Below are 144,179 nucleotides of genomic sequence, written 5' to 3' on the forward strand. Positions count from 1 at the left end.
ATTTCTTGCATTTCTACACCTTTTTCTCCCAAATTTCAATCTTGTCTCATTGCTGCATCTCCCCAATGGGCTCCGAGACATGATTTGCCAAACCGCGCTTCTTAACACCTGCCTGCTTAACCCGGAAGCCAGCCACACCAACATATCGGAGGAAACATTGTTCAACCACCACAAGTCGCTAGAGCGCAATGAGCCAAGTATCTCACCAGCGTTTTATACTTTCTTATGTGCGGTCTTAAAAATGTAATTTGTTACTGAATTTGTTATGAGCTTTCTCTATTTATGTGAAGCATGTCTCTCGCCTTACATTGCATCTGTCACAGGTGTTGATCATTAATCAGTTATTACTACAGTTTTTTTGACGGCTGACAAGTTGCAATTTCCCCACTGATTCTGAGTCTTTTGTCAGGTGGGAATTACAGCAAAGCTCATATGACAAAATACGTCACCCCCCTTTTCCCCTCTGGTTCGTGGCTTTGCCTGCTCTTTCCCCTCTCTCCCTCTCTCCCTCTCCAGTTTTTCTACAAACAATATCTGGGACTCTGAAGTAATAAGGCGGAATGTATAATTAATTACCCAGCTTGCTCTAATTAGGGATGAATAAGTTGTGTCCCTCTCATCATCACAAATGTGGTGATGGGTAATACCAGTTTATGCTATATTAACTGCAAATATGCAATCCTTCTGAGAGCACTTTCCTTGATGAATTTGATGAATGTGACAATAATTAGCAGAGACAGATGAGAGCTAAATTACTACTGACAATGTAATGCTATCCTGCTCGAGGGCTTGGGGACATGGCAGGCTAACATGGCAGGGACCAGGCCCCATTTCTAATTAATAGTATTTTTGCCAGTGAAAAAAAGGATGGTAATTGTTTTCGTCAAAGGCTGTGGGGAGCTATCAGGGTAATAAAGTTAATTAGCAGAACAAACAACCTTTCACTGCCTCTACCGAGACTGGGAAAGTGTCATTCAAGCTGTGGAAAGATATGACTAGATTTCACGATAGGAAAGGGCCATTTTACACTGGAGGAAAACAGAAAAAAATGTATTATTAAATTTTCATTCTCTCCATGGTATCCTGTATAGGAGGGAAAAAAACATTATATCCAATTGAATGGGAAATGAGGGAGGGGTGGAAACGTCTTTCCACCCCTCCCCTCTGCTATCTTTTCTGCTCATTTCGAAGCTCATTTATTTTGTGTCGTTCCTCAAGAGCAGCACAGCCGTTGTTGCTGATGGTGGTAGCTATCTCTCAGGGTTTTGGTTGGCTTCATCCACAAATTTGTCAAAAGCAATTTGACTTCCATCACTTCTGTAATGATAAAAAAATAGCGATGTTGTAATACAAAGGCAATCACGAAGCCACATTACACAATAATGTGAATTATTTTAGCCTGAAATGCAGAGGGAGATACTGAAACAATCTGACATTTGGCTTTGTGGTGATATGGTGATGCCCTGTAGCAGCTCAGGTAATGAAACTATGTACCGAACAAGCATTGAACAGGGAGCTGTGTCTGAGGGCTATGGACCGAAGGATATCTCAACCTGATATGGTATGTGTTTCTCTCTGGGTGAGTGAAGTAAACACAGCACACCTCCACAGCAGCATGGTTTTAGTGCCATGTTTAATTTCCCAGATACTATAATAATCCAGAGTGTGAAGTGTTTGTACACAAGGTGGTGGTAGCTACGCTATTCTTCTTCTCTGATTGGAAACTATGAATACTAAAGCAAATTAGTTGAGTTGCTTTGCATGATATTTTGTGTTTTATACTTGCAAAATGTTTGCAATTGTAACTTAGGGTAGTTCCAATTGTATTGGAAATGTGTAAAGAGAACTATGGAATACAATTATAATGACTCTTGGTGTTTCTAATACTCTGTGAAAGTTGTGACATTTATGTGGATGAATATATATATTTTGTCACCACAGATTTTGAATTAACTAGATAAACTCAACAAACGTCCCTTTTTCAGGACCCTGTCTTTCAAAGATAATTCGAAAAAATCCAAATAACTTCACAGATCTTCATTGTAAAGGGTTTAAACACTAATTCCCATGCTTGTTCAATGAACCATAAACAACTAATGAACATGCACCTGTGGAACGTTCGTTAAGACACTAACAGCTTACAGATGGTAAGCAATTAAGGTCACAGTTATGAAAATTTAGGACACTAAAGAGGCCTTTCTACCGACTCTGAAAAACACCAGATGAAAGATGCCCAGGATCCCTGCTCATCTGCGTGAACGTGCCTTAGGCATGCTGCAAGGAGGCATGAGGACTGCAGATGTGGCCAGGGCAATAAATTGCAAAGTCCGTATAGTGAGACGCCTAAGACAGCGCTACAGGGAGACAGGACAGACAGCCGATCGTCCTCGCAGTGGCAGACCACGTGTAACAACACCTGCACAGGATCGGTACATCCGAACATCACACCTGCGGGACAGGTACAGGATGGCAAAAAAACTGCCCGAGTTACACCAGGAACGCACATCCCTCCATCAGTGCTCAGACTGTCTGCAATAGGCTGAGAGAGGCTGGACTGAGGGCTTGTAGGCCTGTTGTAAGGCAGGTCCTCACTAGACGTCACCGGCAACAACGTCGCCTATGGACAATGTCGCTGGACCAGACAGGACTGGCAAAAAGTGCTCTTCACTGACGAGTCACGGTTTTGTTTCACCAGGGGTGATGGTCGGATTCGTGTTTATTGTCGAAGGAATGAGCGTTACACCGAGGCCTGTACTCTGCAGCGGGATCGATTTGGAGGTGGAGGGTTCGTCATGGTCTGGGGCTGTGTGTCACAGCATCATCGGACTGAGCTTGTTGTCATTGGAGGCAATCTCAACGCTGTGCGTTACAGGAAAGACATCCTCCTCCCTCTTGTGGTACCCTTCCTGCAGGCTCATCCTGACATGACCCTCCAGCATGACAATAACACCAGCCATACTGTTCATTCTGTGTGTGATATCCTGCAAGATAGGAATGTCAGTGTTCTTCCACGGCCAGCAAAGAGCCCGGATGTCAATCCCAATGAGCACGTCTGGGACCTGTTGGATCGGAGGGTGAAGGCTAGGGCCATTCCCCCCAGAAATGTCTGGGAACTTGCAGGTACCTTGGTGGAAGAGTGGGGTAATGTATCACAGCAAGAACTGGAAAATCTGGTGTAGTCTATGAGTGACCACACCAGATACTGACTGTTAATTTTGATTTTGACCCCCCCTTTGTTCAGGGACACATTATTCCAGTTCTGTTAGTCACATGTCTGTGGAACTTGGTCAGTTTATGTCTCAGTTGTTGAATCTTGTTAAGGTCATACAAATAATTACACATGCTAAGTTTGCTGAAAATAAACGCAGTTGACAGTGAGAGGACGTTTATTTTCTGGCTGAGTTTATATCAAGTATATATAAATACATTTAGTGTTTGTTTACTTTGCAGATAGATGTTCATTATGAACTTGCAAGGGCACTTTTATAACCACAAGCCTGTGTGCTGCTGAGTGTTGTGGACATGTGATGAAGCTGGGTGTGTTTGGTTGCCAGGCGTCGCTGGGTCGTTTTGTCCTGATGTGATGTGCTGTTAGCCAGCACTCACCTGGGACCAGTGATAGCTTATCAAAGCCTGAGCAGTACCTCTCCAACAGGCACAGATAATAGAGCCTTTCAGTTCAATGGAGTGGCAGAGGGGGGAACCATGGGAACCACTGGTCACCTGACAGTTGGATGGACAGCTTGACGGCTTCTGCTGGGGCATCATGGGAAATGGCTGTCAGCTGACGTCCCCGCTGCCTGCTGAGATAACCTTCAGTGAGACAGGAAAAACAAAGATAATGTTTTGGTGGAGTGGTTTTAGCGGTGAGTGTCCCCCACTCGGACCGGTCAGAGCTGTGATGCACGTGATTGATCCTCATTAGGATGATCAATAATCAGATTGCTTATTGAAGAGTACTATAAGAGGATCCCATGTTCTCATGACCATCTGTATTCCTCAGTCACTCTGACCTGGTCAAGAACGCCTTTTCTCTCCTCTCTCTACAGTTGGTATCTGTTTGGTTTTGCTTTGGTTAAAGTGTAGTGATCTTACTTCATGATTTTTAACATTTACATTTCAGACAGGTTAACCCCATAGGGTTGTCTGTAAACCCAGTCAAATGTAACTGACTGCAGTACATACACAGTGAATATCTGCACCCTGTTCTCGTATTTTGGGAATATGCTGACAGGTGTAGATTTCCTCTGGAATAGAATTAATTTCACCTCCCTTTGAAATCCTGTATTGTAACTGCTGGTTATTTGTTCAAGTCATTTAACATCCTCGGCAATATTGGGGATTCCACTTCATTTTGCAGTGGGAGTAATGATGTTCTTCCATGTGGGCCTTGCAGACACCTCCTTTCAGAGCGGGCTGTGGTGCTGCAGTAGAAGAGCCACAGACCACTGGCTTGTTTTCACTTGATTGCCTCTATGGTGAGAGCTGGGCTTTGATCAGGTGGCTGTGTGTGTGTGTGCTACAATCAGCCGTATTTGTACATGTGTAACCCTGGTGTAATCTGTCAGACGCTGGAATCCGGGAGCCGCGATCCGTGGAGCTTGGTCAGCTCAAAGTCACAATATCATGCCTCTGTGACATGATGACATGTGAGAGGGGCTTTGAAGTGAACCTACTACTGTCTGATTTGGATGTGAAATTACAGAACACCTTTTGGATTCCTCCTAACTATGATGGTCCCTTGTTTTACATATCACTAATTGATAGACTGAATGAGTCTGTGGACTGAGATCTGGGCAGGTACACTGGGGGCTGGCTGCTGTCCTCAGGGCTTTAGGCAATAGGCCTATAGGCTAGTTCACCACATACAGGTACTACTGTACAGATACTGTACAGCTGCTGTGGCATCTGTTATTTGATTCAATTTTTTTTTTAAATAAAGCCGGATGATGATGTTCAGTTTAATCAAGTACAAGCTTAACTAAATGAACAATAAAGAGAGAATGAAATATGACATTTTATTAAATAGTTTGGGGAATGGCCTTGTCTCCGAGGGAAGATCCTCAGAGCCAGATGATGTGATGGCAGATAGTCTGGCATCGAACCTCCTGTGAGAGAACGAGAGTAAGTTGACCCATAAATCCATCCAAAGATGGAGCCCATTGGTTGAGAGAGAGGAAGGTGATAATTGCATGAGTGACCCCAGGGTTAAACAGCAAGTGTGAGGAATGTGCACTATTGTGCTGCGCTTAGAGCCTATAAGGTAAATAGGTCAATTACATTTCACATATGGCTAATAGCATAGAGGTGAAGAAACAAAATCGCTATGCTGATGATGATACGTTTGTATTCATTCCCACTATGTCCATCGAATAGGAAACAAAGTGAATTGTGTTATGTTTACTGGATGAAGTTAAACGAGGATTCAGAACAGTTTTCCTGATTGAACTTTCATCAACTACATTTGTCATGCTAACTGCTGAGCGCAAAATTACTCAGACTGGAACTAGTATTTTGAGTCGAAATACCAATATTTTTGTTGAAATGGGTGATGTTGTTATTACTGTATACAGTGCCTTCAGAAAGTATTCATACCCATTGACTTATTCCACAGCCTGAATGCAAAATTGATTAAATCATTTTTTCTCACCCATCTACACACAATACCCCATAATGACAAAGTGAAAACATGTTTTTAGAAATATTTGTACATTTATTGAAAATGAAATACAGAAATATCTCATTTACATAAGTATTCACACCCCTAAGTCAACACATGTTATTGGCAGCAATTACAGCTGTGCATCTTTTTAGGTAAGTCCAAGAGCTGTACACACCTGGATTGCACAATATTTGCACATTATTCTTTTAAAGATTCTTCAAGCTCTGTCAAGTTGCTTGTTGATCATTGCTATTTTCAAGTCGTGTCATAGATTATAAACCTGATTTCATTCAAAGCTGTACCTAGACCACTCAGGAGCATTCAGTGTTGTCTTGGTAATCAATGCCAGGATATTTGGCCTTGTGTTTCAGGTTATTGTCCAGCTGAAAGTTGAATTTGTCTCCAAGTGTCTGTTGGAAAGCAGACTGAAGCAGGTTTTCTAGGATTTTGCCTGTGCTTAGCTCTATTACGTTTATTTTTATCCTAAAAAACTCTGCAGTCCTTGCCAATGACATGATGCAGCCTCCACCATGCTTGAATATAAGAAGAGAAGTAATGATTTACTGAGTTATGTATTGTGTTGCATATGCCCCAAACATAACACTTTGTAATCAGGACATTAATTTAATTTCTTTGCCACATTTATTTTTTGCAGTAATACTTTAGTGCCTTTTGTACAGGGTTCCTTCTTTTCACTCTGTCATTTAGGTTAGTATTGTGGAGTAACTACAATGTTGTTGATCCATCTTCAATTTTCTCATATCACATCCATTAAACTCTGTAACTGTTTTAAAGTCACCATTGGCCACATAGTGAAATCCCTGAGCGGTTTCCTTCCTCTCCGGCAACTGATGTGTGTGGTACAGAGATGAGATATTCATTAAAAAAAATCATGTTAAACGCCATTACTGCACACTTGAGTCCATGCAACTTATTCTGTGACTTCCTGAGCAAATTTTACTCCTGAACTTATTTAGGCTTGCCATAACAAAGGGGTTGAATACTTATTGATGCAAGGCATTTCAGCTTTTTATTTGTAATTCATTTGTAAACATTTCTAGAAACATAATTCCACTTTGACGTTATGTGGTATTGTGTTTATGTCAGTGACACAAAATCTCAATTTAATCCAAATTCAGGCTGTAATGTCAACATTTAGAAAAATTCAAGAGGTGTGAGGCACTGTATACCATGTTAGTTATTCTAAGCCCAGTGTGAAAGGTAGCACTGCTCTGCTCCCCACCTGTTTGACTGTTAATGAGTGTTGATGATAATGTTTTAGTGGGTGTTAAGGTGAGCTTTGTTAGACAACAATTCCTTTTAAATATGCTAGATTCTTTAGCCCATAAAAGGTAGCGTACACACCTCTTATTGTGATGCGGAATTACAGAGGCGACAGCAACAATATATTCAAAAGGTGCCAACTACTCGACAATGCCTTTCAGATACCCTCGCACAATGGCCCTTCTCCCCAGCGGCCAACAATGGCTGTTCCAGGGGGTTCTGGCTGTGTGTATGGGGCCAAACTGTCATGCAGATCTGTGGAAATGACTGTCTCCTCCCCTAAACACCGGCTCTTTGCTCTTTGTTTTAAACATGGGGGGGGTTGCTAATTGCTTGACGGGTTCTTACTCTGAAAGAGATTAGGAAGTATTAGGCAGGTTAAGCAGTGACTAAGCCGGCCCACAATTTGTACTCGTTTGTCGGATACAAATTCCCAACTCAATGCTTACTACTGTATGTATCAATGGTTGTGTTGGATTGGTCACTTATCAGTTGAATGTTAATTAATTTGGATTAATATCTAAATCTAGATGGCATCATGGTTTAAAGGCCCAGTGCAGTCAGAAATGTGATTTTTCCTGTTTTGTATATATTTTCCACACTATGAGGTTGGAATAATACTGTAAAATTGTGAAAGTTATAATAATGCCCTTTTAGTGGAAGAGCTGTTTTAAAAAAACGACAGAAATTTCAGCCTGTTTTTGTGGGATGGAATTTTGGCCTTTCTGGTGACATCCCCAGGCGGTAAATTAGTTAATAGAACAATAAGAAAAAGTTCCAAAACTCTCTGCCAATAGCAGCCATTTTTCAATTTTCCCATCCACACTCCCAGACAGTCCTAGCAAAACTCTTGCTTGATATATTGCTCTTTGCTAATAAACTATTTTTGTTTGTTTTCAAATAAAGTTGTAAAAAATAATCACAGTAAGGTACTTAGTCGCTACCCAGAAAATATTTGATTTTGAGATACAAATGGCTGCATTGGACCTTCAATTCAGAATTGTCATTGATCACATTGTGTATTATTTGTCACCTCTATGCCTTTTCACTCCATCAAATCTTCACTGAACGTTACATTGTATCCACTTTACCACACATGACTCCCACATTGAAACCGCTCTACCACCCTGTTTAATAACACATGAATGTGTTAATAACCGGAGATGATGCTGCTACAAGCCCCAGGACATTAGTGGCTCGTTATCACAAAGCTGTCTTCCAGGTGTGAGCACAGACACCGTTGGGAAATGCTCTCACCCCCTCATGCCAGGGGGCTAAGACTCCCCTGCTGAGAGAAGGGAGTCCCTGGTCTAGCTCACACCTCACACCTTTCCCTCAGGGTTTAGTGTTGCTGTTCACTCACCAGGGTGTGAAAAGGCTTACCTCAAGTCCACACTGGAGCTTTTGTTTATCAAATCAATGTTTATTGGTCGCGTACACAGATTTGTTGATGTTATCGCAAGTGCAGTTAAATGCTTGTGTTTCTAGTATTGTAGCTGGGGACGTGTTCTACAACCACATGCAACACCCACCCAGGATAATTGCATGTGGTTGTAGAACACGTCCCCAGCTACAATACTGTGGCCTCACTGTTGTTCTCTGTGTTTACCCTGCAGCAACGCCCCCCTGCCACACACACACACACACACACACACACACACACACACACACACACACACACACATACTCACTCACTCACTCACTCATTCACACAACTCATTTGGGGTGTTGTAACGGGTGTTGTTGTCGGATGAAGAGGAATCGGACCAAAGCGCAGCGTGGTTAGTGTTCATGACTTTTCATTTAAACTGAACACTAAACAAAAATAACAAAGTGAATAACCGAAACAGTCCTGTCAGGTGCAAAACACTAAACAGAAAACAACTACCCACAAAATCCATGTGGGAAAAAGCTACCTAAGTATGGTTCCCAATCAGAGACAACGATAGACAGCTGTCCCTGATTGAGAACCATTCCCGGCCAAAACAAAGAAATACAAAAACATAGAAAAAATAACATAGAACCCTGACCAAATCAAAATAGAGACATAAAATGCTCTCTAAGGTCAGGTGTACCTAGGCCTATTTACCTATGGCCCTGTCAAACATTCTAAAAGAGTTTGTAATATATTATTGTGTGACAGTGATAGGACAAGCCCAGATCTCAGGGGGCATGGAAAGGACTTTGCAATTTAACAATGTTATGATATTATGATGCAAATCGTTGACCTAAGCATTACTAGAAATGTATGTTTTATGCTGATGTCTAGATGTAGGCCTAACTATAAAGGGTAGTGTAGGTTCAGCCAGGTGGGGATAGGCGCTGACTGCAGTAATGTCTGCTTGGCAGTGCAAGAAGACCAGAGATCAGGTTACCTTACAGTCTCTCATGCTGCAGTGGAACAGTCCAGTTATACTGCAACCCTATGCTCCTATTGTCATTTTCCCAATTGAGTGTAGTGATGTGTATATAGTGTCTTCTGAGAAATAACATCAGCCAGGCAGTGTTGACAAAGATCACCTCCCGAATGCAGTGTTATCAAACCTAACAACCTGCTGCTACTGAGACTTTCTGTCTGTCAGCAACAATATTAATGCCAAAGTGAATGCCTCTACAGCAGTGGCGGTTGCTGCTTTTTAAAATTAGGGAGGACGATTTTTTTAATTATGAGCATGGCCTTATTTCTATTACAGTATATTGGATGACTGTCATTCATATTCCATTCACCCAGCTCAATGTAACATCAATAGGTTTAGGCTAATACATGATACTCAGATTTGCCCTATTCCCATTATGAGGTTGCTCCAACCTAGCCTACAAATTAAAGTTTATAAAGTAGGTGCAAAGGTCGAGAGACAAATTGGAGTAATCAAGGTGACAGACAGTGACACATTCAATACAGCCTTGCCTACTCTTGCATGCATATAGCTGATCCGGGGTGTAATCATTAGCCAAAACAGTTGCAAAAATGTATGTTTTGTAACTTAAATTAAAGTTTCTATTGGACCAATTTGGGTAGGTCCATCCCCGTTTTGTCCCATTTGCTTCCATTTAAGAAATGTTTTGCAACAAAATTGGCAGAATGAATACAATCCTGATCACCCGCACACACAGTTCACTTTCATAACATCCACTAACAGCATCATCACCTTGCTTGTTGCATAATTCATTCTCGCATCTACATGCTACCCTCCTCTCACCATTTTCCTTTGTTTGTGGACTTCAGCTCTCTGTGACCAGGCGCAACACAACAGCTCTCTGTGACCAGGCGCAAAAATCTCTCCAAGCCAAACGTCCATACCATAACCTCTAACCGCTACACAGCAGTGGTTGGGACCTAAATTATTTTCCAATTGTTTAGCTCTGAACAGCACCATTAGGGGGAGGGGAAGGTAGCCTACATGCACACACACTGTCAAAAATGTTCAGCTGGCAGGCAGAGGCTAGAAGAAGTTTCTGATTGACAGAGGTAGGGCTTTGCATAGGCACTTTGTTGATTTTTTGTGGGACTGGAAAAGCAAGCCCGGAACGTAACAGAACATTATTAACCGGGATTCATCCAATGGCATTGAGGAATACACCTACTCAGTCATCAACTTCGTCAATAAGTGCATTAATGACGTCGTCCACACAGTGACGGTACGTACATATCCCAACCAGAAGCCATGGATTACAGGCAACATCCTCATCGAGCTAAAGGCCAGAGCTGCTGCTTTCAAGGAGCAGGAGACTAATCCGGACTCTTATAAGAAATCCCGCTATGCCCTCAGACGAACCATCAAACAAGCAAAGCGTCAATACAGGATTAAGATTTAATCCTATTACACCGGCTCTGATGCTCGTCAGATGTGGCAGGGCTAGAAAACTATTACGGACTACAAAGGGAAACCCAGAAGTGAGCTTCCCAGTGACGCGAGCCTACCAGACGAGCTGAATGCCTTTAATGTTCGCTTCGAGGCAAGCAACACTGAAGCATGCATGAGAGCATCAGCTGTTCTGGATGACTGTGTGACAACGCTCTCGGTATCCGATGTGAACAAAACCTTTAAACAGGTCAACATTCACAAAGCCGCTGGGCCAGATGGATTACCAATACGTGTGCTCAAAGCATGTGTGGACCAACTGTCAAGTGTCTGACACTTCCCAACTCTCCCTGACAGAGTCTATAATACCTACATGTTTCAAGCAGACCACCATAGTCCCTGTGCCCAAGGAAGCCTAAATGATTACAGCCGATGGCACTCAAGTCGGTAGCCATGAAGTGCTTTGAAAGGCTGGCTCACATACAGAGCATCCTCCCGGACACCCTAAACCCACTCAAATTTGCATACCACCCCAGCAGATCCACAGATGATGCAATCTCAATCACACTCCACACTGCCCTTTATCACCTGGACAAAAGGAACAGCTATGTGAGAATGCTGTTCATTGACTACAGCTCAGCGTTCAACACCATAGTGCCCAGGAAGCTCATCAGTAAGCTAAGGACTCTGGGACTAAACATTTCCCTCTGCAACTGGTTCCTGAACTTCCTGACAGGCTGCCCCCAGGTGGTAAGAGTAGGCAACAACACATCTGCCACGCTGATCTTTAACACTGGGGCCCCTCAGGGGTGTGTACTTATTCCCCTCATGTATTCCCTGTTCACCCATGACTGCGTGGCCAAACACGACTCCAACACCATCATTAAGTTTGCTGACAACACAACAGTGGTAGGCCTGACCACCGACAACGATGAGACGGCCTATAGGGAGGACTTCAGAGAACTGGCAGTGTGGTGCCAGGACAACAACCTCTCCCTCAATGTGAGTGAGACTAAGGAGCTGATTGTGGACTACAGGAAAAGGCTGGCCGAACAGGCTCCTATTAACATCGACGGGGCTGTAGTGGAGTGGGCCAAGAGTTTCAAGTTCATTGTCAGAGACTCCAGTCACACAAGCGACAGACTGTTTTCTCTACTACCGCACGGCAATCAGTACCGGAGCGCCAAGTCTAGGACCAAAAGGCTCCTCAACAGCTTCTACCCCCAAGCCATTAGGCTGCTGAACAATTCATAAATTCAGCACCGGACAGTTTACATTGACCCTCCCCCACACAATAACAAGAACAGGGTAAACAGATCAGGGTGTGACAAGTCTACTTGGTAAATATTTTCTTCTTCTTGAACTGCACTTTTGGTTAAGGGCTTGTAAGTAAGCATTTCACAATAAAGTCTACACTTGTTGTATTTGGCGCATGTGACAAATAAAGTTTGATTTGATTTGATTTTAACCGGTTCCCATGCTTTTAATATAACGGTTCTGTTCCGGAACATTATAGATAACTTATGTTCCAGGTCTGATTCTTTTCCTTGAAACAGTTCCAACCCCTGCTACACAGCCTACTTTGTTGTCATCATATTAGTTAATGTTATAGTCAACATAGCTACAACATAGCTACATAGCAACTAACATGTTAGTAAACCCACAATCCAATCCATGTATACAATCACGGAAGCAGTTTAGCAATAAATTAATAAAACTGAAAGCTTACCTTGGAAGAGTTGCAATGTTGGATAGCCTTAGCCAGCTAGCTAACATAAATATTATTCCTTTCTGTTTGAGTCAGGTTGTTGAGTAGGTTAATGTGGCTGCATTAGCTAGCTAAGGAAGTGAAAGGTAAACTAAGAAGAAGAAAAAAAGGAAATATAGCTATCTCTCTTTCTCTCTCTTTGCTGCGTCTATTTATATTTTTAAGAAATGAATGTGTTCAAAACTGTTAAACCATTGTCTTTCTCTCTCTTTGAGTCAACTACTCAACATACTGTATGTAGTGCTAGCTAGCTGTAGCTTATGCTTTCAGCACTAGATTCATTCTCTGATCCTTTGATTGGATGGGTAGCATGTCAGTTCATGCTGCAATAGCTCTGATAGGTGGGAGGATGTCCTCTGGGATGTCATCATAATTATTGTGTAAGTCTATGGAAGGGGTGAGAACCACGAGCCTCCTAGGTTTTGTATTGAAGTCAATGTACCCAGAGGAGGATGGAAAATATGTAACGGTTTTCTTGACTTGAAGGAGTGGAGGACCAAAATGCAGCGTGGTTTCTATTCATGGTTCTTTAATGAAGAAAACTATACATGAACAGACTAACAAAAACAAGAAACGTGAAAACCTAAAACAGCCCTATCTGGTGCAAACACAGAGACCGGAACAATCACCCACAAACACACAGTGAAACCCAGGCTACCTAAGTATGATTCTCAATCAGAGACAACTAATGACACCTGCCTCTGATTGAGAACCATACTAGGCCGAAACATAGAAATACCCAAATCATAGAAAAACCAACATAGACTGCCCACCCCAACTCACGCCCTGACCATACTAAATAATGACAAAACAAAGGAAATAAAGGTCAGAATGTGACAAAATAGCTGTCCTATGGCTAGACCATGGTGCTACCCTAGGAGGGGCTGTTGAGGCTACTGTAGACCTTCATTGCAAAACAAGTGTGTTTTAATCGGTTAGTTGGTGACGTGAATATATTTAGTATAGTTTTATTTAAAAAGGCTAACTTTTTTCAATGTAAATAAATATATGAAATTCACTCAGTGGGATAGTACTCCCCTTCCTCCTCTGAGGAGCCTCCACTGCTCTATAGCCCACTGAGGAACCTGATGTTCTGTTCCACGCAAATCATATCATAGTCTTTTTTTCCTCTTTGTTATTTGCATTCAGTTTCTTGTCTAGAAATATTATGAGAGTTATATTCTTAAAAGGTGTCTGGATTTATCAAGCGTGGATACACTCAGCAGATGATCACACTTCATGGATAATGGTCTGGGAGCAGGTAATGATGGCTATTTCAGGGCTGTTACTGTCATCCTCATTGATTGACAGGATCACACTGAGAGAGACAATTAGGGGTGTCTTGCCTTACCCCCAGATCTGACTTGTTTGGACAAGAGGCTTTGCAAAGTGTGCCTCCTGGGTGCAAGCAGCTCTCTGCTCAGCACCTACCCTCACACACATGTAATCACATTTCCCCATGGAGGGAGAGCCAGAGAGGCAAGGGGACAGAGGCCTCAGGGGCTGGCACTGGCACAGGCAGGCTTTTCATTCAGCATTTCCTATAGGCTCCATCATGGATGTTTCACACACACAAATCACACCACAATGGTAAAGCACATACAGTGGGGCAAAAAAGTATTTAGTCAGCCACCAATTGTGCATGTTCTCCCACTTTAAAAGATGAGAGGCCTGTAATTTTCATCATAGGTACACTTCAACTATGACAGACAAAATGAGAAAAAAAATCCAGAAAATCACATTGTAGGATTTTTTATGAATTTATTTGCAAATTATGGTGGAAAATAAGTATTTGGTCACCTACAAACAAGCAAGATTTCTGGCTCTCACAGACCTGTAACTTCTTCTTTAAGAGACTCCTCTGTCCTCCACTCCTGTATTAATGGCACCTGTTTGAACTTGTTATCAGTGTAAAAGACACCTGTCCACAACCTCAAAGAGTCACACTCCAAACTCCACTATGGCCAAGACCAAAGAGCTGTCAAAGGACACCAGAAACAAAATTGTAGATCTGCACCAGGCTGGGAAGACTGAATCTGCAATAGGTAAGCAGCTTGGTTTGAAGAAATCAACTGTGGGAGCAATTATTAGGAAATGGAAGACATACAAGACCACTGATAATCTCCCTTGATTTGGGACTCCACGCAAGATCTCACCCCGTGGGGTCAAAATGATCACAAGAATGGTGAGCAAAAATCCCAGAACCACACGGGGGGACCTAGTGAAGGACCTGCAGAGAGCTGGGACCAAAGTAACAAAGCCTACCATCAGAAATAATGAATGGGGCCATGTATCGTGAGATTTTGAGTGAAAACCTCCTTCCATAAGCAAGGGCATTGAAGATGAAATGTGGTTGGGTCTTTCAGCATGACAATGATCCCAAACACACCGCCCGGGCAACGAAGGAGTGGCTTCGTAAGAAGCATTTCAAGGTCCTGGAGTGGCCTAGCCAGTGTCCAGATCTCAACCCCATAGAAAATCTTTGGAGGGATTTGAAAGTCCGTGTTGCCCAGCAACAGCCCCAAAACATCACTGCTCTCGAGGAGATCTGCATGGAGGAATGGGCCAAAATACCAGCAACAGTGTGTGAAAACCTTGTGAAGACTAACAGAAAACGTTTGACCTCTGTCATTGCCAACAAAGGGTATATAACAAAGTATTGAGATAAACTTTTGTTATTGACCAAATACTTATTTTCCACCATAATTTGCAAATAAATTCATTAAAAATCCTACAATGTGATTCTCTGGATTTTTTTCTTCTCATTTTGTCTGTCATAGTTGAAGTGTACCTATGATGAAAATTACATGCCTCTCTCATCTTTTTAAGTGGGAGAACTTGCACAATTGGTGGCTGACTAAATACTTTTTTGCCCCACTGTACAGATACACAAATATATTTATGGCAATGGCCTCTTTAATAAAAACAAATGTATATCTTATTTATTGTTTTGTTTTTACTTTCTCTGCAAAAGCTCATTTGATTAAAAACAATGTAGAGAGAAAATAAAATGATAATGCTGTATGGTTTGTACTCGACAAACAAGTCTGCTCTACTTTTTACAAGTGAATGCCTGCCATCATGGGCTTTCCATGTGCTCTGTGTTACTGTGGATGTTGTGGCAGGAGGCAATCGATGCTGAGAGACGTGGTGAGAGCACAGGTTGTGTTTACGCCAGGCCTGATGTGTGATAGAGTGTAAAGGCTGAGATATTCCTTGTGTCCCAACTGTTCGTCACTGATTTGTTCAGTCCTCTTCTCAATCAGTGGCTCTGACCTGAGGATCACAACACACTGGAAAAGACGGCCAAAATGGAATTAAGACTGTTAGAATTGAAAATTGTATCATTCGATTTGGTTTGATTCCACTAGCTGTCTTTGTTTTTGGCACACATCCCTGATTTAAATTATTTTTTTAGGTGATTTTATTGGGATAAAATGTCACCAATTATATCAAGACATTACTAAAGGAAACAAGACTGTATGTATGAGAGGGGATGAGAGGGTGAGAGGGAAAGAGAAAGGAGAGAGAATGGTAGTGTGTTTGGAGATGTGTTCATTGCGGACTACAGTATGCCTCAATATGTAAGACAGAAGTGTAATCATAGACATTGTGGAATATTTCCATGGTAACATGAAATGAGTAGCAATTTGGGTTCAGTTGCTAAGGATGTAGTTATTATCCTGACCTGATGCTGAGCCTCGTATTTAAGTATTCATACCATGAATGAACAATTAAACCCAACAGATTGGTACCCAAGTGGAGGGAAACAGCATGGAGCCAATATCTACGCCATTTGCATCCCTTCTCCTGTTATCAATTTGTTTATATAAATTTGAAGAGTTCCCTACAGTGGTTCATTAATAAAACATGGCCGACACATCATGTATCTAGGAATTCAAATCAAACAAATTAAAAGAATTAGGACGAAGTTTGCTCCTTTCTGTTTCGTAGGTACATTTTCAGAGATAACGTTGAGTTTTGGTGTCTCAGCAACATGCTTAAACACTGGGCTATTTGACAGAGAAGCTTCTCTCTCTAACTGGGATCCTTGAATAGAGGACTCTCCTCCTTCAAAGTTTATATCTTCTTGGTTGGGTCCCATCTGCTCTGATTGAGAGGCTGTGAAAAGGAAACGGGGTGTTTGAGGACTGTGCTTCCATACAAAGAGGAGAGGCCAGCCCTGGCCCCTGTTGGCAGCTGAGTGTTCTGGGCTGGGGCTGCCTCCATCACTGGCCGCCAGACATCCTCCTACTCCTCCTCCTCCATCCCCCCTTTCTTAGTCAAAGTCCATACAGGATGTGCAGAGATGGGGGGGGGGGGGTATGTGCTATGTAGACTGAGCTAAATTATTATTGTGGGGGGCAAAAATATTTGCTTAAGCATCATGTTTCAAATGTCACTGTCATTGCATTGGGTAGTCATAGTTAGTTGTAGTAGTTCTGTGTGAGTATGTACTGTAGATGGAGGGCTAATGATGTATTTCACTGACTGATCTTGATGTAACACAGTGAGCACTGCATGCATGAAAAAGTGACTCAAGCAAAGCAGAGGTTTGATAAGCAACTGTGCTGCTTCTATTTGGCCTGTTTGTTTGAATGCAGAGAATGCATTGTGCTTGTCTGAAAAGCTTAGCTACATAGAATCTCCCCCTCCCCAAGGTCACTTGCAGTGTCCCAGCTCTTATTCAGATATGGCTTATCTATTTTTTCAAAAGCCCTCTGTTTTCAATGCAAAGAATGGGCCATTCTGGAGAATGGCCGTCCGGCCTGGTACCATCCCTCATTCAAGGCCCTTTGTGCTGCCCCATTTAAAGAAGCTGTCATGTTCTCTGTGCAGTTGGCAGGGAAGGCCAAATCTACAGTGCCTCAGAAGTGACAAAAAGGAAACTTTTTTGTTTGCCTGCCATCGTGCGGACTGAGTCAAGGAGGAATTTTAGCAACATGTAATTTACTCTTGGGCCTTTTTTTACTGTACGTAGCTTTAGAGATGGTAATTTCTCCCTTTCTCGGTGTGAAAAGATAACCATCAATCAGTTGTCAATTGGTCAATTGCAGAGGTGATGAAAAGGAAGGGGTTGAACAATCCCCTCTCTCTGGCTACCTAGAGTATTCAGGAACTTTGGGAAAACGTGGCAGCTGGAGCAGAGCAGGGAGGGGATCAGTCACACAGGTACAGCAGCCATGGTAAGATCTCTTATCAGCCTTTTACTCTTCACCTGCTGCAGTGGTTTTAACTTGGAATAATTCAGACCTGTTTTACAATTGTAATGTTGATGTTAAATTTGCAAACATTTAAGGGCATTTGGTTTATTGCTTAAATGCATGTGCACATTTAGTTTATTATTTTTGCTCAAATTATATTACAATTTAAATGCATGTGCATGGCAGTGTTTCTGTATCTGTCTGAAATATATTTCACATAAAAACACATTGTTTGTGTTGTAAAAATGTTTTAGTGAAGGGCACAATTTTACACACTGATTTGTTATGTTGAACTGTAACAAGCACACATTTTTATAGCAGTACAGTATTTAATGATAGTCATCATTTTGAAAGAGAGCTGAGAATGGCTTATGTGGAAGTGTCTCTTCAGGGCTATCTCCAAGTGGAGCATATCTGTAATATAAAGCCTGTCTGGTCTGAAACCACCCCCCCCCAAAATTATTGTGAAGCGTGCGGCAATGTGAAAACATCCTGACACCCCCCTCACCCTCAGGCCAGTTCCACCAATATTGATTTTGGTTTACGTCTGCTCTGTCCGCTGCTCAATGAAAAGGATTACAGGCCTGCGAAAGGATGAGATATCATCAGCTTGTAATCCAGACCATGGTTTCCTAGCTACCGTATTGTCTATTCTGTTCCGCTATGTGAAAAATGTTGAATATCAACAATGAGTTTCAGTGCTGTATTGTTGAGTTTTGTATGAACTAATCTTGCCTCACTAAAAAAGACCTACAGCTTGGACAAAAGTCTATAGCCAGTGCATTCCTAGCTCCCCTTGCACTAAAGGCAGGCTGAGGCAGAGGGGAAGACATTTTAGTCTTGTGCTCTTCTAGTTGCTAAAGCGCTGGGCTGCCGGGCTGTGGGAGTCATGAGGCGGCCCTGCTTCACTCGATATGGGCTCATGGGGAGAGAACCATGGATGTGCAGGTCTAGGCCCTTAGAGCAGTGAGTGGGAAAGGTAAGCTGTCTGCTGACTGCTACTACACGGCTGTTTTTCCTCTTGTCAAGCTACAGTATGCTGTGTTTCCTTCTCTCCTTCCCCCTGTCTCTGCCTTTCCCTCCCTCTTTCTTTCTGCTTCTTTGGCCTTGTGAGGAAATTTGTTCTCAGGTGCAAAATGTAGTCATTGAGTGTGTGGAACGACTAAAGACGAGCATGCTGGCTGTTTTGATTTGGAATGCAGATTAACAATAACCATACCTCCTGAGGTGGTGCAGGTCTGGGCAGAGTGGGGCAAGAGCAGCTCGTGGCAGGCAAGGTGTCTTTGTTATGTGATCTCTCTCTTACTTCACTGCTGTTTGTAGACTAGAATAGCACCTGGAGGGGGTGAGGGCGACAGGGCTGGTCTATGATGGTACCTTTTTCCATTTGGCACCTGCATCAGCCCAAATGTAAAAGAGTTATGTCTCTCGCTGAAATGTGCACATTCATTTCAGTCAAAAGTTGATTTATTTCTCCTTTCTTCAGCCGCTAGTGTGCAGAGTGACAGGCCATAGCCAGCCTGTCTGAATGGGGGTGGGCCACTTCTCACTTAGATGACACGAGGGAATGTCTAATTTAACGAGCAGCTTAAAATCATTTGTTGAAGTAAAATAGAGACTTAGAATTGCAGTACCTCGGAATGCCTGTAGTATTATTTCTCAAATTAATATTCCATTTTTTTTCTATTATATTATGCAGTTATTACTGGTTTTGTGTATTGTTTTTGTGTAACTGATGTACATATTGTCAGTTATTAGTGTTTTTCTAATCCCAGCCAAGTTAATTATGTGAGAGGATTGGGAGTATTACTTTGTAAGCAGGTCTTTCTAAATGGTGGTGTGTGGGTGGGTGGAGGAGAGATGCAAGGAGGATGTGTGTTTGATGTAGGGTGGTGGGATAGAAGGATAGAAGGGAGGCTTGGCTCTCCTCTCGGCCGTGCTCACTGGAGAGTGCGCCTCAGTGACTTCGGGCTGCTTGAGGTTGGCTTCCACGGAAACAAGGAGTTGAAGGGGGGACTGAGACCGTTTTGGTTGGCTTAACCCCCACCCCCCTCTCAACACAAACACATACCACACGCACACACCGACACACACTTACTTGAGTCATTTTCTATCCATGGCCCCGCACAGCACTGGGGCCTGAAGTTTTCCCCATCCTTGCCCATCATTGTCAGACAATTATAGGGTGGAACTGAACTAGAAAATCTGGTACAATCCATCAATTAGTACAAAGGGTTTTCTGTGTAGTGTAAAGGCAGGGATGCAGGAGCCCTTGCGGCTAGAAAAAATGGTCCTGATTGGGCACGGACAGTGGATTTTAGTGCTGCTTGGATACACCGTAAAGATGCTGCCTCCTACCCCTACAGGTCTGAGCAGCAGAGTACCACATTACAGGGCTCCTTTCTTAGGACTCCTTTGTGTATGTGTGTATTTTTTTCCTCCCTCGGTCTCTTCATCATCCATTTCAGCCATTACGTGCACTCAGTAAGAGTACGCCTTAACAAAAGGCCAAGTTGTCGGCAGTGCAAGAAAGTGACATTGTTAAAAAGAAATAGATGTTAATGTGGTCCAGTGATGGAAAGCCTGGCGGACAGTGGATGGGCTCTCCTTTATGTTCCAAGTATGTTTTGGTCCAAAAAGCACATCTGTTTCCATGCCTGGTGTTTTAGCATGAACATTAAGTTGGTGTTGGGGGCTGGTGGGTGTAGTGAGTGAAGTGGAGGGAGATGAGTAGTTATGAGAAGATATAGCTGCTGGCAACAGCTCCATTCACTCAAACTTTTCCACTCTAAAAAGCATCTACCATTTTTAAGACTCTGTGTGCAGTTGGAAGGAAGTTGCTAACTGGCAGTAGCGCAAATGCTAACTAGTGTTAGCATAATGACTGGAAGTCTATGGGAACAGCTAGAATGCTAGCTTTTCCTTTAGACTTTGTCATTATGTTAATGCTAGTTAGCAATGGCTCGCGAAACTACCTCTAACTTCCTTCATAGTTGACACAGATTATTATTGTTTTTTTTGCCAAAATCCCAAACTATCCTTTAAAGGATTTCCAATCAAAGAAGAAAGACAATATAATATATAATTTTAAACAGATTCACTGAATTGATAAGCATAATACACTGTAGATGAACTCTGTGGCATATTATACAAATATACTTGCCTCAAATAATATTATTATGTATTCTGTATTTACTATTTTGCTTTTGTTGCAGTAATTGTTTTGTAAAAACTTTATTATAGATTTTTATACCCCTTTTTCATGGTATCCAATTGGTAGTTACAGTCTTGTCTCATCGCTGCAATTCCCGTACGGACTCGGGAGAGGCGTGCATCCTCCGAAACATAACCCAACCAAGCCACACTGCCCACTTAACCCGGAAGCCAGCCACACCAAAGTGTCAGAGGAAACACCGTACACCTGGTGACCGTGTCAGCATGCACTGCACCTGGCCTGCCACAGGAGACGTTAGTGTGCAATGGGACAAGGACATCCCTGCCAGCCAAACCCTCCACTAACCCGGACGATGCTGGGCCAATTGTGGGCCGTCCGGTCCTGGCTGGCTGCGACAGAGCATGGACTCAAACCCAGAATCTCTAGTGGCACAGCTAGCTACTGCAATGCAGTGCCTTAGACCACTGCGTGACTCAGGAGGCTTGTTGTGGTAATTTAAGAGTATTATTTTCTTAGGTTTTGGAGCTTAGGACTCTTTCTATTCTGCTGTTTTCTGATTCAAAATCTCAGTAGTGCTTTTGATCAGTTTTAACATGTTACAAATTCACTTTGATCACAGAATTGAGTTTATTTGCAATTAGATTTCAAAACAACTTGTGTACATGCCTAGCCTTCTAAGGTCTTGTGAAATGAAAAATACTTCATTTTATGCATTATTTGTAGTCATTTATGCCGAAGTAGCAAGCAACTCTTCCCCAGCTGGTATAGAAATTAGACAATTTATAGTTTTAATCACCATTGGGTTTTGTTAAGAAATCTGAAAATATTCTCAGGTATTTGTTTACCTGAGTTGCACGCAAACTCTAATATCGAACCAAAAAGTTAAGTGGTGTGAGTAACTTGATGATGATGTAGTGAGAGTGACACACTAATGACTGACTGTTTGTCCTCGTTAGTTGTGCTCTGCTCTACAGCTGACTAGCTACTCCAGTGCTAATGAAGGTAGCAGCCAGTCAGAAAACAATGAGTGCAGGCTGAGCAGGCTCACTAATGCTCTGTGTGCTGCCGGCATGCCCCTCATACAGGAAGCCCCCCAGCCCACCCTCTCCTCTCCTTCCCCTCCTCTTGCCGTGCCTGGGCGCAGCTCTCCTCATCCAGGCCTAACCTCGCAGGAGCTGCTTCCTTTTGTTTTCTGCAGCTTTGTGTTCATCCTCCTCACACTCTTCTCTCCTCTCAAGCCCCTCTGAACTGAGACTGCCAAATTAGCTATTCAATACGTGCAATTTGCGGTGGGGCTTTTTGTGATGTGAACATCTATCCTCAGGGTTGAGAGCGCAAATCCCCCTCATTGCGCCGCGCTCCTCTCCCTCTCTGGACAGGCGGAGAGAGAACCTAATCTCCTGCAGCGGCCCTGACCCTAGCTCACACCGGCCATCGGCAGCTTCCGCAGGCGCCACATCTCAACAAGGAATTTACTCTACATTAGCATAGGAGGAACTAAGCCTCTTTTCCTCCTCAGTCCACAAAGAGAACCACAGTAGCCTCTCCACATGAAGCGCCATGCTCGTGTGATGTCTGATCTACGCCTGTTTCAGAACAGCGAATCGCGTTCAGGATTTTCAGGATGGAAAGTAGCTAGCTGCGTAAACAGTCAAAATAATTTGTGCAATTGAAAGTTTTTTTCTATGTTTTTCTATGTTTCTAAGTTTTTTTCTATGTTTAGTTTGAAATCAAATACAGGTGACTGTAGTAAATCTAGTCAGAGTTCATTCAAATCAGATAAGCCCTATCTAACTTTTCCTCAGTTTGGACTGCTTTCCAGTTTCCAGTTCATGCTGGGGATGTCAGTGCTGAAATGAGAGGGGATTGTTTTTCCCGGTAGAGGAGAATAGAGTGTTTAGGCATGATCTGTATGTGGCAGACCTGCAGGCCCAGCCAGCCAGGCCCAGCCAGGCCCAGCAGCTCAGTGGGTGTCATAGGAATTCTGCTTGCATGTTGGTCAGTACTTGAAAATGTTCCCTGTTCAAAGAAGGGATATAAGGGAAATAGGATTAGAGGGAAATCAAATGGCCAGTTAGATGAACAATAATACTTTTTGAACAGAAGATTTGGTCTGCCGCTAACTCTACTGAGATAACACTGACGATTGAAATGTGGGGTTTTATTGTCAGTGTGAATCTTTCAATATGCAGAAAGTCAAACACACAGTGAGGTGTGTGTTTGTGTGCTTTGCCCGCGCACATGAATGTGTGTGTTTGTGTGTGAGAGAGAGTCTATGTCTGTCTTTGTGTGTCTATGGGTGTGCTAGGCTGTATGTTGGATGACAGAGATTCCTGGAGTGTCCAGAGGCAGCCTGGAAGTGCTGGCTTGTCCCCAGGGGATGGATGACAGGCAGGCAGACCCAGCTTGCAGGGTGTTCCCAGAGACTGGAGGTCAACAGCAGGCAGGACACTTCTCCTCTCCCGCATGGGAAAAGGATGACTGTGCTGCTCACATCACAAAGGGCTGGACTGTCTCAAAATAAAGATGTATGGGTTTTTAATGTTCAACTTCTGATGGAATTTGGGTACATTTCAGATGGGTCAGATCTTTACCATGGTGGGAGAGACATTAGTGAATAAGATATTCAGCATTTTTGCAGTTCACCACATGCAATGAAATATGTTATTATGTCATTCTGTAACACTACGTCATAACTGCTAATTTGGATGATATTAAGACTGAACCATGTTAGTGGAACCATGTTAGTGGAACTGCAGCTGGGTCTGTTTTGGATTGGAAAGGTGACGAAGACCTCTGCTGTGTCTGTCACTATCTCTGATAGAAACCTCGGGGGTGTTAGGTGTCATTGGCTGTATGCTGATATGTGAGGTGGAGAAGATGGGTTACAGAGTTGAGAAGAGCCTTATTAGCCCACAGAACACACTATCCCACCACCAGCCCTCTCTCTGGGGCCAGAGGAATCTCCACCACTCACAGACTGATGAAAAGTGAAGCCACCGCGGGGCGCTGAGAAAATGAGAGCCATTACCACCACAAAAACACGGTCATTTGGATATAGAATGGAAGTCGGTGAGGCGCAGGCAGGGGCTAAGATATGGAGCTCAGTATTACAAAAGAAAAGGCAAAGGGGAGACTGCAATTTACTCTGAGACTGGCCACCTGACCGTGGAGAAGACCAGTAATCAGTAGAAAGGATTGGGATGGGGAGTGCCCTGGTGGAGATCTGTGGTGCATCACGGAGGCCCAACAGCATGCATCTCCGCTTAAACAGTCCTTTAGCTATGATGTCATCTTGCAGGACAGGCCAGGGACCTGCTGGCCAAGCTAGAGGACCTGGAGAGGAACTCCATCCATACACCCTTACCTCTGATGTGGTTCCACCTGATATCACATAAAACCATAGCATGAGATCAATAAGAAGTAATATCGCTTGATGGCTAGTTTGGATAAAATTATACAGAAAACGTTTTTGTAACATTAGCTATCCGGATAAGTAATTACCCTAGTCTCTATTGTAGGTAAATTCTCCCTCCTGTATAGAGTGAAAGTGATTTAATTTGGGTACAGATGTGATTTATTGCGCATCGATAGCTTCATTTAAATTGGCAGAAAATGACAGGAAACGGTAGCAAGTCACAGCTCACACTTGATGTTCATTGTGTATGCAGCTGAATCAAAAATCAATCTGCTTCTACATCTGCCATCTTGAGGGTTAAGGGACACAGATGGCTCCATCGCTGGCATCCCACCAAAGCCTGGTGTTAATCGGATGCCAAGGCTGAAGAGGGAAAGTTTGAATCCTCCCTCATTCCTTCGTTAAGATCTCAGGTCTCCCTGCCACCAGATGTGACCGATTGCATGTTGTTGCAATCTGGGTTTAATCACGCATCATTGACAAAATGACACTCCCATGGAAGGGCTGAATAGGAAATTAAAGCATTTTAGATAACGTTCATAATTGACTAAATTGTTTAAGCCCCCAGATCACATGTATAATCTCTGCCTCACATGACCGTGCTAAAACAAAGTGCCTTGTTTGATCATTAATGATTTGGATACTTTAAACACGAATCACATTTCCAGTTAAGTTTGTTTTGGGTCTTTGGTTCAGAGCGATAGGAATATAGAATGTTGATCATGATAGTCCATCTTTGGCTTAAACTCCATTTAAGTGATAATTGGTCTTTCAGCAGGCAGCTCTAGGCGATGAACTCTGAACTCCAGTCTATGTCCATCCACTTTTCACACTCGGCTGTACTTTTGCTGTAGATAAAGAACTAGTTCCCCATTTCAATTTGAAAGCATGTTGGCGTTATCCATCCCCTTCAGGCTATTGGGCTTTTATAGCCCAAGATCGTCACTGTTGATAATATTAAGTGGAATTTCTCTCTCATCAGTCATAAAGTGGCTCTAAATGCTAACGTGTATGAATATGTACATTTTGTGTATGGAAATGTCCTATTTTACAAAAGAAAGGCTAATCCTCTTTAAAGATCTTGAACTTAAAATTCATCTCATTGGAGCATCTTGCTTGGTCCCCATTTAGCTTCCTTCAAAATATAGATATGATGAAAATGATAAGACTACAGCTTGATCTTAAATGATTTCTACTCAGGGTATGAGGAGCACTTTGGTGCTTCATTGCTAGGTGTTATCGCTCTGTTTATGTGCTCCAGTATCATGTGCTTACGAATGAATAGAGCTCAAAGTTGAGCTTCTCAGTCTATATAGCAATTATCCAACTCTCTGTGTGAACCAAGTCTTACCAGAGGTGCTCCAACAGTGTACAGAGTCTCACATATCATTATTTAGAACTGGATGATCAATAATTGAGAACCATTGGATGAGAGGAATACCATTATGTTGACAATATACTCTGCATAGGGTACACAGTGTAATGTGGCTTGTTGTTTAGCAACTCCAACACCCGTTTAATCTGCAACTATTTCCTTTCCTATTTCTGTTACCTCTTTTAAGGAACTCACGTTTTTTTTTAAATCTTGGGGATTTTGTCAATGAGTTTACAAAAGCATTGTGTGCTTATACAAAATGTATCAGGTAGAAATTATTGCTTCCCCCATATGCAAGGTAAATCAGCAAAGTAATTTTGGTTTTGTTTTATTCTTATCTGGTCATTTAATTGCTGCTATTGTCTCATTAGGAGGAGGCACCCATGAATGAAAAGAGAAGTTGAAGTGAAAATGTACGTTTTTTTCTCAGTTTGCTTTGAATGGTTTCAGTTTGAAGACGGGCTTGTATATGATCTCTGCCAGTGCTGGTATTGTAAGCACTGCTAAACAGTACAGACAACATTTGCCAAATGCTGCCTTTGCTGTTTAACAGATAATTCAAAAATTTCTCTGCAAATTATCACAATTTAATTAGCAATATAAATGCCAGAAGGAGCACATTATGTACAATTGTCTTGCTATCTTTCCAGAAATTAGTCTTTTAAAATGAATTTGCTGTATCAGTCATCTTTAAAATATTTTTGATCACTGAATTCATAGTTTCCATCCTGTGTTTTCTTTAAGGTATTCATTGACATAGGTGATTGCCTCTTAATTACTAGCACAGCCTCCTCCTATTCACTCCTATTAATTCATGTTTTCTGGCACAGTCCCAAAAGGCAGCCTTGCCCTATATCTTCTAATTACTTCTATAATTGAATTTGCTCACTGTTTCTGGGCTATGTTTTTAAGTGCCTGTTTGTTCCGAGGGTTTATTGTGTCTTTGTGTGACAGCCCTCTGCAGACAGAACATGCATAGCCATCTTTCCTCATTTCTCATAAATTTTCCACAGCCTGAGTTCTCTTTCTTTCTTTCTTTCTTTCTTTCTTACTTTATTACTTGCACCTCCAAACCCCAGACATATGATGGGTTAGTGAAACAGGAAGGAAATTAATTAGTGAGGGGAAAACAATTACCCTGACTTCTTCTCGTCCAGTTATTAGTACTATAACCCAAATATGTGAACCAATAAATCCTCCATAATGTTTCTTTGTCACTGAATACAGTTTTATGGAGATGGTCCTTATACACTTCCAGTAGCTGCTCAGGGTTGGTAAATGGAAAAGCTTCATACTATTCCAGAAATGTGCCGTATAGAGTCGTAAATCATGTTAATGACCTTGAGCCTATCAGAGGAGACGTGAACCTGATCAGGAGTGGCTATAGGAAATGTGAATGTAACCTTGATATGTTCAGATAGACACTCAGGAGGAGCCTCTGCGGAGCTATGTGTACTCTGCTCTCTTAGTGCACCAGTGATGAATTAAAAGACATGTTGCATATTGATAGAGACTAACAGAAGGAACATTGAGGATGCCACAGGGCTGAGGGTCCAGCACAGTCCTGTGTGTTATGTCCCTGTGAGTGGGGCTGAGAGGAATCTCCCTGACCGTTCCCTGTCCCTCTTATCTTCCTGGTGCTATCGAGGCCAGCCGACGACAAACCGGCAGTCCCCTGATGGGCCTGGAGGGCTCATTGTCCTCATGTCAGGGGGCATTATCCCACCGTAACGTCCGAAAAATTATTCCCCAGGCCTGACAGTGTGTCTTTGAAAAAACTTTCCCTCACTCTCATTGATTTATTTTCCCATCCGGCTCCTATCTCGCCTGCCTTTTGTTTCCTTATCATTGCTTCAGGTTATTATGTGCAAAGTATTGACAGGAGCAGGAGGCCGTGGTCGATGGAGAGCTAATGCATCCGTAATCCCGCCTTTGTTAAAGAGGAATGTTTCACTCGGGTCTCCGATGGGGAGAGAGGCGCAAAGCTGTTGATCCCCATTTTATTTGTTGGGAAGCCCATCCATCAATCAAACTGGAGACCATCTGACTGCTGAATGACACAGGGACTCGGCTGAAGAAATTTGATAACAGCAGTATTGTCAGAAGGCTCCCCTCACTCTCTTCGATAAGAAATACATTTGACTGGAGCAGATAAGCACATGAGGATTAAAGCCTTTAAGAGAGTGGGTTACACACATGCCACAAGAGTTGTTTTTTTTCAAGAGCTTTGGTGTAAACGATACTTTTGGCAAACAACACAAAAATACAGATTCAAAGTGTGCTGCTTGTGATAGCGCAGGATATGCTTGGATTATTTATAAGGTTCCTGATAGTGACAGCAACCCCTATAGGTATGTGGCATTTTGAGGAGACAACTGGGAAGGTGCATAAAGTAATAGGCTTAGTGCTGTGGCATGTTGTCATGCTCTGTGAGAACCATTGTTATGAATGGCATACGTATAACAGTATGTTATGTGTCATACCAGCTACTGTATAGAGAAAACCTACTTAACATGTGACTCTGATCTGGAGTGGATTGTAATCCAAAGACAAACCAACAACATTATCATCACCACCATCTAGAGTATTCTCTCAATCGGATTAATGCTAGGAGAAGGGTTAAATCCATCATGGATATTATAGTTAATCATCTAGGCATGAGGTAGCCAGCAAGCTTCTTAGAATGGCATACCTTATTCAGGACTGGGTACAGTACCTTTGTTAGATGGAGAAATTAGCTTTGTGTATTAGCGCTGAAACAGTGTTTCGATGTCAGGCGTTCTCAGGTTGGCTATACTAAGGCCATATAAATCATTTTAGTAGAATTCCATAGGGTTCGACAACTATGATTATTATACAAATGATGAAGTCATTAAAATAACAGAATAACAATATTTCCTCTAATGGAATATAAAAAAAATACATTTGAAGAGAATACTTGAGTATGATCATATCAAACATACAGTTTATTAAACATAATCGAGTCGAGGAGCGAGAAGAAGAGGTTGTACATACATTTATATTCTGTTCAGAAAAGGGTTAGTCCAACATTTGCCCAACTCTACATTTTCCATTTTCCAAAGTAAAAGGACAATGACCTGAAAAAGGATTTTAGTAGAAAATCCAAAGAAATCCTGAAATTACCAGAGGGCAAAAAAAAATGGAGGCTATTGTGACCCGTGCATTAACACACTGTATGATTAAGTTAGTTTTTGTGTTCGTAATGACTAGAGGCTAAGGAGTCAGAAGAGGGGGGAAAATCAATGTAAGAGTGCTGGAGATTAGCCTGACAAATTACATGCGCCTGGCTACTCCATTGTACAGTATGGCCTCTATATTCTAAAGAAGACGCCACAAGATCGAGCTGCCAAATGGCGTATGGACTCCAAGATCATTTTTATTGATTTTGCACAAACGTCAATGGGGGTAATTGTAGGTAGTCCAGCGACCCTGCATGTTGGATGTATGTCAGGTCCTGACTGAGACAGACAGACAGCTGTCATTGTTCCTCTGTCCGGGCCATTCACACTCCCAGACACACTCACTTAGAAACAGACACTCTTTTTTTCATTTACATTATAACAGAGATGGATCTTGTGTCTTGGTCTAGTAGGCAGTTCATTACTGCTAAAAGTATGACAGATACTTTGACATTGTTCAAAATCAGCACCTGAAAATCTGAAGTGGTAGCTATAATCTGTAATGTGCACATATTGAAGTGAAAAGTTATTATCAAAAAGACTCAGAAAACATTTAATAGTGGACAATTTCAGCAATAAGAATTGAATGTCCAAAATGATATACACAGGAATTGACCATAAAGTGTAGCTAACTCTTGTTACATGCTATTAGTTACTAATTGATTATTAATGTGATGTAATAAAAACAAGGATTTAAGTAGATTACTTACAAGAACAGATCCAAGCTATACAGGAGCAGTATGTTTATGTTTTCCGCCAGCCTCAAGCTTACTCTTGATTGATATTCATCTAACAAATCTGCTTGTTGCGTCATAATGAAATGTGTGCGTGTAACGTGATGAGGGTTGGAAGCGTGGGATCATTTGATTCTATTAGCCTGCATCTGATGTACCACCGAGTTACATGGCAACGTTAAGCATAGCAGATGTTAACAGTGGGAGGTAAAGTGCTGACAGCTATAAGTGCTCTCTGGCAGTAGCACGTACACACACACACACGCACGCACACAGACAGGCAGACAGACACACACAGGAGGGCAGATGTTGCATGCACTTGCCACAAGTTTCCCCCCTTCCTTTCTTTATGGCATTTAAAGTATCAGTACAGCACATTGGGATCTTTCCCATGGAGTTCCTGCCATTCCAAATGGTGAGAATGAATGGCATAGGCCTCCATAAGTCAAGGGCTCTCTTTGCTTTTCACAGACAGGCAAACGCCAAAGACTTATCTTCCCGTTGGCCACAGGCCTTTATGAGCTAGTTGTGAAATTCTACAACTAGTGTTTGAAGAAGGGGTAAGAAAGCTAGGGAACTGAGAAATGTGTGTCAAGTCACGGCTTGTCTGATGGTAGAGGCTACTGTGTCTCAGGTCTTTCTGGTGTTCTCACATTAGCTCCATGGTGTAATGTCTCTCTCTCTCTCTCTGGCTCTGGCTGTAGGCTACTACTGGACTCATATAGGACTGGAAAGGCAGGCTGGGCACTCATTCAACTCACTTCACATATGTTTGTCTCTATTTTCTTTGAATATGATTTCAAACTTAGTAAGATTTGTATTTCTCCTGGAATAGTGAAAGTACATGTGGTGTGTGTGTGTGTGTGTGTGTGTGTGTGTGTGTGTGTGTGTGTGTGTGTGTGTGTGTGTGTGTGTGTGTGTGTGTTTGACTGTGTTCTTTTTTAGAAAGTCAGGTGTGTCACCCAATTCAGTCAGTATCAACTGGATGCTTTTGTTATGCTTCTGTGTCTATAATAGCCTATGTGACTGTAAGAAAAACTGTGAAAACTGTACAGTTGAAATCAGAAGTTTACATACACCTTAGCCAAACACATTTAAACACAGTTTTCACAATTTCTGACATTTAATCCTAGTAAATATTCCCTGTCTTAGGTCAGTTAGGGTCACCACTTTATTTTAAGAATGTGAATTGTCAGAATAATAGGAGAGAGAATTATTTCAGCTTTTATTTCTTTCATCACATTCACAGTGGGTCAGAAGTTTACATACACTTAATTAGTATTTGGTAGCATTGCCTTTAAATTGTTTAACTTGGGTCAAAATTCTTGGGTAGCCTTCCACAAGCTTCCAACAATAAGTTGGGTGAATTTTGGCCCATTCCTCCTGACAGAGCTTGTATAACTGTCAGGTTTGTAGGCCCCCTTGCTCCCACATGCTTTTTCAGCTCTGCCCACACATTTTCTATAGGATTGAGGTCAGGGCTTTGTGATGGCCACTCAAATACCTTGACTTTGTTGTCCTTAAGCCACAACTTTGGAAGTATGCTTGTGTAACAGTATAACTTTAGACTGTCCCCTCGCCCATACCCGGGCGCGAACCAGGGACCCTCTGCACACATCAAGGGGAACTACTACTTCAAGGTCTCAGAGCAAGTGACGTCACCGATTGAAACGCTATTTAGCGCGCACCACCGCTAACTAAGCTAGCTGTTTCACATCCGTTACACTCACCCCCCTTTTGACCTCCTCCTTTTCCGCAGCAACCAGTGATCCGGGTCACGGCACCAATGTAACAGTATAACTTTAGACCGTCCCCTCGCCCATACCCGGGCGCGAACCAGGGACCCTCTGCACACATCAACAACAGTCACCCACAAAGCATCGTTACCAATCGCTCCACAAAAGCCGCGGCCCTTGCAGTGCAAGGGGAACCACTACTTCAAGGTCTCAGAGCAAGTGACGTCACCGATTGAAACGCTATTTAGAGCGCACCACCGCTAACTAGCTAGCAGTTTCACATCCGTTACACTTGGGGTCATTGTCCATTTGGAAGACCCATTTGCGACCAAGCTTTAACTTCCTGACTGATGTCTTGAGATGTTGCTTCAATATATCCACATCATTTTCCTGCCTCATGATCCCATCTATTTTGTGAAGTGCCCCAGTCCCTCCTGCAGCAACGCCTCCCCACAACATGATGCTGCCACCCCCGTGTTCACGGTTGGGATAGTGTTCTTCAGCTTGCAAGCCTCCCCTTTTTTCCTCCAAACATAATTGCCATTATGGCCAAACAGTTCTATTTTTGTTTCATCAGACCAGAGGACATTTCTCCAAAAAGTACAAACTTTGTCCACATGTGAAGTTGCAAACCGTACGTACGTTCATCTCTAGGAGACAGAACGTGTCTCCTTCCTGAGTGGTATGATGGCTGCGAGGTCCCTTGGGGTTTATACTTGTGTACTATTGTTTGTACAGATAAACATGGTACCTTCAGGCATTTGTAAATTGCTCCCAAGGATGAACCAGACTTGTGGAGGTCTACAAAAAAAAATCTGGGGTCTTGGCTGATTTCTTTTGATTTTCCCATGATGTCAAGCAAAGAGGCACTGTGTTTGAAGATAGGCCTTGAGATACATCCACAGGTACATCTCCAATTGACTCAAATGATGTCAATTAGCCTATCAGAAGCTTCTAAAGCCATGACATAATTTTCTGGAATTTCCCAAGCTGTTTAAAGGCACAGTCAACTTAGTGTATGTAAACTTCTGACCCACTGGAATTGTGATACAGGGAATTATAAGTGAAATTATCTGTGAACAATTGTTGGAAAAATGACGTGTCATGCACAAAGTAGATGTCCTAACCGACTTGCCAAAACTATAGTTTGTTAACAAGAAATTTGTGGAGTGGTTGAAAAACGAGTTTTAATGACTCCAACCTAAGTGTATGTAAACTTCCGACTTCAACTGTATGTCTTTCATTATTTATAACCTGAAATAAAAGTGTGTGCCCGAAGAAGTAACATTGTTCATGTCAGTAGATATATTTGGCAGAAGTGGACATTTAAAAAATGACAGTTGAAAGGACATTTGAGGGGCTGTCAAATTGAACGTTTTATTTCTCTGAACATTTTTATTTCATAATTGAATTAAAGAATTTGCAGTAGATAAATAATAGTGAGCATTGACATTTTTCCACAGATGGATACACAATGCCACTCAAGCTTCTCTCTTTGTCCAGCCACTTACCCAAAAACATGATTTTGTTTGTGTGTGTGCAGTAGCAAGGGAATGGTCTTCATTTTTACCAGATTCTCCCAGCTTTCACAAACTCCACCTCAAGATAGCCATTTAGACTAAAGCCCTGGACGGCCATCAAAACAAAGCTCTATCAAAGGCAGCTCAGCCCTGTCAGATGGTTGTCCAGCCTTGTGTGTCTGGAGCATACTTGTATCTGCATGCTCCTGGCCTAAAAGCAGCAGAGAGGCCAATCCTATCCCGGCCTGCGCTTAATGCTCCATGCCTGGCGCCAGCTAGGCCTGCAGACCAGGGTGAAGGGAGCCATGTCTGTGCCACCTAGGCTGCCTAGTGCCTTCCCACGCCCCGGCATCCTCCCTTGCAGCCGGGAGCCAGCCCCATCTCCCCAGGCTGTCTGGAGCTCTTCCCAAACGGTTGGAGGATACGGTCAACAGCTTAGATGGATGCCACATTAGGTCCTGCTGGCCTGTGGAAATCCTACTGGAAAACTGTGCTGTGTTTTCATGGATATGCTACGGATGTTGTGTTACATGGTTTATACAGTGGGCATCCAAAGTATTCACCCCCCTTGGATTTTTTTTATATTTTGTTGCATTACAAAGTGGGATTGAAATAGATTTATTTGTAAAAAGAAATTGTCAATGATCTACAAATAATACTCCATATTTTCTAAGTGCAAAGACAATTTTACAAATGTTAACAAATTAATACTGACTAAATAACTAAAATATAGTGAGTCATTGTATAAGTATTCACCCCCTTTGTTTAGGTGACATTATATTTGAATGACTACCTCTTCTTCTGCCCCCGCACATAAATAAGATCCCTCAGTCTATTGAATTTCAAGCACAGATTCAACTACAAAGACCTGGGAGCTTTTCAAAAGCCTGTGATTGGTAGATGAGTAACAATAACAAATCAGACATTGAATATCTCTTTAAGCATGATCAGGTTAATAATTATGCTTTGGATTATGTGTTATAATTATGCTGTGGATGAAGATGGCGCTGCAATAGATAGCTGCCGTTTTACGGGCTCCTGACCAATTCTGTTATTTTCTGTGATTTTGTTTTACATAATATTTCCGCAATTATTTCCTAAGACCAAAAACAGCTTATGGACATCAGAACAGCGATCACTAACCTCGGTTTGGATGAAGATTTCTCACTCAACGAGTCGGTAGCTGTGGACATACTACTTGTTCCTGACCAGGCCCTAATCCCCTGGACTCAAAAGAGGAAGAGACGGCACAAGGGAGGCAAACGAACAGGCTCCTTGACGCGATTACGTCGGCGAGTAAAAGACAATGATAATATAATTTACATCTAGCTGGTTTTTCTATGAGGTGTGTGTCTCTTTGTTAACAACACCTGGTGCACGATCGCTAATGTTAAGGAAGTCTCAAGGTTTTGCTCACCTGAGTTAGAATACCTCATGATAAGCTGTAGACCATACTATTTAGCTAAATAGTTTTCAGATAAAAAAAATGTGTAGCTGTCATTCATCCGATAACACCGAGGAGTTTAACACAGTCACCAGCTTCCTTAATAAGTGCATCGGTAGAGGTATATCAAGCCTTTTTTTTTAAATATATACTCAAAGCTCCATTAATAGCTTTTTTAACTACTCCTATAGAAATGGTTGTCTGTCAGGGACTCAGCAGGAAGGTCTGATTTCACTATTATTAAAACAATACCCAGATGACAAATATAAAAGGTCCAGTCCATTAAAAAAAACTGGAGGCATCTTACACTTCAATGTTCAGATGCAAAAATACTAGTGAAATACAGAGCACTCGGAATAAAAAATGTTTTACCAGGTATTGTTCATTCAGATCAGACAGGTTTTTTTTACATGGACGATACGTTGGAGCACAACAACTACTAGAAATAATAGAACAACATGAAACACCTAAGAAGCCAGGCCTGGTATTCATAGCGGATTTGGAAAAGGCTGTCGATAAAGTAAGACTGGATTTTAAATATAAATGCCTAGTCTTTTTCCAATTTCGGTGAGTCTCTTATTCAATGGTTAAAATGAATGTACAACAATCCCAGGTGTAAAATAGTAAAAGTGGCTACTTCTCCAAAAGTTTTGAACTGTCGAGGAGTTAAACAAGAGTGTCCACTGTCACCATATCTATTCGTTATGGCCATCAAAATGCTATCTGTAAAAAATCAGATCAAATAACATTAGAGGATTGAAATCGAAGGCTTAAAAACGAAAAGGTGTCCATGTATGCTGATGACTCATGTTATGTTTTATAATAAATCTGCAAGCTGGATCCCTGCAGCGTCTCATTGAAGATCTAGATAACTTTTCTAGCCTCTCTGGACTAAAACCTAACCATGATAGGCATCCCATATTACGTATTGGATCTTGAAAAAACACAGCTTTTACATAACCCTGCAGTTTACCTATAACATGGGCTGACGGTGAAGTAGACATACATGGTATTCATATCACAAAAGATATAAATGAGCTCTCCACAATGAATTTCAATTGAAAATGAGTAAAAACAGATAAGATCCTGCAAACATGGAGGTAAATACCAGTCTATTTATGGAAAAATGACACTGATTAACTCCTTAGTCATATCTCAGTTTACTCACTTCAAATCAAATTGTATTTGTCACATGCTTCGAATACAACAGGTGTAGAACTTACAGTGAAATGCTTACATCTCACTTACTTATGGTACTGCCTACTGACGATTTGTTTTTCAAATCATATGAGCAAATAATATTACACTTTAGCTGGGATGCTAAACCATACAAGAGAAAGTGTGCCTATCTATATAATGAATATGAACTGGGTGGGCTGAGATTACTAAATATAAAAGCACTAAACCTCTCTCAACAGTTTTACTTGAATCCAAAATGGTTCTCAAGTAGATTGTTAAGAAAAGCTCATCCCTTTAAAAAAAATGGCCTTTATGCCTTTGTGCAGATTGCCATGTCTCATTTTCAATGAATTGAACATGAAACCTTGTTCAAAGTACAGTACCAGTCAAAGGTTTGGACACACCTACTCATTCCAGGGTTTATCTTTATTTTACTATTTTCTACTTTTTAAAATAATAGTGAAGACATCAAATGTGAAGACATCAAAACTATGAAATAACACAGTAACACGGAATCATGTAGTAACCAAAAAGAAGTGTTAAACAAATCAAAATATATTTTAGATTCTTCAAAAAAGCCACCATTTGTCTTGATGACAGCTTTGCATACTCTTGGCATTCTCTTAACCAGCTTTCTTCTTAATGCATTTGAGCCAATCAGTTGTTTTGTGACAAGGTAGGGTTGGTATACAGAAGATAGCCCTATTTGGGAAAAGACCAAGTCCATGTTATGGCAAGAACAGCTCAAATAAACAAAGAGAAATGACAGTCCATCAATACTTTAAGACATGAAGGTCAGTCAATGCGGAACATTTCTAGAACTTTGAACGTTTCTTCAAGTGCAGTCAGAAAAACCATCAAGCGCTACAATGAAACTGGCTCCCATGAGGACCGCCACAGGAAAGGAAGTCCCAGAGTTACATCTGCTGCAGAGGATAAGTTAATCAGAGTTACCAAGCTCAGAAATTACAGTCCAAATAAATGCTTCAAAGAGTTCAAGTAACAAACACATCTCAACATCAACTGTTCAGAGGAGACTGCGTGAATCAGGCCTTCATGGGTCAAATTCCTCCAAAGAAACCACTACTAAAGGACACCAATAAGAAGAAGAGACTTGCTTGGGCCAAGGAACACGAGCAATGGACATTAGACCGGGGGAAATCTGTCCTTTTGTCTGATGAGTCCAAATTTGAGATTTTGGTTCCAAACACTGTCTTTGTGAGATGCAAAGTAGATGAACGGATGATCTGCGCATGTGTGGTTCCCACCGTGAAGCATGGAGGAGGAGGTGTGATGGTGTGGGTGTTCTTTGCTGGTGACACTAACTGTGATTTATTTAGAATTCAAGGCACACTTAACCAGCATGGCTAACACATCATTCTGCAGCAACACAATATCCCATCTGGTTTGCGCTTAGTGGGCCTATCATTTGTTTTTCAACAGGACAATGACCCAACACACCTCCAGGCTGTGTAAGGGTTATTTGACCAAGAAGGAGAGTGACAGAGTGCTGCATCAGATTACCTGGCCTCCACAATCACCTGACCTCAACCCATTTGAGATGGTTTGGGATGAGTTGGACTGCAGAGTGAAGAAAAAGCAGCCAACAAGTGCTCTGCATATGTGGGAACGCCTTCTAAACAGTTGGAAAAGCATTCAATGTGGAACAGGTTGAGAGAATGCCAAGCGTGTTCAACGCTGTCATCAAGGCAAAGGGTGGTTACTTTTAAGAATCTAAAAATCTACTGTATGTCAAGACTTTGTGCTTTTCAGCTAACCACCACACTATGGTGTTTGGCCTGATCACCGGCGACAATGACACAGCCTATAGGGAGGAGGTCAGTGACCTGGCAGTGCGGTACTAGGACAACAACCTCTCCCTCACTGTCAGCAAGAAAAAGGAGCTGATCTTGGACTACAGGAAACTCATGTATATAGCCAAGTTAACATTACTCATTGTGTATTTATTCCTAGTCTTATTATTTTTCTATAATTTTTCTCTTTATGCTTTGTTGGGAAGCATTTCACTGTTAGTCTACCCCTGTTGTTTACGAAGCATTTGACAAATAAAATGTAATTAAACCACCCAGACACAACAAAGATATAGTCGTCCTTCTGAAGTGAGATGCCGAACAGGAAGGGAACTGTCACCATGAGCTAAAACTCCATGGCAAGACTTAAATTGCTGTCTAGCCATGACCCCCAACACCTTGACAGAACTTGAAGTTTGAAAAGCATAATGGGCAAATATTGCACCATCCAGGTGTGCAATGTTCTTAGCGACTAACCCGAGAAGCCTCACAGCTGTATTCACAGCCAAAGGTGTTTCTAACAACATGTACTCACTCAGGGGCATGAAAACGTATGTAATCCAGGTATATTACTGTTTAATGTTGCTCATTTTTTGAGAGTATTATTGGAATTTGTTTTCCGCTGACATTAATGTTTTGTGTTGATAGTTGACAAAAAATATCAAATTAAATCCATTTTAATCCCACTTTGTAACACAACAAAATGTGTCAACACTTGTCATAATGAACAAACGAATCATTCAAAATAAGCCCATTAATTCTGCCTTGTATTGGTTCATCTGAAGTACCTTCCCATTCCCTTCTATAGTGAGATAGAAATGGGTTGATGATTCAATTAAAATATTCAATTTCCTACACATCTTGATTTTCCTCCACCTGTCCCATTAATGTGTTGTTTTTTCCTGCTGAAAATATGTATGTGATATCTGGGGGAAAAATGAATAGCTTGTTTAAAGATGTGGGATTGTACAGTAGCTTCCACCAGTCCAGTGTCTACTCTCTTCTACTGTACTTTGCTTGGTATCACTTTCTGTGTGACGATGTGGCCAGCATCTAAAAGATATCATTCTATGCTGCCTTGGGTGTCTTGGTTTGTCACTAAATTACTCGCCACATATAATTACAGAGGATGAGGTGAACGCCTCATTTCTCTTTGTTATATGCTAAGCAGTCAGCAATCTCAAACAAAAGGGCCCTGGCTCTGGAAACTATAGGATTTGCTGCTGGGATTATAGTCTCATGGATAATGATGTGTGGTCAGCAGAAGCAAAGCTTTATTTTAATTCAAATTGGCCAGTAAACAAACCCATTGGTATGTCTGATGGTAAGAGTAACTGTCTAGTAAGCGCTGTGGTACAGTATCGCCACTTAGCTGGATCTATTATGTATGTTTTACAGTGGAGGTCTTCTGTTATCTGATGGGACCCGCCACCTATTTGCTATTGTTGCTACATGGCTGTTTTCCACGTGGGGCATCTCTCTTACTATTTTTACTGGTAGGCAGGTTCAAGCCAGTTCAACTCTATCGTCTATTGATTTACACTGTCTATGTACTCTGTGTCACGTAGCTGTAAGATGGGATATGAAAATGCTACTAGCATGCATAATTCTGTTGAGATTGTTTGAAATTGCATAGGTGTCGCATTGGTTTCCATACCTGAGAAAATACTGATGATCAGATAATATGACTGGACAGTGCAAGTCATGACAATTCACACAAGTATCACACATCTTGGCTGAGTTAATAGGATTATGTCAGCATTCATACTGCTTATGACTATTACTACAGTCTGTCACAGCATATTATGACAAGTGTTTTGTCACTCAGTCATTACTGTGCTATGCATTAGAACACTCCCAGTGAATACATACCAGGCTGAGTTATATAGGCATATAGTGTATGTCAGTGGTTTATGGCAGAGGGGTGTGTTAGGTGGGTTTACTTTGTGGGTGGGTGGGTGGATGCCCAGTTATATATGAATGCCCAGTTTTACATCTGAAATGTGTTAGCATTCTGTGATGCTCAAAACACTTCTAAGTGAACTCTCTCAGACATACTGCTATTAGACTCTGCCTGGAAAACAATGAGCTGTTGCATTGAATCATTTCTCTCTCAATGTAGTTTTAATTCAAATCCTCCAAAGACGTCCATTGTATGACTCATTTGACTTTTATCTTTATTTTATTTCACCTTTATTTAACCAGGTAGGCCAGTGGAGAACAAGTTCTCATTTACAACTGTGAACTGGCCAAGATAAAGCAAAGCAGTGCAACACAAACAGCAACACAGAGTTACACATGGAATAAACAAACATACAGTCAATAACACAATAGAAAAGTCTATATACAGTGTGTGCAAATGAAGTAAGATTAGGGAGGTAAGGCAATAAATAGGCCATAGTGGCGAAATAATAACAAATGTACCAATTAAACACTAGAGTGATAGATGTGCAGAAGATGAATGTGCCAGTAGAGATATTGGGGTGCGAAGGAACAAAACAAATATTTTAAAAAATCTAACTTGGAGATAAAAAGTTAATAATGTGATCTGTGGCAAAACATATTACTAACAGTAAATCTGTTAAAATCCTCTTGACAATAATACTCAAAGCCAAGATCATTTCCCTTGACTCTCAATTGAGAGGAAGGAAAGTGGATTGATAGTGAGTTTTGAGAAAACCATGAAACATTTTCAGATTACTGTTACTGTTAAAACAAGGATGGAGGCAGCCAACCATTTTGTCACGCAACTCCTCCATAATATTCCTATTAACCCGAGAACTGGTTTTGTTGTTGTTATTAGACATCCCCTTCATAATCTGTTCATCTCCCTCCATTTTTTGGGTGCACCTTGCAAGCTAATTAACGGATAGAATTTTGATTTAAGTCATTATTGCTCACACCTTTGCAGCAGCACCTCAGAGATTAACAGTGAACCGCGTGTTCTATGAGAAGACAAAACCCTTGCTGTCACTGGAGTGGATTACTGTCTGTATAGACCTATAGGAAGGTAGAGGAAGCCAGTAATTCCTATAGAAAAGTAGACAAAGTAGAGCCACTGACTAACAACTTTCCCCGCGGAGACCTTTTGTCTTCAGATTCCCGTTTTCTCTTCCAGCTCCCTGACAGGACTGATAAAGACCTTGAGTCAGGCCAAAGCCAAAGCTTAGGTGACATGGAGAGTAAATTCAGCCCTAATGATTGGTGATATGCAATATGTTTTCTTTGGCTAAACGTCTGTGCTTTGTAACTCCTAAAGCACTTCATTGATTACCCATAGCTTAATTACAAATGGCATCAGCTGCAGACGTTACTTTAAATGGCTATTGAGAAACCTTATGCTCCCTGAATGCGATATTCAATCATCTCACTTAACTAAAAAAAGAATAATGCTATGTGAAATCCATGGTAACAATACTATTGAGATTTTAAACCCATGTTATATGAAACTTTTAAGCTTGATTCAAAATCCGTAACCACAGTTCCTATTATCATAGTCTATTGTAACCTCTCTCTCCAAAAAAGTGTCTCTCTGGTCTTCTTTCTCTCCAGTTTAAGGATTCAGCTTATGAATGATCATTTTGGGGAATTGTTGATAATAAAAATAAAAATATCTATTACTATGATAACATTATTAATAATAATGTTCATCACCAACCTATAGCGAACATTTTGTTCAACCAATGCCAGCTTCTCTTGACATTGCAGTGAAGCCTACTTTCTGCAAACGAAAAAAATCTTTATCAAATCCCCATTCTATGCCTTTCAATAATAAACCAAGCCCATTACCTCACCGCAGCTTTTGTTTGCCCTATACAAGAGAGAACAAAATTGTTATTCAGGAGAACGCTTTAGATTGGTATTGTGGGTAGAATTCACAAAGAGCAGAGTTATTGTATTAAAAAGAACCATCTGTATCAGAAACAATGGCTTCAAATTATCTCTGAATACCCACTGAAAAAAATATAAAGCTTTCCCTTCCCATTATGTGGGGTGGTTGTAGTGGTGGTGGGGTGGGGTTGGGGGGTGAAGCAGACTTGGTATAACTGACTTTTGTTGTTCTTGATGCATTCTTCTCTTTTTAAATCGGCCCCTTTTCAGATTGTGTGTAGCCATAAACGGCTTTTCTTGTTACAGGGGTAGCGAGCAAAACACCAGCGTTCAGCGAGCAGCTTGAGCGGTGGTACGCTGAAGTAAGAGCACTGGCTTTTGGAAAAACCTGCGGACTACCGGGCGAGCAAAGAGAGAGAGACAGCCTACCGCTGTGTCGGTCGAGCAGAGAGCGGGATCTCCGGCGGCTGAAGAGTGGTTCTTGAATCCGCCAGATACTGTTCCATCCTCTTTTCTGCCAATCAAGCAAAGATGAGGACAACACCCAAACTGGCACGTAAGTAGCATTACAGTCGAGAGTGGTCCGGGGACAGTGAAAAGCAGGCTGCGCCTATATGCAGTGCACTGCAGTGTGATAGAGTATCGCGTTATGAGCTTTAGTGGTTCGTAGGTTATTTTCCCATTGGGTACTCGGACATCATTTAAAACTTGCTCAACACTGGCAAACATTAGATGTCAAGTAGATGTCTATTATAAATATCCATCATGTACGTGTTTAGTGGTTTGTTTGTAATGGCTTTGTTTGTTTTGTTGACTACTGTTTGAGATTTGTCCCATTATGTATTTTTTTTAAACATTTTGTTACACAATTCTCCTCATTCTTCACCAGAAGTAGCCTAATGTTTGACCTTTAAACACGGTTCTTAATATTTGTTCAAGATGTATTGATTTGGCCTTGATCTGGGCTACTTGAGAGTAGGCTGTCAACCATAAATATTGAAACATCACACTTGTCAAATGATTGTTCCAAAGTAAATGTTTAATATGTATTAATCCATTTCTGAGTTTATACTGATTTATAGTTTGAAGTTAAAGAGCAATATAGCAAATTAGAGAACAGAAATGTTTGTGGGTAGAGTTAAGTTAGTATAACTATATTAGGTTTAAAATTGCACTCTTTAACCATCCACTCTCCCTTTTCCTTGGGTATTTCATAGGCTACATGTATTGTGTGCTTATAAATTAATATTTTCTTTGGTGCAGGCCTACTGCTCTCCAATCACTAGCACGACACCTAGTGGACAATAATATAACATTTAGAGATTCATCATGGTTATTTTCTGTCATTTTTCTTACCATGAAGTCTCTCTCTATCTCTCTGAGAAAAGCAAGAATCTGTTTAAAAAGTAAATCCATTGATTAAATAAACATATTACATCCAATTAGTAATATCAGTGCTGGTTATGTTGGATTATATTCAGTAAATATGGATATTTTAGGACTTTAGTGTGATTAAAGATATAATGAGTTAGGCTATAGGCAATAGGGTTATTATGGGATATATATTGAGGCAGGCCTAAGGGTTATTATGGGAGGTATATTGAGTTAGGCTAGGGTTATTATGGCAGACATGGTTTTATATCGGGTCAGATGTACATTTTGAAAGGGAGAAAAAAGTGACATTTTCCAGAAGGGTGGGCTATAGGCTTTTTAAAAACAATATTTAAACAGAGTCCTTCTAAGATATTTTCACACTCATTATGTTCAAGGGTTGATAGGAATGGGCCTGCATTTAATGAGAAACAATGTGTTTTTATTAAAAAGTTAATTTGCTATGAATTACAGTGTTTTTCTTTCTAGTTTGTACATGAATAAAATAGCCTATAAATGTGTTATTATTGATTTTGCTCAGTCGAGCCTTCTTTAAAAATATGTTTGTTTTATGGTGCAAATAGTACTAGTTGGTTTGGTCTATCGAGTGGTCAAACGGTGTTTCCCGCAAATCGGTTAGTTGTCAAATAGTTTGCTAATTGCAAATGCAGGGAAATTCCTGTTAAGGATTCTTAAAGATGTTGCAGACTCCCCGCTGTTGCTTTTCCCATTATCGTAAACAGATTACAAATAGCGGGGGAAACACTCAAACGCAGAAAGAGAAGCGGCTATTTCTGACTGTTGTATCTCCACATCTCACCCAATTACTTAAAAGTGAAACCTTTTGAATATGGTGGTAATAAACTCTTTACCAGTTTGTATATCATTCAAATAGGTATTGATGTTTTGTTTAATAACATGTACAAAATAGGCATAGGCTATAATTATTATATTAATAGTATAGGCTAGACATTGTTGATTTAAAACTTTATCTCGCTCAAAACTGTGTCCAAAAAATACAATATATTCAGTGTCAAGTTTCTCAATGGATGTATGTAGGCTATAGGCCTATTTGATGCTTTTCCAACATTTCCAGCATCATTGCCAACTGTTTTACCATAAGCGTGAATGTTTTGAACATAAATTAGCCTTCTAAACCTGTAGTTGGTATACAAGTTATATTATTAGGCTACAGCGCACAACAGAACAAACTAACATACGCTATAATAGTGTTCCATGACACCTTTTAGGTTTATACGTTCATAAAGGTTATTTGCTATTGTCCCTTTCGCCAGCAGACGGCGCTAATGGCATGTGTTGTAATATGCGGGCTTCGTGTGGCTGATACAACCTTTTGGAACAATTATTATTTTATTTTTTTAACCTTTATTTAACTAGGCAAGTCAGTTGGAACTATCCTATATGTGAATTCATATGCATAAACACGTGCTTTTACTGAACACATATTAGGCGTGTTAGTGTATTTTCGCTGTTCATGCTTCATCAGCTTTTGTAGCTTTTGTAGCTTTTGTAGCTCACAGTAATGTAAATTATCCATCAGATATGCCTATAAAACATTGTCCAAGCCTGTTTTACAATGCCAATTGTTGATGTTATAAATGGAAAATCCATGGACAAAAGTGTCTGTTATATTGGCCTATCGTTGAAGTGGTGACCCCTCTTGGTCATATTGTTTGTGAAAACTTTTTTTATTATATATTTTTGTCTTGTGACGAAGTGAATTTCTACAAAAAAGATATTAACGGAATGTAGTCATGCTTTTGTTCGGGCTGATGTACTGACAACACCCGAAACAAAACTAATTATTTGTGATGGGCATGTCTCTGTTTTCTGTTGGCATTCAACTTCAGTTGAATTGAAGCTCATCCATTTAAACAATGGGGAAACAGCTAAGATTTACCTATCCGCTTTTCAGTGCAAAAACCGAGCTGAACTTGCTGATCGATTCCTTAACTCAAAACCCTTATATTAATGTATGGATTGCTACACATCGCCTAATTACTTATAACGAATAACGTCACCCGTATTGCTAATAGCTTACTACAACTAGACTACTACTTTCACAACTATTTCTTCAACTGTCACTATAGGCCTACTGATAAAGAAGTGATTATTATAAGCAAAGGTTAAGTAGGCTAGGATATTTGTATGTGTACGTTTTGATTTATGCTCCATTTGCTTTTGCCCCTGTTTTGTCGTTGAACGTTACAAAAAATCACTATATAGCCGAAATAGCTATCTTGATCTAAAGACACATTGAACATTTGATTCAGTGAAGATGAAATATCGAATGAAGTTTGAAATGTTATGTATTATGCTTCCAAATAACGTTTGAACCAGTTTAAAAATGGTAGCATATAAAAGTTTTAAAAAGCTGAATTGGTCCGAAATGCTGTTTACTTAACAGCATAAATGTATCCTACTGTATAAATTCTGCAGCTTGTGTTCCTTCGAATTTCAGTAGGAAGCACTTAAAGTTTGCCATCCTAGTGTAATGTTCCCACTTTAAGCACTTGGAATAATACATATATAGCTTCTATTGGTTGATAACCGCAGCTTCTGCCTCAGTGCTCCACCACTGACCGCGAGTAACCCCGCCCCTTTATGATAAATAAAAGACACAATCCTGGCCGAGGGAACAGTCGCTCTGTGATTGGTCAGGTAAAAAGGCATTTATTCCCTGACAGCACTCATCCCATGAATGGTTGTCTATTAACTTGTTCAAAAAGTATCCGGAGTTGTCAAGGCTCTGGCGAAGAGGGAAAAGTAGTTTGTTGTTTCTTTGAGACCAAGAGAGAAGTTTTTGGACACAACAGGACCTACTGGCTGAAGGCAAAAATACGTTTACTATTTCTGCAAAGTTACTGAAAACGACAAGGTAACTCCAGCTACCTTTGTGTTGGACTTTTTTCATTGTTCGGGCAAGTTTAATAAAAATCTGTTTATAATGTATAACATGATGGAAACTGAACTGAAACCAACCGCACCCCAGACAAATTCTGGGGTTACGGGGAATTCAAATGCATCTGGAAACAACCAGAAAAACAGTCCGGACCGAGTCAAGAGACCCATGAATGCCTTCATGGTTTGGTCGAGGGGACAACGAAGAAAGATGGCACAGGAAAACCCCAAAATGCACAATTCGGAAATAAGCAAAAGACTTGGGGCCGAGTGGAAGCTTCTATCCGAGAGCGAAAAGCGACCTTTCATTGACGAAGCGAAGCGTCTCCGGGCTCTCCACATGAAGGAACATCCGGATTACAAATACAGACCCCGGAGGAAAACCAAGACCCTGATGAAGAAGGACAAGTATACTCTGCCAGGTGGACTTCTTGCGCCAGGCGGCAATGCCATGGGCGCTGGAGTGGGTGTAGGGGGAGGCTTGGGCGGTGGGGTTAATCAAAGGATGGACAGTTACGCACATATGAACGGCTGGACCAATGGAGGTTATGGCATGATGCAGGAGCAGCTTGGTTATGGGCAGCACCCTGGTTTAAACGCTCACAACACCGCGCAGATGCAGCAAATGCACCGCTATGACATGAGCGCACTTCAGTACAACTCCATGACAAACTCCCAGACCTACATGAACGGATCACCCACGTATAGCATGTCATACTCACAGCAGAGCACTCCTGGAATGACTCTGGGCTCCATGGGTTCGGTGGTCAAGTCAGAGTCCAGTTGCAGTCCCCCCATAGTCACGTCTTCGTCTCACTCAAGGGGTGCTCCGTGTCAGACTGGAGACCTACGGGACATGATCAGTATGTACTTACCGGGTGCTGAGGTGCCGGAGCAAAGTGCCCAAAGCAGACTCCATATGTCCCAACATTACCAGAGCGCACCTGTACCAGGCACGACGATTAATGGCACACTCCCATTATCACATATGTAAATAAACTTTAATAAGAGAAACTGGACTACTATGGACTATTTTTGTACAGACATTTTTGGGTGGTAAAAGTTGTACAGAACTCAAGGAAAGAACAACTTTTTTCTAGAAAGTTTTTCAATGGTGTATGAGTTTGGAAAGTAGAAAGTGGGAGAGTCTCAATCAGATGTTTTATCATTGCAATCACCTTTTGTACAGTATTTATATATAAAAAACATAACAATCAGATGTAATTTTTGTAAACTACAAGAGGTTACATTTTTATAAACCGAAATTCTGCAGAAAAGAAAATGGCAGAATTGAAATTGAGTTCAAGATACTCCTAAAACTGCAAACATTGGAATAGCGGAAGTAGGCCTATAAGCAAAGCAGGTAAATGTTTCTCCTCAAGGTTCATTAGTACTAAACCATTTTAATTTCTTTAAAAAAATAAGAATAAGCAGAAACCTTTCCTTACAGGTTAAGCATAATTGTTAATTTATATTTTGTCTCCCACTTTTCATCTGTTAGAGGTATGAAGTTTGTGTTCCTTATTTTCTAATGATTTGTACAATTGATGTATATTTACTGTGATATTTTAAGTTTTTATTTCACATTTCATTCCCGTAGTTGTATTTTAAAATGTGGTCTGTACGCAGCAGCCAACACTCCATGTATATATATTCCAACTAATTTCATCATTATAACAGTTACAATTTCAGCGAAGTTTTTTCAATATGCAGTTTGAAATGAATAAATTTTTGAAATTTGGATACTTGAAATTGTATGAGTTTTGATTTTATTTATCATTTGATTAATTAGATAAGATTGTCATCCTCGCTCAATTTGTTGTGGATTGTCCATGTTTTGTATTGCAATATGTTATTCATGTTGCATCAGTATTTATTCATCACATCATATGTCAGAACTTGATAGACCTTAATATTCTGTCATATTTTTTTTTACAATCCAAGGACACACGGGAATATAGCCTAATTAAGTTATTATAACATGCTAAGTCTTAAACATATCAACAAAAACTAAATCAAACCACATCATTTTGTGCGTACATGTGTGTATGCGTCTGTGCATCTGTGTCTAAGAACACGCGTGCATGCCTGTTTCTTTGTCATGTTAAGTCTTCAGATGATTTAGACTCAGTTTTAACGACGTTTTTCATTTTTTTTGTGTGAAATGAGCTATGCCCCTAAGGATTAAAGAAGGACAACCGCGTGCGAAAGTTTGTTGCCTCTCAAACCCTATGCTTTGCGTGTAAGATTATTCGCTCAAAATGTTGAAGATTTTCTCCAGGTAATCGTTCATTTTATATTTTTCTTTAATCAATACACACATAATTTGATTTATTTTGTCATTCTAATTGAGAACCGGTTTGGTGCATATCATTTCACAGGACTACTGATTTGAATGAATGAAGTTTAGCTCTCATGTATTAGAAAACAAGTGTGACAACATAGACGCAGAGACAGTCCATGTGAGCTGGATTATGAAGGCATGTTTCTAGTTTGGATAATATGTAGGCATGTTTGTGGTATGGATAATAAAACATTAATAACATTGAGGCTCTTGATATATGAATAAAGATAGACCCTACTGAGCAACAACGAAAATAATAGATGTAATAAATATGCCTGTTATAAACCTACTTGTCTTGAAAGCATGCATGCACCACATCACTTTTCCATTGTTCTGTTTAATGTCGCTCCATATTAGGCCTAATTGCATTATTTCTTTAATGTAAATTGTTCTACTGGCTAACACTTAATGTAGCCTGTTTAATGATTAAATCAAATGGAAAGTATTTCTGCAAAGAATCAAAAGACCCAAACAGCGCAAATAATTTTCACTCAGAGGCCTATAGCCTAAATATCTCCATATTCGAATGGGCATTGAATTCACTGTTTATTCCAATTATGATTTCTCTTAACCATGGTTCACACAGTTCATGTCGATGGGCATAACTTTAAAACATCTTGCCCGAAATGTTCAAACTGTCGTCTGTCATTTCTCAAAATTAAACCTGGATGAGATTATGGTCTATCCATTGAATATAACGTTTTAAATCTGTGGGTGTTAAAAACATTTTTTTTTTAACTACAGAGGTAGATTAGAACTGTTGCTTGCCAAGGCTGGGAAGCCTCTATGAGACTAGGTCCCGGGGGAGAGGAGCTCACATTAACCGCTAAATTAATATTTGACGAGGGCCCTTTCCAAAGTATTATTCCGAAAATCGTGTCCCTATACCGGACTTTCAAGGGGTCAGGCAGCAGTGGTTAAATTAATTATTTATACAAGCAGTACCTATAATTGGTTGTAATAGCTGAACATGTTTGATAAACTAGGATGTTTAAAGGTCGAGAGTGTTAGGCTTTTAATTTTAATTTAATGGCAGCACGAAAGGCCTATGTGATCATATGCTATCCTATACATATATATTGAGTATGAGCATTTAGCTTTAGTTACATGCATGTTTTTGGAGATTAGGAGAAACGACAGATATACATTTTACCTTTAAAGTATATTGCAAATACGTAAGTGGAAAACATTAATGAAAATATAAATGGAGCGGACGACTAGGCTATATTCGCAATAGTTGTGATAAGGTAAAGGGAATTTACTATTAACCTAATATTAGGCTCCCGAACCTCTTGAATTTAAGACTTTTGTGTTGGACTTTCATTGAGAGACTCCCGTTTTCTACACATTGAATAAGGGATATCAGGCTTGGACTATTCCCTGGAGGAGCAGTGATCAGTCAAGGAATCCCCTTGTTGGGCCACCACATAGGAGAGAAGGATAAAAGATGAGTGTTTAAATGTATTTTCAATTGCGTGATTTAATCTCAAAGCGCTCAATGGAGCGCCAGATTCAAACGCCGCTGGGTTGTGTTCAACCCTCTAATGTTTTGAATGCGTGGATATTGTCCCTTTTGTTATAAATGGCACTACCGAGTACACACGTAAAACATTGACAACTAAATGTATCGTTTTGTGTGATTTAGGATAACAGCGCCGTATAAGAAGAGGACCCAATTGTTCCAAAAGGCCTTGATTTTGCTCCGCCGCGATCCGCGCGGAGGCTGCCGCAGCTGTGGACAGCAACAGGTGGTAAGCACTCTATGTTTTGCTCATAGTAAAACCCCTCAGATAATATCTTTTGATATCTTTGTGAAATGACACGCTCTTCCTGGAACGTAATAATCACAACATATGAGGGCCCAACGTGTATAAACACATCTTCATATCTAGTGTCCAGATCTCATTCAAATTAAGATATGCGTCAAGAGACCTCAATATTTAATCAGATAACCTATATGGCTATCTTCTATTTCTATATTAGTTTTTGTAGTTAAAATGTGTATCGTTTAATAAATTATATACAAACGTCAGAGATGTGTCCCATAGTGTTAACGGTGTTTGCTAATTCGGAATCCTTGGGACGTCCCAACTCTGACCTTACCCGATCGACGTTAAAATGGTAAAGGTAAGGGTTAAGGTTAGGGTTCAGGTAGGATAGCACTAACTAAGTGTTCTCTGAGGTAGTGGAATATGCGCACACATAATAGTCCCCAATAGGCTTCTAATCAAACCCCTAATCAGTTACCAGATTTACTGATCGTATGGAGCAATGACGTCACATGTACTAGATTGGTAAATAGAGCATTTCCTATGCTCCATGTTCCTCATTGTCTAATATTTTGTTGGACACACCATGTGAGAGAGTAGCCTATATCTTCCTATAACTTATTCTTCAGAAACTAAAACATAAAGGAAATCTGGATGAAAGTCATGGTAGGCTACACAATAGGCACAGGCCTATACACATATGCACTATTAGCCTACTCTTATTTCCTTTGGTGGCATAATGGAATTTGAGATTATATTTAATTCATTATTATTATTGTTGGTGTTGTTTTATTGTTGTTGATGTTTTTATGCACTTATTATTTCGTCTGGAAAATATTAGGCCTAGGGCTATGTCTCGTTATTGGGCCACTAGTCAGTGATAGCATACACAACAGTGTAAAGAAAACGACTTTCCCTAAAGTAACGATTTTTGTCGCTTTATCTGCTGTAGTTTTTGAGTTGGGGGTTGTAGTGGACGGGTATGTGTAGGGGGTGTAGCATTGTGAGATTCGTTGAATTGAAAACTGTCAGAGATATCGTCTATTTTAACAGTGGTTTCAGGGGTGAATGGCAGTCGCTCCCTGATCCAGTGCAGGTGCAGGGAAGCAGGGGGATGGGGGTCCCTGCGCAGCCAAAATGCGCATTCATTTCAATAGACCACACACTGTCGGCCAGCATGCCATCATCTCTGCGCCTCTCACACATTCTCAGTGCAGTGCAGTCCTTACCGAGCGGAGCTCACACACTTTACAGCTCGCCAGAAGATATACACAAGCATGGGCTGAATGACTCAGGATTGTTATTGTGTTTTTTAGATCACTTATAATTGATAATGAAAGGTTTATAGCAATATCAAAATGTATGCTTTGAGAACAGATCATATCCTACATTATTTAAAATATTCTTCAAGTAGTTTTCTGTGGACATTTTTATATACTGTGATTTTTTATTTATCCTTTATTTAATTAGGCAAGTCAGTTAAGAACAAATTCTTATTTACAATGACGGCCTAGGAACAGTGGGTTAACTACGGTGTTCAGGGGCAGAACGATAGATTTTTACTTTGTCAGCTTGGGGATTCGATTTTGCCACCTTTCGGTTACTAGTCTAACGCTCTAACCACCAGGCTACCTGCCGCCCCACAGTCTGTAATTAATAACAATCAAATGTGTAACCCTTTTCTCAACCAGCACCATGGCCACTTAGTTGTTTTAGATTGTGGACACACCCTAATTTAATGGATGGTGGGTTTTAAATTCTAAAACGGCGACCCTAAACTCATTGCATATTCTGGCGTCTAGGGGATTAGGACGGTAACCACTGTTCAATGGAAAAATAGGCACTAACAATGTCCTAGTAAATACAATATGCCCACTGGCCACACACTGGTTTAATCACACACTGGTTGAATCAACGTTGTTTCCACGTGATGTCAATGAAATTACGTTGAACCACCATGGAATAGAGGTTGAATTGACATCTGTTTGCCCAGTGGAAGACCACTGTACTGAAGTTGCTATGGAGGCCTATTGGCACGTGACTATAATTGTAATCAAACCGCGGGATTTAGCTCTGATAAGATACAACAGTTGGTCTCACGTTTCATGATGTCAGTGACTCAAGTTGTGTTGTATTTATTTATTTAAATCCAACTAACACTTGAGGTAAACATTGAGAGTATTTGCTGCTGGTTGAATTGAACATAGCTCTGCATATATCAGGTTATTCACCGCATAGTGCATACTCTACCAATGATGGGATACAGTAGGCTAAACAGAAACTGCATCATATTGGAAGATTATACTTTTTATGATGAAGCATGTCACTATGTATCATAGCTAATACAAACACAGATTGGGCCTATTTTAGAAAGGAACAAAACTGCTGAAAGTGGCAGGCCTAGCTCAAATGTAAATATACATATTGTTGTATAACTAATTCGAGTTAATACATTCTTAATGACAGGATAACAGCGTATAATGCCTTTTTTTCACGAAAAACAATATAAAATCACCATCTCTTTATTATTTAGGCTAATGACGTCAAACGCTTCGTTAGATTGGGTTAGGAACAATGCACATCTAATTGTGGAGATTTCAGAAGGTGCATGGCCACTGCAATTGAACAGCGAAGATATCATTTAGAGCAGAAGACACGACCACTGTCCATATAGACTACACCATTTGTGACTCAAATTCATCTATTATAAGGGGAATGTATACACTATTAATACTATTTATGCCATTAAATATACCATGAACAATATTTGCGCTTTACTGTCCTCTGCCCCTACCCCTTCAAAGAGACTAAACAAAAACTTTGACCGGTTGCCTACTAGTAAAATAAATATGTTTTAATCTTGATGGCCAACATTGTCATTGTGTGATGGGAAATAAGGCTGAGCAGACTTGGAAAACTTTAGTTTCACTTCTGGGACATTCTGTCTGTCAGGCTTCTGGTCTTTACTACCACATGTATAGTAGGACTACCGCAGTCTGTCAGGCAACAGGTGATAACGGACTGCTACATGATAGGCTGAGTGCGTTCTAATCTGAAAACGGCGCACGTTATTGGTTAGGCTGCTATTGTGCGGAAACAAAGTTTACCCATGCGCAACAATAGTGGCGGGGCAAGTGTTTCTGCTTTTCCACTTCTATTGGTCAGTCCACCCATGCCTAGAACAATATATGCTTTGATGCAGCGGTGCAGCCAGCAGGGGTGTGCAGTACGATGCAGATCAAGCTCGAGCTTTATGGAACACTGGCATAGCCTGGGAAACAAATGAAGCGAGAAGCTCAGCGTGGGGTGGGGAGCAGGATGCTTGTTTCAGGCAGCTTTTAATAGTTGTGCTGCTGTGTCGATGCTAACATAAAACACATCCACTGTGACAAGCTTTTCAAACCTGATAAATAACATTGCGAAATACCATGCATGATTAAAACGTAGGCCTAGAACAAGTTGTAAAAAGTGGTGTTAATGTTTCATTATATACTAGCTTTAAAAAAAGTTGGTTGTAGTGTTGTGGTAGCTGGATCGAATCCCCGAGCTGACGAGGTAAACAACTGTTGTTCTGCCCCTGAACAAGGCAGTTAACCCATTGTTCCCAGGTAGGACGTTATTGTAAATAAGAATTTGTTCTTAACTGACTTGCCTAGTTAAATAAAGGTTTAATAATAGCATAGTTTCATTATAAACACTCATTTAAAAGTATCACTCTTCCATTTAGCCCCTTTTAGCACAGATTTAGCCTATAGCAAGCATCAGTTGGTGACAAATATATGTAACCTGTTAACGTCTATATGCCTACATCTTGGCACCATGGAACGTCAGACGTTCACTAGGCTTTCCAGGCTAAAAACGTAATATGATGGGCCTACAAACTAATGCAATATGAATATAAATAAATACATGTCTTACAAAATCATAAAATTAAAACACGTACGTTTTAGATTGGTTTGTTTCCTTAAAGTGTGATTTTTATTCCAAGTCGTTCTAAAATCATACATGTGACATTGTAGGACTATATCTTTGACGTTCGACGTTGTTTTTGCGTAAATCATCAGCAGACGAAACGGGAGCTTCTGTCACTTCCCAGTAGTGGCAATGGCCACGATGACTGTCACTATCCAACCCTCAGTTGACAGCAATGCACTGACTTCCCCAACAGCAGAACTCATTGTTCACTTCATTCCTTCACAATTTCAGTCTTCATGTATGGATCTGGGTAACACATTTCGAGATTTAAGAAAAATAAATACATTAGAATTTAAATAGAAAATATGTATTATCTTTAGATAGTTCAGTCGTTCAATGTGAGCATATAGACCTGTATCTATAGGGAATACCAGTTTGAACTTTGAAACGGTAGGCCCAATGAAAAGTTTAACCTTATACAACTTTATCAATATGTTTATCCCTGTGGCTGATCGAGAGTGTGAGTGGAAATAAATCTTGGACAGCAGCTCGTTCGCAAGCGGCTGACTTTCTGTATGCTTTAGAGCAAAGTGTTTACAAAAGTTTGTCTGAGTACTGAAAGGGCACTACAAAGGCCCTTTATAGACATGCGACATGATGCCCGAGTCATTTGAATGGAAGTGGGAGAACTACTCTGCTTGAGCGCCTGGGTTTGTTGACAGAAGAACGTAAAATGATCACATATCTAAAATACAGATGAAAAAGCTCACATATTTTGCCTGTAGGACAATCAAAATGAGAAAATATAGGAATAGCCGAATAAATCTTTAAGAAGCCTATTCAGGAATGTGAGAGACATCAATCAAATAGGTCTGCTCGGACATAAAAAAATAAAGATTGTTGGGCTTCATAATAAATACGCAGAATTCTTCCTCCCAAATGTTTCTCCCAAATGTGTGAAATGCTGAGAGTATGGCACAAACGAACCAACATCCTCTACAAAGTCAAATAATGATAAAAGCAGAGACCGAAACATGTAATGAGTTCACCCTTAATCATTGATCATTAAAAATGGTGGTGTTAAATATACTCAATTACACGCATGACTTCCCTCAAACAGTAAATTATATCCTCCAACTACTTGTCTATTCTATCTCTCCCGCCAGAACTGGAAAGTCGATTATGTTGAATCCATACGTTTCTATGGATTGCATCATCCTAATTAATACTCAAGAGTGGTCCGTGGCTCACAGTTTTTGAATGGTCCCTCTCCTGTCGCTCTGACAGAAACAGTTCTCGAATGGAAAAGTGGGTCTCTAGAGACCATCCAATGCGTTTTTCTGTGACTGATAATAACGCATGACTCAGATGCGACAGGGATCTGTCTGCACGGGGTAAACAATGCCCTGGCTGGGGCTGACACTCACTTTTGGGAAATATTATTCATATATTGGTCAAAATGTATTTTTTCGTTTCTAAAACCACACATGTTTTTTTAAACTCATAAGACTGAATAATAATAAAATAATAACCTATGAATTATTTTGTTACAAATGTTTACACTATCTATATTGGATTTTGAGAGTTGCACCTGTGGCAGCGTTTAATAAATATAGGGCAATGAATTACATTGGGTTGGAACTTGGAAGTGTGCTGTTCTGGGCGCTACTCGGTCACTGCATTTGATTATAAATAAGAAGAGTTCACACGCTGATCGAGTGACTAAGGGGAACAAGCGAACCATTTTAATCAGGTGGCTATCTTCCTATCGCTGAGATCAGAGCTCTGTCACTCACGAGCTCGTCATTGTGCCCCCCCCCCCTCCTCCTGCGAAATGACATCTCCCTCAGGAAAGCGAATAGTAGCTGGATGAGATTTCAGTGTCTGTGCGTTATAAGCCCATCTATTAGCATAACGCAATGTAACGAGTTCTGGAGTTGGGAGGGAGGGGAGACCCTGCCTTGTTAATTAGGCCACAGGAAACAAATGTTATTTATTTTTTCAAGATGCTATTTGGGATACCGATTGGCGCAGCGGTCTAGGGCACTGCATCTCAGTGCTAGTGCTAGAGGCGTCACCCTGGTTCGAATCCAGTCTGTATCACAACCCGCCCGGCACACAATTGTCCCAGCGTCGTCCGGGTTTGGCTGGTGCAGGCCGTTATTGTAAATAAGAATTTGTTCTTAACTGACTTGCCTAGTTAAATAAAGGTAAAAAAATATTTTACAAAATGGCATTAAAAAAATATAACCTTCCATAGCAGGCTTGCCTCAAAGAGTAGACATAACATAGTTTATGTAAAGTTGTATCCCTCCAGCATACGTATGATATGTTCTGTTTGGTATAGTTACATAATACAGAAGGTTACTTAAGCCAAAAATTAAAGGAGATTGCATTATACCTAGCATTATATCTAGCAACCCAAAGGTTGTGTGTTCGAATCACATCATGGACAACATTAACATTTGAGCAACTACTTACTACTTTTTAGCTACTTAGCATGTTAGCTATAACCCTTCCCTTAACTCTACATTTAACCCCCAACCTCAGTGCTTAATTTGTAAATTGGGTGGCGCTTTATAATAAAGCATTGCATGCATATAATCGCCTTTGTGCTTGCAAAGAGCAGTAGAGCAGTAGAGTAGAGGCGCTTGCAAAAGTTGTACACATGGACAAACATTTTTAAGCCTAGGGTCAAGGGAAAAAAACTGGCCTTTTATAAATGCATTTAATGAAATTCTACACAATTTTAGATGTCTGGAGACATTACAATAATATTTTTCAATACCGCACAAATGATTGAAATGACAGGCTACTTTGACACGGACAAACTGAGAATCTGCGAGCAATAAAAAAACACATTTGTCGTAGGCCTAGGTGTCTGGGGACATAGTGTACAATATGAGGAAATTATACTCATAATAAACCTTTCCAGTTTGACTGACTCACCCAATGATGCTCAGCTCACTCACCAGCGATGGCAGATGCGCTCCTGCCAATGCGCTCACTCTTGTTTTTGAAATGTATTTTATTTAACATTTATTTAACTAGGCAAGTCAGTTAAACTTTGTAAAAACAATGCTGTTCCCGCAATAGGACTATTTTGAAGCTGATAGCATATTTGGTAGCCTACAAACAAATTACTATTCTATTTTCAGCTAAATCCATTTGCTTTCCAACATGTGTTTTCCCACAATTGTATTGGAAATATTGTGAAAGGCCCCTTTTGCCTGCATGCTGTTCACTATTTGCCGCACTTTTCCAACAGTAGGCACACAGTCCACAGCTAAGCATTTATACAATGTTTTTTTTAACAAGCTATTGATCCACTGTGGCTAAATTATAGGCCTACTGTTGTAGCATTTTTTATTTTCATTTATTTCTGAACAGACAGCAGTAATTCAATAACTTTGAGAAATGTATTAAGGGTGCTGTGGAACTCCCAGCACCCTTCCTGCCGGTATAAGGAGATACATGATGAAGTGCAACAATGCAAATATTAAAGTTGCAGGGTTATGTCTATCAGAGAAGAGAGAGATCATAGAAAGCGAATCTCATTCTAGTTCCGTGAGAGATACAGGCGCACTTCCCTCTCTCACCACAGCAAAGCGTTGGTCTTAACAGACTACAATGCTGCCAAACCATAAAACCGGGCCGGCCGAACACGACCAATTCTTAGAACATCAGGCACGTTTTCACATTACGTGTTTTAGGGGGCCGGATAATTACAGAAGAGGAAACTTGATTGGTTGAACTTAACTCTGATTTTATTATAATTTTTACATTGCAAACAGTGAACATAGTTTCTCATGCCAAGAGGAGGTACTGGATCCTGACAAATGGGTTCCGGGAAAGAAACAGAAAAAACGTAGAGGAGACGGATTCTGTTCTGCAGGATCCAGCTCAAATCAAGTACTGCCTAACCTTAACCCCTAACCCAATGTCTCCCAAACTCGTCTTCGGGACCCCAAGGGGTGCACGTTTTGTTTTTTGGCCCTAACACTACACAGCTGATTGAAAGCTTGACGATTAGTTGATTATCTGAATCAGCTGTGTAGTGAGGGCAAAAAACAAAACGTGCACCCCTTGGGGTCCCGAGGACCGAGTTTGGGAAACCCTGCCCTAACCCCTAATGTAGGCCACACATATTTAAAATGGTAAGATAACATATGAAATGGATGATGGACATCCACAAATTAATACGTACCAGACGAAACATAACGCTCCATATTCATTGGAGGGAGACACATTTACCTTTACTATGTTAAGTCGACTCCTGGGTCAACGTTGTCAATGTCCATAGTTGTAGGCCTAGAAGTAAACAGTAATGCCCTCTATTTCCATGGCTCATTGCTCAACTCATGAAACGTAATGGCCATATGAAGCAAGGCCACAAAGATGACATGGTGTCAGACCAAGTTATGACTACAAGAGGAGATGAAGATCCAGGACAGCTGGACCACTCTTATTGATTTTGTGACAGCTTGTGTCATTTAACGTTTTGCCCGATGATACGCGGGACATTAACCCATGAGCACCTTCTACTCTGCGTGCATCCAATCACAATCACAACATCACTCCATCACACAGTCGCCCCGGGTGAGTGCACTCAAGGCTTGTAGCTCAGATGTTAATATAATCGATCCTTGAGGTAATGAAGTGTACATTAAAGTATCTAGTTAGAACGACGTTTTCGCAGTCTACTCAGCTTTATTTGGTCGTGCATTGCGCTGAAAAATGCGTTAGCGCTCGCCAAGTGACCATTCATGTAAAACGCAAAACATGCCTGTCCACAAGGACAGTCTGAGAAAGGGAAAATGAGTTAAAGAAAAGGATCAATTGATCAAATCATTATTGACAGGGAATGGAAAAGAAAACATTTGAAAATTGCAGTTATTGATTCATCGCGTTAGCTTTCACTGACACAGATAGGAGACTCATTTTACTCAATGCTCTAGATGTCAGGACTTCTGATTGTCTTGAACTTTAGGCCAGTGTAAGAAGCAGCTCAAAGGATGACCCTTAGGTGATTATGTAGCCTTCCATGGGATACATTGAATGAATGAATTGAAAAGTTGAAAACCGAATTGATCCCAACCCTCTTTGTCACATAAGTGTATGAAGTCAAGTGACTGTTGTGAAATTGTGGTTTAATAAGAGAATGATGTCGATGTTCTTTCAGATGAGTATGATTATACAAATCAGTCTTTGTAAATTCCTCTTTTGATAGTCCAGTTTGTTGAAGCAGTATGAGTGAAAGTTTGCTCTGAATCTTGGACAGGAGCAATCACTAAACACAAAGATTAGGGGGACTCAGATAGTTTTATTCAGCCTCATTTGATTCACATTTATAGACAATACAACATGGAAAGACAGCAATGATATTCAATAACAGTGATGCAGACATGGGGAGGAGGGCAGAGTGGCATTTAACCACATTATAACACCACAAGAAATGGCACAAAAACATAGCTGAATCCCCCAAAACAACAACAAAAACATAGCTTAATCCCCCAAAACAACAACAAAAACATAGCTTAATCCCCCAAAACAACAACAAAAACATAGTTTAATCCCCCAAAATAACAACAAAAACAACCACAGCCATAGTTACATAAACAAATGCTAATTTTGTAAATAATAAACTATCAATATAATGATCTATTACATTACACAGTTGAAGAAATCCAACCTAAATGCTCAATAAATCACAATAGGTACCCTGTAAAAAAGGACATTCAGAGAAAATAAGGAAATGCAACTTTTTTTGCCCAGTAGATTATGGAGAGAAGATCTGGACCCACTTGTTTCAGTAGCCCAAGTAGGATAAAGCTTGGAGTGCCTCGTCACCGTGGAAACTGCCAGAACAATTCAGTTGAAGTTAGAGAAGGTCAGCTTGCAGGGTCATCAGCTCCAGCCTGCCTGTGCAAACTTCTGTTGGGCTGGGGACTTTTTAGTGGGCGTGTTAGCCTGGGCCTAGCCCTGGGTGGTAAGCAATTCTAAGTCTGATATACATTTTTTGAGTCAGTTCGCAGCCTAGGCTCTCCAGGTGGCCTGTGAAATCGATTTTAACCCTGTGACCCTGTCTAGCAGAGGCATGGTTGACAACCTGAGTAAGAATTTAGTTGGCACTGACAGATCTCCACAGATTTCAGTATGGGGTGGGAGGGGAGGGGCAGGGCAGGGCAGGGGAGGTTATGGGTGTGCTAGAAGTGCTCATTAAAAGTTTTCAGCAGTTAGGAGAGAGTTGGTGTGTGTGTGTAGCACAGAGCTGCTGTTCTATTTAATCAGCTCAGGGTTGTGTCAGTTTGTTGCGTTACTTGTCACTGGAGTTCACTGATCTATACAGAAGATTGACAGTCTTTTCTTGAGATGTTTGATTGAGAGCCATTTGCCAATAGATTGTTGTAAAGTTATCAGGGTGTTCATGCAGTTCTGAAAGTCCCCATTTGCCCTCTTCACTTGAACAAGAAAAAAGAAATAAACCCCACAAATAAATTATATATATATATATATATATATATATATATATATATATATATGTACAGTACCAGTCAAAAGTTTGGACACACCTACTCATTCAAGGGTTTTTCTTTATTTTTTTACTATTTTCTACCTTGTAGAGTAATAGTGAAGAAATCAAAACTATGAAATAGCACAAATGGAATCATGTAGTAACCAAAAAAGTGTTAAACAAATCAAAATATATTTTATATTTGAGATTCTTCAAAGTACCCACTCTTTGCCTTGATGACAGCTTTGGACACTCTTGGCATTCTCTCAGCCAGCTTCAACTGGAATTATTTTTAACAGTCTTGTAGGAGTTCCCACATATGATGAGCACTTATTGGCTGCTTTTCCTTCACTCTGCGGTCCAACTCATCCCAAACTATGTCAATTAGGTTGATGTCGGGTGATTGTGGAGGCCAGGTCATCTGATGCAGCATTCCATTCCTCTCCTTCTTGGTCAAATAGCCCTTACACAACCTGAAGGTGTGATGGGTCATTGTCCTGTTGAAAAACAAAAGATAGTCCCACTAAATGCAAACCAGACGGGATGGCGTATCGCTGCAGCAAAGCACCCCCACACCATCACACCTATTCTATGCTTCACTGTGGGAACCACACATGCGGAGATATTCCATTCACCTACTCTGCGTTTCACTGCGGTTGAAACCAAAAATCTCAAATTTGGACTCATCAGACCAAACAACAGATTTCTACCAGTCTAATGTCCATGGCTCGTGTTTCTTGGCACGAGCAATTCTCATCTTCTTATTGGTGTCCATTGGTAGTGGTTTCTTTGTTGCAATTCAATCATGAAGGCCTGATTCACGTAGTCTCATCTGAACAGTTGATGTTGAGATGTCTGTTACTTGAACTCTGTGAAGAATTTGTTTGGGCTGCAATTTCTGAGGCTGGTAAGGCTTTCTTTCCTGTGGCGGTCCTCAAGAGAGCCAGTTTCATCATATCGCTTGATGGTTTTTGCGACAGCACTTAAAGAAACGTTCAAAGTTCTTGAAATTTCCCGCATTGACTGACTTATGTCTTAAAGTAGTGATGGACTGTCGTTTCTCTTTGCTTATTTGAGCTGTTCTTGCCATAATATGGACTTGGTCTTTTACCAAAGAGGGGTTGGATTAAATGCAGAAGACACATTTCAGTTGAAGGCATTCAGTTGTACAACTGACTAGGCATCCCCCTTTCCCTTGACTAGGTATCCCCCTTTATTTCACCTTTATTTAACCAGGTAGGCCAGTTGAGAACAAGTTCTCATTTACAACTGCTACCTGGCCAAGATAAAGCAAAGCAGTGCGACAAAAAGAACAACACAGAGTTACACATAAACAAACGTACATTCAATAACACAATAGCACAATAACACAATAATTCTGTATACCCCCTACCTTGTCACAACACAACTGATTGTCTCAAACGCATTAAGAAGGAAAGAAATTCCACAAATTAACTTTTAACAAGGCACACCTGTTAATTGAAATGCATTCCAAGTGACTACCTCATGAAGCTGGTTGAGAGAATGCCAAGCGTGTGCCAAATCAAATCAAATGCATTTATATAGCCCTTCTTACATCAGCTGATATACCAACGTGCTGTACAGAAACCCAGCCTAAAACCACAAACAGCAAGTAATGCATGTGTAGAAGCACGGTGGCTAGGAAAAACTCCCTAGAAAGGCAAAAACCTAGATAGAAACCTAGAGAGGAACCAGGCTATGAGGGGTGGCCACTCCTCTTCTGGCTGTGCCGGGTGGAGATTATAACAGAACATGGCCAAGATGTTCAAATGTTCATTAATGACCAGCATGGTCAAATAATAGTAATCACAGTGAACAGGTCAGGGTTCCATAGTCGCAGGCAGAACAGTTGAAACTGGAGCAGCAGCACAGCCAGGTGGACTGGGGACAACAAGGTCCTCCGAGAGAGAGAAAGAAAGAAAGAAAGAAAGAAAGAAAGAAAGAAAGAAAGAAAGAAAGAAAAAAGAAAAAAGAAAGAAAAAAAAGAGAATTAGAGAGAGCATACTTATATTCACACAGGACATCAGATAAGACAGGAGAATTACTCCAGATATAACAGACTAACCCTAGCCCCCCGACACATAAACTACTGCAGCATAAATACTGGAGGCTGAGACAGGACAGGTCAGGAGACACTGTGGCCCCATCCGATGATACCCCCAGACAAGGCCAAATAGGCAGGATTTAACCCCAACCACTTTGCCAAAGCACAGCCCCCACACCACTAGAGGGATATCTTCAACCACCAACTTACCATCCTGAGACAAGGCTGAGTATAGCCCACAAAGATCTACGCCAAGGCACAACCCAAGGGGGGGCGCCAACCCAGACAGGAAGACCACGTCAGTGACTCAACCCACTCAAGTGACACACCACTCCTAGGAACAGCATGGAAGAGCACCAGTAAGCCAGTGACTCAGCCCCTGTAATAGGGTTAGAGGCAGAGAATCCCAGAGGAGAGAGGGGAACCGGCCAGGCAGAGACAGCAAGGGCGGTTCGTTGCTCCATTGCCTTTCCATTCACCTTCACACTCCTGGGCCAGACTACACTCAATCATAGGACCTACTGAAGAGATGAGTCTTCAGTAAAGATTTAAAGGTTGAGACCGAGTCTGCGTCTCTCACATGGGTAGGCAGACCATTCCATAAAAATGGAGCTCAATAGGAGAAAGCCCTGCCTCCAGCTGTTTGCTTAGAAATTCTAGGGACAATTAGGAGGCCTGCGTCTTGTGACCGTAACGTGTAGGTATGTACGGCAGGACCAAATCGGAAAGATAGGTAGGAGCAAGCCATGTAATGTTTTGTAGGTTATCAGTAAAACCTTGAAATCAGCCCTTGCCTTAACAGGAAGCCAGTGTAGGGAGGTTTGCACTGGAGTAATATGATCACATTTTGTGGTTCTAGTCAGGATTCTATCAGCCGTATTTAGCACTAACTGACGTTTATTTAGTGCTTTATCCGGGTAGCCGGAAAATAGAGCATTGCAGTAGTCTAACCTAGAAGTAACAAACACATGGATACATTTTTCAGCATCATTTTTGGTCAGAAAATGTCAGATTTTTGCAATGTTACGTAAATGGATAAAAGCTGTCCTTGAAACAGTCTTGATATGTTCGTCAAACGAGAGATCAGGGTCCAGAGCAAAGCTGTCATCAAGACAAAGGGTACTTTAAAGAATAAAAAAAATATATATATATAAAATATATTTTTTGATTTGTTTAACACTTTTTTTTTTCCATGTGTTGTTTCATAGTTTTGATATCTTTACTATTATTATTATTAGTAAAATACCAATATCTAACCTTCGCAATACTAATGTTTTTAGAATGGTCATGTATGCTTCCGACTTTGAAAGCATTGATTTTCCCATGACATAGTTTTGTTTGGTTACATGTCTTCCCATGTGGGTTGAGGATATGGATTCCTCCCTCAGAGGGTAGTGGTGCTCATTGCCCTGCAAATAAGTGTCAACTTGTTCAGTGATTTTGAAATTGTCATGGGGAGTCCCACAGGAGCATGTGTGAATAAAGGGCAGCTCTTCACAGCCTATTTCTGCTGTCTCATTGGTCCTGGATATGCCCCATGGCCTCCCAAATGATGCCATTTGTCACATGTTTAACAGATTGATACTCCCTAGACTCGAGTGTGGTGTGTGTGTGTGTGTGTGTGTGTGTGTGTGTGGGGGGTGATGATAGAGAGATAGGCTTTGAGGGATGACACTAGTCTAAGTGCCTGAGGATGCTATTGTGATTGATTGTTTGAGTGGGACCTTCATGATGCTTCTGAGAGCTGGTATCATCCCAACAGTTTTCCTCTTCCAGTAGGGAGGAGAGTGTATCCCTATAACTGGAAAAACACTCGCTGGTTTATTTGGAAGAGATGACACTCATGGAGTGTTTCACTATTCTTTTCAAACTGAATGGATTCAGCAACAGTATCCTACATTTGAACTCAGTCCAGAGGGAGAACCTCTCTTACTTTAGCCTCTTGTCTAATCAATCACCCACAAAAGAGTCCCGAGTCATGTGTTCCTATGCAAATGTTTCTGCAAACACTGAAGGGTAAGCAAACCTTACATTATCTGTGTCTTATAACTCCATCCTGATGGAAAACCTGTCATTCCCCCGTCTCCTCTCACATTCAGATACCAATACCAACATGGCCACATCATTCATGTCTTATGCAAACATAACGGTTTGTCATTAAGATATGTAATGCCTATCATAATCTCAGCCACATTTAGATGCTGTTTGTCGTAATGTTTCAGTATTTGTTTGTTAAAATGTGAGAAATGGTTGGGGAAGGACAGGCGAGTCAGTGTCAGAGACTAACAGTGTAAGTGCCAGGTCCACTTGTAGAGGCTTCATGAAAAGTGTTTGTGGCAGCAGTAATATTTTTCTGATTACCTTTTGGATTTATTGGTAACACACAGCTGTGTGCCTGTGTGCCTGTGTGAGTATGCACACACGTGCTTGTGTGTGATTTAATGAGGGATTTTTTTTGGGCAAGTTGGCGTTACTCATCAGTGTCATGGCAGTTTCGTTTCAAAAGTGCTGGTGCTGGAGAAAGAGGGATTTCGGCCCGTCAGCAGTGTGTGATGTCAGCATTGCCGAGACAACAAAAGAGAGCTCCAAATCCGTGGAGTTTGCAGCATTATGGGGCCCAGTCTGGGCCAAACATAGCCCCTCTTTTCACTGGGACAAACATTCTAGAGTACAGCTATCTAGAGCTCTGTCACAGAGTGCAGTGCACACACACACAACAGGATTTCTGCTTTTCAACCCTGTTTATTCATCATATCCTCCACACTCATTTACTTAGGCTTTATCTATCTAAGGAGAATATCTGGGCGGAATGTTAATGATAAGGAATTTGTTTTTTGATAAAGTTATGGTCAATTAGCTGACACTTCCATAGCATCCAAAGCAACACACAATATCAGTAAAGGCTATGCGTATGTATGCAAAATGTGATATTGTGTGGGTAAATTATATACAAACAGTGATCACGTGGCTCAAACTTTGAAAACACAATACAAATGTTCATTGTTCATGTTCAGAGCTGTGACATCCTGAAAATGAGCCTTTTGATTCGCCCCCTCCTGTGTTCCAACTGTAACATAATAAAGGTATAATCAAAGTAGACACACACCTCTGTTTATTTAATGCTTTGGTTAGGACACTGTAAAGCCACCTGCAGTTCTCCTTGAAAATTAGAATTACATGTTGGCACAAAAACAGCTAGCATGCTGTCTGAACCAGTGGCACTCAAAGAAAATACAATCGCTATGCATTCTGGGAAATCTACATTTAACTAAGGCTATCAAAATTCAGCATATAGTTTCAATCCTTGTTGGTCTCGAGCTAATAGTACTTTAAACAATTCTGTATATCTCTAAACATGTTTGCAATGGAAAGGAATAGTCAACATTGCAAAAATGATTTTCTTCATCCCTGGCACTATCACTATTACAAAGTTTAACCTTACTTGAACCTGTTTATCTACATTTTTGATAAAGTTCCTCTGAGCGACTCCAAGTTGAGTGAACAGTCTGGGCTTCAGAGACACTGCCAAGCCGAAGAACACAACTGGGTCTGGCTGGCATGAGCCATGGGCAGGCCCTGAAGGCAGGATATTGTAGAAGACAGACAGACCACACGGATCCCCAACAAGTCCTCTTTATGATGGGGAAGAATTATGATGGCGATGCCTCGCAGTGGAGCCTTCAGATCAGTCTGTAGTGGGGTTATAGGAGAAAGATGCCTACAGTAACATACAGTCACACAGCGGCCCCCATTCATTACATGCCCATGTGTATTAAAATACTGGAAGAACGTGAGGCAGCTGCAGAATGTAGTCCAACACAAGGCCACTCTTTCTTTTCTGCTCCCTACTGTCTGTCTTGGTACAGGCCTGTCTGTCTCTGGTACCCTCTGTGTGATTATACAAGCTTGCCCCAAAAAAGTTTCTACAGAGATTTGTTTTCGAGGTTTGGGGGGGCAACAATAGTTTCCTTTGGACTAGATAAAGAGGGATTTCATGTTCAAATGGCAACCCTAAAGGGATTAGTTTGTGTACAGCACCACTGCCTGAAAAATATAATTACTCAATCTAGATGCTCCCAGATACACAAAGCATGGTGTTCTAAATACATGTGGGTACACATAGTAAGCCAGACTTTGTGTTTTATTTTGCTAGAGAAAAGGTGAGAGGAACCTGCTAACATCCATATGACCGTATGACCAAGACGAGACCTGTCTGTCCAGGAGACAGAGACCACACCAGATATGGTAAGTTTGGGACTGAAGAGAATAGACAGCTCTTGAATGTCGTCCATTGCTACACATTGGTACACCTTATTGCTCACAGTCACTATTACCATTACTCTTCCCCTCTGAAAAACAAAGTGTTCTTGGGCCAGTAACCGAAAGGTTGCTTGTTCGAATACCCAAGCCGACAAGGTGAAAAACCTGTCGATGTGCCTTTAAATATATATATTTTTTAAATTTAACCTTAATTTAACTAAGCAAGTAGGTTAAGAACAAATTCTTATTTACAATGACTGCCTACCCTTGCCAAACCCGGGCGATGCTGGGTCAATTGTGCACCGCCTTATGGGACTCCCAATCACGGCCGGATGTGATACAGCCTGGGATTGAACCAGGGACTGTAGTGACGCCTCTTGCACTGTGCCTTTAACCGCTGTGCCACTCTGGAGCCTAAGCAAGGGAATTAACCCTAATACTACTCAGTGGCGTACTACTCTGGCTGACCCTGTAAACAACAGTGTTTGTGACAATAAAACATCCTCCCAAAAATATTCCCATTACCTTTGAGAAGCCTTGCCATGCTTGTTTTTCCTGGTTGGTTGCTTTCTACAATGCCTTGAGTGGGTGGCAGGCCCAACAATCACTATTCCAAATTGTGTGTGGCACAAAGAATATGAACTCAGTCATTGGAAGACTGCCATCGGATGGTCTTTAGAACAGCTGAGTGGAAATGACTCAGAGACTGGAGAAAGACTACTGATCAACTCACACATCTGACCCCAATCCACATCCATTCCATGATTTTAAGATTACTCTACATTATTTCACTTTTTAGTGTCTTCATCCCTGGTGCCCATTCTTTTCTTGTGCACCGGCCTTGGATTTCCCTCAAGAACAAACCAGTACAACGCATCATGGAACCTCTGAGTTCCTACACCCGCCCTGCTCTCTTTGCGTATATAAACAAAAACTTAGTGTACATTCCTGAACCATATTCTGTTGGTGAGGTTTTATAGAGAGACCCTTCCCAGTTCTCAGTTCTTTAATGCCACCAGCTAATGTGCAAGCGTTCCCTCACCCCTACTACTGTCACACACTAGTCTGACGTGTCGAAAGAAAGCCGCATCGGCCCTTGTGGAATGTGGAATGTGGCATGTCCCTGTGAACTATTTCCTGCTTTGTCGTAAGAGTTATGTGCGGTGGAAACACGAAGTTTCCTTTTTTTCACAGCTCCTCTGTGGCGCAGTGTCGGTCCTCTGCTGCAGCTAGCCTCTGCTCAGGAACAATGCCATTCTTTGAGTTTAAGGCCCTTAAAAGATGCCTATGTCAAGTCAGCAACCCAATGTTGCTGTGTGTCACCAAGCACGTTAACTGTGAACCACTTGCCTTCTCCAGTCATTCAGTATGATGGGGCAGCAGTGGCAGAGTGGTTCCAATACTGGGTGATTTACAATAAAGCACAGTGGAATTTCACCCTATCTGAAATGGAAATAATGAATATCTTATTAGGATGGTTATTTCAGAACAAGTCACAATTGTAATATAAATTATTCTAATTTCAAAACCTTGGTCACGAAGAGTAAGACTCCATTTAGACCCAATCTAAAATTAATGAAAGCATTTTAAGGGACAGAGTGGAATTTGGAGGGTAATGGAGATACTCATGGTTATACTGTACTTTCATTGGCAAAACCTTGTCTATTTATGTTAGTTAAGGACACTAGCTGGAGACGTATAATCCTTGGGAACCTTCAGGTCTTGACATTGTCACGACAGCCTACTAGATTGTTATGAGGGAATGAAGTTGGCTTTAGGAAGGCGGTTTCCAGAGCAGGATTTGTTACTTTTGCTAGTTTCCATTGTTAAATATGTAGGTAATACAATTGAATATTTTAGTTTCATATTTGCTTTGCTTAATGGTTGTTGAAATCCAAACAGAGTGAAGTCCCACTGGGATGCTTGGTTTTATTGACCAAACTCAGGAGGGGTTAGTCTAGACTCATTATGCTCACACACATGGCGCTTTGTCCACTTGTCATGTTTAAAGATACATTTTTCTCTGCTCACACATCCCATTTTCTTTAAATTATTAACTCAATAACACATGTACTTTGGATTGTACTATATTATTGAAAAAGGACTGACCCTTCAACTAATTTCTAATACTGTAACCTGCAGTCCTTGTAGGGCGGCGGGTAACCTAGTGGTCAAGAGCGTTGGGATGGTTAAAGGTTGCTGGTTCGAATCCCTGAGCCGACTAGGTGGAAAATATGTCGATGTGCCCTTGAACAAGGCACTTAACCCTAATTGCTCCTGTATGTTGCTCTGGATAAGAGTGTCTGCTAAATTACTAAAATGTATAAGGACAAATCATAGAGATGAAAACTGTGATGTGTAGGAATTGTCAATGTTGTTGTGCAGGAATGCAATGATCTGGGATCTATGTTGACATCAAAATGAAGTTGTTAGTTGTTCTGTGTACCTTGATACTTCGTATGGGACCACATCTGCCTGTCCCAGGGCAGCCATCGGTCAGAGAGGAGAAGCAGGACTTCTAAGGGGAGAGCGTGGTGTAGGAGAGGCCAACTCCATCTGTCGAGATTTTGTTCCAGCCGTGCGCCTGGCCGCACTGACGGGATTTGAGCCCACATGTTTGGGGTTGGGGTTGCCGGGGACAGAGCAGAGGGGGTAGAGGGGCACTCTGGCTTCCTCCCACAGCAACCAGCATGGTGCTACTGGAGGCAGCTGGCTAGAGGAGTGGCCCGGGCTCCAGGCCTTTGTTGCTGGGGAGATGAGAGGATGGAGGAGTGGGGGAATACTGGGAACCTGCAGGGAAGGAAGCACTAATACTCCTCCTCCTCCTCTTCTCCCTCCTCTTCTAACAACAGCAGGGTGGAAAAGTCTATCCTCTGCTGTTATATGATGTACTCTATCTTGCAGTGAGACTGGTTCCACCTCTCTTACTTGCATTTTTTTTGCAATTTTTTGTTGTTGTTGTGGTTATTAAATAACTAATCGACCGACGTCTGTTCAATTTCTTGAATTCCATTTTGCTTGTGAGCCTTTTAAATAATATCATTCATTTTAGAATTAAAGTCAAGAACTATGTGGGACGCTGGGAGTTGAAGGGAGTTGTAGTTTTCATTAAGCAAATATTCAACCTAGTTCAGCACAGAAACGTGGTAATTAACTACAATGACCATAAACCACTGAGCCTGACGGATACACTTTTACGCCTGCTACGGGTTAGATACACACAGACCGCATGAGAGAAGAATGTACACAACACAACGATGAGAAAGATAGAGATTGACAGTTCATGAAAGTATGCCTGATATATTTTGAAGAACTAGTCAAATGATTTTGTCAGACAGCTCTGCAGCATACAGTACTTAGGCAGGCTAGCCTAGCTAAATAGAATGACAAAAGACAGTACAGGATGGGTAGCACAGAGATAACATTAGATGGCCTGGCTGGCTGGCTGCTACTGCCTGAGCAGAGATGAGTTGATGACTTTAAGGAATACAACATAACAAAGTCATACAATAAAAACGGAGTTATTTACACAACTGAAATATTTTATTATTTCATAGTGATTTCCTATTTGATTTTGATGTCTACCCTACCTGACAGAGACAATGTCGTATTTGAAATATTTTATTATTTCATAGTGATTTCCTATTTGATTTTGATGTCTACCCTACCGGACAGAGACAATGTCTTAGTGATTTCCTATTTGATTTTGATGTCTACCCTACCTGACAGAGACAATGTTGTATTTGAAATATTTTGGCAATTGAATGTTCACTATTTTGGACTTTGAAATTTCCATTAAAAAAGCACTAAAATCAATAGAATGTCATTATTTCATAATACATTTCACGTTTAAAAAAATTATTGAACCCAAAATCGAAAACCGTGATTATTTTAAATAATTGAACCGAAAACGAACCGACCTCAAAAAGCAGTAATCACTCAGCACTAACCCACATATCCAAGATTTTTTGTTACACAATTATAATTTTTAAGGTTTATAATGTGCAGATGAGATGAGTTTCATCTAAAGTCTGAAATGTTTTTAAATTTTTTTAAAATGGCAATGACATCTCTAGTTCTGATTTTCTCCTGTTTCCCCCCCCTAGTTTTACCTACCATGGTTGTGATAATTGGATTTTCTGGACACCTGTATGAGTGCAGTATATCCAGTGGATTATAACCAGGGAGAGGGTGAGTCAACTCTAATTATTGTCATGTCAAGCAACACAAATGGCCAGCCATCCCCCAACCCCTTCTCTCTAGCATGGTAGCCTAGTTACTGCTGTTCCTCACATCCACCTCATATCTACAGAACTAGTTTACTGTCTCAGAACACCAAAGCTAAGGAAAGGTAGGCTAGAGGAGGCCTTCAAGGGTGGAGTTTCTCTCTGTTTTACACGAGCTGAAGTTGCCACAGTTTCCTCAGAAAGAGTCGAGAATTTAAAAAAAAAGTTGTTTCTACGCTATACAAACCATAAGCATAAAAAAACTCACTCTAGTCTCCTAACAAACAACTCTAAACATAGATAAGAAAATGTTTTTCTGGGAAATAAGTAGAGAACATACTGTGTCCTACTTCCGCCCACTCTGCGCTGGGCCAAAGCAGGAGTAGATAGTGAGGTGGGATGTGGGGACAGGAGAGGAGAATGGGAGTGGTGGGGTGTACTCTGCTCACGGTCCCACAGTTAATCCCGAGGAGGGAGCTGTGACTGAGACTGAGCGGGGATGAGGGATGAACAGACAGGACTTGTCCACAGACAGTCAAAGGGAGAGCTGGAGCTCTTTAACCATGGGAGGGGAGCAGGACAGGGACGGATGGACTCACAAGATGTCCAGACGGGCCGGGCCAGGTCATTTATAAGGCCTTGCTTTCTCTCCAGGGTAGGCTGCCCGGCCGGCCAGGCCCAGCCAGCAGGAAGTTCCCATGGCCACCTCCGCTCTGCTCCGAGGGACTGAGAATACGTAATGAGTTGCAGGGCTCCACATTTACCACGCCTGATCAGCTGAGAACAATGAACTCGCGGGCACACAATAGTGACTAGAGAGCCTCAAGGCATTGTCTCTGTGTTTTTAGAGGGGGGAGAAAACGAGAGAGCCAGAGAAAGAGGAGAATGAAGGGGAGAAAAGTGAACAAGACTGTAGTTTTGTAATGCTTTGTTCTATTTGTTTGGGGGGAAAGAAGCAATACTTTGTTTGTATACTTATTGTTACTATTGTCAATACTTTGGCATCCATGTGGCCATTTATGTCCATAGGCAGCACATGCCATTGGTTTATGTTAAATAGGTTGGGGATAATGCTGAGGCTTTGGGTTTAGTGTTGAAGCACTTCAACTGCCTCTAATGTCATGATATTTATCATATTTTTATAGCGTTCTTCAAATGGTAAAAACGAATTTGCACTATTAGTGATTTCCTCTTGTAATTTTAGCCTAGCTATTTGCCTACATCGGCCTGCTGTGTGCAGTGAGACCTACCTACCTCCCCTTACAGAGGAATAGTGAATGAGGGTTGCTCTGGCAGCTAGTGACATTGTCATTTAAAGCCAGCCTACAGCCACCGATTACCATCTACATATTTATGGAGACTATGAGCATTATATGGTACCATTTAAATTAACAACCCCTTTTTCACTGACTGAATACTTTGTAATCTTGACTATGCAATTAGTTTAGAATGGCTAAGAAATCAACTTCATTAACATTTTTTGTACTGAAGGTACCGGCTTGGGCCAAATGTTCGTTCTAGGGTGGAAAGCATATCTCTTTGGAAAAGCTGTCCTAAATTAGTTTCTGTATCAGTTAAAGACTATTTCCTCTCTGCCTTAAACTTGGGCATGATAGAAGAACCCCTGGAATATTTATGGGGGGAAAAATAAATCCACAAAGACAATTTTGCCCTTTGGTTACATGTTCTGCCTTCCCTTCTTGTGTTTTTCCAATTACTTAATGCTATTTAAATATAGCAGAGCCGACATATGCAGTTCACTGTAGTGGGGGAATGAAATAAGTCACGCTTTAATTGTATTGCATCAATTAAAATAGAAGCCCATCACAGTAAGCTAGCTGTAATAAAATGATAAAATGGACAATTAGGAAAAATCAAGTCCCTTAATTTTCTAAACACACTCCAGAGAGTGTCTTTAAGCCAGCCAGATTTGACTATATGTTGAGCAGTATTCCCCTCAGTGAGGACCGCTGAAGTGCTGCGAATTACAGTTGAACTCTTTGGTATGTTGTACTGTAACATATAGTACTACAAACTGTAGTGCCACTTCATATTATTCATCCAATTCTCTGCTTGGCAAGCTTTTATATACATTTTCTTTAGGCCAACTCATATATTGACTGGGAGAATAAACCATGCAGTAGAATATGTGTGTTAAAGTCAGCCTTTGCAGACGGGCCTGGATTGTAGACACAACCAGAGTCTGTAAATCAGTCATTTCCTCGTCTTTGCAGGAAGGATTTGGCTGGTTGGTGTTTGTGGTCGACCGGTCGGGCAAAGAGATCACACCAATACAGTTTGCCTGCCGTTTGCGAACCGAGTGCAAACCGATTTTACATGTAGAATCACTCGAAAATGTTGGCAATCATAAGTCAACAGCACACTGAACGATCGCAGACGAACGTGAGATCCACATTCGGTGCGAAAGAGGCTCTCAGATTCCCAATCAGTGTTTGCCTTGGGAGACGAGTGATTACTCACACACCTAGGAGCCCCGGCCTCTTTCTGCCCCCCTGGGCTCCACCCACCTCAACCCGCCCTGCCCCGTGCCATGCATGATCTGTGGGTGTGGTGTGGTGTGTGACGATACGCCGTCTGCTGGTGGGCCAAACCCACTGCTTGCTCTCCCTGTCAACCAATCAATATTTTTTATGGAACACATTTCATACAAAGCAAGGGCTTTACACATATCATTAAAAGTACATCTGAAAGGCATTATGATAACCATAAAAAGAAACATTACGTTACACAGAGTAAAATATAAGAACAGGCAATTAATCCCTTTTATCCAGCTAAATGAGTATTGTATATTGCTATTACTTGGAAGGCAGCAAGAACTCAACCAGGAAATGGTGTTGTATACCTGTATTTTGTATTTCTTCCCAGGTGTCCTTCTGATGTTCTTGATGCACATCCAAGGGTATTCGTCCGTTGATGGGTGATGGAGATGAGGTTCCTTCTGCTATAACCCTGGCCTCCAAGAACAGCTTCAAAGACAGGACCTAAGGAGAGATCAGTCACGCAAAACACATCTTCACACCACTGCTTCTGCTGCAAATGTGAGGGCATGATCTGTCTCTGTGAAGACAAAAACCAGATGCACCTTGTGAAATTCTCAGAACATGGTTCATTTTTGAAACTGTTACAACTGAAACGACAAAACTTTTTACCAATAGAGGCTACGCTGCTTATGATATGAACTGTATCGTCCATTGATATATTGGATTTCATGATGTTACATATCTTCAATCTGTGATCATATTAAATCAATGAAATCATGGTGTGCTGTGTCTTCGGTAGAAACACACTGAGTTTTCAAAACATGAATAATATTGAGCTGCACCCTTTTGCACTGAGAACACCCTTAGTTCGTTGGGGCATTGGAATCTACAAGGTGTCGAAAGCATTTCACAAGCATGGCCAATGTTGACTATAATGCTTCCCACAGTTCTGTCGAGTTGGCTGTATGTCCTTTGGGTGGTGGACCATTATTGATACACACAGGAAACTGTTGAGCGTGAAAAACCCAGCAGCGTTGCAGTTCTTGACACAAACCGGGTGTGCCTGGCACCTACTACCATACCCCCTGTTTTAAGGCATTCCAATCTTTTGTCTTGCCCATTCACCCTCTGAATGGCACACATACCTAATCCATGTCTCAGTTGTCTCAAGGCTTAAAACTCTTTAGCCGGTCTCCTCCCCTTCATCTACAGAGATTGAAGTGGATTTAACAAGTGACATCAATAAGGGATCATAGCTTTCACCCGGATTCACCTGGTAAGTCTATGTCATTGAAAGAGCAGGTATTCATAATGTTTTGTACACTCAGTGTATGTTGTGCATTACAATATTTGGGGTAGGGTTTTCACATCCCAAAGCCAGGGGAAGGTAACTGCAAGTTTTTGTTCAAGCCCTCCATGACAGGAGTTGTACACCCCTAGATTAAAGTTATAGGAGATGCAGACACCAGAATATGGTGACAGAGAATACCCCCACACACCCTACCACACACACCATTTGCAGCTGCAGGGTAAGGCATGTTGACACTGTTATGGCCTCTATAAAAACCTGAATAAGGCTGGTCACTACTATGTAAATGATAACACCATTTCTGGTTATAATTCATCTAAATGCAGGACATGGCCGGGTAACTCTATCTTCCAGTACGGTGTGTGGTATCTTATATTGTTCATGTTGTATCACTGCAGCCCTCAGGTGATGAAACTGTCTCTGCCACATTAGCTGCTCTCTCTCTCCTTTCTCTCAAAGCTCCCAGGCCGGCTTTCAGCCATGGCTACTCAACACCCCTTTATTTAAAACAAACACACACACACACACACGCACAGCCTTTCCACTGCCTACCACGCAGCCCAGTCATTTATCACTGCCAACTAAAGTGGGTATGTGTGCCCATTCGGGCTTATTGATTACCCATATCTCTCTCATGTATTTACTGTGTAAATCTGCAAACAGAAACCACACAGTAAGTGGATATACCTCCTCACTCACACTTGATTGTCCTCTCAGAGGATCCAAGCGGGAAGAGTTCTCTATCATGTCAAGCCAAGTCAAGCCCAGGAGATGGTTAGCATCATGACACTCCGGAACATCCTTAAGAGAACCAATCAAAGCCCCATCTGTGTTCAAGTGCAGATTGAATCCTGTGTTTCCAGGTTTATACAGAACGTTATGAAAGCAAGTTGGCGGAAAGGTCAGGAGAGAGCGGCACACAAAAACAAACAATTCATTTGGCATGGAGGTGTAATGGGATGATCCGGGGCTGGGGCTGAGCCTATTGTTCTGCTGCAATTAACCGTGGCAGGTCATGTGTCACTGGGCACTGACCCTGGTCCCATTCAGGAGCCCACACTCTGTATTAGCCATGGCCCAAAGAGAGGTCAAATAGTCACAGACCAGGCAAAACTCTACCCCTTCCCCCACCCCCCCCAACAAACACACTCGCTCATGAACACACAGTTCTGACTAGGGCAGCACTTAAAAAACAAAAGGGTATTACCATGGGGTGGTTGGGACACTGTGGCGGCATCTAAGCCTGTGTGACTCCTCCTTCGGCCTGAATCTGATGGTCTGGTGCATATTGGAGGCATTAAGCATGGACGACATACACCTAACCCCTAGTCCTATTTCATCTGTGCAGAGAGAGTGAGCATGAGATGACTCCACTTCCCATATCCAGGTCAGCACCAGGCTGAGGTGCAGATTTGGAAGGAGAGGGAGAGTACAGAGAGCAGAGGAGTGGATTTGGTTCCTGTGGGGCCTGCTCGGGCACACACTCCTCAGATCACCCATCAGGATTGCTTCGTGCGGTCCAGTCGGCATGTTGCGTTTTCTCTCCTCCGCGACTCAAAGTTGCTGACTTCGTTTAGTGTCAGTCACCCGAGGACTGGGGAGACTGCAGCTTCCTCGCATGTGGAGTTCGTCGATCGGCTGTTAGAGGCGGTACATTTCCACCTGACAGATGCCTGGTGGAACAGTGGCATGTTGTAAAAACATATGATCTTTTAGCTGCAGGCTACAGATACTGCTAATTGAAAAACGACCTCTCTCGAGTCATGAACGCCTATTACAATATTACTGTTGCACAATGCAATCGCAACCTATAATTTCACAACACTTGGCTGCGCTGCCTCGTCTCACTGACATTCCGCCTCCCTCTGTCCACTTGAGTGAATATTCACAACATATTTATTGTTTAGAGAAGGACAAACATTAGCTAGCTCAACATGACTCAACTCCTTCATTTGATTTCTATTCAGCGTGGTGGCAGCAGTACTTGATGACAGCCAGCCTCCGCTCCAGCATGGCCCTGTTCTGCCTCTCCGTCCTAATTGACTGGGAGGGGAAAGGCAGAACAGCTGCCCCAAACCACCGAGCCAGAATTAAAACTTCAATCCCGCTGCCTAACACTCAATTTCATCCATGACCCAGCATTATACAAATGAGTTGAGAACAGACCGACAGGTGTATGGTTCCCCAGTAGGGTCCCTGGGGAAGCAAACAACTGCTCCGCTCTCTTCTTCTCTTTCCCAGCAGAACCAGGCCCTCTGCTCCCTCTGTGTTCCCTGCCCTCCTCCAGACCGCACCAGCCAAAACAACAACAATTCCCGTTCTTAGGGGATCCATTCACAGCACTTTTCATCACTTTTCAAGAGTCAACAAGAGTGTGTAACAATTACATCATCATCAGCCCAGTAGGTCTGGCTGTCATTTTTAGGCCCTCCTCCACACACACACAGCAACCAGAAGAGCTATAAAATAAGTAGAGATACTAGCCTACTGGTAAGTACTAAGTACACATACACCACATGACCAAAAGAATGTGGACACCTGCTCGTCGAACATCTCATTCCAAAATCATGAGCATTAATATGGAGTTGGTCTCCACTTTGCTGCTATAACAGCCTCCACTCTTCTTGGAAGGCTTTACACTAGATGTTGGAACATTGTTGCGGGGACTTGCTTCCATTCAGCCACGAGCATTAGTGAGGTCGAGTGCTGATGTTGAGCGATTACAAGCACTGATGTTGGGCGATTAGGCCTGGCTCGCAGTCAGCGTTCCAATTCATCCCAAAGGTGTTTGATGGGGTTGAGGTCAGTTCGATGGGGTTGTGCAGGCCAGTCAAGTTCTTCTACAGCGATCTCGATAAACCATTTCTGTATGGACCTCGCTTTGTGCATGGGGGCATTGTCATGCTGAAAGGGCCTTCCCCAAACTGTTGCCACAAACTTGGAACCACAGAATCGTCTAGAATGTCATTGTATGCTGTAGTGTTCAGATTTCCCTTCACTGGAACTAAGAGGCCGAGCACGGACCATGAAAAACAGCCCCAGACCATTATTCCTCATCCACCAAACTTTACACTTGGCACTATGCATTGGGGCAGGTAGCATTCTCTTGGCATCCGCCAACCCCAGATTTTTCCATCGGACTGCCAGATGGTGAAGTGTGATTCATCACTCCAGAGAACACGCTTCTGCTGCTCCAGAGTCCAATGGCGGTGAGCTTCACACCACTCCAGCCGACGCTTGGCATTGAGCATGGTGATCTTAGGCTTGTGTGCAGTTGCTCAGCGATGGAAACCCATTTCATGAAGCTCCAGACGAACAGTTTTTGCTCTGATGTTGCTTCCAGGAACAGTTTGGAACTTTAGTGAGTGTTGCAACCGAGGACAGACAATGTTTACACGCCACGCTCCTAAGCACTCGGCGGTCAAGTTCTTTGAGCTTGTGTGGTCTACCACTTTACGGCTGAGCCGTTGTTGCTCCTAGACGTTTCCACTTCCAAATAACAGCACGTACAGTTGACCGGGGCAGCTCTTGCAGGGCAGAATTTTGATGAACTGACGTGTTGGAAAGGTGGAATTCTATGACTGTGCCATGTTATAAGTCTCTTCAGTAAGGCCATTCTAGTTCCAATGTTTGTCTATGGAGATTGCATGGCTGTGTGCTCGATTTAATACACCTGTCAGCAACAGTTGTGGCTGAAATAGCCGAATCCACTCATTTGAAGGAGTGTCCACGTACCTTTGTATATGCAGTGTATAACTTTCACAGAGGACAACAAAGGAGATGGGTAGGTAAGCAAAAGCTCAGAATATGTTAGAAAGTCACTGGGATAATTATAGTTTAACTGTTTTAAATGTGAAAAATAGCTTCTTCTGTATTGAGGGAAAATGTACTTATTACGACTGTGATATGTGGTTGTCTCACCTAGCTATCTTAAGATGAATGCACTTACTGTAAGTCACTTTGGATAAAAGCGTCTCCTACAGATGTAGGATCTTAATTTGATCACTTTTTTGTTGCTGGGAAATTTCCTGCACAGCAGCAAACTTATTGTGCATTTGAGTTTTAAAAAGGCTTCTACAGTTTGTCTGAAATTTCAGACTTTATTTGCCCTAACGAAACATTTATCAACTCCAACAAAACTGTCCATGAATTATAATCCATATAATAATTCACATTTCCTGTTGCTGCATGATTTCCTGCTGCAGAAAACTCGCTCGAAAAAATCCTACATCTGTAAATGACTAAAATGTCAAATGTAACATTCAATACAACAGATACGATTTGTCAAAATAACACAAAATATTTTAATCATTAATACACATTTCAAATCACAATTCAAAGTACAGGAAGGGTTTTAGAAATCCACACATTATCGCATCACCATAAGCTAAACAGTGTACTCTACAGTTCAGTCAGTAGTCCATAAAACAGCAATATGTTTCCATAATAGTGACATTTATGGAATCTAGACATTATTGCACATGTGGCCTTTTCAGTGCAGATATGACTGGACATATTCTTCTGAGTGGGGTGGGTCCATGCAGTGGGCAGTCAGGCAGGGATGAACAGAGTAGGATCTTCACTACTAGGGCCCACACAAGCCAACTGTGTTCTCTTTTTGACTGGACGATTGTCCTGCATGGGACACAGGGATCAGCCAATCACTTAGAACCACTTTTTTTCTTCAGCTGCAAAAACAAACATCATTTGGCTAACTGGTTTGTACTGGTTACAGTAACGTTGTCAAGAGGGGTTGAAATGTTTTGGCTAACTGGTTTGTACTGGTTACAGTAACGTTGTCAAGAGGGGTTGAAATGTTTTGACTAACTGGTTTGTACTGGTTACAGTAACGTTGTCAAGAGGGGTTGAAATGTTTTGGCTAACTGGTTTGTACTGGTTACAGTAACGTTGTCAAGAGGGGTTGAAATGTTTTGGCTAACTGGTTTGTACTGGTTACAGTAACGTTGTCAAGAGGGGATGAAATGTTTTGACTAACTGGTTTGTACTGGTTACAGTAACGTTGTCAAGAGGGGTTGAAATGTTTTCGCTAACTGGTTTGTACTGGTTACAGTAACGTTTGTACAAGAGGGGGATGAAATGTTTTGACTAACTGGTTTGTACTGGTTACAGTAACGTTGTCAAGAGGGGTTGAAATGTTTTGGCTAACTGGTTTGTACTGGTTACAGTAACGTTGTCAAGAGGGGTTGAAATGTTTTGGCTAACTGGTTTGTACTGGTTACAGTAACGTTGTCAAGAGGGGTTGAAATGTTTTGACTAACTGGTTTGTACTGGTTACAGTAACGTTGTCAAGAGGGGTTGAAATGTTTTGGCTAACAGGTTTGTACTGGTTACAGTAACGTTGTCAAGAGGGGTTGAAATGTTTTGACTAACTGGTTTGTACTGGTTACAGTAACGTTGTCAAGAGGGGTTGAAATGTTTTGACTAACTGGTTTGTACTGGTTACAGTAACGTTGTCAAGAGGGGTTGAAATGATTTGCGTAAGGATTGTGATACACAATGGTCTGTCAACATAACAAGAAAACTGAGTTATTCAATATTTGATTTATCATGGTTCCCATTTGAAAACCTGATCGTGGATAGCACATGTTTTACCCAATTAACCATTTCTTAACATTCCTAAATGGTCTCATTAAAATCTGTGAATTCTCTAGAGAAGAAGTGAACGTTTCACTTCACAGTTGTCCTCACATTAACATGGAACTGACGGTTCGGGCTTAATAGGCAAGTCAGGGGCCTTGTGTAGCTTGTCACAGCAATCTTTGTAGTCAACAGATCATATCTTAGAGCCCAGCGCTACTTGCCTTCTGGTGCTGCATACAAACTGAATGAATGGGAACCGGCTGGTCCCTTACTCCAAAAAGTCATCTGAACGGTGCCAAACTGTGCCCAGGAAACAAACCCAGCAGTAACACAGCTTTCAAATACATCTTTGTCCCAATGTTTAACAGAACATAATGCACAAAAGTCAATAAAACAAAGATGGCCATCCATCTCGTAAGAGCCTGAGATAACATATAAAGTCATCACGAAAACATTTACTAACACCTATAGGACTGTTGAATCAACATAAGCCATGTTCAAGCACTATTTTTAGCGTCATAAATTGCCACCCCCAACAAAGCAGTAAAGTGCATATAAAGTGCATAACAATCAGGTAAACGCCACACAAAAATTATATTACAACCAACTTTTTTCTGAATTCCCCATGCTCCTGCTTTAAAAGTTGAGTGATTCATAACAGTGTATAATATAAGTATCTGAGAGTAAGTTGGGACACATGGGTTGACACATTTACTTATTCATTAATGTGCAATGACTAATAGAGTATAGTAATTAATGGTAACGATTAACAAAAGGTTATGGACATGGTGATTAACAGAGTGATATGATTGACTGATACGTGTATCAGTAAAGGGGTTCACCAGAAACAGTATGTACTACCAGGTCACTACATGGCTGAGGACACCATGTTCCAACAAAGAACAAGTATGTCTTCACTGGACTAATCTGCCTTATCTTCCTATATGCTCTCTCTTTTCTGTCTCTCTCTCTGTCTCTCTCTTTTCTGTCTCTCTCTCTCTGTCTCTCTCTCTCTCCTGCTCTGTCTCTGTCTCTGTCTCTCCAGTCTCTGTCTCTGTCTCTCCAGTCTCTGTCTCTGTCTCTCTCTCCAGTCTATTTTCTGTCTCTCTCTCTGTTTCTCTCTCTCTCTCTCCTGCTCTGTCTCTGTCTCTCCAGTCTCTGTCTCTGTCTCTCCAGTCTCTGTCTCTGTCTCTGTCTCTCCAGTCTCTTTTCTGTCTCTCTCTCTCTCTGTCTCTCTCTCTCTCTCCTGCTCTGTCTCTGTCTCTCCAGTCTCTGTCTCTGTCTCTCCAGTCTCTGTCTCTGTCTCTCCAGTCTCTGTCTCTGTCTCTGTCTCTGTCTCTCCAGTCTCTGTATCTCCAGTCTCTGTCTCTGTCTCTGTCTCTGTCTCTCCAGTCTCTGTCTCTCCAGTCTCTGTCTCTGTCTCTCCAGTCTCTGTCTCTGTCTCTGTCTCTGTCTCAGTCCCTGTCTCTGTCTCTGTCTCTGAGTCTCCAGTCTCTCCAGTCTCTGTCTCTCCAGTCTCTGTCTCTGTCTCTCCAGTCTCTGTCTCTGTCTCTGTCTCTCCAGTCTCTGTCTCTGTCTCTGTCTCTCCAGTCTCTGTCTCTGTCTCTCCAGGCTCTGTCTCTGTCTCTCCAGTCTCTGTCTCTGTCTCTCCAGTCTCTGTCTCTGTCTCTGTCTCTGTCTCTGTCTCTCCAGTCTCTGTCTCTCCAGTCTCTGTCTCTCCAGTCTCTGTCTCTGTCTCTGGTCAGTCTCTGTCTCTCCAGTCTCTGTCTCTCCAGTCTCTGCCTCTGTCTCTCCAGTCTCTGTCTCTCCAGTCTCAGTCTCTGTCTCTCCAGTCTCTGTCTCTGTCTCTCCAGTCTCTGTCTCTGTCTCTGTATTTCTCTCTCTCTCTCTCTCTCTCTCTCTCTCTCTCTCTGTCTCTCTCTCTCTATTATCTCTCTGTCTCTCTCTCATGTCTCTCTCTGCTGTCTCTCTCTCTCCTGTCTCTGTCTCTCTCTCTCTTCTGCCTCTCTCTCTCCTGTCTCTCTCTCCTGTCTCTGTCTCTCCTCTCTCTCGCTCCTTTCTCTCTCTCTCCTGTCTCTGTCTCTCCTCTCTCTCTCATGTCTCTCTCACTCCTTTGTCTGTCTCTCCTGTGTCACTCTCTCCTGTCTCTCTCCTGTCTTTCTCTCTCCTGTCTCTGTATCTCCTGTCTCTCTCTATCCTGTCTCTCTCTCTTGTCTCTCTCTCTCCTGTCTCTCTCTCTCCTGTCTCTCACGTGTCTGTCTCTGACTAGCCTGTCTCTCTCTCTCCTGTCTCTCTGAACGTGGAATTATGTTATTTTTGTGTTACATTTTTTTTACAAATTCATAGAAAATGAAAAGCTGTAATGTCTTGAGTCAATAAGTATTCAATCATTCCTGTTGCTGATCATTAGAAAACATTTTTGCAATTGTGTTAGCACAGGTGAAAACTGTTGTGGTGATTAAAGAAGCAATACAACTGGCCTTCTTCAGACTAGTTGAGTATCTGGAGCCACAGTATTTGTGGGTTCGATTACAGGCTCAAAATGGCCAGAAATAAAGAACTTTCTTCTGAAACTCGGCACTCTATTCTTGTTCTGAGAAATTATGGCTATTCACTGCAAGAAATCACCAAGAAACTGAAGATCTTGTACAACACTGTGTACTACTCCCTTCACAGAACAGCGCAAACTTTCTAACCAGAATAGAAAGAGGAGTGGGAGGCCCCGGTGCACAACTGAGCAAGAGGACATTAGAGTGTCTAGTTTGAGAAACAGACGCCTACACAATTCCTCAACTGGCAGCTTCAATAAATAACCAGTTTCAACGTCAACAGTGAAGAGGCGACTCTGGGATGCTGGCCTTATAGGCATAGTTGCAAAGAAAAATACATATCTCAGACTGCCCAATAAAAATAAAAGATTGGCAAAAGAACACAGACACTGGACAGAGAAACTCTTCACTGTTGACGTTGAGAATGGTGTTTTGCGGGTAGTATTTAATGAAGCTGCCAGTCAACTAGCCTTTTAAAATGATGAACTTGGATTAGCTAACACAATGTGCCATTTGAACACAAGAGTGATGGTTGCTGATAATGGGCCTCTGTGCGTCTATGTAGATATTCCATTAACAAAATCAGACGTTACGAGGTACAATAGTCATTTACAACATTAACAATGTCTACACTGTATTTCTGATCAATTTGATGTTATTTTAATCGACAAAAAATGTCATTTTCTTTCAAATACAAGGACATTTCCAAGTGACCCCAAACTCTTGAACGGTAGTGTATGTCTCATGATTGAGCTGCTGCAATTGCGACTCCACTTTGTCTCTGTGCTGACATTTTTCCCTTTTGATTGCCTTACAGAGGACATAACTGGACTGTTTGCATTCCACCATATTCCCAGTCAGTTTGCCATGGTTAAATGCAGTGGTGTCAGGGCTCAATAGAAGAACCAGATGCAGACAGTTTCGAAGTAACAAAAGATTATTACAAAATCAGGGGGGTAGGCAAACAACAGGTCAAGGGCAGGCAGAGGTCAATAGTCCAGAGCAGAGTCCGAAAGGTACAGAACGGCAGGCAGGCTCAGGGTCAGGGCAGACAGAGGTCAGTAATCCAAGGTGGTATAACAAGGTACAGAACGACAGGCAGGCTCAGGGTCAAGGCAGGCAGAATTTAAAAAAAACATGAAAGCTAGAAAACAGGAACTAGAGACGGACAGGAGCATGGGAAAAAATGCTGGATGGCTTGACGAAACAAAACAAACTGGCAACAGACAAACAGAGAACACATGTATAAGTACACTGGGGATAATGGGGTAGATGGGTGACACCTGGAGGGGGGTGGAGACAAGCACAACGACAGGTGATACAGATCATTGTGTGACAGTATCCCCCCTCTAGGGTCGCCACCTGGTGTCCTACCTGGGCGCATACCTGGTTGACCGGGGTGCAGGCGTTGGAACTCAGCGATGAGGCCTGGGTCAAGGACATCCCTGGCAGGGACCCAGCACCTCTCCTCTGGGCAATAACCCTCCCAGTCAACCAGGTACTGGAATTCCCTGCCCCGCGGTTGAACCTTCAGGAGGTCGCCTCACCGTGTACGCCGGTTGGCCATCGATAAGACAGGGAAGAGGGGTGGGCCTAGAAACAGGAGACAAACGGCTGCGAGACATAGGTTTAATCCTAGACACATGAACAGTTGGATGTATATGGAGGGTATGGGGCAACAGAAGACGAACAGCACAGGGCGGCTAATAATCTTGGAGATTGGAAAAGGGCCGAGAAAGCGGGGGGAAGGTTAGCATGACTCCACCAGGAGGGGCAGGTCTCGAGTGGACAGCAATACCCTCTGCCCGAGACGATATCGCGGAGCCGGGGTCCGGGGTCCGGTGGCGGTCCGCTTGTCATCGATTCCTGGAGGTGGTCTTGAGACGGGCTCTCTTCCAGGTACGGTGACAGCGGAGGACAAACATATGGGCCAAGTGTATGCCGATCTCTTCCTCTTGCTCCGGGAAGAGGGGGGCTGAAATCCCAGGGAACACTCGCAAGGCGAGAGCCCAGTGGCAGAGCAAGGGAGGGTGTTGCGGGCATATTCAACCCACATGAGTTGCTGGCTCCAGGTTTTGATTGGCTCGCTCCGTTTGGCTGTTGGACAGAGGGTGGAACCTGGAGGATAGGCTGGCCGACGACCCAATGAGCATGCAGAACGCCTTCCAGAAACAAAACAATCTTGAAGCGTGATTGTTTGGATTGGTCAGACCAGCATTGAATAGACCTTAGCACAGGTACTTCCTGTTTAAGCTTCTGCCTATAGGAAGGGAGGGGAAGAATGGAGTCGTGATCTGAGGGCGGGGAAGAGCCTTGTAGCCGTCCTGGAAAGGAGAGTAACAACGGTTGAGAGATTTTGAAGCACAAGTACTACAGGCAATGTGTTGATATACCTTCGGTAGCATTTTCCTTAGATTTGCTTTGTTCAAATCCCCTACCACAATAAATGCGGACTCAGGATATGTGGTTTCCAGTTTGCACAAAGTCCAGTGTAGTTCCTTGATGCCCGTTGTGGTATCGGCTTGAGGCGAAATATACACGGCTGTTACGATAACCGAAGAGAATTCTCTTGGGAGGTAATGCGGTCTGCATTTGATTGTGAGGTATTCTAGGACGGGGGAACAAAAGGACTTGAGTACCTGCATGTTATCACAATCACACCATGAATAGTTAATAATGAAACATACACCTGTCACGCCCTGACCTTAGAGATCCTTTTTATGTCTCTATTTTGGTTTGGTCAGGGCGTGAGTTGGGGTGGGCATTCTATGTTTTGTGTTTCTATGATTTTCTATTTCTATGTTTTGGCCAGGTATGGTTCTCAATCAGGGACAGCTGTCTATCGTTGTCTCTGATTGGGAACCATACTTAGGTACCCTTTTTCCCACCTGTGTTTGTGAGAAGTTAACTTTGTTTGATGGCACATAGCCTGAAGCTTCACGGTTTGTTTTATATTGTTTATTGTTTTGTCGGCGCCATTTTGAATACAAGACAAAATGTACGCTCACCACGCTGTGCCTTGGTCCAGTTCCTCCAGGAACCCTGGAGGCAGGCTGGGGAGTATCACCATCCACGGGAGGAACTGGAGGCAGCTAAGGCGGAGCGGCAACATTATGAGGGAACACGGCTGGCAAGGAAACCCGAGGGGCAGCCCCAAACATTTGGGAAGGAGGCACAGTGGCTGAGTCAGGTTGGAGACCTGAGCCAATTCCCCCGTGCTTACCGTGGCGAGCATGTGACTGATCAGGCCCCGTGCTATGGGGTGATGCGCACTGTGTCGAGGCTGAGAATTCACAGACCTGTGTGCTCGGTGCCAGCGTCCTGCATTTGCCGGGTGGAAGTGGGCATCCAGCCAGAACGGGTGGTGCCAGCTCTGCACTCGAGAACACCAGTGCGCCTCCACGGCCCAGTATATCCGGTGCCTCGGCCAAGGAAGAGGCCTTCTGTATGTCTCCCCAGCCTGGTGAGTCCTGTGCCTGCTCCCAGAGCCAGGTCTCCTGTGTGTCTCCCCAGCCTGGTGAGTCCTGTGCCTGCGCCCAGCCCGGAGCCTCCAGAGACGGCCTCCAGCCCGGATCCTCCAGAGACGGCCTCCGGTCCCTATGGTTCTCAATCAGGGACAGCTGTCTATTGTTGTCTCTGGAACCATACTTAGGTACCCTTTTTGCCACCTGTGTTTGTGGGAAGTTAACTTTGTTTGATGGCACATTGCCTGAAACTTCACGGTTTGTTTTGTATTGTTTATTGTTTTGTCGGCTTCATTTCGAATAAAAGAGAAAATGTACGCTTACCACACTGCACCTTGGTCCAGTTCCTTCAACAGCCGTGACAACATCTCTGCCTTTCTTCTTCCTGGAGAGTTCTATATTCCTATCTGCACAATGTACGGAGAACCCAGATGGCTATATTCACGGGGACTGTATATCCGGAGAGAGACATAGTTCCGTGAAACAGAGTATGTTACAGTCCCTGATGTCTCTCTGGATGGAGATCCTTGTCCTGAGCTTGTCTACTTTATTGCCCAGGGACTGAACATTAGCGAGTAGTATACTCAGGAAGAGTGGATGGTATGCACGCCTCCTGTGTCAGACTAGAGGTCCACTCCAAATACCTCTTCTCCACTGGCAGCGTCTTGGAGCAGCCTCAGGGATAAGTTCAATTGAACAAACAAAGGATCCAACTCAGGAAAGTTGTATTTCTGGTTGTAATGCTGGGGAGTTACTGCTGCTCTGATACCCAAAAGTTATTTCCGGCTGTATGTAATAACACAAAAAATGTTCTGGGCTAACAACGTAAGAAATAACACCAAAATAACTAAATACTGCAAAGTTGCTTAGGAGCTAGAAACAGAGCTGCCAGGTCTATCGGCGCCATCTTGAATGATCTGTGGCCCGGGTGACTGAGGTCCTTAATGATCTTCTTGGCCTTTATTTGACACAGAGTGCTGAAAATGTCCTGGAGGGCAGGATGCTCATCCCATTCCCAGCAATCTAGAAGGGAAATGGAGGGAGAGATGTTTTTCTTCTCTCACACCACTTGTGTTTAAGCACGTCTTGGAATAATATTTAAATAATTATACAAAATATGCTGAAATTCTGCTTTGTATTTTTTTCTAGAGTTCTCATCTTTTAGAAAGCTTACAGACGGTCACTACTTGTATAGCCATCTGTGTTAGTCAGGGAAGGCTCTTACTTATTATCACCTACTGAAAAGAATTTGACGATAAAATATTATAGTAAATTGTAAAATAAAAAAAATAAAAAAAACGTCATCCATTTTTTGTTTGACGTAATAATGTTCAATTGGTTCACCTTTATTGTTGACTGCTTCAAATAAAGCTTTGGCTAGCAAACGTTTAAGCATGAAGAACAAGACCCTCTTGAATTGAATGAAGCTGGGAGGGATTAAATACATTTCCTGTTCCTAATCTGGAAATTAGCCCTTCGAATGCCAGTGGGAAAAGACAGGCACTTTTCTTGGGGATTTTTAACCCTTTGGAGGAAACAGTGTGACCGAGACATGGAACCCGGAACCCAGAGGCCTAGCTGGTTGGTTGGGTTTGAGGTTGGAACCAGAACAGAGTTGAACAGGACAGAACTTTCAGGTCTATTAGAGTGAAATGTGACTGAGGGTTGGTATGAGATAAAACATGCAGGAGAAAGAGCCTGCCATCCTTCCCCATCATTGAGCGACCGCGCCCTTGAGGTCCCATTCATGGAATCCCAGTAATGAGAGTGGAAATGTCAGCTATGATACACTCAGAGTATAGAAGGGAAACAGAGCGCCACACAAAGGCCTTTTATGCTGCCTGCCTTCTATTTCCTCTGCACTTGTTTTCCAACTCTTTTGTGACTTGATTAGTGGGTCCTTTCACACATTCTCACATTCAGAAAGAGAGCTATTTGCTTGCAGATTATTTTTAGTAAAGAACAGACTGCCCTCATTGTTTTGGGTGATGGTCGTGGTCATAGTGGTGATGGTGGTAGTGAGTGAGGGATATATGGTTAGGGGATTGGAATTGACTTCCTATCTGAACGGTGTCCTCCAGTTGGGAAAACACAGACTGTCTAATGCATGCATGGCCGCTCTGTGACAGTGGTGCTACCACTTTCTGAACAGAGGATCACTGATGGGGGACGCGGTAATGACAATAGTTCTATTTAGATAGTACAGTTAGTTAGTTGAAAGCTAACAGTGACATTAAGCTGGTATGGGTGTTGGACACACAGGATGAGCAAGATGCCACTGGTCTTCATGTTGTCATCGCCACTGAAGCAGCTGACCTTGTAGTGCCAAAGAGTAACAGCACTTGAACTGATCTGAGAACCAAAAGACTGGCTGTACACATGGCAAAGTAGGTTACATAGTTACAGTAATTAAGAAAACGTGGCTCTAAATCCGCTAAGTATGATCAAGTTACCCCCCACAGAGATAGTGGGGGAAAAATGGGAGACAGAAAATAACAAAATCCTGTGTAAAAGTATAAAAAGATGAACCTGTCAAAAACGGAGTCTGGCGCCTGGGAGTATGTCATTAGATAAACTAACCTCTACACGACTCCAGAGGAGGATGTGTGGTAAGGACAGCCATGTAGAGAGAGATGGTACAGTTCTACATACTGTACAGAGAGCATTACGGAGAAAGAGAGCGAGAGAGAGAAAGAAAGAAAGAATGAGTGAGAAACACAGAGAGAGAGTGAGAGACACAGAGAGACAGAGCCTGAGACAGAGAGAGAGCGCCTGAGACAGAGAGAGAGAGAGTGAGAAAGAGAGCGAGAGAGAGAGGGAGAAAGAGAGATAAAGAGATAAAGAGATTTCCTGGGTTAGAAGGTAATAGAATATCCTTCCAAGGTTTCTGTACTACAAAGAGAGAGGTGATCTCAGGTGTGAGGCCCCTTTTCCCTGGATCTGATCAATCATACACAGACAGTTCCCCCAGGACAGAATCATAAGGCCATTACACCTGTCTCATTACCACACTTTTCAACACAGTCTAACCTTCAGGCTGCCTGGATGTGAAGAGAGAGAGACAGTCATCTCCACTTCCACACATTTCAGTGCCACTGTTTCCTCATAGAAATACATCTACTGTCACTACTATCACTACTAATGTGTTTTGCTCCACCTTAAATGACAAATAATATGTCGTTTTTTAGTGATGGTGAATGGTGTCAAAACCCATGTTCTGTCATTTATAACAACACGTCACCAAACAATTCAAAACAACATAACCTCACAACCTCCTTAAACATATTGGATGTGGGAGCTTTGAAATGTGTTTTTCCAGCATGTATTTTCTCAGTGGCAGAGCACTGGGGGTTACAGTGAAAAGGTGTTCTGTTCTGGAACTCACTGTCACAGAGTGGCTGACTTTCAACAAACTCAAGCCTACGATAAAGTTTCACATGCACCGCAACTGACTGACGGCCATGGAAGATGGCTAGGCAGAGGGGAACGGGACCAGCCAGCCAATCACTGTGTAAACCTGCCCTCTGCTCAAACCCTCCTCCATCTACCTGCTGCTCTCTGCCTCACCTGGCTGGCCTTTTCTGCAGCAGAACACAGCACAGGCAGCCTGCTCTCTTCTCTTTGTCTCTTTAAGCTGCAGTCTGCAGTCCATCTCAGATGCAGGTAAAAACAGAGAGTGTGGGGGGAGCGACAGACAGACACCTGAAACCTGCATGGAGTGTTTTTGGAGAGGCCTGGGCCATTGTGCCTGTCGTTACCTGTCTGGGATAAACAGCAGCAGGCTGGGTGAGCTGAGCTGCACACCCTGGTCACACACTAAGCAAACTCTCCCCAGGTGTGCATGCAGAGCCGACCCTCCGTCAGCATCCTGTCATGCACAAGATGTTTATCCAATTTGTCAAGGTAATCTTTCCTCAAACAAGCGCTGGGCACAGTCCCCGGGACACACTGACTGACTGGCTGCTGGGCCTGAAATGCAACCCCTGGTCTCCATCTCGCTGCGTCAACTCCATTCTGCCTCACAGCAAACCAGAAGTAATCACATCTCCCTTAACTGAATTATCTGGCCAGCTCATTTGCTACGGGAGTTTAAAAGAGTGCTTTGAATCGACTTCATCCCTCCTCAAGCAAATCAAGCAGTGCAACACACTTAACACATGTCCACTCCTTAATGGAGCCAATATCTGTTGACTTTTTCTTCAGGATTACAGCATTCAGTTAATGATGTCAGTTTTACTGAAGAAAAAAAAATGGCATGTGAATTTGCATAAACAACACACACTCCAACAGATACACACTCTCTCTCACATGCATGCACAGCCACACGCAAAGTAAAAAAAATCCTAGAACGTTCCAAAGCTGATCATTTTTATAATGAATCTTTTCATTTGGTATGCTTCGGATTACTTTAAAGGGATTTTGGGGGACTATTTACATGCATTTAATGATCCACTAACTTTATATTTATAGAGTTTGGTTTATCAACGGATATCATCTTCAAATTATAACGGCTATAAAACAAACCTCTGAAATGATGTACTGCACAATGACACGGCTACAGCACATGTTCATTTCAAATGTGTGACAACATCTATGAAGTTAATGTGTGAAATATTAAGTCTCCAACTCCAGCATTAAAACGTGTAGTAGGAAGCTGTGGAGACTCAGATTTCACCCAAATTATTTACGGCAAAAGAAAAACCCAGCTTGGGGGGAAAAAATGGAAAAAATAACACTTTTCTATGTTTATGGAATGTTAGAGCTCAGTCGCTGGGCAGAGAGAGACTGAAAGATTAAAAGTACTGAAAATACTACCATTTTGCACAATCAGGTGAAAAATCACAGGTAAACAGTGCCTGAGCACCGGTAAGAATGCAAAATGTGAACAGTGAATTCCAGCTAATGGATAAATCACTAGGCTCAGATCAAGACCAAGTAACACATAGGTTTCAATGACTTCAGAGAGGCCACATGCTTTAAATGTGTGTTAGTGATTGAACTGTGTGCCAGGGGTTGGCTGGTAACTAAATGGTATACTAGTGTTTTAGTGATGAGAAACAGACATGACTGAACTGATTTGACAGAATTTAGGGCTTTGTGTGACAAAATATCACTGTCTCAGCCTGTGGGGCAACTGTCATTAGCACAGTGGCCACTCTCACACTGTAACATCTCAAAGTCACATGATCAAATCCCCCAAACAGTGAGTAATACCATCTCTTTTCTGTCTAGTTCTCTGTCCTTTCACATGGTTAATCTGAAGAGGCTGATTACTACTAGTTTAAACACACACGTACCTCATTGTCTTGTGAGAGGCTGCTGCACCGGAGAGAGTGCTGAAGGCATTTCTCTGGACACACCTTCACCTCCACCTGCTGTCTGTCTGAGCAAACACCCGGCCCGTCCAGATATACCACACTCACCCCACCCCTAGCCAATGTGCGTTCTGGCACACACACGCGCACACACACACACACACACACACACACACACACACACACACACACACACACACACACACACACACACACACACACACACACACACACACACACACACACACACACACACACACACACACACACACACACACACATACTCATACTAACCCTCGGGCCGTGGAAGTGTCTGAGGTAAACGCCTTAATGAGGAACACAGACATTGCATTGACATGACATTGCTCAGTCAAGTGCTTGAATCTGAACTTTGGATGAGATGGTTACATTCCTGAGATTTCATCAATCGGATCCTCATTACCTGAATTCTTAACTTTACATTCAGTGACCTCTATACATAGAATCCTTAGCTGCCACATTCATTTCTGAACAAATATTGACATGTAGCCATTGATTCTTGAAGAAAAAACCTATACTTGCCTCATGAGCTCATGAGCTGTCGTATGCCATCAGAACCCCAAATATAAGCTTGTTTAACTCCAATATTTGTACTAAATGTAAACAAACACTGTATCACCTCAAAACATGGTAAAACTATACTTTTGACATCATGGATGGTCAGTCTTTGCATCCATAGCTCTGTCTTCAGATTTGAGATTGGTTCAATCTCTCCTGGTCCCTTTTTTACCAAAACAGAGGTGGGCTGTCCCTTTGTTGTTGTTTCAACTAAGGATTCTGTCTTTAAATAGATGTTAACTGCTTAGGGCAGTAGGACAATCTGCTAGTTAATCACATCATTTGGGCCAGTCCCAAGTATGTCTGTTCTAATCAAAAGCAGAACATCTGCACTCAACCAACCAATAGGCCACTTTTCTTCCTCTCCTGCAGATTATTGAATAATGACCAATCATGTAACATTTTAGAAAATTTCATCACACAGACGGACGGACACACACACACACACACACACACACACACACACACACACACACACACACACACACACACACACACACACACACACACACACACACACACACACACACACACACACACACACACACAGAGCGAATGTGTGTCTGGGAGTTCTTCAGCACTTTCTCCAGTGCATCCGCCTGACAAGGAGGTGCGTGTGTCTCCATACCGCCCCAACAGATCCATAGACGATACAATCTCAATTGCCCTCCACACTGCCTTCACCCACCTAGATACTGTAAGAGGAAGACCTATGTGAGAATGTAGATTCATTGACTATAGCTCAGTATTTAACACCATTGTCCCTTCCAAGCTCATCATCAAGCTGAGGACCCTGGGACTGAACACTTCCCTCTGCAACTGGATCCTGGACTTCCTAATGGTCTGACCCCAGTTGGTGAGGATAGGCAACATCAACATCAACACCGCCACGCTGACCCTCAACACGGGTCGTCACATGGGTGTGTGCTTAGACCCCCACATGTACTCCCTGTTCACCCACAACTTCAGGTTTGCTGATGACACAATGGTGGTAGGCCTGATCACCTGTGACGATGAGGAGGTCAGTGACCTGGCTGTGTAGTGCCAGGATCCACATCAACGGGGGTTGCATTGGAGTGGGTCGAGAGCTTCAAGTTTCTCGGTGTCACTATCAAATCACTAAGAAAATCAAACTTAAAATAATCCACTCACACGTGCACAGTCGTGAACAAGTTGCGACCTCAGGAGGTTGAAAAGGTTTGGCATGGGCCCTCAAAACCTCAAAAAGATTGACAGCTGCACCATTGAGAGTATATTGACTGGCTGCATCACCGCTTGGTATGGCAACAGCACCGCTCTCGATTGCATGGCTCTACAGAGGGTGGTGTGGACAGCCCAGTACATCACTGGGGTCGAGCTTCCTGCCATACAGTACTCCTATATCAGGCTGTGTGAAAGGAAGGCCCAGATAATTGTTAATGACTTCAGCCACTTAAGCCATACACTGTTCTCTCTGCTTCCGCACAGCAAGCGGTACCGGTGCAGCAAGTCTGACACCAACAGGCTCCTGAACAGCTTCTATCCCCAAGCCATAAGACTGCTAAATAGCTAACAGAATGGCTACACAGACTATCTGAGTTGACCATTGTATTTTATTTGGATTTCTCCATGCATATCCTCAGGACTCTACACACTCACGCACACTGACACAGCAACACAAACATTACATGCACATACAGTGCATTCGGAAAGTATTCAGACCCCTTGACTTTTTACACATTTTGTTACATTACAGCCTTATTCTAAAATGGATTAAATCCCTCATCAATCTACACACACTACCTAATAACGACAATGCAAAAACAGGTTTTTAGACATTTTTGCAAAAAAAACAAAAAAATGAAATATCACATTTGCATAAGTATTTTGACCCTTACTCAGTACTTTGTTGAAGCACCTTTGGCAGCATTTACAACCTCGAGTCATCCTCACAGCATGATGCTGCCACCACCATGCTTCACCGTAGGGATGGTGCCAGGTTTCCTCCAGACGTGATGCTTGGCACTCAGGCCAATCTTGGTTTCATCAGGACAGAGAAACTTGTTTCTCATGGTCTGAGAGTCTTTAGGTGCTTTTTGGCAAACTCCAAGCAGACTGTCATGTGCCTTTTACTAAGGTGTGGCTTTTGTCTGGCCATTCTACCATAAAGGCCTGATAGATGGACTGCTGCAGAGATGGTTGTCCTTCCCGGAAGGTTCTCCCATTTCCACAGAGGAACTCTGGAGCTCTATCAGAGTGACCATCAGGTTCTTGATCACCAAGGCCCTTCTCCCCCGATTGCTCAGTTTGGCCGGGTGTCCAGCTCTAGGAAGAGCTTTGGTGGTTCCTAACTTCTTACATTTAAGAATGATGGAACTTCAATGCTGCAGACATTTTTTGGTACCCTTCCCCAGATTTTTATAAATTTGCAAAAAAATCTAAAATTTGGAGAAAGTCAAGAGGTCTGAATACTTTCTGAATGCACTGTACAGTTATACTGACTCTACACACACGCACGCACACACACACATACAATCAGAATTTACGCTGCTGCTACTTTGTTTATCATATATCCTAATGCCTATTCACCTTACCCCTATCACTTCATCGCTGCACATTGTAAATATGGTATTGAAACTGACCCTGTATATTGCATCTTACTTTCTCGTGTTCTTTTAATTTCTTACTTTTATTTCTCTATTGTTTTTGTTTTACCTTATGTTATTTTTAGTGCTACATTGATATTGATGACTGCATTGTTGGGTTTGGAGCTTGCAGGAAAGGCATTTCACTGTACTTGTGCATGTGACATTAAAACTTGAAACTTGAAACACAGAGAGACACACATGCACACAGACACACACATGCACACACACACACACACAGACACACGCACGCACGCACGCACGCACGCACGCACGCACGCACGCACGCACGCACGCACGCACGCACGCACGCACGCACGCACACCACACACACACACACACACACACACACACACACACACACACACACACACACACACACACACACACACACACACACACACACACACACACACACACACACACACAACACTGCTGTGTTGGGGGTTAGTCTTCAGACAGCCCAGAGCAGTGGGACTGGTCCAGATGGTTACTCAGAGCTTTAGCAGCAGACCAGGACCAAACAAGAGATCATTCCACAGAGCACCTACCCACAGGCTACCATTTTATCACAGGGGGCCCACTATCTGGCATGTGTTTTTGCATGCACAATCACTTTATCGGGATACCACTATGCTTGATGCAGGCTCATGGAACGACTATAATGACAAGATGCTACAAGACGTACAGTAACACAGACAGTGTTGCTCCAGTCAAGCCCTGGGCGCACTCCTCTACAGCTAACACAATGTTCATCCCTTTTTCTTCATGTCAATTACAGTGTCAGTGACTCATCAGCTGCTTGCTTAGCATACAGCCCAGCACATATTCTGATCTGAACATTAAAATCCCTCTGCCTCTGTGACCTAATGACACAGCTGGATCCATTTCAAGAACAAGAGAGGTAAGGTGTCTTTCCCCAAGGAGACAGTAGCTGGGTGAGGGATCCACTTTGTAGTCTAACGCAACCCCATCTCACTTCCTCCATGACTACACATCATATCAACACATTCTCACAGACTAACAAGACATTGAGCAACAAGGCCTGTTGGGTTGATTAGGGTGTGGAAAGGTGTGAAACTTGGCTCTGTGTGTGTGCGTGTGTGGGTCTGTCTGCTCCTTCCTTCATGTTACTGTAACCTTAATAAGTTGTTTTAACTCTACATAAAGTATTAATGGCATATCCATAAGAAACACATTAGAATGACAAAAAAAGTTTGATTATTTATTTATTTTGAATAGCTTTTCTAATTGACTAATGTGGTGTTGTAGGACTATGTGGTTCTAGTGTACATTTACAATTGGGCTAGTATGTTGTGTAACATTGTAGTGAGTCTAAAGTGGAAGGACTGGGCCCGGGGTGGGGGTGGATTTAGAGAAAGGGGTTGATTTAAAAATTAAAAATAAAGTTGAACTCCTCTGTCATGTAGGAAGTAATGGAGCATGACAGTTCCATGTTTTTTTAAGGACCTTTCACCTTTTGTAATGGTGGCATGAGAGCCCACCTAACAGAGCCCGTATGTAGACCTCATCGTTTCATCAGATTAGTGTTGATGCTGGAAAACTCCAGCGGACGTGGAGCTTGTGTGCACAGTAAGCCTGCTATGATTGTCTCCTCAGCCACACTTCTCAAAAAAAAAAAAAAAAAAAAACCTTCTCCCAAGCTCATTACATGTGCTCCTTTCTGCATTACACATGCAAGAATGGGAAAAGGGTGGCGATAAATCACAGAAAAGCATTACGCTTTCAAAATGTATCAGTTGTATCAACAGCATTGGCAATTCAAATCCAAGTACAGTTAATTAATGCTGGCCCCTTAAGTAAAACCAATTTCCATCAGCTACTGTATACAACTTAAAATGATCCAGATGTTAATCGCAGCAAGACTGTGAGGAATTGGCCTTTCCCCTTGCCTCCATTCTGACTCAGATCTTATCTCTTTGACAGGCTCTGCCAGACCGGGGTCTCCGCTCACACAGGGTTGGGGAGTAAATGATGAATTAAGGTGTCAGTCACTCATCAGAGCATGCTTAGCATCCATCCCAGCACAAACTCTCATCTGAACATTAAAATCCCTCTGCCACTGTGACCCAATCACACAACTGGATCCATTTCAAGAACACGAGAGGTAAGGTCTTTCCCCAAGGAGACAGTAGCTGGGTGAGGGATCCACCTTGTTTACATGTAGTCCGATTACATTTTTTTTCTTACTGTAATCTGTTACATTACCAACAAAAAAAATGTGATCACATCTAGATGATTACTTCATGGATTATTTTTAAATTCAGAAAGGATGTTTAGCGAGAAAAAAATACATTGACACCTCTGTTTTCTTCATTCAGCATTGAAAAAAGGCACACGTTTAAGTTTGTTCCACGTGAGCAAGTGTGACTACAAGTCTAAGGCTGGAGTTACACAAAGCAAATGTCATGCTATTTTAGTTGCAGTTGCGGTTGCAAGTGACATCATCTCAAGCAACTTTGCTTTTACATGAAGCAACTCAAACGTGATTACAATTGTATGCAACAGCCAATCAAATTGAAGCTGTTTCTGTCATACTGTTTGAGAAATCGAAACTCACCCATGTCATGCGCTGCATTACATCACGATTTCACAAATCATTTGTTTATCCAACTGTTTTGTTATTGTATGACGGAACATTTTTTTATGAACATGACCTTATTTCAATTACAGCATATTGGATGACTATCATTCATATTCCATTCACTCAGCTCAATTTAACATTGATAGGTTTAGTCTGCTTACTGCATTATACTCCAATTTTCCCTATACCCATCATGAGGTTGCTACAACCTAGCCTATGAATGAAAGTTTACAACTTAGGTCCATAGGTCGACAGAAATTTGAGTACTCAAGGTGACAGACATAGACACATTCAATATCGGATTGCAGAATGTTGCCTGCATCTAGCTGGTCTAGGTGTAATCATTAGTCCAACAGTTGCAAATGAGAATTTCTATTGAAAAAAATGCAGGTATGTTTATCCCTGTTACATTCTGTTTGCTTCCGTTTAAGAAATGTTCTTCAACAGAATCGGTGGAATGAATACACCCCTGATCACATGCAAACACAGTTCACTTTCATAGCAGCCAGATTGTTATAGTTATAATTCCTCCTTGCATCTACGTGCTCTCCTTCTCTCACTTTTCCCCTTTGCTTGTGGATTTAACACATCAGCACACAACACATCAGCTGTCTGTGACCATGTGAAAAAACCTTTCCAAGCCAAACCTTCATATCATAACCGCTAACTGCTACACACAGCCAACATCATTGTCACCATGTTAGCTAACGTCAAGTCAACCACATAGATCTGACGCGTTAGTAAACCCGCTACAATCATGCAGTAAAGTGAGAAAGCAGTTGAGCAATTACACTGGTAGGCCCGGTGGCAATAAATAAAATAAACATGACTTGAAAGACTTCCTGTGTTGGATAGCCCTAGCCAGCTAGGTAACATAGCATCCCTCTCTGTTTAAGCTGGGTGTTTAAGTAGGCTAAACTTGCTAGCTAGCTGCATTCACTAGCTAAGTAAGTGAAAGTGAAACTGAAAGAAAATATATAGCTAGCTTGCTCTCTCTCACTCTTGCTTCTCCTTCATTTTTTAAGAAATGAATTTGTTCAAACTGTTCAAATTGTATCTTTCTCTCTCTTTGAGTCAACTACTCACCAAATGTTATACACTGCAGTGCTAACTAGCTATAGCTTATGCATTCAGTATTAGATTAATTCTCTGATCCTTTGATTGGGTGGACAACATGTCAATTCTTGCTGCAAGAGCTCTGATAGGTTGGAGGACGTCCTCCGGAAGTTGTCATAGTTACTATGTAAATCTATGGTAGAAAGTGAGAATCACGAGCCTCCTAGGTTTTGTATTGAAGTCAATGTACCCAGAGGAGGACGGAAACTAGCTGTCCTCCAGCTACACCATGGTGCTAACCTACAGAGTGCTGTTGAAGCTACTGTAGACCTTGATTGCGAAACAGTGTATCGTTTTATCTAAAAATGATAACTTTTTCTTGTTTCAGTATTTTTATTTTTATGAAATTCACTGAGGAGGATGGTCCTCCCCTTCCTCCTCTGAGGAGCCTCCACTGACACACACACATACACACAGACACAGACACACACACACACATGCACATACAAACAGACGTAAAATGTATCAACCCCTACAAAAATTGTTAATCAATTATAATTCACATAAGAATTAACATTTCCTGTTGCTGCAGGATTATTAACCTGCTGTAGAAGAATGGGCTCAAATCAAGATCTTACATCTGTATCTCTGCTTTAGGAACACTTCCTACAGGAAGTTAGTCTTTAATCCTCTAGGGATCAAGTAATTAGTGACTCAAAATTAGGTTCATAGCATTCACTATACAATAGCATATGTCGAAAGAAACCATTTTCAAGAAAATCGTTTCCCCCAATAAGTTGTAATTGACCTATACAGTATATTGAAACTATATCAAACAGTAATTAATTGAAATGATCACACTGTCTGCTGGCAAATGAATGTTAAAGTTTTCATTGAACTTCCATAAAAATGTGTAAATTGACACTCACTTAATCAAAGAATAGAAATATGTTACTCAACAGGTCAGACTCGTGTGTTTGCTAACCAACATTGGATTGGGCGTGATGTGTTTATATGTGTGTGTGAGTAAGGGACAGAGAGCGTGATTCCGGCTGTAACACCAGCATGTCAGGCATCAGTGGGCCTTCTCCTGTCGTTAACCTCAGCAGCTGTCAGCGCACAGTTGCAAGCGCCTAGACGACTTGAGACAAGCCCCCAGTGAAGCAGAAAAGAGGGCCGGTGACGGCGGGGCGAGGAGCCCCAAAGCAGATGTCCTGTGACAGCTCTCCGCTGGGCTGGGATGCAGCTGGAAGCAGCTGCATGGCCTCCTGGAGGAAGGGAAGGGCATCTGCTTTGGGGCTCCCCCCTCTTCCTTCCCACCCGTCCCGCAGCTGTATCCAAAAAAAGAGGATGAGACAGTTTGAGATGAGTCATTGAGTGAACCGAGGAACCCCTATGGAGACTCCCATCCCATTCCCATATTGTAGGTTCCTAACTAACCAACTAACTAACCACCCGCTCTTATGACATGCAGTCTGTCTCAGTGAGCCAGTTAGGGACAGTTAGGAGTCCAGCAGCACCCTGTGGGGGCTCATGGCTGTGGTGACCTCATGCCTCCGTGTCTGTCTGTCCCTCAACCTGTTTACGGCACACTGGGTCAGGAGCGGTCAGGCAGAACACTGGGGCCCCATTTCAGATGACGTGTCACATCTCTCTGCATTTCTAGACTTTGAAGTTATCCCTCTTTCACTAAGCAGCCCATCTCATCAGTAAAGAGCAATATGGTGCTGAACTACATTTTCATGCTATCATATTTTTTTCCTACTTAGTAAAAAATGATTGTTTAAAATGTCAAATATTTTGACAATCTACTCTTTATTTCTATATTTTACATTTTTGTCATTGGGCTTTTCGCTGTCTTTACCGATTTTCATGAAATTGTCAGTATTTGTTTTTATTTTCTACACAACAGCACACTGAACATTTCAGTTATAAACATTGAAGTCATACATTTTCATGCCAATGTAGTGAGATCAACTCTGCAAACTGACTTGTTGAGCCAGAGAATAAGGTCATACTCAGATGAGACATGAGGGTTTGAGTTCCACAATAGGCCTTCCTCTTATCATACTACATCGGCTGTTTGGGTTTCAACAGGTTTCACATCACTGCTGCCTCTGTATCCTCTGGGATTGCAATTCATCCTGCCACAATGAGCTAATCTGATACTTGAGGTTTGGGGGACGGACAGCACAGTGCGCCCTTCAACAACAAACTCACTTCAGAACTGCTTTGATAACAAACACAATTATTACACTCATTGTTTCTCTTTTGATTGTTTATGTTTGCCCGCAGCATACCACCCTGCATCCCACTGTTGGCTTACCTCTGAAGCGAAGCAGGGTTGGTCCTGGTCAGCAGCATACCACCCTGCATCCCACTGTTGGCTTACCTCTGAAGCGAAGCAGGGTTGGTCCTGGTCAGCAGCATACCACCCTGCATCCCACTGCTGGCTTACCTCTGAAGCGAAGCAGGGTTGGTCCTGGTCAGCAGCATACCATCCTGCATCCCACTGTTGGCTTACCTCTGAAGCGAAGCAGGGTTGGTCCTGGTCAGCAGCATACCACCCTGCATCCCACTGCTGGCTTACCTCTGAAGCGAAGCAGGGTTGGTCCTGGTCAGCAGCATACCACCCTGCATCCCACTGCTGGCTTACCTCTGAAGCGAAGCAGGGTTGGTCCTGGTCAGCAGCATACCACCCTGCATCCCACTGCTGGCTTACCTCTGAAGCGAAGCAGGGTTGGTCCTGGTCAGCAGCATACCACCCTGCATCCCACTGCTGGCTTACCTCTGAAGCGAAGCAGGGTTGGTCCTGGTCAGCAGCATACCACCCTGCATCCCACTGCTGGCTTACCTCTGAAGCGAAGCAGGGTTGGTCCTGGTCAGCAGCATACCACCCTGCATCCCACTGCTGGCTTACCTCTGAAGCGAAGCAGGGTTGGTCCTGGTCAGCAGCATACCACCCTGCATCCCACTGCTGGCTTACCTCTGAAGCGAAGCAGGGTTGGTCCTGGTCAGCAGCATACCACCCTGCATCCCACTGTTGGCTTACCTCTGAAGCGAAGCAGGGTTGGTCCTGGTCAGTCCCTGGATGTGAGACCAGATGCTGCTGGAAGTGGTGTTGGAGGACCAGTAGGAGGCACTCTTTCCTCTGGTCTAAGTTGATCACAATCCCCCAGGGTAAAGATTGGGGACATTGCCCTGCTTAGATGGCTGTCTTTCAGATGGGTTGTTAAATGGGTGTCCTGGCACTTATTGCAAGAGTTAACCATGGTGTCCTGGCTACATTTCCAATCTGACTCTCATACCATCATGGACACCTAATCATCCCCAGCTTCCTACTGGCTCATTCCTCCCTCCATAACTATTCCCCAGGTTGTTGTTCTAAATAAGAATGTGTTATTAGAGTCAACTTACCAGAAAAAATAAGAAACTTTGAATGTTTTTTTTTCTTCCCAAGATAACAATATTATTTCACACACATATATTAGTAAATTAGTTTTAGTAAATTAAAAACAAAATACCTAACAGTGAACATTTTACTATTTTATTTCCCTAATCAAACACAAGCCTGTTACATAAAATTAACATATTTCTTACCTAACACTTGTGACTCCTTTACAACACCTGTACTTTAATCTTCAGTAGTTCACTCAGGTCAGTTTGCCAGAACCCCCAGCTAATGAGAGTGTGACCACCACAAGCACCAGTAGCAGGAGCAGCAGAGCTGAAACTTTACTCTGGGAACCATGTCTGTGCCAGAGATCCTCTGTCAAAAGTCTACCTGACGTGTTAATTAGGCTGTGAACTCAGGTGGTGACCCCTGTGCCACAGAGTGCAGGCTAGGGTTGTGTAATTTCTGGATGTTGACCCACTTCAGATACAGATTTCAGATCATTACTGAGCTTCCTGATGAAATATTAATCCCAGCTTTGTTCCCATGTTTGTGTGTGAGGAGAGATAGTGTGTGATAGTGAGAGTGAGAAGGTGTGTGTGTTTTCCCAAGAGACTCTCCACACACCTGTGTGGATGTTTTCAGTTGGAGGGGGTTTAGTTGAGATAGAAGTTGGCTACACATTCTGTACTAACTTGTGAAAGCTTTTCTCTCTGAGTACATTTCCAAGCCATCCCCATTTTAGGTGGTTGGACCGACTCAGACAGACTAACAGGTGCTGTACATTCAAACCTAAAGTACAGCATAAGCAGTGATTTAGTGGTATGTGTATACACGGTACGGCCTGCAGGTATTCTGCTGGGTTAAGCTGGGGTCTTTGATGGGGAGAATGAAGATGGCTTGGCCAAACAGGAATAACTGAATGCCTAATCCAGCCTGATGACAGGAAGTAATTCCCTCCTCTTACTACCCATTGGCTGAGGTTGTGTTGGGGGCCACACTCACGCACGCACACACCTATGCAAACACACACGAACAGACACACACTCATGGGAAAAATCATCCTGGTAATACAGGTGGAGTTGGTGGAGTCCAAACAAACCAAACAACAAATCCGGTTGTTTGGATTCATCCCACAACGTCTTTAACATTTTTGTGCGTCTGCAACGTCTTTAACAGTGTTGTGCATCTGCAACGTCTTTAACAGTGTTGTGCGTCTGTAACGTCTTTAACAGTGTTGTGCGTCTGCAACGTCTTTAACAGTGTTGAGCGTCTGCAACGTCTTTAACAGTGTTGAGCGTCTGCAACGTCTTTAACAGTGTTGTGCGTCTGTAACGTCTTTAACAGTGTTGTGTGTTTGCAACATCAATGTTTCGAGGGAGGTGATGAAGGAGGACGAAGGTTACTGTCTTTAAGTCTTTACTGAAGACTCATCTCTTCAGTGGGTCATATGATTGAGTGTAGTCTGGCCCAGGAGTGGGAAGGTGAACGGAAAGGCTCTGGAGCAACGAACCGCCCTTGCTGTCTCTGCCTGGCCAGTTCCCCTCTTTCCACTGGGATTCTCTGCCTCTAACCCTATTACAGGGGCTGAGTCACTGGCTTACTGGGGCTCTCTCATACCGTCCCTGGGAGGGGTGCGTCACCTGAGTGGGTTGAGTCACTGATGTGGTCATCCTGTCTGGGTTGTGCCGTGGCAGAGATCTTTGTGGGCTATACTCGGCCTTGTCTCAGGATGGTAAGTTTGTGGTTGAAGATATCCCTCTAGTGGTGTGGGGGCTGTGCTTTGGCAAAGTGGGTGGGGTTATATCCTTCCTGTTTGGCCCTGTCCGGGGGTGTCCTCGGATGGGGCCACAGTGTCTCCTGACCCCTCCTGTCTCAGCCTCCAGTATTTATGCTGCAGTAGTTTAAGTGTCGGGGGGCTAGGGTCAGTTTGTTATATCTGGAGTACTTCTCCTGTCCTATTCGGTGTCCTGTGTGAATTTAAGTGTGCTCTCTCAAATTCTATCTTTCTTTCTCTCTCGGAGGAGGACCTGAGCCCTAGGACCATGCCTCAGGACTACCTGACATGATGACTCCTTGCTGTCCCCAGTCCACCTGGCCGTGCTGCTGCTCCAGTTTCAACTGTTCTGCCTTATTATTATTGGACCATGCTGGTCATTTATGAACATTTGAACATCTTGGCCATGTTCTGTTATAATCTCCACCCGGCACAGCCAGAAGAGGACTGGCCACCCCACATAGCCTGGTTCCTCTCTAGGTTTCTTCCTAGGTTTTGGCCTTTCTAGGGAGTTTTTCCTAGCCAACGTGCTTCAACACCTGCATTGCTTGCTGTTTGGGGTTTTAGGCTGGGTTTCTGTACAGCACTTTGAGATATCAGCTGATGTACGAAGGGCTATATAAATTGATTTGATTTGATTTGATACTGTTGTACGTCATTGTAGACAACTTAAACACATATTTCAGAGGCAGATAAGATCCTAATCACAATGCCTCTTTATGTAAATGTTACAGGCTGCTGACGCTCTCCAGGAAAAGAAGCCTCATGCTGGATTACTCATAGTTATGGTTCACTTATCAAATAAAATGGTTACTACTGTAACATTTTTAAATTGAAGTAGTTTTGATATGCACAGTGTCTTCTCATACTATTTTTAGTTGAGGACAAAAATGACAAGCCAGAATGAAGAAGATGGATGATATAACAGGGGATTGTCTGTAGGTTTACGAAGGAAGATGCTGAGAGAACTGGTTTGTCCGTACCTGGTGTTAGTGAGGGCGGGCTGAGAGTGCGTCTGGGCTGGCTGGCTGGGTGGCTGACATGGGAAGTTGAGCATCTCAGCGGGTTTGACGTCTTCAGGGCGAGGCCTTGGCATGCCAGTCATACCTGATTCCAGTGATGTGAGGCCCAGCCAGCGGGGGAAGCTATGAGGGGAGTGGTGCCTATGTGACGTTACTCTGGGGAATACCAACATACTGTCATGTAATGTGTCGGGATGACAACGCTAAAAGCTACTGCCATGGGGCAATATGAAAGAATACCACAATTTTGAGTCATAGCATATCAAGCATATACTGTACTCTCCCCTCCATATGTATTTGGACAGTGAAGCAATTTGTAAAAAATTTGGCTCTATATACCATCATTTTGGATTTGAGATGAAATGTTTCATATGAGGCGACAGTACAGAATGTCACCTTTTATTTGAGGGTATTTTCATACATATCTGTTTAACCGCTAAGAAATGAATGCACTTTATACATGTAGTCTCTCCATTGAAGTGTTTGGACAAATTCACTTATAGTCTATTAAAGTACTCAAAAGTTTAGTTTTTGGTCCCATATTCCTTGCACGCAATGACTTCATCAAGCTTGTGGCTCTACAAACTTGTTGGATAATTTTTTATTAGGTTCCCCATTAACTGACACCAATGGCAACAGCTAGTCTTCCTGGGGTCTGACACATTATGAAAAACACATTACAGGCAAAAATACTTTAGAATTGACATATATTTAAAACATGAACAGTATGTGTGTGGTACAGAGATGAGGTCATTCTACATTTTGAACATTATTATTGCACACAGATTGACTCCATGCCACTTATTATGTGCCATGTTCATCAAATGTTTCCTCCTGAACTTTTTTAGGCCATAACAAAGAAGTTGAATACTTAGTGACTCAAGACATTTCCACTTTTCATTTTTTATTCATTTGTAAAACTTCTACTTTGATATCATGGGACATCATGCATAGCCCAGTGACACAAAATCGACATTTTATCCATTTAAAAACCAGGCTGTAACTCAATAAACTGTGAAACAAGTAAAGGGATGGCAATACTTTCTGAAGGCACTGTAAGTGAATATGTCCAAATGCTTATGACCTCCTCAAATGGGGGGACTACATACGTAAAGTGCTTTCGTTTCTAAATGGTAAAACAGATACAGTATGTATGGAAATAAAACAAAATAAAAGCTGACATTCTGCTCTGTCGCCTAATATGAAACATTCTCAAAATATAAAATGCTGGAGTATCGAGCCAAATTAAAAACGTTTAGATTCACTGTCGAAATACATATGGAGGAGAGTTGTACCTAACATAACATAACATAACATTAAAACAATCAAAATGTGATTTCCTAAATGTGTTCCTCTTCCGTTGAAGATCGGCTTGACCTATCGGCTGCCTTCGATACTGTGAACCATCAGATCCTCCTCTCCACCCTCTCCGAGTTGGGCATCTCCGGCGCGGCCCACGCTTGGATTGCGTCCTACCTGACAGGTCGCTCCTACCAGGTGGCGTGGCGAGAATCTGTCTCCTCACCACGCGCTCTCACCACTGGCGTCCCCCAGGGCTCTGTTCTAGGCCCTCTCCTATTCTCGCTATACACCAAGTCACTTGGCTCTGTCATAACCTCACATGGTCTCTCCTATCATTGCTATGCAGACGACACACAATTAATCTTCTCCTTTCCCCCTTCTGATGACCAGGTGGCGAATCGCATCTCTGCATGTCTGGCAGACATATCAGTGTGGATGACGGATCACCACCTCAAGCTGAACCTCGGCAAGACGGAGCTGCTCTTCCTCCCGGGGAAGGACTGCCCGTTCCATGATCTCGCCATCACGGTTGACAACTCCATTGTGTCCTCCTCCCAGAGCGCTAAGAACCTTGGCGTGATCCTGGACAACACCCTGTCGTTCTCAACTAACATCAAGGCGGTGGCCCGTTCTTGTAGGTTCATGCTCTACAACATCCGCAGAGTACGACCCTGCCTCACACAGGAAGCAGCGCAGGTCCTAATCCAGGCACTTGTCATCTCCCGTCTGGATTACTGCAACTCGCTGTTGGCTGGGCTCCCTGCCTGTGCCATTAAACCCCTACAACTCATCCAGAACGCCGCAGCCCGTCTGGTGTTCAACCTTCCCAAGTTCTCTCACGTCACCCCGCTCCTCCGCTCTCTCCACTGGCTTCCAGTTGAAGCTCGCATCCGCTACAAGACCATGGTGCTTGCCTACGGAGCTGTGAGGGGAATGGCACCTCAGTACCTCCAGGCTCTGATCAGGCCCTACACCCAAACAAGGGCACTGCGTTCATCCACCTCTGGCCTGCTCGCCTCCCTACCACTGAGGAAGTACAGTTCCCGCGCAGCCCAGTCAAAACTGTTTGCTGCTCTGGCCCCCCAATGGTGGAACAAACTCCCTCACGACGCCAGGACAGCGGAGTCAATCACCACCTTCCGGAGACACCTGAAACCCCACCTCTTTCAGGAATACCTAGGATAGGATAAAGTAATCCTTCTCACCCCCCTCCCCTTAAAAGATTTAGATGCGCTATTGTAAAGTGGCTGTTCCACTGGATGTCTTAAGGTGAACGCACCAATTTGTAAGTCGCTCTGGATAAGAGCGTCTGCTAAATGACTTAAATGTAAATGTAAATGTAAGATGAAAAAAGTACAGTAGTGTCCTTCACATTCCGTAAACCTTTAGCATTAATACCTTTATGTCTGTTGTTGTTGTTCAGTCCTATCAATTATCTTCAAATCCACAACAACAACAAAAAAACAGGAGGTTATGGGAGTTCAGGAGTTCACAAATGTCTAAAAGATGTATGGCTTAATGGACACACCAAAACAAGCACACAGACGTCTCGCATTGACAAAGTAATCCAAATAGTTTGTGTAGAAATACCTACAGTATACCAACAACAGTTCCACATTTTCCACCACCTGAGTAACAGCACACAAAGACACAATATTATGTTCATCTAATGCAGCTATTCTTATCTCAACATCAAATCATTTCTGGGTAACAATTAAGTACCTTACTGGGATTTGTTTTTCTATCTGACTATTTTAAATTGAAAACAAAGTGCTTCTTAGCAAAGCGCAATATCACAAGCAAGAATTACGCTAGGACTGTCTGAGCGTGGTTTGAGTGGGGGTGGGGGACAGAAAATGAGTTGTTATTGAGAGATATTTGGAACTCTTTCTTATTGGCCTATTAACTAATATAATGCAATGTGATGTTACCAAACCAAAACTCACTCTCACCTCACAGGCTGAAAATGTAGGTTTGTCTTTTCAAACAGCTCTTACACTAAAAGGCCATTATCATTGTTTTCACAAGTTCACAGTATTACTCCAACCTCATAGTGTGGAAATATATACACTCAGCAAAAAAAAGAAACGGCCCTTTTTCAGGACCCTGTCTTTCAAACATAATTTGTAAAAATCCAAATAACTTCACAGATCTTCATTGTAAAGGGTTTTAACACTGTTTCCCATGCTTGTTCAATGAACAATAAACAATTAATGAACATGGACCTGTCGTTAAGACACTAACAGCTTCCAGACGGTAGGCAATTAAGGTCACAGTTATGAAAACTTAGGACACTAAAGAGGCCTTTCTACTGACTCTGAAAAACACAAAAATAAAGATGCCCAGGGTCCCTGCTCATCTGCGTGAATATGCCTTAGGCATGCTGCAAGGAGGCATGAGGACTGCAGATGTGGCCAAGGCAATAAATTGCAATGTTTGTGCTGTGAGACGCCTAAGACAGCACTACAGGGAGACAGGATGGACAGCTGATCGTCCTCACAGTGGCAGACCACGTATAACAACACCTGCACAGGATCGGTACATCCGAACATCACACCTGCGGGACAGGTACAGGATGGCAACAACAACTGTCCGAGTTACACCAGGAAAGCAAAATCCCTCCATCAGTGCTCAGACTGTCCATAATAGGCTGAGAGAGGCTGGACTGAGGGCTTGTAGGCCTGTTGTAAGGCAGGTCCTCACCAGACATCACCGGCAACAACGTTGCCTATGGGCACAAACCTGCTTTCGCTGGACCAGACAGGACTGGCAAAAAGTTATCATCAATGATGAGTCATGGTTTTGTCTCACCAGGGGTGATGGTTGGATTTGTGTTTATCGTCAAAGGAATGAGCGTTACACCGAAGATTGTACTCTGGAGCGGGATCGATTTGGCGGTGGAGGGTCCGTCATGGTCTGGGGTGGTGTGTCACAGAATCATCGGACTGAGCTTGTTGTCATTGCAGACCATCTCAATGCTGTGCGTTACAGGGAAGACATCCTCCTCCCTCATGTGGTACCCTTCCTGCAGGCTCATCCTGATATGACCCTCCAGTATGACAATTCCACCATCCATAATGATCGTTCTGTGCGTGTTTTCCTGCAAGGCAGGAATGTCAGTGTTCTGCCATGGCCAGCGAAGAACCCGGATCTCAATCCCATTGAACACGCCTGGGACTTGTTGGATTGGAGGGTGAGGGCTTGGGCCATCCCCCACAGAAATGTCCTGGAACTTGCAGGTGCCTTGGTGGAAGAGTAGGCTAACATCTCACAGCAAGAACTGGCAAATCTGGTGCAATCCATGAGGAGGAGACGCACTGCAGTACTTAATGCAGCTGGTGGCCACACCAGATACTGACTGTTACTTTTGATTTTGACGCCCCAGGGACACATTATTCCATTTCTGTTAATCACATGTCTGTGGAACTTGTTCAGTTTATGTCTCAGTTGTTGAATCCTGTTATGTTCATACAAATATTTACACATGTTAAGTTTGCTGAAAATAAACACCGTTGACAGTGGGAGGATGTTTCTTTTTTTGCTGAGTTTATAGTATAAAACATATGAAAATATATTTTTTTGACTGAACTGGGCCATTCAAAAGTTATGAATGTGACCCCTCAACACACCAAAATAATGACTTTTTTATGCACCAAAAGTGTTATCTTCAGAATAATATGAGAAATATCATGCTTTGTGTGTGCTACTTGTAAAACTTTTTACTGAAAATTACTCAAAGCTGACAGACATGCTTGTGCAAAAAAAAAAAAAAAATGTGAACCTCTATAACACTGGCAAGAAGTGGAAATAACATTCAACTGCAATGTGTACTTCCAGAGTGGCTCACAATGAACTGCTGAACTGTTTCCTGTCTGAGTGTCTCAAGGGTATGCTTGTTTCTGTGGCTAAAAGCATCTTCAATTTTTTTTAAGGTAGAGATCAACAAATACTAGGGTTTGGAGGAAATCTGCCCTTAATACTGAGGATGAGGGAAAATGTATGCATCGATAGCAACCAGTGCATACATGCCAGCAATCTACAGTGCATGAGTTTGTTTATGAAAAAGAGAAAGAGTGAGACAGAGATCAGCTGCATGCAGAGGCTCATTGTCATTTCTGATGGATAAATGTTGTAAGGTTTGTATGATGGACAAATATGGTTGAAAAACAACACAACATGTGGGTATTGAGTGTGTAAGAGGTTGTGGTCCCAGGTCTTTCTCCCTCTCCCCAGCCAGGCCTCTCCTCCCCCAGGCTCCTGTGCTGCGGCTGCTGCAGGATGTGCTAGGCCAGTCCCTCAGGCAGTGACACCTGACTCCTGGGAGTGGACACACCTTCACTGGAGGTAATGAGAGCTCTCTGTGTGCATGGTGATAAATGACTTTCTCTACCTAGGACACAGATCCACACAAAACACTCGCAAGCACATACTCACATGCACACGCGCCCTCACAAATGCGTGCGCACTCGCACATGCACGCTCTCTCTCTCTTCTCTCTCTGCCTGTCGCTCTCTACCTGGATTCCACCTGTTGGGTCGCCCTGGTGAAATATAACACCTTCACTAACAAGGAGAGATACGGACGGTGAGATTTTAAGAATGCTCAAATGTATCAAGACTGCTGGCTAGAAATATATATTGATTCATAATAGGAAACATTTTGAATCTACACTACCATTCAAAAGTTTGGGGTCACTTAGAAATGTCCTTGTTTTTGAAAGAAAAGCAATTTTTTTGTCCATTAAAATAACATACAACATACAGAAATACAGTGTAGACATTTTTAATGTTGTAAATGACTATTGTATCTGGAAATGTCATATTTTTAATGGAATATCTACATAGGCGTACAGAAGCCCATTATCAGCAACCATCACTCCTGTGTTCCAATTGTGCGTTGTGTTAGCTAATCCAAGTTTATAATTTTAAAAGGCTATTTGATAATTAGAACACCCTTTTGCAATCATGTCAGCACAGCTGAAAACTGTTGTGGTGATTGAAGAAGCAATAAATACTGGCCTTCTTCAGACTAGGTGCTGCCTAGAAGGCCAGTATCCAGGAGTCACATCTTCACTGTTGACGTTGAAACTGGTGTTTTGCGGGTACTATTTCATGAAGCTGCCAGTTGAGGACTTGTGAGGCGTCTGTTTCACAAACTAGACACTCTAATGTACTTGTCCTCTCGCTCAGTTGTGCACTGGGGCCTCCCAAACCTCTTTCTTTTCTGGTTAGAGCCAGTTTGTGCTGTTCTGTGAAGGGAGTAGAACAAAGCGTTGTACCAGATATTCAGTTTCTTGCCAATTTCTCGCATGGAATAGCCTTCATATGTCAGAACAATAATAGAGTGACGAGTTTCATAGGAAAGGTCTTTGTTTCTGGACATTTTGAGCCTGTAATCGAACCCACAAATGCTGATACTCCAGATACTCAACTAGTCTAAAGAAGGCCAGTTTTATTGCTTCTTTAATCAGAACAACAGTTTTCAGCTGTGCTAACACAATTGCAAAAGGGTTTTCTAATGATCAATTAGGCTTTTAAAAATGATAAACTTGGATAAGTTAACACAATGTGCTATTGGAACACAGGAGTCATGGTTGCTGATAATGAACCTCTGTACGCCTATGTAGATATTCCATTAAAAATCAGCCGTTTCCAGCTACAATCGCCATTTACAACATTAACAATGTCTACACTGTGTTTGCGATCAATTTGATGTTATTTTAATGGACAATTTTTTTTGTTTTTCTTTAAAAACAAGGACATTTCTAAGTGACCCCAAACTTTTGAATGGTAGTGTACCTCCAAATATGATTCCTGAAAATGACTTCACTAAAGTCACAAAAACACCACCATAACATTAGCACAGTAAGCCATATACATTAAATCATGTACTATTCAATATCTTTAAATGTTCAGACAACAAAAACCAGGATTACCTCAGGAAAACCCAAGGCACTCATCGACACGTACACTCAGTTCTTTGCCGATGATGGCAAAGATTCACTTTTAAATGGTTTCTTTTGGTTCTATGAAAGAGTTCACACACAGACACAATTAAAAGATTAGGCTGTGTGCCAAGGGAGTAAATGCACTGTGACATGGTGAGTCATCCCCTCCCTCCCTTCCTCCCCGGGACATTTGTTGTCTTTGCAGTGTTCAGATGGAAAGGGAGCTGCTAACAGAAGGATGTTCTGTTTACTTTTTTAATGTCAGGTATTACTGCTAATCCTAAAACCGAAATCTCACTCACGCACCCTAGCACAGGTTCTAAGAGTTTCTGCTTAGAAAAAACCCCCCAAAGGTTAAAAAGGGTATAAATGTATAGTAGGTGTATTAAAGTGAATTCTACCTACAGACTGCCAAATCACCTGACCCCCACTACAGCACCCACCTTTCCAAAGACATCAGACCACCTGGCAACCTGGGTACCCTCAGTCTTAAACACCATCAACCCACCCCAGTGGTGTAAAGTACTTAAGTAAACATACTTTAAAGTACTACTTCAGTCATTGTTTTTTTTTTGGGGGGGGGGGTTTGTACATTCCTTGACGATTTATAGTTTTGACTACTTTTAATTCACTACATTCCTATAGAAAATAATGTACTTTTTACTCAATACATTTTCACTAAAACCCAAAAGTACTCGTTACATTTTGAATGCTTAGCAGGACAGGGAAACGGTCCAATTCACGCACTTATCAAGAGAATATCCCTGGTCATCCCTACTGCCTCTGATCTGGCTGACTCACTAAACACACATGCTTCATTTGTAAATTATGTCTGATTAATAATGGTGCCATCTGGTGTCATTAATATAAGAAATTTGAAATGATTTCTACTTAAGTACAGTATATTTTAGAAATTACATTTAGTTTCTTTCAAACCAAGTACTTTATATTTTTACTCTAGTGTTTTACTGTGCGACTTTCACTTTTACGTGAAACATTTTATATTAAGGTATCTTTACTTTTACTCAATTATGACAATTTTGTACTTTTTCCACCACTGCCCCTCATCACACCATACCCAAGCCACCAACCCTTCTATGACAACACACCACTCTCTAAACCTGAATTTAAACCTCCTCCGTAAAATGTAATGAGGGGGTTCTGCCACATAAGCAGTTGAGGGTTTACTCTAATATATCAGGAGTATTATTTTAGCATCTAGAGGTGCAGCACTAGTGTAATGTGCTCAGAGTGGAGGCTATGCAGTCTCCTGGCCTGCAGATGAACTGGGCTTGTTAATCAGCATGTCTGTTGCTCAGATATAGTATTTTCACCCGACATTATTCATGCAGGATGTATTTTGAAAATATCAACTGACCCAATCGGTGTCAAATGAATGGTTGGAAGCCGTTGGAGTAATGAAAGGAACTTTTCTGTTGTTGCCGGCCCAGCTGGAGGACGACCGAGGAGTGAGTAGCACACATGGAAATAAAACAGCAGCACTTTATGCTCTCAAAGATTCACTCAACAAAAAAAAGATTTTAGGCAAAGAGAGTACTACATATGTTAAAATAATAAATACAAAATGTTCAATGATTTGAACATAAACTTGTGCTGAAAAGTAACAGCAGATTGTCAAACACCATTTGGCAACAATGGAAAATTCCTAATTGGTTCATTGTCCATAAAACACACGACTCCTAAATACTCATGACTAAGGCATAGTTACAGCCCTTGACTGAAAAAATTGTAGCTTTTCCAAATAACAAACTTCATGTATGTACATTCATATTTGTCTAGGAGAGTTAAACATTAACAGTTCCCAGAATGCCTCTCTCCTGCAAGGGCGGACCAAGCTGAGAGGAATCCAGTTAGACCTCACCTGTAGAAGGCTGGGGGATTAGTTGGTTCACACACACACACACACACACACACACACACACACACACACACACACACACACACACACACACACACACACACACACACACACACACACACACACACACACACACACACACACACACACACACACACACACACACACACACACACAAAGTGTTTATCCATCATCCATCACTCCATCCACTCGCAATGGTATGTCAAACACCACAAAGCTGGCCAAAATATTGACTAGTTACTAGGATTACTCACGGCACTGCTAACCACATGTGGAGGCTACACATGAGGGAGCTGGGGCGGCCATGTTTGCTACAAAAGATTCTGCCATATCCTTTGAATAACGCAGCCTCTCCATGAGTCTGTGTTATTACATGTAAAAGTACGTGACAACATATATTTGGTTTTTAATCAATGATCTGATCTCATTCTATGAAACTGGCAATTGTGTCATTTATGTTGGACACTACAAGGTCTATAGAGACACAACTATTCAGGCTATTGTGAGCCCAACATGCTCAGACGACAGTACTCTGGTCTGCATTGTGTTTGCATATTGATTTGAGACTGACATTAAAAATGTCTTTCATTGGTAAAAAAAAAACAACAACCTGAGAATTCAGAATAAACTTCACATCTTCAAAAATCTATTTGTCTAACCCCTTTACCTTGGTTCATAAAGGGTGGGGATGGAAACACAATACATACACTCTTCATTTGATGAACACATCTGTCTCATAGCAAACAACGTTTTGCTTTGAGACATAATATAACGTCATGATAAGTAAAGCTTTGTTAAATAACCTTCAGGTAGAGTGTTATTTTACACGACCATGTTATTGAGAGAAAGTGCGGGAGAGAGTGGTACAAGCAGGACCTCTTTTTTGTCAACCTGTCTATTGTCTCGCTAACTTTCCAATCTCTTCAGGCTTGTCTCCATCCCAGAGTTTAAAGCTGTGCTCAACAGCTGGCAGGTGGAGAGAGCCTGTTTAGCCCCAGGCAAACGGGTCGTCCGAGAGGGCCCACTCCTCACCGCCCCGCCTCTATCTGCTCCACTGTGAGGCTCCGTTGCTCTGAGACAAAGGTTGTGGACAGATAGGTGTAATTACCTCTTCTACTGTTGTTATCAGCTATCTCCCTTGACTCACTGAGGCTGGAACAGCAGTTTTAATGACAGTCTGGGAGAGGAGAAAAAAAATAATCTAACCCAGCCCTACGCACGCTGTCTGTTTGTTGATTGATTTTCACAGTGTGAGATATCTATCTCAAAACATGAGCATTCAAAAATATACAAATATAAAGGTCTTCATTTTTTGGATAGCAGTGATCCTGGTGGAAAAGGCCTGATTCCCACTAAGAACTCCTTCCAAACAATGTGACCTTTTTATTGAGCACAAGTCCAACTAAGTGAGCCCTTGGTCAAGTGAACTGTCAACTGCTTTTGGTCCAACTTGCGGAAAGCTAATTATATTGTGAGCGGTACTAGGACTAGACTATTCTTTGTCTACTGTTCACAGCCAATTGCATGTATAGTCTGAGCTGAGGGGTTCAGCGGGACTAGGGTTCTTCTGGAGGGGACAAAATAAAAGGCCTGCAAATGGGGGAAAGAAAAAAAAGAGGTAATTGTGCAGTATCATGATCTGTGCATAATTACATCAATTATAGGAGTCAAAGCCATTTCTGTGTTGAAAGGCCCGACTGCAGACAGTTAAGGGAAGGCAAACGCCACATGGGTTCGACCAGGGCAAGACAGAGCCATCCACAATCAACGACTTGACTCAAACTACATTATTAATCATCCAAACCAAACGGACTTCGGCCACAACATTTTAACCAACGGGAATTCCTTTCAGAGCCAGCTAATGAAAACCTAAACCATTTAGGAACATTTTGTGCAAAAGTCAAATAGCTGCTCTGTGCTTCTGTGGCTACATGGTCTGATGTTTATCATCAGATTTCATGTAGGCTTTTGATTAGCCATTTATTCATATGAACCCCTTTACACCGCGATATGTACTATACGTATTCTTTCAGTTGAGGGTATCGTCCTAAATATGAAATTGACCTCATGTTTTCTCCTGCATCATTTGATTTGACAGCCGACACAAACTGAAGTACGTAATGGCATATGGCCTCTTGGAGATGCCACACATTTTCCTGGCTTCTAGTAGTAGAGGCTAACTGTACCCAGTTGCTGGAGAACAAATTGTATTAGGTGACTCTGGGCATAGTTGACACTTGGGCATACTGCATAGTGGACACTTGGCCTATTGAAACAAAGAATGGTTTAGTGGCTTTTACTCCTTCAAAAGAATATTTATTTTACGAGGGCCTTTGTTGGGATCCTCCCTAGCCAACTGGTCCCGTAAACACCTCTCTACTGTGAGAGACTTGGCTCCAGCGCATGGTCCGAGGCTATCATGAAAGTTTCCAAACATGTCAACTATATGCTAATGCCAAATGCATACAGCTGACTCGTTTAGCATTCCTGCTTGGTGCGGGGGTTGGCACGCTCCTTTGGCAGGGTTGGCACTGCCATCTGCCTGGCCGGGGGGAACGGAGTGAGATAAACGGGTGATTGAGAGCAGGCCCCTGCCTGGTGTAAATGGGCGACTGGCACTGGGCAATGGGCACACTGGGGCATTTGGACAGATTGGAGGGAGCCGTCTGTTTCTTCTCCCTTTCCTTGTCGAAACCCTGTTTGGCTTCCAGGTTGCCCTTCATAAATTCTTCCATTCTCGTTGAAAACATCCATCCGGCCCGGGCTGCTCCCGTTAGATCATCTCCCACGCCCGCGAGATCAAACCTCCGATTGGTGAAGCTGTTCATGATAAGTATGAACAGTGTGTTTAGCAAAAGTCTTTGGAATAAACTCTCAAAATCTTGGAAAACTTTGCTTTGTTGTTGTTCTGGATCTGGAGGCAGTTCATTTGAATGGGGATTTGGACGCAGTGGTGAAACCACATGGCCACTATTGGGAGGTTGCTGGTAAGTCTCCCAGCTGTCACTTTGTTCAGCAGAAGCCTACGTTAAAGGAGCAGCAGGCCGACTCGGCCGGCCTTTAGACAGAGGTGCATAAATCACAGGGGTTCAACAAAGCGAGCGCCTATTAACGTCAGCCGCCCAGGGCAATCAATGGCACTTCCTCACACCACCCTGTGACAGTCAGGACATGGCTTCTGAAAGGGACAGTGAGGGTAAAAACACAAGTCCTGTCAGATGAAATGGTGATTATCGGCTCTTAATATTTAAAGGCGCCTCATGTAAGTCTTAAATCCACATTACCTGGGAGATACATCCTTATCCGCCACCTGCTTATTTTTCAGTTTGAAGCTAAAAGTTAGCAGAAAAACAGCTTAGAGGGGAGGAGAGTGGTGAGGGGAAAGTGAGGAGTTGATCATTTGGAGGTAAAATACCTAGGCGAGGTGGGTTTACATGCTGAGAGCACAGCAGATAAGAATGAGGTTTGCTGCGATTTTGGGATTAGATCCTGAATACCTGTAATAAGACATGTTGTGGGGTTTTGGGCTTTTATAAGTGGGACAGTTGACTGATGAGTGTGAGTGTGGACCGTGTGAGGGAGTGGAGGCCAGTGTGTGTGTGTGTGTGTGTGTGTGTGTGTGTGTGTGTGTGTGTGTGTGTGTGTCTGTGTGTCTGTCTGTCTGTCTGTCTGTCTGTCTGTCTGTCTGTCTGTCTGTCTGTCTGTCTGTCTGTCTGCCTGCCTGCCTGTGTGTCTGTCTGCCTGTGTGTCTGTGTGTGTGTGTGTCTGTCTGTCTGTCTGTCTGTCTGTCTGCCTGTGTGTGTGTGTGTCTGTCTGTCTGTCTGTCTGTCTGTCTGTCTGCCTGCCTGTGTGTCTGTCTGCCTGTCTGCCTGTGTGTCTGTGTCTGTCTGTCTGTCTGTCTGTCTGTCTGTCTGTCTGTCTGTCTGTCTGTCTGTCTGTCTGTCTGTCTGTCTGTCTGTCTGTCTGTCTGTCTGTCTGTCTGTCTGTCTGTCTGTCTGTCTGTCTGTCTGTCTGTGTGTGTGTGTGTGTGTGTGTGTGTGTCTGTGTGTGTGTCTGTGTGTCTGTCTGTCTGTGTGTGTGTCTGTCTGTCTGTCTGTCTGCCTGTTGTCTGTCTGCCTGTGTTTCTGTGTGTGTTCCCAGCCTGTCTGTGAGTCCTGTTTGTGGCCAGGGGAAGGGAGAGGGCAACAAAGGGAAACTGAATAGGTGCTTGTTATCAGCGCTCAGAGTGCAAGGGCACTAAGCTGATAGACAAAGGACAGAGTTGGTGTGGTCTGCTGTTAACTTCCAGGTGGGCAAAAGTAATGCCCCTAGATTCCTCAGCATCTTCTCAGAAACCACCGGAGAAATCCTCTTTACTCTTAGTCCTTAAGCACCTTGCAAAGTCGAGGTGGCTTGCAACGGATTGTCTTAATCTTTCCTTTTTGTAAAGAAAAGGGTAAGCCAGGCAGAATGTCAGTCGATATATAAAAAAAAAAAACGATTGGTTACAAGGATTTTTTTTCCATTTGCAAGGAAGTAGTTGCTATCAACTTTGTGAAAAACCTTGACGTGCTGATGCCAAAGCACAGCACAAATACATACATCCCAGGTAATTTAATGTGTAATCATATGTGGGATTAATCCTCATGTTATGAGGGGCAATGCAATTTTTTGTGCCCCATCCAGAGGTCAGATATCTTTCTGCTGCTCTCAGGGCTTTCAGAGGAGGCTTAGCGATATGTTAATGAGAACGTTGTAGCAGTAAGTACAGGGAGTTGCTTTAGATAAAACAGTAAAAACTGTCCCTGGCACCCGAGTGGCTTAGGTGGGCAGTCCAAAACTCATTACGCTGATCGAGTCCCAGACAAGCAGCGAATCATCTCCACGCCGCTGCTCAGGCTCTCCAAAATCCCAGGCCGTACATTTTCATCCGGTGCTCTCCTCACTTATCAGGCCCGACGGAGAGAGATGTACTGTACCCAGTCTCCACTGTCTCCAGCCCCCTCCATTGTCTCCAGCCCCCATCCACTTTCCAGTAAGAAGCTGATTTCTGCTGTCGCCAAGACGACAAAACAAGAGAGAGGATTTCCTGCATCTAGGGGACTGCCTCAGCGTTCAGACAGAGGACACCTCAGCTGAGAGAAAACACCCAAACAAAACACTACATTACTGCCAGGAAAACAAATAAAAAAATAGCCTCCCACATTAGGGTGTTGATGCTTGGTATTACTTTCATAATCCCTCAGGAGAATTGAGCGATTAACTACCCATCACAGTATGTTAATTCACGTTTTGCTCTTGTACTAACTGAGCAGGTGGTTGAAGACATAATTGTTTACTAAAGACTCATACAGCCAGAAAATAACAGCATCAACATATTGCATGAAGCCTCTCTAGAAAAACAGAACAGGAAAAACAGAACAGGACAAACAAGAGAGGAGGGAGACTTCGCTGCACGTATTGACATTAGTGTGCTGAGTGTGATGACAGAGTGACGGCAGGACAGACTGGCCAGGTATGATGGAGGAGATATAGATGGGGGGGAGACACTTCCTGTTGACGGGCTGCTGCAGGCTCCTAGGGGCAGGCAGGGGGGAGAGGCACTGAGGCGTGCAGAGGTGTAGCTCCCTGCGCAGCAGCTGCGTTGGGAGGAGGGAATAACACAGGACAGGACCACACATCGAGATGCCAATCCCCCCTCCTCTCCTCCCAAGCCCTCCACTGATCTGGGGCTTTAATTGGAGATAAATGTTCCCAGTGAAAAGCTTACAGTAGCAGGGTAAAGCTGAGAGAAAGTTTTCACAAGTTTTCATTCCAGGCAGAATGTATACTACGAAGGTAAAAACAACCTGTTATCTAACATCAAAATCCACAGAATGACGTTAATTGTTGGTGTGTTTTTGAATGTTTTTTTTTGCAGATTGCAGTGGTTTCAATACAGTGTTAGTGTTAATGGGGTAAGATACAGGATACATGTAGCATGTGTGGACAAAAATAAACAAACCGAGAGATTGTGGGTGCATAGCAGAACTGTTATTACACTCAAATACATCACAGGCAGACTAAGCTTGGCCAGCCATGGCCAGACCAAGAGCTGAGCTGAAATTAATCTTCACGACATGGTTGTTCAAATTTTGCTACTCAATTTAACACAGCTGATTTGCAAGCAGTTTTCTGCCTGTCGGCCAGCTCGAGATTTCTTTAATTCCATTAGTGGATATGCTGTCCGGAGCAGCTGGGTGAGTGAATGCTGTCGGGCCTGAGTTTGCTGAGTGGACGAGCGAGGGGCTAGGGAAAGGGGGGCCAGGTGTGTTGTTGGCTGGGGCTGGGGCCAGGGCTGGGTGGGACTGTTTGCCCATCAGTGGAAGAGTCCTGGGTCTGACCTTAGCATGGCTGATTGCACAGAGCAGCAGCCAGAGGTTAACTCAGCTGACAGGTGGAGGCAATCGGAGCATATCAGTGCTAATCCACCACTGCCATAGGAGAGAGAAGAGAAGGGAAGGGAGAGAAGGGAGAGAGAGAAAGAGAGAAAGCGACAGGGAGGGAGGGAGGGAGGGAGGGAGGGAGGGAGGGAGGAGAGAGAGAGAGAGAGAGAGAGGGAGGGAGGGAGGGAGGGAGGGAGAGAGAGAGAGAGAGAGAGAGAGAGAGAGAGAGAGAGAGAGGGAGGGAGGGAGGGAGGGAGGACAGAGGAGGGGAATGGAAGAGAGAAAGAAACGAAGAGAATTGTCTTGCCTGAGGGTTTCTTGCCTGAGGGTCACCAAAAGGTAGTCAGAGGTCTTGAATAATGTAGTCCATCTTGTTTCCATCCAACAAAACTGGACTAGTTAGTCATAAAAACAGCATGATAAATCATACCACACTCAAAAACAGCAACAGAAATAAGAGACTTCTCACAACAGCCTAATTGTAGCCCAAAACCTTGATAGGCATCGCTGGCCGAGGCACATGAATACGACAGAGTGGTGAGCACAAACACACACGGTTCCATCCCCTGCCACGGCAGATTGTTATCATGGCATTGTGTTGTTCCTTCAGGTGCGCCAGTCCTGCTACAGCAAGTCAGACCATGTACAGCACACAGGCTGCTCTATCGTTTTCCCCACTACCCAGCAAACGTCATGCCTTTGATCTGTCTACCATAGAATCTGAAGCACGGTGGCTCTTCTACGGTATCCTGGCTGCATGTTCAAAACAAACATTCTCTTCCTTTTCCTCCCCTCCCTCCACTAACCTACAGAGGTTCAGAAGTAACAGGTAGTGAGCAGAGCCATCAAGCAGGCAGATGCTTCTCCACCTGTCTCCCCCCACCAGGGCTGTTTCAGTGTCATGTCACTTGAATTTCTGGTTGGTGTACAGCGAGAGCTCTGAAATCAACAACAGAAACTTCAATATAGGCTAATAATATTGAGAGCTGGTACTTTAGTTTTTGCCAGTGACATGCAGGCACACTGCACACTGGTTGGTGTGGTGTGAAAATAAAGGATCATGAAAGGTTTTTTTCACAATTAGGAGTGGTGGGTACTAATTATATGAAAGTAGCCGGGATTACTGCAGCCTGACATCTGGGCTTAATGTGGATCACATTCACTCTGGAACAAGAAGGGGGAAATGTCAAATGCACATTGGAGTAATGTAGACGTTGTTGCACATAAACAGAGTCAAAGGTCCAACGCAGCTGTTTTCATCTCAATATCAAATCATTTCTGTGTAACAATTAAGTACCTTACAGTGACTTTTTTTTCAATGAAAATGGTCAAAAAGAAACAACAAAAGCTTCCTAGAAAAAAATAAACAAGAACTTTGTTAGGGCTGTCTGGGAGTGGTCTGAGAAGCCTAATTGGAGGAACATAATGGGAGGACTGTGTAACCTAAAAACGAGCTATTATTGGCAGAGAGGAGAGCAAACTCTCTTTGTTATTGGTCTATTAACTTGTACCGCCTGGTGATGTCATCAGATGGTCCAAAAAACCCACACAGGCAGTCTTTTCAAACAGCTCTTACACTAAAAGTGCGTTATCACAATTTTCACAATTTTACAGTATTATTCCAAACGCATAGTGTGGGAATATATAGAAAACACAGAAAAATCAAATTATTGACTGCACTGCCCCTTTAAATGTAGTGTCCTCGCGTTATATATATTTTTAAGTATGTAGTAAACAAAAATATAGTCTTCCATCATAAAGTAAGCAAGGCTTCCATCTCTTTACACTGTGTTTTCTATACCTCTCACTCAAACACAGACCTGTTTGTCGACGGGGCCTCTGGCCCTCAGTGGCAGAGGTTCCCATATCATCAGGTACACACATAACAGCTGCATCTTTCTGCCTTTATAACTTTCACCTTTCTCATCTGGGTGGGCCCTGTCTGGAATCTCTGTTTGGATTAGTGACGATTAACAAGACAAAACACATTAAATCAGGAATTGAGTGTTTCTTGTTTGTCCGGACCAAATCACAGGCCAAGCAGGGCACAGCACTTCCTTTTCATGTTCTTCTGGTGAACCCTCCAAACAAAAAGGTCTGCAGTGTACAAGAGAGCCAGCATCGGAGCTTAAGCCCCATCTGTCACTGGGGTTATTGTGTGGCCTGGAGTTGACCATGCTTGTTCCTGTCTGGGTCTGTAGCTACATACTCTCATCTCCTGAGAACTGCAGAGGAGTGCAGAGGGTGGGTCCTACAGGTAATGTTTACATTGAACATTACCTGTAGTACTGAGACAGGTCTGAATGTCTGAAGTAAATACACATTCCTTTCTTGTTTTAGGGTGATTGTTTGTTTTGTCTGGCACATCGTTAGAAGTGGTTTTGGGAGCATGGCGGTTTCCGGCGAGAATTTGTAAAGGGGAAGGTATCTTATTGTTTAAAATAAAGCTGAATGGTACATGTGAAAATATGGACCAGAAAAACAAATAAAAGGGTACAAATATACTGTATATAATCCTGGACAGAAAAAATAGAATTTAATTGAAATGACATAGAAACAACGTTGATTCAACCAGTGTGTGCCCAGTGGGTGGGCATGTTATTGGTGGTTGGACGGAATGGTACCGCAATCCAACACACACCGCTGTTCTTAGATCAGTTGAACGTCCTTAACAACCAATGCAGCACACCTGCACATGGAAAGAGAAAAGTACACTGGCCTCCAATGGAGGAAGTGTTTCCTCACTGGGTTGTAAATGTATCCTGATAGCATTAGTTACAAATTGGAGGAATAAAAGATAGGATGTTGTGTAAACCCAAGGCTAATTAATTTCCTTTTTAAAGATGACATTGTGGTTAGCTCTTTCACTTAGCTTAGTGCTTTCCTTAGAGAAGAACTTAGGGAGGACCTTTGTCTCCTGAAGTGATCTCAGCCTCTCCTATCACAGAAAGATCAACACATTCTGATTTGTTTGCTTGGCCAAGAGCAAACTAGCCACAGCACAGCCCTAATGGGAGAAGCGGCTCACAAACACGAGGGACAAGCTGGAACTTGCTGTAGGGAAACTGTTTGAAACTGGAGCGTTAGATTGGGGCATTAGAAGGTTTATCTAAGGTGTGGTCCACCTCAACTCTTGGCAATTGTCCAGTGTGCAACAGCTGAGGGCTGCCAGCCTTGCTCTGCCTCCCTCACGCCGGCTGCACTTAACCCTTGAGAGGCAGTGGGGGAAAGGAAATCATATTTACCACAATATATCATTCTCACTTTCCCTCCACTGTTTCCTTACAACACTCTTTTGCTGTCACTCTATCCCTACCACTCCATCCTCTCCCATCTCTGTTTACCTCAATAAAAGAAAAAGACAGTGAAATAAGCCTAATTCTCCTAATTCCATCATCCAATTCACAGCTCTAACTCCTGAACACATATGACAATAACAAAAACCTTAGGGCACAGAGAGCAGACAAACACAAAGGGCATGTTCATTAAAGTCCATAAAACATTTTGTTCACTAACCATAACATTCGATTATGATTCCTTACTACCTCTTTTGTCCACCGCTCAATCCTCCTTGAGCTCGGAGAGAATCCTGTTCTCCCTCCGTCTCTTTCTCTTTCCCCTCCCTCTCTTACGTACATAGTATGTGTGCCTACAGTATACAGTACATAACAACCCATTAGTGACAAATCTGAAGGCCTTCATTTATGAACCACAGCCCTGGCTATTGGATCCATCATATATTATTTGTACATCACACAGCATTATATGAACAGAACAGTTGATCCGCATCATCCCCATTGGCAGTGATGCTTGGGAGTGAATACAGGCGCTGGATATAGTGTACAGTATGTTGACAGGCCATATTAGTTTCCATAGGCTGAGCCCTGGCTGTGAGGGAGGGGGGGGGAAGGGTGTGAACAAACACAAACAGGCTCAGAGTGTGTAAACGGCTGTTCTCTCTCTCTCTCTCTCTCTGTCTCTGGTGGAGGGAGGGAGAGGCGATCACTGGGAGTGTTGCGTTATGGTGCTGTAATTATATTAGTAATATCACCAGAATGTGTTAACCTGATTACCGCCCCGCAAGACGCTCAATAATTCCCTTCTCCACGCTCTGTCATTGCCGTGGTGACTAGTTAACTTCACACACAGCCCTGTAATGCGCTGGGGCCATGTTAATAATGTAATTGATGTTATTAATGTTGTGGTGATGGGTATTAGAGGCCTGTGATGTGATGTGTTTGTCTGTCCGTCAGGGTAAAGTCGTGGCAGCCGTATATACGTCTAGAGAAGAACAGAACAGGTCGGCCTGCCAGCCACCCAGGCAGCAGCACAGAGCAGAGCAGGATAAACATAAACCCTTCATTAAAACACTGCTAATTCCCACTTCACTGACAGACCACACTACAATAACCTACAGCCTGAAGTAGAGACCACATGATGAGGCCCAATCAGACAGCATCATCTGAACCCTCCACTAAACCTCTTTATGAGGCCCACACCTTGTAGAGTCATTAGAAAGGTGATTTGTCACCTTAAAGGTGAGCCACTTTGAAATGGGGATAAAATACGCATTTACCCTGCTAGCGCCTGTCCTGACATTGTGTGTATACGTGCAGGGCTGCATACAAAGTGTTTTTAGTTTTTTTTATTTCACCTTTATTTAACCAGGTAGGCCAGTTGAGAACAAGTTCTCATTTACAACTGCGTCCTGGCCAAGATAAAGCAAAGCAGTGCGACAAAAACAACAACACAGAGTTACACATAAACAAACGTTCAGTCAATAACACAATAGAAAAATATATGTGCAGCGTGTTCAAATGTATTAGGATTCGGGAGGTAAGGCAATAGGTGTACTGTCTGTCAGAGGAGTGTTTCTCCTCAGTTGCCTGGTTACCCACGACAACCCCAGATTCCATGTCCAATTGCTCCCGTAATGTGTTGTGGAGAACGTCAAGAGGAGGACGGCATAGAGAACGTCTTCTGGCCTAAGCATGTCACGGCAAAAGCCTACAACTGAGTTGAACAAGGCGTGAATAAACACCATTTTCACCCTGCCTGCCCTGGCTGCCTCACCCTCTCCCCTCTCCCCTCTCCCCTCTCCCTTCGGCCTCCACTGTCGAGGAGTGCCAAAGGACACTATATTTACGTCACTCCTGCCCTCCATAACTCTTTTTGGAGGGAATATTCCGGAACACTACAGAGAGCCTAATCCTGGCAGGCAGTGGAGGGAGATGAAAAGCTGTGAGAAGAGTCTTCACAGTTAGCGATGCAGCAGGAAGCTCTGTCTGGCCCTGGGAGGAAGACACAGAGTAGTACACACCAGGGACCCAGGGAGTTCCACTAGACCATTTTAGTGGACCGGTGTTTGATACCACTGCCAATACAGACAGTCTTTAGAACATGACTACTACACATCTCTTTGTAAATATGCTGATAAATAAATACCAAGCAATGAAAGAATATGCTCACAACACAATGTATTTAAAGAGTATAGTGATGCTACCAGAAGACAGTAGACATTCCAGACATCCTGAGCACCTATTTTGTCTGAGTGCCAGAGAGGCTGCCGTTAGGTTCCTGTGCAGACTGTTATTTTGTTTTGACATGCACCTGCTTACACTACTCTGAGGCATCCTCTGCTATGTGTGCTCTTTTAGTGCAGGGAGCGGGGGAGTGGGGGGGGACTTGGATGCTCATGTAAATGCAATTTGCCCAAGCATGGCTCTATTAAATAATACATTATTTGCGCAGAGTGGCGATTTGGCTCCTGTGTGGTTGTTGTGACAGGAAAATACATCAGAGCTATTTTTTGTGATGGTGCAATTATGAGATGGAGGGGGTGGGGCAGGGGGTGATATAGCAGGGCTAGACCGTTTGGTCTCTCCCTCCCCTCTCCCCTCTCTCTTTCTCTTCCTCTCTCTCTATTCACCCCCCACTCTTTATCCACTCTCTCCCTCTCTCTCTCTTCAGTGTGGTAGGCCTGCTTTAGTATAAGAGTCTTTGCACTTTGCATCTCCAGGGACTAGCAGAGCTGAGAGGATTAGGTGGATGGTACATCAGTAAAAAAAAATCTGATCAAAAGGCTAAGTTGGGGCCAGTTAGAAGGTTACAGCCCTATAGACCAAAGGGATTTCAAAGGCTCCTAGTTGAACAAATACCCCTTCTTTATCTTCCGCCACCCATCGGGTTTAGTGGTGGACCGTGGAAATGGTCATATAGATAGACCTTTGTTTTAGGAAAGCTGACTATGTTGAGGACAAGGGCAATGACAAACCCAGCACTATTAATGGGCTCTAGCCCTGTGAAGATACAGCAATGATCGTACACAAGGGACAGCCACATACATCCATGCCCTCAAGGAGGGCCTTTCAATTGTGTTTTAATTTGACATTCATCTGTGTTACAAGCGTTACATTTAGAACTGAAACATGATTTATAGCTAGGTATGATGTTATGTACTGTATATGTAACATATAAACCGACTAGTCTTTATAAAAGCATTCTCCAAACTTACTGTACGTGCATCTATTTGAATTGATTTTAGAGAATCTAAAATAATAATAAAAATGATGATGCATAAGGAATATGAATGTTTGGTGAATAAATACGTACAAAATGCCAATATGGTACAATGACAATCCTTTTCGTAAATAATCTGATCTGTATTGGTGGTGAAGTGATGAACCAGATACACATTTTTAGTGACAGTGTGCTTTACTGTGTTCCTGTTCTGCGGGTCAGCCTCTACCCATAATCCCTCTGTTAATGCCATGGTTAATGCCATGGGTAGGAAGTGAGAGTAGATGTTTTGTGAAAAGAAAACCTTTTCACTTAGCTTCCTCTGTTTACATGTGTTGAGGTGGGTTCAACTCCTTCCTGTAGCAGACAGACAAAGGTATAGGGGCCGTTCAGAGTGGGTGCCTACTGAGACCTCAGTATGCACACAGACCTGGAGCTGAAGCCGACGAAAGGAAAGCTCACGAAAAACTGTTAGATTCCTGTGAACAAGTCAAACAAGCCAACACAAATATGATAAAGTGTCACTAAACATACGGAAACACATGTGTACATCAGTGGAGACTCCTCAGAGGAGGACCGTCCTCTTCAGTGAATTTCAGAAAAATGTATATAGTTAAACATTAATAAAGTTAGCATTTTTCAGATAAAGCTATACTAAATATAGGGTAGGGCCAAGGGTGTAGCCGGAGGACAGCTAGTGTCTGTTCTCCTTTGAGTACATTGACTTCAATTCAAAACCTAGGAGGCTCGAGGTTCTCAACCCCGTCCATAGACTCACACAGTAATTATGACAACTTCCAGGGGATTAATTTTTTAATTTTACCTTTATTTTACTAGGCAAGTCAGTTAAAGAACAAATTCTTATTTTCAATGACAGCCTAGGAACATTGGGTTAACTTAACTGCCTGTTCAGGGGTAGAACAACAGATTTGTACCTTGTCAGCTCGTGGATTTGAACTTGCAACCTTTTGGTTACTAGTCTAACGCTCTAACCACTAGGCTACCCTGCCGCGCTAAATGTCCTCCAACCTACTACAACTCTTACAGCATGAACTGATATGTTGTCGACCCAATCAAAGGATCAGAGAATTACTCTAGTACTGAAATCATAAGCTACAGCTAGCTAGCACTGCAGTGCATAAAACGTGGTGAGTAGTTGACTCAAAGAGAAAGAGAATAGTTGAACAGTTTTCAACAAATTAATTTCTTCAAAGATGAAGAGAGAGAGAGAGAGAGCTAGCTGTATTTCAGCTAGCTAGTTTAGCGAAGAAAAAAGGTGAGCGGAGGAGAGCATGTAGATGCGAAAAGGAATTATAGAACGATCTGGCTTCTATCAAAGCGAACTGTGTTTGCATGTGATCAGGGGTGTATTAATTCCGCCAAATCTGTAGAAAAAAGAGCCTTAAAAGGAAGCAAACGGAACGAAACGGGGAAAAACATACCTGAATTTGTCCAATATGAATTCTTGTTTGCAACAGTGCAAGGTGGTATTGAATGTGTCAATGTCTTTCAACTTGATTACACAAATTTCTCTCTACCTGTATCTATGTTGTACATTTTGACACAAGCTTTGTTTGCAGCAACCTTATGATAGGTATAGGGAAAATTTGAATATCATATAACAGCCTAAACCTATCGATGTTATATTGAGCTGGGTGAATGGAATATGAATGACAGTCATCCAAAATGCTGTAATAGAAATAAAGCCATACTCATAAACGGCACCGACTGCTACTGGTAAACATATTTGTTCATGACCAACACCATGTTGTTCTATTGCTCTTTCCCTTTGTCATAATCATGTTGAACCTGACCAAGCCTTGCTGAAACCTTGGTTTAAATCTGGAGGTTAAAGTGCAAGAAATAAAGTTAATACTTCAAGCTTAATGTGCCCCATATTATAGCCATTGAACTAATATGGGGCAGTGCAAGTCAGCTTGGGTTGCAGCCACTCATTGATTGGGTGTAAAAACCACCTCATTAAAAGGTTGATCAATTATCGCATCCCATCAGGACGAGCACTCCGCTTCTCATCACCTAATTGAATCATTGAACAATTTCCGTTTCTTGGGAGATACGGCGCGCGTCATCCTCATCCCTCCGGCGAGCGACGATGTGCTTGTCAGATGTGTTTATTAACGTTGAATCCCCTGGCAGGCTGTGTTTGGAGGGAGCACAGAAAGCTGTCAGCCTCTGCTAGATGAGAGACATGGGTCTATCTCAGCTGGAGATCTCTCCCTTCTACATAATCCTGTAGATCGACTTGCTGTACTTCACACTGAAAAATGTATCTTAGAAAGGCTCCCCTATTGTGAAAATGTGTTACATCCGACCAAGGAGGGGGCTGAACAAAACAAATGATTGTATTGAATTGTAATCGCAACAACAATGCTGTTACTCACTGAGTACTGGTCAGGGCAAAGGTATGAGGATACCCCCACTCTGAGCAGGGTGTTGTTTGTACTGTTTGTGGAGCCACTTGGCCTGTGAACGCCCCTCTAATACAGGGCACAGTGGAGTCACAGTGGTGTCCTGGCTGCCTCTGCTACTTGGCAGAATCACAACCGTCTCACAGGACACAAACAGTGAATGGCATGGATCATCACCATGGTATCACCATGTCACTCACTAGCATTACAATGAGAGAGGCACAGACACCCACCGCCATCCACTGTTGAGCTGCACTGTATGTACCTTCATCCTGGCATGACCTGAATACTCAATTGAATACTAGCGCTATAAATAGTCAGCTAATTGCTAGGGCTAAAAATACCAGCTGTATAAATAGTGAACTAATCATCATGTTAATTGCTCATAGTACATCTACGCAAAACTAGTTGCCTATCAAAATCGGTGCAAATTTTTATCGTGGTAGTTGTCTCCATAATGATGATCAGACAGTTACATGAGTGTTTAGTGAATGTAGAATATTTTGTCAAGAAATGCGCTCCTCTTTGCTTCTCACAGGCTGTCAGCAGCACCCATATTAAATGGTTCTAATGTGGGTCACATTAAGCTTCACGTATTAACTTTATTACTTGTACTTTAACCTCTTGAACCTCTGGGGGCAGTATTTCATTTTTGGATGAAAAACGTTCCCGTTTTAAACAAGATATTTTGTCACGAAAAGATGCTGGACTATGCATATAATTGACAGCTTTGGAAAGAAAACATTCTGACGTTTCCAAAACTGCAAAGATATTGTCTGTGAGTGCCACAGAACTAATGCTACAGGCGAAACCAAGATGACATTTCATACAGGAAGTGAGCCAGATTTTTGAGGCGCTGTGTTCCAATGTCTCCTTATATGGCTGTGAATGCGCAAGAAATGAGCCTACACTTTCTGTCGTTTCCCCAAGGTGTTTGCAGCATTGTGACGTATTTGTAGGCATATCATTGGAAAATTGACCATAAAAGACTACATTTACCAGGTGTCCGCTCGGTGTCCTCCGTCGAAACTATTGCGTAATCTCCAGGTGCGTGCCTTTTTCCATTTTGAACAGAGGAGAAACCAAACTGCCACGAGTGACTTATCATCGAATAGATATGTGAAAAACACCTTGAGGATTGATTCTAAACAACGTTTGCCATGTTTCTGTCGATATTATGGAGTTAATTTGGAAAAAAGTTTGCGTTGTAATGACTGAATTTTCGGGGTTTTTTCTTAGCCAAACGTGATGAACAAAACGGAGCGATTTCTCCTACACAAATAATATTTTTGGAAAAACTGAACATTTGCTATCTAACTGAGAGTCTCCTCATTGAAAACATCCGAAGTTCTTCAAAGGTAAATGATTTTATTTGAATGCTTTTCTTGTTTTTGTGAAAATGTTGCCTACTGAATGCTAGGCTTAATGCTATGCTAGCTATCAATACTCTTACACAAATGCTTGTGTAGCTATGGTTGAAAAGCATTTTTTGAATATCTGAGATGACAGTGTTGTTAACAAAAGGCTAAGCTTGTGAGCCAATATATTTATTTCATTTCATTTGCGATTTTCATGAATAGTTAACGTTGCATTATGGTAATGAGCTTGAGGCTATAATTACGCTCCCGGATACGGGATTGCTCGTCGCAACAGGTTAACCTCCAGATTTAAACGACAATGTTTGGTAAGCATCTCTTCAGCTACATGTCAACCATACCCGTCACTCATCCACATACCCCTTTCACCCTAACCAAATCCCTACCCCAACCCCCAGTCCTTTCCACTAGTGGTGTTGGAGGTCAAGGTGTTGCTCCCCACATAAACTTCTGGAACCACTGATCGGAGCGTTTGAAAGCTAAGGTAAGGGGTGTACATTTATGGGGGGCGGCTGAAAGGGGGGCAACTATTTTACCTGTAAGCTGTAGGGAATTGTGATGAGCACATAAGGGAAACGTAAGGGACAGATCCTGGGGCTTGGCCAGGCTGCAGACAGACAGGTCTGTCGTGTGACTAGGAGGACCAAGTCAAATCTACAACAACATACCTGTCCCCACACACCCACATCAAAGTTGTTTCCAAGGTAATACTGCACAACATAGAGCACGTTGTCTTGTGGAGCGTCAGAGATACGGTTAACTGTGAAATTTGCAGGGTCTCTGTAATGCATACGGTATCAGGAATCAAGGTAAGACCCAAGTGCAGACTGTGTGAAGTAACAATGTGTATTGTAACCACAGGGGCAGGCAAACGACAGGTCAAGGCAAGCAGGGGTCAATAATACAGAGGTGGAGCAAAGATACATGACGGCAGGCAGGCTCAGGGTCAGGGACAGGCAGAGTTCAGTAATCCAGAGTAGGATCAAAGGTACAGGACGGCAGGCAGGCTCAGGCTCAGGGACGGGCAGAGTGGTCAGGCGGGCGGGTACAGGGTCAGGAAAAGACAGGAGCTGACAGGACAAACGCTGGTAAGCTTGACAAACAAGACGAACTGGCAACAGACAAACAGAAAACACAGGTATAAGTACACAGGGGATAATGGGGAAGATGGGCGACACCTGGAGGGGGGTGGAGACGAGCACAAAGACAGGTGAAACATATTTTTATTTATTTTTTTATTTATTTCACCTTTATTTAACCAGGTAGGCTAGTTGAGAACAGGTTCTCATTTGCAACTGCGACCTGGCCAAGATAAAGCATAGCAGAGTGAACAGACAACACAGAGTTACACATGGAGTAAACAATTAACAAGTCAATAACACAGTAGAGAAAAAAAAGGGGAGTCTATATACAATGTGTGCAAAAGGCATGAGGAGGTAGGCGAATAATTACAATATTGCAGATTAACACTGGAGTGATAAATGATCAGATGATCATGTACAGGTAGAGATATGTGTGCAAAAGAGCAGAAAAGTAAATAAATAAAAACTGTGGGGATGAGGTAGGTGAAAATAGGTGGGCTATTTACCAATAGATTATGTACAGCTGCAGCGATCGGTTAGCTGCTCAGATAGCTGATGTTTGAAGTTGGTGAGGGAGATAAAAGTCTCCAACTTCAGCGATTTTTGCAATTCGTTCCAGTCACAGGCAGCAGAGTACTGGAACGAAAGGCGGCCGAATGAGGTGTTGGCTTTGGGGATGCTCAATGAGATACACCTGCTGGAGCGCGTGCTACGGATGGGTGTTGCCATCGTGACCAGTGAGCTGAGATAAGGCAGAGCTTTGCCTAGCATGGCCTTGTAGATGACCTGGAGCCAGTGGGTCTGGCGACGAATATGTAGCGAGGGCCAGCCGACTAGAGCATACAAGTCGCAGTGGTGGGTAGTATAAGGTGCTTTAGTGACAAAACGGATGGCACTGTGATAAACTGCATCCAGTTTGCTGAGAAGAGTGTTGGAAGCCATTTTGTAGATGACATCGCCGAAGTCGAGGATCGGTAGGATAGTCAGTTTTACTAGGGTAAGCTTGGCAGCGTGAGTGAAGGAGGCTTTGTTGCGGAATAGAAAGCCGACTCTTGATTTGATTTTCGATTGGAGATGTTTGATATGGGTCTGGAAGGAGAGTTTGCAGTCTAGCCAGACACCTAGGTACTTATAGGTGTCCACATATTCAAGGTCGGAACCATCCAGTGTGGTGATGCTAGTCGGGCAAGCGGGTGCAGGCAGCGATCGGTTGAATATCAGGGCATGACATACGAGCACCAAGTCTAGGACCAAAAGGCTTCTCAACAGCTTTTACTCCCAAGCTTAATCGGGCTAAATGAGGTAATATGTATATGAATGTATAGTTAATGCATAGATGATAACATGTACATATTACCTCAATTAGCCCAACTAACCGGTGAACCCGCACATTGACTCTGTACCGGTACCAGCTGTATATAGTCTCGCTACTGTTATTTTCACTGGAAAATAACAGTAGCGAGACTATTTTAAAAAGAAAATGGTATTATTATTATTATTATTATTTGTTCTTTACTTATCTATTGTTTACCTAATACCTATTTTTTTACTTTAAAATTGTACTGTTGGTTAGGGCTTGTAAGTAAGCATGTAAGGTCTACAACTGTTGTTTTCGGAGCACGTGACAAATACACTTCGATTTCATTTGATTTGAATTTGTCATTGCCTTAACACTCACAGTTCTGGTATGTTCTGTAGTTATGTTATTCAATAATTTTTTCTCTTTAATGTGCCAACTGTACATTGATATTTAGTCAACCAATGTAATTACTCTGTATGGAATATACCAGATTCATGGCTTGAGAATCAAAAGGGTGATAAAGTTTCCTCAGGCATATTTAAAGATTTGCAATTTGAGGCACAACAGTTAAGGCCACTGAATCTAAGGTTTTTAGCATGGAAAGCAGCTTTCTAGAAATCTCAGGCTGGCCCTAGGAGTGAGCTTGGCTCCTATTTAGGTGTTTAACAAAAAAAACGACATTATTGAGCATCTTAGGGTAAAAATTGCATTGGCCATGTAGTAATCGAATAGATGACAAGGTGAGGGTTTGAATATATAAATCCGACCAACCAACAGGGAATTTACTTTAGTATATTCATAGGATAATGGGTCTGCCATTGTCCGGGGGTACTGGAGAAAAACATCAGGTGTAGGAAAATAACTATTTCACCGGTTTATACATTATTAGGCCCAAAATCATTACATCATTACACAGATTTGCTTCAATGTTATTAGATACATTTCATTAATACAAATACAGCGCCTTCGGAAAGTATTCAGGCCCCTTGACTTCTTCCACATTTTGTTACCTTACAGCATTATTCTAAAAATGATTTTTAAAATAATAATAATAATCAGCAATCTACATGCAATACCCCATAATGATAAAGTAAAAACAGGTTTTAGAAATTCTGTTTCCATTGATCATCCTTGAGATGTTTCTACAACTTGATTTGAGTCCACATGTGGTAAATTCTATTGATTGGACATGATTTGGAAAGGCACACACCTGTCTATATAAGGTCCCACAGTTGACATTACATGCCAGAGCAAAAACCAAGCCATGAGGTTGAAGGAATTGTCTGTAGAGCGCTGAGACAGGATTGTGTTAAGGCACGGATCTAGGGAAGGGTACCAAAACATTTCTGCAGCATTGAAGGTCCCAAAGAACACAGAACACTCCATCATTCTTAAATGGAAGAAGTTTGGAACCACCAAGACTCTTCCTGGAGCTGGCCGCCCGGCCAAACTGAGCAATCAGGGGATAAGGGCCTTGGTCAGGGAGGTGACCAAGACCCCGATGGTCACTCTGACAGAGCTCTAGTACTTCTGTGGAAATGGCAGAAACTTCCGGAACGACAACCATGCCTGCAGCACTCCACCAATCAGGCCTTTATGATAGAGTGGCCAAACGGAAGCTCAGTAAAAGTGTAACGTCAGTCGTTAAATGAAGACCAAGGTGCAGTGTGGTAGGCGTACATTTTCTTTCATTTTAAATGTTCCACCAAAAAACAATAAACAACTTAATGAACGTAAAGATAGGAGTGAAACACATGCAACACACAAAGACAAGATACCACAACAGAAGGTGGGAAAAAGGGCTGCCTAAGTATGATCCCCAATCAGAGACAATGATAGACAGCTGCCTCTGATTGGGAACCATACTGGGCCAACAAAGAAATATATACATAGATTTCCCACCCTAGTCGTGACAAAAAGGCACTTGACAGCCTGCTCGGAGTTTTCCAAAAGGCACCTAAAGACTCTCAGACCATGAGAAACAAGATTCTATGTTCTGATTAAACCAAGAACTCTTTGGCCTTTATGCCAAGTGTCATGTCTGGAGGAAGCCTTGTATCATCCCTACGGTGAAGCACAGTGGTGGCGGCCTCATGCAGTGGGGATGTTTTTCAGCAGCAGGGTGTTCTATCCTGCTGCTACAGCGTATAACACGCCAGCTGTATATTGATAATGTTGTCGTTCAGCCACAACTCCGCGAAGCATAAGATATTCATTTTGAATGTCCCTTTGGTAGTTTAATCTTCCTCGTAGTTTTATTTTCCCATTATTTTATTTTCCAATGATTGCACGTTAGCTAGTAGAACGGAAGGCATGGGGTGTTTATTCGGAAGGCAGCCCGACCTCCATCCTCTTTTTCTCCGTCGTCTCTTCACGCAAATGACAGGGATTTGGGCCTGTTCCCGGGAAAGCAGTTTGTCCTTCATGCCGGTCTCGTTGGACTCGTTAAAGGATAAAAAAGCTTCTGCCAGATTGTGGTGAGTCATCTCTGTTCTGATGTCCAGAAGATATTTTTGGTCATAAGAGATGGTAGCAGCAACATTATGTACAAAATACGAACAAAAGAACACAATTGGTTAGGATCACGTAAAACGTCAGCCATCTTCTCCAGTGCCGAACATAGTCCCTGAGTAAATACAGGTGTGCCAAGCTTGTAGCGTCATACCAAATAAGACTTGAGGTTGTAATTGCTGCCAAAGGTGCTTCAACAAAGTACTGAGTAAAGGGTCTGAATACTTATGTAAATGAGTTCTTTCCATTTGTTTTCTTATAAATTTGAAAAAATGTCTAAACCTGTTTTGGCTTTGTCATTCAAATCAAAGCAAATTTTATTAGTCACATGCGCCGGATACAATAGGTGTAGACCTTACAGTGAAATGCTTACTCACGAGCCCCTAACCGACTGTGCAGTTCCAAAAGATATGGATAAGAATAAAAGATAAAAGTAACAAGTAATTAAAGGGGAGCAGTAAAAAATAACAATATATACAGGGGGTTGCTGGTACAGAGTCAATGTGCAGGGGCACCGGTTAGTTGAGGTAGTATGTACATGTAGGTAGAGTTAATTAAAGTGACTATGCATAGATGACAACAGAGAGTGGCTGTGGTGTGGGGAGGGGAGTGGAGGCAATGTGAATAGTCTGGGTAGCCATTTGACTAGATGTTCAGGAGTCTTATGGCTTGGGGGTAGAAGCTGTTTAGAAGCCTCTTGGACCTAGACTTCGTGCTCCGGTACCACGTCCCATGTGGTAGCAGAGAGAACGGTCTATTACTAGGGTGGCTGGAGTCATTGACCATTTTCAGGGCCTTCCTCTGACACCGCCTGGTATATAGGTCCTGGATGGCAGGAAGCTTGGCCCCAGTGATGTACTGGGCCGTACGCACTGCCCTCTGTAGTGCCTTGCGGTCGGAGGCTGAGCAGTTGCCATAGCAGGCAGTGATGCAACCAGTCAGGATGCTCTCGATGGTGCAGCTGTAGAACCTTTTGAGGAGCTGAGGACCCATGCCCAATCCTTTCAGTCTCCTGAGGGAGAATAGGTTTTGTCGGGCCCGTTTCACGACTCTCATGGTGTGCTTGGACCATGTTAGTTTGTTGGTGATGTGGACACCAAGGAACTCTCAACCTGCTCTACTGCAGCCCCGTCGATGATAATGGGGGAGTGCTCAGTCCTCTTTTTCCTGTAGTCCACAATCATCTCCTTTGTCTTGATCATGTTGAGGGAGAGATTGTTGTCCTTGCACCACACAGACAGGTCTCTGACCTCCTCCCTATAGGCTGTCTCGTTGTTGTCGGTGATCCGGCCTACTGTTGTGTCATTGGCTAATTTAATGATGCTTTTGGAGTCATGCCTGGCCGTGCAGTCATGAGTGAACAGGGAGTACAGGAGGGGGCCGAGCACGCACCCCTGAGGGGCCCCTTTGTTGAGGATCAGCGTGGCGGATGTGTTGTTACCTACCCTCACCACCTGGGGGCGGCCCATCAGGAAGTCCAGGATCCAGTTGCAGAGGGAGGTGTTTAGTCCCAGGGTCCTTAGCTTATTGATGAGCTTTGAGGGCACTATGGTGATGAACGCTGAGCTGTAGTCAATGAATAGCATTCTCACATATGTAGGTGTTCCTTCTGTCCAGGTGGGAAAGGGCAGTGTGGAGTGCAATAGAGACGGCATCATCTGTGGATCTGTTGGGGAGGTATGCAAATTGGGGTTTCTGGGATGATGGTGTTGATGTGAGCCATGACCAGCCTTTCAAAGCACTTCATTGTCACACCCTGATCCGTTTCACCTGTCCTTGTGATTGTCTCCACCCCCTCCAAGGTGTCGCTTATTATTCCCGGTGTACATATCCCTGTGTTTCCTGTCTCTCTGTCCCAGTTCGTCTTGTATGTTTTTTCAAGTCAACCAGTGTGTTTTCCCGTACTCCTTTTTCTATTCTCTTTTTGCTAGTCCTCCCGGTTTTGACCCATGCCTGTTTTCTGGACTCCAATTCAGGCCTGCCTGACCATTCTGCCTGTCCTGACCTCGAGCCTGCCTGCCCTTCAGTACCTCCTGGACTCTGAACTGGTTTTGACCTTTTTCCTGTACACAACCATTTTTTTGCCTACCCCTTTTTGGATTATTAATCAACTTCAAAGACTCTAACCATCTGCCTCCTGTGTCTGTATCTGGGTCTCGCCTTGTGCCCTTATATTCATGGCTACAGATGTGAGTGCTACGGGTCGGTAGTCATTTAAGCAGGTTACCTTGGTGTTCTTGGGCACAGGCACCATGGTGGTCTGCCTAAAACATGTTGGTATTACAGACTCGGACAGGGAGAGGTTGAAAATGTCATTGAAGACAGTTGCTAGTTGGTCAGCACATGCTTACGGCACAAGTCCTGGTAATCCGTCTGGCCCTGCGGCCTTGTGAATGTTGACCTGTCTAAAGGTCTTATTCACATCGGCTGCGGAGAGCGTGATCACACAGTCTTCCAGTACAGCTGGTGCTCTCATGCATGTTTCAGTGTTATTTGCCTCGAAGCGAGCATAGAAGTAGTTTAGCTCGTCCAGTAGGCTCATGTCACTGGGCAGCTCTCGGGTGTGCTTCCCTTTGTAGTCTGTAATGGTTTGCGGGCCCTGCCACATCCGACGAGCGTCAGAGCCGGTGTAGTATGACTCAATCTTAGTCCTGTATTGACACTTTGCCTGTTTGATGGTTTGTCGGAGGGCATAGCGGGATTTCTTATAAGCTTCCAGGTTAGAGTCCCGCTCATTGAAAGCGGCAGCCCTACCCTTTAGCTCAGTGCGAATGCTGCCTGTAATCCATGGGTTCTGGTTGGGGTATGTCAATGTGGGGACGACGTCATCGATGCACTTATTGATGAAGCCAATGACAGATGTGGTGTACAACTAAATGCCATTGGAGGAATCCCGAAACATATTCCAATCTGTGCTAGAAAAACAGTCCTGTAGCTTAGCATCTGCTTCATCTGACCACTTTTGTTATTGATCTAGTCACTGGTGCTTCCTGCTTTCATTTTTGCTTGTAAACAATAATCAGTAGGATAGAATTATGGTCAGATTTGCCAAATGGAGGGCGAGGGAGAGCTTTGTATGCATTCTGTGTGTGGAGTATAGGTGGTCCAGAGTTCTTTTCCCTCTGGTGGGGTATTGTGTGTAGATTGATGAGGAGAAAAAAAAGCTATTTAATCCATTTTAGAATAAGGCTGTAATAACCTAACAAAATGTGGAAAAAGTAAAGTGGTCAGAATATTTACCAAAGGCACTGTACATTGAGATGAGTAAAACAGTGTTCTGAGTGGTGCTTCAATTTAAGGGTTTGGTATGTTGTCTACTGTAAGTAAAGACCATTCACAATGAGCCTTTCTAATAGCACTGGACACGATTGTGAATTCCATGAGGAACAATGAGGGATTTCAGACCTCTACTGTATGTGTCTGCTGCCTCATCACAGTAGACAATTGCTAATTTAGGCCTGTGGGTGAGATCCCAGGGAGTCAGAGTCAGGGTTTAGCAGAGGTGACTTGTTTTGCAAGCAGATCTCTGCCATAAGGCTTGCTAGTGAAGAAAGGCTTGCTACAGAGCTAGCAGAGAAAGAGCTCAGGTAGTCATATTGGGCCACAACAGATGCTTCGGTGCCAAGAAACCTAATCCTATTAATAAAACAAAAATCTAAGCAAACATGACAGTCCTAACCTCTGAACACACTCCTGCCTCTGCCCAAGCCAGCCCTGGAATCTTAAAAGCCAATCATGGACAAGCTCCAGCCGGGTATTGTTACCACTTGGAGTGCTGTGATGTCACACACTGCATCCCAGGTGTGGCATGCGGGCAGAACCTTGACACATGCACACCGACTGTACAGCTGTTAGAGGTGCTTCCACAATGGAGAACATGTCTTCTTAGCAGATGTAATTTACAATATGAATGGTTTAATAAAAGGATGATACAGCAGAAACATGCAAATACATGTGAATACATTAGCTGGTAGAGTAGGATTTATATAATATAACTCGGGGCATGGATTCACAAGTGCCATAAATACTTTACATAATAGTAACGTTCACGCAAAAGTGCATTAAATAGAAAAATAACAACCATTTACTGAGTCTCATGAGGGCAAAACTGAAAAATTAACCTGACAGTGCCCAATTCCTCAGTGGCCTCCCAAGTACAGAAGATAAATGTTATTGCTCAGTCTCATTTGCTCCAGTTTCATGTGTTCTCATACAGTTACAGTAGGTAATGTTAGTCATTCTCGATATGGATGACAACTCCAGGGGGAAATGTTTTAAATGATCAGCACTGCCAATAGAGTACGTATATGAAAAGATAAGACTTTTGTGGATAAGGTTCACTGCTATCACCAACTGCTTTGTGCAATATTTCTCTTCAGATATAATTGCTTATCTCAGTCTTTTTACTGTATATGCCAAACCTAACAGAGGTAAAACAGTGGATTTATCTTCAAAAACATTGCACCTTCTAGAGTGGAAAGACAAGACAATACTACAGTAATTTTATGGGCAACTGTACAACTGGAAGGACATTGTTGCATTGACAAGGTAAAAAACAACCTTCATACAGAGGTGAGGTGAGACGCCTCCCTGATAAGTAACAATTCAAACACTCATCATGGCCAATATAACCAGCTTTCCAGATTACCAGCTTTCCAGGACAAGACAAACAGTGTTTAACAATTATGTTTTTTATAACAAATTCTCACTTTGGTATTTTGCATTATCTTGTGATGCAACCACTGAAAGCCACCGGATTGTGCACAAGCCTCATTCACTCAACTAGTATGCTTCCCTCAGGGGTGAACTGGCCAATATGCATTTTGGGCAAATGCCAGATGGGCTGGTCCATTTTGAGCCTAGTGGGCCGGTCTAAATTGTTATTTTTTTGTGCAAAATTATGATTATCTGGCTACAAATGGGGGCCTCGAGTGAATCATTTGCCAAAGTGGGGGCCTCAAGGGGAAAAAAAAGAAGCACCACTACAGTCCCTGGTTCGAATCCAGGCTCTATCACATCTGGCCGTGATTGGGAGTCCCATAGGGTGCCACACAATTGGCCCAGCAGCACTGTCCGGGTTTAGCCGAGGTAGGCCGTTATTGTAAATAAGAATTTGTTCTTAACTGACTTGCCTAGTTAAATGAAGCTTAAATAAAATAAACATTCCAGCGATGATTTGTGGTCCCAGTCTGTCCCTGCTTCCCTCTGTCATCAAGCCATCTCTTTGAAAATAGCTCTCCAAAAGAGGTCCACCTATGCCCCTTTGAAAATCACAGTGTAACCATTTATTCAGAGCTGCGATGCTTGACTCTATTGGGATTTAAAACTTCACCTAAAAAGATAGGTGCAAAGCAAATCAGTTGTTTGGCAAGGATTAGAATAGAAAGGTGGTGTTACTGAATGACAAAGTGGCCTTTGGTGGGATCTTTACTCCTATTTAAATATAACCCATATACTAATAACTAGGGCCTCACTGCAGACAATCCAGGACAAATATTTGGTTTGACTTTGTCTTGTTTTCCCTTTCCTGTCAATGGTCCGTGCTGATGGAAACCATGGCTAAGGTCTCAATCTGGTTAGTCCTCTGGTCTAACCCTGTTGTGTGGCTAAGGGGACACCTGCTAGAAAAACACACTTGGTTGGGCACAAATGAAAGGATTGCTAAGCACTTCATGGCAGGCATGAAAATTCCGCTTTGTCTTACCTAATGAATACTTTCTTATGCTGAGGGAATGACAGCAGAGATACCAGGGGAGGAATCTCAACTGTCCTGCATATGAAAGGCAGGGCAGGAAGAAAGTGTGCCTTTGAAAATGAGTGCACATATGGGGAGCCTCCCCACGCATGGAAGAAAGTGGTAATTCATGTGTAGTGAATGACTCTGAAAGCAGTCTGAATAGGGCCCCAACAATGGGAAAGTTTTAAAGCTGAGGCATGGGAGAAAGAAAGAGAAAAAAAAAGCTGTTTAAAGATGGCGGCTGCCTGCGAAGTTGCCACTCCAGCCCCAATCCTCTTTGACCTCTCCTTTATGATGGGCTGCAGAGTTTGTTTTGTGTCAATCGTCAGTTTACAATAGAGTTCATCTGCACTAGTTTCATTCCTGTGTTCATCTGAATGGTTTCAGCAATGGTCTATAGACACATAAGTGTGCATACTATTTTGACTCAGGTATCTAAGGGAAAATCACTAGACCAAAATAATGAGTAACTTGAGCCCCAGGCCAGTTGCCATCAGAGACATTTCCTGATAAAACACACAGATATGTAATGTAATCTATTCTATACTAGTAGTAGGCTACTGAGAAATAAAAACAATGTGGTATGTTAAATCAAAACAAATCAAATTCAAGGAAGCTAAATATAAAGGATGATTCACTCCCTAGAGGCTAAAGAAAACCAACAATACTTTATACTTGACACTTGGCTTTGCCTGCCCAGGAAACACCTGTGGCTGTCATGTCAGACTTGTTTTCCTGGAATGATGTGCTTGGTAAACAAAAGTGTCATTGTGTGTTTTCTCATTTACACACACCCTGCAACGTCTACCTGTGTATAGTATCATACAGGAGGAGGAGGAGAGCGATGGAATGCTGTGTGTCCAGCAGATATGAGTCGTTAGGTCTGTGACGTTTGCCTTCTCCGGGCTGTGTGGACCTCTCACAGCCGTTTGCACCTCTGTATTATAAATTGGTTGTTTAACCACTTTTCGCCGGACAAGACAAACACGGTCAAATAGTCCTACAGTATGAGTAGTGAGTACACCGACTTGGTTTAAAATGTCAAATGTGAATGGTAGTTCAGAGAGTGACTCATGCAGCTAATGTTGATGAAAGAGGTGGTTATAAAGCATTACGTTATTGCTTAAGTGGGAGGGGCGTCCCTGAATGACACCTTATCAATTACGAGTGTGTTGCAATGGCTTGTTCAATGACATCGGGACCTAATGAGAGCGCGCCCTGTCTCGTAATATGGACTTCCTCACCCTTTGACCTTGAACTAAACCAAACACATAGAATACAAACAGTATAGGTGATACTATAGGTAAATACTGTAGTGTAGGCAATTGCTTGGGCCACAGAAGAAAGCGTTCACATGTGAATGTTGTGATCAATAATGGATTCACAGGGGATTGAGGTTGAAGCAGACAAGTAGCAGCACATTGAGGTGAGCTGTTTAATCTGCATGGTCTGATGTGCTGTACGGCTGGGTGGGTGGGTCGAAGAGATGGTGTGGGAGGGTGACGGTGTGTATATATACAGGTCAGTCCTATGTCAGGAGAATGGGGGTTCTCCTAAAATTAGGCCAGAGACACAGAGCATGTCATGCTCTAGAGGAGGGGGTCTGGGTGTGGGTGGAGGGGGTGGCAGGGTGATTCCTGATGTCACTCCTGACAGGCCAGGCCGAGCAGAGGTGGAGGTGGGGGTGGAGGGGGTTGCAAACTGGAGTCATAAGACTGGAAAGCACAGTGGAGCATGGTGGTGCTATCTCTTGTTTGCTTAGCATCCATTGAGCCACCACCATACTGCAACCTGGCTGGGTCAAACACCCCAGGATTTCTGATCCACAATCAACTCAACTCCCAATAACCCAATAACCCGTACCTCCCATGGACCATGAGGCCGTGCAGGAACATGTTGAGGTATATACAGGCTTACATCAATCAGCATAGCTTCCAACAAACAGCTCAAGGCTGCTTCGGAACTCAAATAAAAGTTTATTGTTTGCATACACAGTTTACCAGGTGTTATAGCGAGCGGGTGCAGTAAAATGGTTATGTTACTAGCTACTAACAATGCAGTAAAATGGTTATGTTTACTAGCTACTAACAATGCAGTAAAATGGTTATGTTTACTAGCTACTAACAATGCAGTAAAATGGTTATGTTTACTAGCTACTAACAATGCAGTAAAATGGTTATGTTTACTAGCTACTAACAATGCAGTAAAATGGTTATGTTTACTAGCTACTAACAATGCAGTAAAATGGTTATGTTTACTAGCTACTAACAATGCAGTAAAATGGTTATGTTTACTAGCAACTAACTAAAATGGTTAATGCAGTAAAATGGTTATGTTTACTAGCTACTAACAATGCAGTAAAATGGTTATGTTTACTAGCTACTAACAATGCAGTAAAATGGTTATGTTTACTAGCTACTAACAATGCAGTAAAATGGTTATGTTTACTAGCTACTAACAATGCAGTAAAATGGTTATGTTTACTAGCTACTAACAATGCAGTAAAATGGTTATGTTACTAGCTACTAACAATGCAGTAAAATGTGAAACAATTCAAAAGTAAGGGGGAACAATTATACAAAAAATAACGTTGGGACAAATGTGATGAACAACCCAAATAGCACTGTAGCAGTAATCAAATGTGACTGCAACGCACGTGGATCTGTTGGGGCAGTATGCAAATTGTGGTGGGTCAAGGGTGTCGGGTATGGTGGGGGTGACATGGTCCTTGACTTTCAAAGCATTTCATGATGACAGAAGTGATTGCTACAGGGCGATTGTCATTTACTTTAGTTACCTTGGCTTTCTTGGGTACAAGAACAATGGTGGCCATCTTAAAGCAAGTGGGGACGATAAACTGGGATAGTGAGAGGCTGATAATGTCCGTAAACACTCCAGCCAGCTGGTCTGAGCATGCTCTGAGGACGCTGCTTAGGATGCTGTCTGGGCCGGAAACCTTGTGAGGGTTAACATGCTTCAAAGTCCTACAAGGGAAATTGAGAAACAATTCCCATTACGATTCCTACTTTTATGAAGACTGGCTATCAGAATATTTTGTTCTTTAATAGGTCACAAGACATGGTAAAAAGAAATATAGATACACAGATACAAAATCTATTTAATAAAAAGGCACAAATGCAAAATCACTCATATTCATATTTGTTTAAACACACACAAGCATACACTCTTGCAAACTATTTTGGAAATGAGAGACCCAAAACACACATCTATTGGATACATGACATTGCATCAAATTATTCAACAATTCAACACTTAATGAGAACTAAATGATCATCAAAATACTGTATGTAAAATACTAACACACTGG

The 144,179-nt window shown here is 42.6% G+C and overlaps 1 protein-coding gene and 1 long non-coding RNA gene across 3 annotated transcripts; both read left to right on the top strand.

The window, feature by feature from the left end:
• Window positions 1–18,549: 18,549 nt before the first annotated feature.
• On the top strand, window positions 18,550–73,809 carry LOC115144991 (uncharacterized). 2 transcript variants are annotated; one of them, XR_003865895.2, is made up of 6 exons: window positions 18,550–18,700; window positions 41,451–41,700; window positions 49,427–49,532; window positions 66,198–66,289; window positions 70,411–70,495; window positions 73,417–73,809. It is a non-coding gene; the product is annotated as an uncharacterized LOC115144991 (long non-coding RNA). The 2 variants fall into 2 exon arrangements; XR_003865894.2 differs by lacking the exon at window positions 18,550–18,700 and having other exon boundaries at window positions 41,332–41,700.
• On the top strand, window positions 45,167–47,178 carry LOC115144990 (transcription factor Sox-2-like). Its single transcript, XM_029686176.2, has one exon. It carries the CDS (start codon window positions 45,484–45,486, stop codon window positions 46,429–46,431), a length of 948 nt encoding a protein of 315 aa, XP_029542036.1. The 5' UTR covers window positions 45,167–45,483; the 3' UTR covers window positions 46,432–47,178.
• Window positions 73,810–144,179: the final 70,370 nt, after the last annotated feature.

The sequence above is a fragment of the Oncorhynchus nerka genome, linkage group LG17 (genome assembly GCF_034236695.1).
Source record: "Oncorhynchus nerka isolate Pitt River linkage group LG17, Oner_Uvic_2.0, whole genome shotgun sequence".
NCBI classification, from domain to species: domain Eukaryota; kingdom Metazoa; phylum Chordata; class Actinopteri; order Salmoniformes; family Salmonidae; genus Oncorhynchus; species Oncorhynchus nerka.

Coding starts and splice junctions, on each gene's coding strand:
- LOC115144990 (XM_029686176.2), top strand. CDS start 45,484: ATGTATAACATGATGGAAACTGAACTGAAACCAACCGCACCCCAGACA.